Raw genomic sequence first — 142,021 nt, forward strand, 5'->3', positions numbered from 1 at the left:
AATGTGTTTTTGAAGAAGGGAACATGGACAGGACTTTAAAAATATGGCTTATTATAATCAACTTGGTTTTCCAGTAAGCAGTGTCAGCTTTAGTAGGTGGGATGGTCCAATAAAGATGGGTTGCCAGAGCAAATATCTCAGATTTCCTGCTATTCATTTCTCTAGTGTTTTAACACTGAGGAGAAATTGCAGATGGAATTTATGGAGCCTGCAAGGGTTTTTGAACTTCCTAATAATTCCTTCTCTATTTCTTTGTCCTTTTGGTTAAAGTTTTAACTCTTGAATTTATGATTTAACACTATTTATTCATGATGAAAGTAGATTTCTGGCATGTGTAATATGGAACAAAGCATCAGTTATGTATTTAAACTATCTTCAAGGTACAGTAGTTGCATGTCTTAGTTTAAAGATATGATATGTATTCCAACAGCATTTTTCTTTTAATTTTCCATAAAGAATCCAATCAGATGAAGAGTGTCAAAAGGACTCTACGAATGGGACACCAAGATGGCAGTTCCACTGTTGATTGAGAGGTTGTGGAAATGGACTAATGCATGAGTGCTGTGATGTGTCTGTCCAAGAAAAGGATGTTAAAACGTGGACTCTCATGTTATTAAAACCAGAGAAGATCTGGGTTGTGATCATCTTATCAAAATGGACTTTGCGCTTGAATTAATCAGGGGACTGTATCAGTAACTGTCTAGTGATGGATCTGTTGGAGCAGTGGGTGGCTAAATTTTTCTTCTGGGGTGTATATGCATAGCAGGCAAATTCATTTGTTAAAAGATCTGTTGATGCTCCTCCTTCCCAGAAAATGTAATGTTTTTTTAAGTGACTTAATAAAAGGTTTTGGTTTCTTTCACACTCCGTGTTTGTCCTTCCTGGCTGAATATTTTTTTTTGTGTTGATACTGAAGTGGGTTATGGTTTTGATTGCTATTAAAATGAGAAATACTTCAGCTACTTAGCACTAAAGACAAGGTAAAATTTTGTGCTATACTTGATGTAAAATGTGGTTTTCATTTGCAGATTGTCTTCACTTTACCATGACTTCCAATGAATTTTTATTTTGTGGTTTGTTCGTTCAGGTGCTTAATGTGAGGGGTTTCTCAGGACTTGGCCTGTTGTCAGGGCACTTCTGCTGAACTCCCTGAAGTTATTTTAAGATGGGATTGATATCAGTTGAAGGCTGGTCAAATGTGACAATAAAGGAGTACTTGAATGTTATGTGTAACTTTTTTAGGTATGCATCTTTGGTTGTGAATGGGTACGGGTACTTTCCAACAGATTTCCTGGACAACATACTTCCTAAATGGTCTTTTCTGTCTTGAAATAACTCTGTGCTAGTGTATATTCTGCTTCACCACGATTTAATGTAGGGTTAGTTGTGTGCAGCTGTACCATGTACTTGATGTGAAAAAAGTAGAGCTGTTTTTGATACTGTTACAGGTGACATGTCGACCTTTACAGGTGGATTTTTAACTGGTTTTAATGTTAAAGAAAAATAATAATTCTTTAAAGCTTTCTGTGGATCAGACAGTTTAATTGTAGCCAACTTCCCATGTATGTTTCACCTGAAATTGACAGTTGTTTTTGTTGTGTGCTGGAGGGCCAAGATGACAGACCTGGCCCTGAGATAACCTAGGTGTTTTCTTTTAAAAACAAAAAAAATACAAACAAAGCCCCATTGTGTATTGAAATATTTGGCTTGTTCAGATTCCTTGTTAAATATCCCTTTTCACCGTGATGCATTCATTATTCATGCTTTACTCCAGGTATTTTGGTGATACACACTTGTTTGCTCAAGTTTGGTTTTGCCATGTGTAACATCCTTGAGTTGGATACTGGGACCAACCTAAAGGGATACCCATTCAGATGAGTGGATTTCCTTGGTGTTGGCCAAAATTGCTTGGAATGGTCTTGCATTGTGGTTTTTTTATTTGTTGGAGTTGAGGTGCAAGGGGTATTCTGTAAATAATCAGCAAATTATTGAAAATGCCAACTCAATCCTCTTGATGTGGATAGGTGATTGGTTGTTGGAGGATGTGAATGGCAAGTGTGTGGAGAAGTTGATGGTTCTACGAGTAGAAGTCAATGTTTTCAGGCTTTTGGGGTGCTGTGCCATGGATTTCTCCATAGAAGACCAAATTAGCCCATTGTCCCCCTCCCCCAGCAGTCCCCCAACATCTGATTTCACTGTTGTGTTGTGATGCTTACAAATATCTATGGTGTCCTTGGATTTTAAGGAGTCTGTTGCTTGTAGGAAGACAACTGGTAGACAGGATATAAGCAATATGGAGATGTTTGGACCTCCTCCATTTCCTCTTTGGTGCATCCTCTCGATACTTGGATGTCACATTTGGGATGTTGCTCCATTTCCTGTTGGACAGTGAGGCTACCAGGCGGCTTTCAGATTGATTTGTGGCGTTGAAAATCTGTTAATGAGCATTAATGGGTTAAGAATGTGAACTGGAAACAAGCCTTTTAATGGTGTCAGGCTGACTCTGCAGGTCGTGCCTTGGCATGACTGATGAAAAATCCCTGTAGCTGTTGGATTTTTGCTGTTGGGGACAACCCTTGGGCACCACTAGGGAGGCGCTGTGGAGCTGGAGGGGCTTTTCAGCAACACGAGGCTCTGGTGGGCAGCCCCCAGTGCTCCCATCCCAGGCTTGAAGTGCCAAGTGTTGGGTGTCAAACGGAGGAGCTTTTGTCCGGGGATTCTGCCACTGAAGTGGGGAAAAAGCTACCCCTTGGGTGGGGTGAAGCCCCAAGGTGGGCTGTTGCTGGCTGTCTGGCTGTTAGCTCCACTTCCATTCTTTCAAAATGGCTTGTGAGAGCAGCACTTCCTGTCCAGGGAGGAAGTAATTTTAGCCCAGGCACTGAAATATTTAGCAAATCTTTAAAACAAAAGGCACAAATTCCATTTCTTTCTGGTTTCAAAAGGGTGCCTGAGCCACATGGGGTTAAGGTACCCCTTCAGCTGGGGTAGTTGGAAGGAGTCAGGGCTGTGGGGGTAGCAGGCACCCTTTAGGTGGAGGCTATCTCTTTTTTTGGTAGAAATGAAGGGGTGGGTCTATGGTACATCACCTGAGTTGTGGGGTAAATGTAGAGAGTGTCAATCAAAGGCAGAGCTCAGAGCTGGGAAGGAGCTCTAGATGGCGGCTGTGCCTTAGAGAGAGCGCGCTCAGCTCCGTGCCTTCCCCAACACTTTACGCAACTTTCCCTAACTTTCGGGCAGCCTCAGGGGGCCCCCACAGCCCCTTGCCTCTCCTAGGCACTAATCGGGGGCCGAGCGGACCTTTTTCGGGCAGAAAAGCAGCTTTTGAGGGCTCCCTTTTCGTGCCTTGCTGGAAAGAAGAAGCCGTGGAGAGAGCCCAGGTCGTTGTTTTTCCAGCTTAGAAGCCATGGCGTACCTCCATTTTTGTGCGCTCTCCTAATGAGCTTTTTCCCCCGGACATTTTTCTACTAATTATCGCTCCTTTTGCTTTACCGGCAGCATAATTTCGGAGATTAGAATATATATTTTTTTTCAATCTCAGAAATCGGTATTTTATCATTATAACTAAATATTTTGGATCTAATGTTTTTCCACTACCCGAAACTAATATCGACTTGGTCCTGGCGGCGGTGCATGGATCAGGTAGGTGAGCAATTAATAATAATATTTTTTTAGATTTCTGCCGTTTTGAATACTTTGCTTTTCGACCGATTTGAGCTGTATTTGGGATGACGCAATAAGATACAGAGATTATTTGCATCCAGTGTTACTTTGGGAAAGTTTGCAGGATGCTCCTCTGCTGTGTTCATTCTCAGATTTTTCTCCTAAAAACGATTATTTGTTTTAAATCTTCGTTTTGCCGTGTTGATCAGTGTTGTGTATTGTTATAACAATATCATTGCAGCGTCAGGACTTTGTTCCTGATAATGAAAGCCAGTGAAACGATCTGGGACCTTACCTTTCTTTCAACTTTTGACAGTAAATACCTGGGCACAGGACTTCAAAGCAAACAGACACCCCTGACCCCCTCTTAATATTTAAGAATAAAAAGATGATGAGAAATAAGGACAAAAGCCAAGGAGAGGAGGGTTCAGTCCACAGCAATGCATCGAGGTATGATCTATCAACTTTCTTTTTTTTTTTTTTTGTAAAACCTGTGAATACCCTGTTTACTTTGACAGCCTTGGGTTACTGTCAGTGCTTAATACAAAACATTTTACTGATTTTGCTTTCTTTTTAAGGAATGACCTTGAGATTGTTAGCATGCCACACCCTAATTTTTTTTGGTAGCAATTTCTGAAAGTTGTGTTGTGACTTAAGGGCCCATGTCATAGTCAAAAGGTACTGTACCTTTATTCAGGGGAGCCCTTTTCTCTGTATTCTGTTTTTTCAGCTTTTGAATTTCAGTTTTTAGGTTTTTTTGTGCTGTGAAAAATGACCTTGTCGGTTTAGCCATTGCTGCATTGCACCATTTTACATACAAGGCAAATTTTTCTTTGAAGAATCTCAGAAGTCTAAACTTTAACTGAGGGCCATACAGAAGCCTGGTGTAGTAGTAAATTATAGTAAATAGATACAAGAAAAAGTTACATGAATGAAAAAAACCTCATTTTAAAATATAAATTGGGAAGTGCCTGTTTGTCTGATACCCCTTACTTCAAATTTTATTTGAGCTTGTAGAACTTTGATACTGTTTAGGTATTTTTGAATATTTTGATACAATTTAACCAGACATTCTCCTGCTGCTGATAGCATTTCACATTGTAAAATATACACTGGGACTGGTAACAAGAGGCTCCAAATGCTTTGCTTGTTTGTTTAATATGTTTTCGCTCAGAGTGTTTTTATTTACTTTTGTCAAGTAGTGGGTTTCTTTACAGATTTTTAGAAACTTAACCTTGATATGGGAAAAGTATGAAATACTGGAAATGTTTGTTTGATAGGAATGCAGACGTATAATTACAGAATTGCTCATTCTGTATTTCAAGGGCCAGCTTTTTTGAAAATTGGGAATTCAACTCTGCATTTTTGTTTTCCAGTTTGTAAATACACTTGAGTTTTGCATTTTGTTAATTTTAATTGAATCGTGGCCTGTTTATTTTTCTCTGATGTTATCTTCTAATTTTAACCAACATGAATAAAAGAGAATTCTGAGCTGTCTGTTGTATCACATGTGCTCTATGTGATGTTTGCAGGTGCTTGTATAGTATTCTTGGTGTCCAGTATTTAACCTTAATGAAACATATAAACTTGAAATACTGTGGGATTATGTATGTTATCAAATTACTGTAACCTTCTATCATAAACTTGGATGATATTCTGGGTGTATTAAAATAGCAGTCAAATTTTAAATCCTAAAATGGAATGGGTAAGTTTCTTTAATTTGAAATTATTAACTAAATTAGCCTCAGGGACTGTTCAGGCATTACAGGTAGCACCTATGCAGAGCTTTTATAATAATGCAGTTCAAAAAAACATCAGGTTTTCAAACCATGCTATCTTTATATTACTGTAAATCCTCCACACAAAATACTGCTTAAAATTTTTTTTAATTACTTATGGTTTATCTTATTTAAATCTTTATGGCCTTATAAAGTGCAGATTATCAACAACAAAAATAATAGTAATAATTTGTAGGAGAAACCAAAATTAAGGTATTTTATTAGTGTTAAAAACATTATGCTTAAATTGGAGGTGAAATAGGAGACGTCTAGCATTAGTTCCACAGGAAGCAGACCTTTGGGGTTTTTGTCCTTAGGGGTATTACATTTGCATAGTCTCTCATGTGTGCTTTTGGTGTTTTCATTGAAAGGTTATTTACCTTAATTGATCAATTTACATGTAACACCTGTTGTGTGAGGTTGCCCTTCTCCCTCTTTGCAGTTTTTTTTCTCACAGTAAACTTGCTGTGGGTAACAGCCGCTCACCTGAATCGTGGGAACTATTGAGCACAGGATATTTGTGAGTGAGTCCTGTCGAGCTTATGTCTGAGCTGTGAGTCAGCTGAATGTCGTAAAATGGGCTTTACTTCCTGAGGTTGACTTGAGGTTGTAGGGGAAATGATTTCTAGGAAGGAAAGCCTCCACTTTGCTTTACTGTAGCCCAGAAATGCACTGATGTCTGCACTTCACGTGCTTCTGGCCATCTTTTTCACTGATAGTGAGACCAGGTCAGCATCCATGGAAATACATGAAGACCTGTTACCTAATCTCTGGTGGGAGGCCTGAGTGATGGAAATGAGTGGAAAAGGTAAATATGGATGGTGCCATTCACTTGGGCTGGAGAAGCAATAACGCAGGACTAGAGAAGGATGTTAAAGCAGAAGAAAACACAATTCCTATCTGCCACCTTAGGAGTCCTGAAAGGGGAATATGTTTGGAATTGACTCCTATCTTTCCAGCTTAGGAAAGTGGAAAGGTATATCCTAAATAAACAAAAAGTAACCTGATAATTGCCCCAAAATATTATTCTTTAGGGGGGGTAAATAGTTTTAACTCTTTAGAGTTTGTAAGCTGAAGGGTGTACTTGATGCCTCTAGATGGACAGCAACACCTGTCCTTGTATATGGACAGGGAATCTTTCCAACCTTGATGCTGATGGATTTAATTCAACTTTTCTTTACCTAGGATGCAAGTTGGCATGCTGCAGTAACTAACAGCCACCACCTTTGTATCTGGGACTTGCATTAAATAGCTGAATGAAATCCTGGTGTGTTTTTTAGCATCCTCTGTGCAGCATTTCTGAAAGGCAGGTGGTGTGAGAGGGTACATCCATGGTGCAACTCTTAACATGAGCTTCAGAGGTGAGAGGCAGGTTGAGGTTCCCTTGAAATTTAGGAGTGAATTTTCTGGGGCATGGCAAGTAACACACGATGGAAACATTGTTCCTCCGGTTCCCAAGGCCTGACTATGTTGTTGTTGCTCTTGCACCTCCTAAATAGCCATGTGTGAGAAGAGTTTTCTGCTACAGAAGATGCAGGGCTGAACAAACCCTTGCATCTGTATCCAGCTCTTGGCTTCTGTTGTGTTAAAACGTCTTTATTTTTGGGAGGGAGAGGGGGAAAGGGGAAAAGGTTCTGGTGAGTTAGATCTGGGCCAATTTTTTTTTTATTTTTATTTTTTTCAGAAAGATGGAAGTCTGAGGTCTGAAATGGCATGGGGTATTTTTGCTCAGTAGCCATCATACACAGGCAGAGCTCTGCAGTGTGTGCTGCAGGCTTTGCAGAGCAGAGCACCCTCGTTTTACGTGGCAGCCATTTTATGAAGATGTAGTTACGTACGAAAGAGGATTTGGGGGGGGGGGGGGAAGGAAGAGAGGGGAGAGAAATGAAGATGTTAAAAACTGCCCTCCCCGGCCGCCCATCAGAGCAGACTGCAATCCCTTCTCTATTTGGGTAGCGCTCGCAGGAGCCCCAATTCTGCGTGAAGGGAGAAGGGAAAGGCTGCACCGCCTGGCACGTCGGTGCGGGTCCAGTTAGAGTCACAAAATGGCTGTTCCTTTGTGCCGCATAGCTGACAGCCACACTGCATTGCACTGTGTGTACTCTGCAAACAGCAGGAAGTTGCTGGTAGGAGTTCAAAGGCCACCGAGTGCCGGCTGGGGACGCGGATTGGCTGCGCCCGCTTGGTAACAGCCGGGAGGCGGTGGCGGCTCCGCAGCGCTGCCTGCGCGTCACGGCTGCGCACACCGCTCCGCCTCTCCCAGCCTGGACTGGGCCGGACTGGGAGCCTGGCCATCAACCGGCCATGGCCGCCGCCTTCCCTCGTTTCCTCTCATCTGGCGGGCTTTTAGGTTTTTTTGGGTTGTTTTTTTTTTTTTTTTAACAGTTGAGGCTATTTTGAGAAGGGAGGGGGTGACTTGGAAAGGGTCAGAGTTATTTTGGATGTGTCTTTTTTTATTATTCAAGTTCAACTTTAAAAAGGGATTTCAGAACATTGTAGTATTCCTGGAACATCTGCCAGGATTTTTTTTTTTATATATATAGCAATTTGGTTTATTTTACATCTTTAAATCACTAAAACTCACTCTTGCTTTCACTCTTGCTTTTGCAACTGATTTTCTTTGAGCTGAGTGGAAATGTTAAATATTTATTTTAAATTAAATAAATTTAAATATTTATTAAAATCCTTCTAACGATGTGTTTCAGCTTTTCATCTAGGCTGATGGGTTATTTTTAATGGTTGCAGCCACAGACTGAGTCTTTCAGTTTCGTTTGCTGTTCTGGATTCTTTAACGAGGATTATTTTTTTTTTCCCTTCTTAAGCCTTAACCCTTTCTGAAACTGTCCAGAAGCATTTTTGAAAAGGAAAAATGCTTGATCAGTGGGGGGCACAAAAACAGTCATGTGCCTGGAATTCATATGAATAATGATGTACTCTGTGTGCAGCACAAAGGAGAGTGTTCTTGTTTTGTTTTGTTACTTCTGTTTCACATTACACCCTCAAAGGAAATGTCTCATCTAATTACAAATGCACAATTCTGAGACTTTCAACTTCTCTATTTCCTGTTTCGTGATTGCTGCCAGGAATGAATGCAATATATATAGTGCTATAAAAAACATTTGCCAACTGCAAAAAGGCTACATTTAGCTGAAATTTAATATCTTTTGGATTATTTTGTTTTAGTTACGCATTTTAAGCTAATTAATCAAGTTTTACTTACGGTCTAAATGCTGTGAGTGTTTGTTTTGCTGAATAAAAATGGAAAGATAAGAGTGAGCTCACCTGGGTCATTGTGTAACCCTGCAAAAATGCTTCTGTGGCACACGGCGTGCGCTGCTCCGGGCACTGCTGTACGTGTGTGCATGTGCATCACCACGTTCTCCCACAGAAATCTGTCAGTGCCTTCAGCCAAGAGAAGTTGACATGGCTGAGATTGGAGATAAGAGCCTGTTCCGCTTTCTGCTGGGTTGATGTTTCACCTGCTGTACTTGGAGGGCAACATTTATCCTTATCTGCACCTTTCCCCATTTCCTATATGAGCTGAAGCCCAACTCTCCCACGGCTCAGGGGGAAGTAATGTGGTGTTGCCACAGGGTCACACCCCAAATGCTCGGGGGAGAGGGGGAGGGAGGGCTGGCATTTTTCCTGAGAACCTGGGATCTCACATGTGTCTTGTAAGATGAGTGGCTGTCTGCATTTGGGCTATGATAACCATGTTTTGCATTAAAAGCAACATGTTAATTGTTAGCTTTATGTAAGACCTTTGAGAGGGCCAGGAAGGCAGTGATGTTTAATATTAATCTCCCCGACCAGGGATAGGAAGAAACCAGTTCCCATCTTTATTTTCTTGTTTAACCCCTTGCCTCAGAAAGCTGTTCAGACGATTATCAGGTTACAGAGTTGCTAAGCCTGTCTCTGAGGAGTTTTTATACCGGCATGTCTCTTTATTCAGGCTGTAAGGGACAGATGAGGGTACCAGTGGCAAATTCAGCCATGCCATGGGGTTACCTACCTGGGAGCCTGAGCAGGCCTGTAAGGACTGACCTGAAGGTTGTGATGCCATGGTCTTGCTTATTTTGAACACAAGACAGATGGAGTAAACCTACTTTGGGCGAGTTTGGCAGTTTATACTGAAATTGCATCCTCTGGTACATAACCTGGGGGCGTTTATATCCACTGGATCTTGTTTCGTGTTGCAGCCAACAGTTCCAGCAGAAATGGCAATGTTAAATTAAGCTGTTAAAATTCTGAAGATGGAGAAGTGCTTCTGAATCTCCCTCCCCCTAGCTGAAGTCCAGCCCAGAAAGATGATGATAATGGATAGAGAAAGATTCTGTTCTGCATTCTCTCTCCTTTACTTCAAGGAAAATAAATACAAACCAGAACAGCACTGGGGGAGGGGGTGGCCCGGATTACCATAATTAGATATAAGCAGTCTTCTAGCAAAGGATGGTGTCTTAAAGAAATTTTTCTGGTGTGTTTATCACAAGAAATGTTGCTATGCTGTTTGAAGATGTTGTTTCAGCAGGGGATGGTGTGACTGTGAAGTCTACCTTTATATAAATGCCTTTATATATGGAAAGGATTCTTGAAATGCAAGCGAAAAAGACTGAAAGAAAAATTCACATCAGGGACTTGCAATAAAGCTTTATTAAGTCTGCTAGACTGTTAATTCCTCCTTTTCTTGGAGCAGTGAATGTCTTTTGGATATCCTGAGAAGCAAAATGTTGCTGAGCCTGTCCAAATGTGCAGTAGCACTCACTGCATCACATGTGCAGTACTGCTGCTAAATTGTGATTTTCAATATCCAGCTTGCTTTATATTTACATTTGGACCAAGATAATCTACGCTGTGCTGTATGTGTGTTTCTGGCCTTGACTTCTGAGGTTAAAAAAAGATAAAATTTTGAAACAGTGATCTCAGATTCCCTTCTGGTATTGTACTGGTAATGCTCGCATGGCATTTTGTTTTGGCAGGGCTTCTGTGGAGTGTGTTTACCAGGCACCTGGTGCTTTACAGATGGGATGCTGAACACTTCCTTGCTCATGAACCTTTATCCCGACTATGAACAATTGTGTTGCAATGTCAAGAATCCACTGACTCCAGAACACCTGGCTCCTTAGGAAAAAGCTGTGTTGTAACTATGTTTCTTGCAAGTTTTATTGCTAGGTATAGATGACTGAATAGAGTTGCTAATATATTAATTATAGGAGTTATTTGCATCTCTTTCATCAGGAGGAACCTCTGCTCTTAACTGGAGTTGGCACCAGTTGAGAGCTTTGAATGCCATGTGCTGTCTGTAAAACAGAGGCTTAATGATGAGCCTTAAATCTCTTGGGTTAAAAACAGCTTTTAACAGTCGCTTGGAATAAAGCCCTCAGGCCAGGTCAGGCTCTGCTCTTGTGAAGTGCAGGGCATCTGGAATCAGGAATTTGTGCACCTCCATGTTCTTGTTAATGATTTTGGATCCTGAAGCTCCATATTACTACATTTTTTCCATCTGTTAGGTCTTGAAGTAAGTTTTCAAATGTAAAGGCAGAAAAAAGAGCCATTCTTTCTGTCCTCATTTAAACCGTAATTGTGTGTGTGCCCTCCAGTCCACCCCCCAGTGCATCTACTTAAAGAAGTTGGATGCTGCCTGTGTTCAGTTCCCTTTGTGCTCTCATCAAGCTTTAGCCAGGCTGTCGCCTGCTGTGACACAGCAGAAGCTGTGGCTGCAGGGGCAGGGCTGGTTTAACCCCTGTCTGCTCTCTTGGAAGGTCTGCACCCCTGGGCTCTTTTCCATGGGTTTGAGAAGGTTCTCAGGGGTGGGTGCTGCCAGCCCCCAGCCTTGGTCCTCCTGCAGATGTGGAGTGCTTGAAACGCTCTGCTGCCTTCCTGGGGAGGGAGAGATGAGCCCTTTTCAAACCCCTGAGAACTGCAATTGTCCTGCCCTTCTGTGCAGAGAAGGGGAAGGATGCTGCCTCTGGAGATTCTCAATAGTGATCCTTAATCAAGCAGACAGGTTTTGACTCCTTTTGTCCCTGTGCTGTTTTTTTTTCTTTTTCTTTTTTCTTTTTCCACGGAACATCCCAGGCATTTCCAGCCTCTGGCTCAAAGATCAGAGTGTGAGAGAGTCACTGCTTTCAAACATGAATGAACTGCTCGTTTTGCTTGCTTATGCAAGCATGATGTGGTGTCTTTGTAGTGAAGAAAAAAAAACTTGTGGAAAACGCTTGTAATTCAAGATAGCTCCATGTGCTTTACAGGGAGCTGCAGCTGAACAGTGAGAGGTAGATTCAGCTCAGTGTCCTCGACATTGCCCTGTCTTTGGTCTGGAGAAGACATTATTTGGTGCTTTTTTATAGCCTTGGGTGCATGCATTACCTTAACTGATGGTGCTTGTTGTATTTCCCATATACACAGGCATTTAATATATAGTAGTAGGGGACCACATTTATAGATGAAATGTTTAACAATAGGGACGTCACATTTATAGATCAGATCTTCAAAGGAAATGTTTAACAGCAACGTGGTATCCAGCTGAGTCAGTCCATGAGCATCTGCTGTGGTTTCCTCTGTGTGTGGGTCACTTGAGGCTCAAGCCCCATCTGTTGAAACTGTTCTGAGTTGGTGGCCTGCAGTGGCTTTGCTGCTCTGTGCTGTGCAGTAAATGCAGGGCTGATGTCACTTGTGGGCAGGTTGGGCTGAGAGCCATTGCTGAAGAGCTGCAGGGGCTGAGGAGCCTCCTCTCCAGGGGGAGCTGGCTCTGACAGATATATCCGGTGTGGAGAAGACATCCCTCTCCCTTCCGAGAGCTGCAGCTCTGCTGCTTTCTGCCATGCTACACGTTCAGTAGTGCCAATGGGTCTGCTGGGCTCACCTGTGGTTTTCCCACCACACAGTTCTGGCCACGAGGGTGTTTCCTATGGAACTGAAATTTTGGGGCTGGTGTTGACAACTGATGGTGACACATTGATGAGGCAGTGGGTGGTGATGGCAAGCACAGCTGTGCCAAAGGTGAGATGCTTCCAGTGTTCCTGGTTCCTCCAAAGGCCTTTTCCTGATTTTTACTCACTAAGCTGACAGAGACCTATCTCATTTTCGTCAGGCCAGTCTTCTGTTATCAAATTCAAGTGGCTCATAAACTGGTCCAGGCTCCCAGTAGTCTTTGCTGGCATAAGCACAACTACTGGGAATGTGGAAAGGAGTGAGGAAAGAGATTGCTGTAAAATACTTGTCATTTGACTCCCTGTGCTTTGTGAGGAGCTGCAGAGAGCAGCCAGGAACAGATTTAGCTCTCTGTGTGCTCAGGATTGCTTTGCCTTTGGCATTTGGGAGTCCTGTACTTGGGCAAGTAGCATGGGCTGGAATGTGTGAGGTTTCCCTCTTCCTCCTCCCCATCCTTTGAGCCAGGCTGGAAAAGGGGCATAACCCAATTCCCATGGCTGTGTAGACCGGGTACCTGCTGAGTGCATAATCCCTCAGTCATTCCAAGAGCAGCAGGGCCTTGGTGTGCTTAGTGCTGTGTACATGTAATTAACAGCCAACCTCTGGCAAGCAAGGTTTGTAGTCACTAGAAGGAGTTTGTGTTCTCCATGGTAACTTCTGACCTGCCTTGAAGAAGAAACAGTGGCTGGGCACAAAATGAGGCTGGGGAAAGATTTTTCTAGTTTTTGAAAGACATGTTGATTATCTGGGGCAACCCTGTAACCTTGATAGTGTTGGTTATGCCTCTTAGGAGCCTGCCTCGAGCTGGCCAAATAATACATTTTGAGTATTCAAAGTCAAGATTCCCTTCTTAATAGTGTGAAGAGCCTGACTGTGAGGCTCCTGCTTTGAGACAAATCATTGTTAGGAAAACATCCTGCACATAGCTATGGATAGTGGAATAGCAGGAATATTTTCTTCCTCTCCCTTCACCCCCATTTCCACTTTTGCCAGCAGGAAGTAAGCTGGAAAAAGGTATTTCATCATCTGACCTTTCTCAAGTTTACCACTCATAAAACCTTTCTCTCGGGGGACAGGCAAGCACCAATTGTTCTCTTTAATAGACTTTAGGAATAAAATAATTGGAACTCAAAAAACTGGGAATGCATTTAGCTGCAGTATTACCAGTGTCATTCACTGAGCTCTCCTGCAGGCTCTGTGTATGGTCTGTAAGGCCTTGGCTATACTGCTATTGCATTTCCTCATGTTGGGTTTTTGTTTTGGTTTTTTTTTTTTTAAATGAAGGGATAGATCCCATTGAAGTTTTCAGTCACCTGTGGCCCATGCATTATCACCTCTTAATCTGATGTTCTATAGCCACAATCAGTCTTGTGTTTTTCTCCCTGCCTCGTTTAGTCTTAAAGTGAAATTTAAAGTAGTTTGGTGCCATTTACAGCTACCATGTGCCCTGGGTGCATGCATCAATGTGAACTATTGGTATTTTTATTTGCAATATACATAGGCATTCCATGAGATGCTCAAAGGAAATGTTTAACAGCAATGTGGTATCCAACCTAGTCAGTGTATTAGTATCTGCTGCGGTTTGTTGCTGTCCCTTCTGTGTGTACAACAGTTTGTGTGTGGGTCACTTGAGGCTCAAGCTTCAGCTGTTGAAACTGTTCTGAGTTGGTGGCCTGCAGTGGCTTTGTTGTTCTTTGTGCAGTAAATGCAGGGCTGGTGTCACTTGTGGGCAGGTTGGGCTGAGAGCCATTGCTGAAGAGCTGCAGGGGTTGAGGAGGCTCCTCTCCAGGGGGAGCTGGATCTGACAGATATATCCGGTGTGGAGAAGACATCCCTCTCCCTTCAGAGAACTGCAGCTTCTGTGCTGTGGGTCAGTAGTGCCAGCAGGTCTGCTGGGCTTACTTGTGGTTCCCCTAGAGGTGGTTGCCATGGGATTGGACTGTTTGGGTTGGTGTTGGCAGCTGGTGTGGCAGGTTGAGGAGCCTGTGGTGGCATTAGCTGTGTTTTCGTCAGCAAACTCAGCTGTGCTATGGCAGGCAGGATGCTAGCAGTGTTCCTCATTCTTGCAAAGGCCTTTTCCTTATTTTCACTCACTCAGACAGAAACCTATCCTGCTGTCTTCTGTTGTTTCAGCATGTTGAAATGTTTGATAGAGTGGCCCAGTCTCCCAGTAGTCTTTGCTTGCTTGTGTAAGCACAAGTATGGAATGTGGGCTGTGGAATGAGGATGGATGGGAGTGGTCAGGAGGTTTCTCCCAGATCACTGTCTTGGGTCTTTCTGAGGCAGCAAGAGGACACGTGGATGGACACCGGGGTGTCAGTTATCCACAGGACTTCTGAAACTCTCCAGCAAAGCATAAAATGTACATTTGCTGGAGGGGAACAGTGAAGTTGGTTTCTGATATTATGCAGCCCTGGGTGTTTGTGCCAAGGACTTTCTGGAGCCAGCACAGGGGGTTTTGCTGGTGCGGAGTCCCTGGTGAGGTTCTAAAGCCCAATGGAAACTTGCTGTCTGATTTCAAACTTCAGATTCAAAAGGTTCACTACTGTTCTTAAAGCTAGGAAGAGCATGGCTTGTGAGGGGGGCTTCTGGGTCACCTATCCTTCTTTAATCCCCTGACTGAATTCAAGTTCTGTGCAAGAACAAAGCCAAAATTTAAAGTCTGAAGCAAAATGGTCCCCGTGAGAGCCATTCCCTTGTTAGCTCTTGAAATGTGTATTGAGGTGTTTTTTTCAGTTTGTCTTGCACCTTCTTGAAACATTCCTATTGTTTGTAATTGTTGAGAGCTTATAAAGTGTTTTCTTGCTGTTAGCAAAGATGATCCCCTATAAAATGAAGTCATGTGAAATATTAAATGCTAAAGCTGGAGGCTTCAGGCATGCTGTAATTGCCTTGTAAACCCAGATGCCTGATTGTGAAGGGTCTTATCATTGCTGCTCAGTTACTCATTTCTTGGAAGTAATGTGTCCATGTTGCTAAGGGCTGATTTGGTCTTCTTCCATCTCAAGTCAGGAGCAGATCTTAAATTAAACCAGAATTATCGCTTTAAGTACTTCTTAGAAACTAAGGGAACCTATTTGGCTAAATCTTAGCACATTTCAGTTTGATTAGGAGTTTCTCACTTCAAAGGGAATTACCAAAGATCCAACTGTAGCTTTTTTAATGGTCATGGGTGTTCATTTGCTGATTTATGGAGTGGGTTTGATTGGTTGAATTTTGATTTTTGTAACAATTATTTATTGCTTATCTTCCACTTATGGTTTACTTGAAACCAGGTCTTTTTTTTTCGTTTTGTTAACTTAGAAGCATTAAAGTGGGGCATATTCCAAAAATAGCTTCTGAAAAGAGGACTTAAATCTCCAATCTCATATGCTGTAAGGCCTGACTTGACACACAGTGCTGCTAATCTTTGATACACTGCTGGCAGACAGAAATGCTTCCTGACTGTCTCTGTGATAGGCACAAATAATTATTTTGTGGAATTAAGACTTTTCAGTTACTTTTGTTTTTTTCTATTGGTGTACAAATAAAGACAAGCACATAGCCTTGGTAACAGAGTGTTTTTTAAAATAATTATTTTCAGCAGCCTTCAAAAGGACAATCTCGTTCTCCATTGGTGTTTCTTTGCTTAGTAGGACAAAGATTTGCATACCAGCACTTAAAAATGTTTATGTCAGCTCTCTCTGTCACTGGAAAAGTCATCTTCCTTCCAGATGACACAGCTCAAAAAAGGAATTAAAGTGTCCAGATAATGTTGTGGATAAAGCACAGGAATTTTAAATTGATGTGCAGGAAGTTTTTGTCCTTGAAATAAAGCTTAGGGCCTTGAGAAACAAAAAGCCTCCAGAGTGGGAGGGAGGAGACCAGTAATTACTGTTCTGCCTTTAAACAAATACGATCAAAAACTGGCCAGTCTAGCCTGGGTTGTCATGATTTCTTCCAGCTATTGCTAATAAATGTGATTGAAACAAAGTGTATTTGCTCTGTCCTGTGTCCCTGTGGAACTGGGGGATACCAACATGAGTCAACCAGAGCCTGATGTTGAATTGTGGCAGTAGAGGTTTGGATGCCTCCAGATCCCATTCTCTGGCAGAGGTCAGGTCCATGTCCTCATGGGAGGTTCTGTGGGGCAGTGTCCTGCTGAGCCTGAGGAAACCATCTGTCCCGGGAGCTGCTGCAGTGTCATTTCCTTGAGTGGTGTGGCAATACTTCTGAATAAAGTTTGGTTTGCTTGGAAAAAAACCCAAACCAAAACAAAAAAAACAAATAAAAAAGCCACCCAACTTTGGAACTCTGAAAATTCTGTTAGAGAAGTTTCATCACTTGCTCAGAGCAGACCTATGTGCAAAGCAATGTGGTGGAGCAGCATGTGGCGAGATGTCAGCAGGTCTGTGGATGTCCTCAATGAGAAACTGGAGAGAGCTGCAGCAAGCAGGGAGAGGGGGCGTAGGGTGCTGGCAGTGGGGCAGAACAGGAGGGTGCAGCCATGGGTTGCCATGGGGGGAAGGGGGATGGCAATTTGCAGAAAATGTAGAGAAAGTCAGCGGTGGTGAGAAGGTGTGGTGAGACAGCTGTGTGGGGCTGTGCCTTGGATTGTAGATAGGATGGAGCGGGTGGCCAGGAGGGTGGTAGTCCAGCTCGATTTTCCAGCCCTGCCAGGAAGATGCGAAGTGATACCCCGTCTGCTTTGAAAGTGAGCTGGGACGATGGAAGCAGCAGCCGTCTGTGACAGCTCATCCTCTGCTCCTCTCTGAAAAAGGCTTCGTTTCTGTCACTTCAGATTTAGAATTTTTCGCCCACCGCTGTTCTTTGCGTGTGCTACGCCCTCCCATTTCAAGAGGGGCAACCCACAGCAGCAGCAGCCGCCAGAGATCGCAAGATGGTGGCAGAGGGATGGCTGTGTAAGATGGCGGCCGGGGGAGCTGTGCAGGCGCCTCCCGTCGCGCTCGGCTGCTGCCCCCTGCCCGCACCCGGGCGGACGGCAGCTCTGGGGCCGCCCCCCGGCAGGCCCGGCCCCTCGGGTCTGAGGTATCGGAGGAAGGGGTTTTATCTGCGAGTTCCGAGCTGTAATTCCGTGGTGTAAATTAACCCTGCTTGCCGTGAACAGGAGTTGACTGTAGCGATCCCGTGCCTGATGGTTTCTGCCGGATCGTGGCGGTGTTTGTATCCGTGCGCTTGCTGCTTGGTCTCTGTGTGGTTCTTGTGAATCCCAGCAGAGCCTTCGGTGATGTTCTGTTCTAACTCTGTACAAAAAGAGAAAAATTAAAATCCACATTTCCCCCAGCAGAAGTTTCCCGATTCTTTATGATGTGTTCCGTCTGCAGCGTGCCCTTAAATATTGCAAAATACTACAAAAGCAGGAGCTGACTGGGGAAGAGGTGCTCCTTGTTCAAAAAGTTCAGTCTGGATGTTGTTGCACTGCATTTTGGTTTGTCACACAGCAGGGTTTGTAATACTGCCCTATGAGCATGAATGTCAATATTGTAATGAGTTTTCTGTTTTCTTTAATTGGATTTTAAATTAAAATTAAATGTTGGAGTGGCTGGGCAAAGGTATTTGAGTACTTTGGCTATCTAAAATAGCTTGGCTCTCTTTGTTTTGTTGCCAAATTTGCATTTAAATGATTATTCTGTATACTAACCCATTTGCACAGAAAAAAAAATACATTTATTTGATGGTCTGCTCCCCTTTTACTGAATGGATGGGAAATGGAGTATGTACAGCATTGCTGTCATCCTTAAAGGAGCAGTTCTCCCAACAGTCATGTGCCTGTGTAAGTTCCTCCCTGCTGCTCTGTTGCTGAATTTGTTCTTATTTTGCAAGAAAAATATTTACTATCATAGAGAGTATTTTCTGTACAGTATTTTGTGCTGGCCTTTTCCATAACCTGGATGTCAGATTTTTGAACTGCCAACCAGTCGAGGGTGTAGTAGAGAACCATGTTGGAGAAACTGCTTATCTTTAATACAGCAGGATGGTCCCTGGACACTACAGCTCCCAATATATACATTATTTTTGCTTGCTCTCAGGGTACTAGATCCTCCCTGGAGGACCTGTGCTGTTAATTCTCTTCATGTTGCCACCACGTTGCAGTCTTCAGTCTTGGCCCATGTGTTCAGTGCCTGTCCTGGGAAGGAACTGCATCTGCTTCCATGTGCCCCTTTAGGATCACGCAGTTTACACTGTCCCAAGCTTATTGTTGTAGCCTAGACATGGCTCAGGTTCACTGGCTGAGTATTTCAACGCTGTGACAGTGCAGTTAAAATGTAATCTCTTCTTTCTCTACCATCAGTCACTCGGCATCCGAAGAAGCCTCTGGCTCTGACTCAGCGAGCCAGTCTGAAAGCGAGCAGGGCAGCGAGCAGGGCAGCGAGTCAAACAGCAGCTCGGAGTCATCTGAAAGTCAGTCTGAATCTGAAAGTGAATCAACGGGTTCAAAATCCCAGCAGACCCCTCCTGAAACCAAAGAAAAACCAGCTTCTAAGAAGGAAAGAATAGCAGATGTTAAAAAGGTATTGCCCCTGCTGCTCTGTTAACTGCTGTGCCTCCCATGAAAGAACGGGCAGCAGGACCTTAATGAAGCTCTTCTTCAACTTCCCTGCTACTTTGCACATTGACCAAACAACCTCTGAGCTCGGGTGTTCCCAAGTCAACTCCTGACTGTTTGGTGTGTGAGCTCATGCCCTGCTGGGGTCATCCTCCTGAGCAGGAGCTTGTGAGTTTGATTGAACAGCCCTTTGGGCACCAGAGAGTTAGCAACGGGGCTTTTAGTTGCAACTGAGGGGCAGGTGCCTGTCATCAACACTGAGACCCTGTCATTTCATCCTCTCACTCCATCTTTTCACTACTGTCTAGTGTCCTCCCTCAGAAGTAGTCAAGTTTCCTCATGGGAAATAATCAGGAGAATGCTTGTCTAGGATTTGTGCCACTTTGGTTTGTTTCCATCTCAGTCTTCCCCTTTGAAAAAAATAAAGGAAAAAAAAAAAAGATAAGGAAAAAAAGAGGGGGGAAAAATCCCCCTAAGTTTCGTATTATGTCCAGAACAGTGGTTTCTTGTTGGTTATTTTCTCCAGTTTTCCAGCTACCCCATAGTAATATCTCTTAGTAATATCCCAGTTGCCCTCTGCCTGTTGCTGCACAGGAGGAAGAGAGATTGTAGGTGTTGAAGCATGTGGTACCCCTCTGGTTAGTGAGCACCTGCCCCATGCAGAAGCTGTGCCTTGGGTACCTGCTTTATCTGAGGGACAGAGGCACACCAGTAACACAGGTGGGGTGAGAAAGAGGAGCCCAAATCCCCATTTGGTATTGACATGAACTCAGTGAACTGCTGGAGGGGAAAAAAAATCAGGTTATGTCAGTTATTTCTTTTCATTTGTTTGTTTGTGGTGTGCAACTACTCCGTTGTTCTGAGCTGTGGTTTGCACTTTGCATGGCTTGCTCATGAGAGTGAGTTTTTGGGAAAAAGTTGCTATGTATGCAAAGACTGAGGATGACAGTGTTTGCAGCTTGCACTCCCCATTTACCTGCAAGGGAGGAGTGAAGGATTTTGTTACCAGCTTCTCCCTCCAATGAATCTCTAGGCTGTTGGCTCAGGTTGTGGCTAAATCTTCTGTGTCTGTACTGACAAGGAAAGATGTGTTTATAAGCCAGTTGTGGTAACATAATATCCAGATTTTTGTTTTCTTGTTGATAAGTGGGGACTGAAGGAAGCTTTCCTCTTTGGCCTTTGAAGAGCATGTCCCTAACAAAAAACATGAAAATTATCATATGAGGGAGCACATCCATAAGCATGGTGATAGTTAGCATGAATGAAACATGAAAAGGTCAGGGCACCCTCTAATAAGAAAGCCTCTCCCTTCCTTAATTTCTTTGTTGATGGGTGGTTTCCTTAGCTAAGTCTAACCTAGGCATGTTGATACCTGTTCCCCTTGAATTACCAATACAATTAATTATATTGTTTATTTTGTATTTCTGTCTAGCTACACCCATGAAGGTGAGATTAATTTGCATTAGGTGCTATTCAGATTTGTCATGGGAGTTGATCCTTCATCCAAAACTGGTACCATTTAAAAGATGAAAAGACAGGTTCTTCAGATGACTGGGGGAGTATTTCTTTCATGTGAATTTATCTCTGTACTCGTATGCCCAAGAGATACACACCTTCACAGTCTGCCTGTTGCAGTGTTATCCCATCACTCCTTTAACTGAAGCAGAAAAATTGCCGGGCTGCAGCCTTCTATTCATGCTCTCAATCCCATGTTGCTGTTGCATGTGGCAGTGGATATTATTTTCTTTTCCTGCTAGTGGCTTCCAGTGATGTTTGAGGACTGGAGGGAGAGAGGAGCAGAAGGAAATGAGTAGCTTTAGAAAACTGGTAGTGGATAAGCTCTGCTGAGGGATTGAGGGGATTGGTGTAGGTGTCTGAAAGGCGTGTTGGTTTGTACCTGCCCTCTAAATCTTCTAGTGCCAGCAGCACAGCTCTGCATTCATGTCCATCAGGACATCAGTTCTTGTCTCCCCCTTCTGCCCATCCAGCAAGAACAAGTGCATGCTGTTCAACTCAGTGTATTCAACTCTTTCCAGCAAATAGAGCACAACCATTTCCAGTAGCAGGCTCTGCACACCCACATGTCCTCTGCTGCCAAACCACATTTGTATCAGTGCATTCAGAAGAACCAGCAGTCCTGCCCCCTCACTAAGGGACACAGTTCCCTGGTACATGTGCTATCCAGACTGGGCCACAGAATTCCCTTTTCAAGCTGCTGCTGGTGATGTCTCATCATGTCAGGCAGTGAGTGGGGTTTTACCTCTGGAAAGGAGTTGTGTTGGAAGCTGTTAGCAACAGGGAATTGTCCCTTTGTGTTGGTACATTGTCACAGTATCCATATTACATACAGCCATTCATTCCATGTGCTAGGTGCTGCCTCCTTACCTTCAGCACCATTGCTGGCAGAGGCTGGATGTCTGAACACTTAGTCCTTCAGCCAGAATGACCTGAAGAGTTATTTATACCCTGGTAGAAAGATGGACCAATATAAAGATAATGCTGAGATAAAACATACCACTTCAGAGCATTACCAAATACCCCAAAATAATTATTTTTCAGCCAGTTTGTTAAAGTGTCCATCTGCTGGTTGCTACTTCTCTAATGATTTGTGTTGTTTTGTTTTTTTTTTTTAAAAAAACCACATTCACTATCAAACTTCTCTAAAATGTCAGAACTAATTGGGGTGAAGCAGGCCGCCTGATGGTCTGTTTATTTTGCAGATGTGGGAAGAATATCCTGATGTTTATGGGGTTAGGAGATCAAACCGGAGCAGACAAGAGCCATCGCGATTTAATATAAAAGATGAGGTAAGAAAATGAGAAGAAAAAAAAAAGAATTGAGGGATTACTGAACATATAAAACCAGCCCAATGCGAGGAGCAGAGGCAGGTCTCATCTGCATTGCCTTGTTAACAGAGAGCACTCTCTTGGGGTGTGGATGTTGGTGCTCACAGTTAAGGTCCCAGCCCTGCAGTTGTATCTGCTTGGCTTGAGACCTCTGGATTCATCGGGACACTGCGGGAGCTGAGAGCTGCATGCACTGATCTGATTGCTGGAATGGGGCATGATGCAAGTCATGCTCTGCTGTAGAAACGTCCTGGAGAGAATGAGTCTGTCAAAAAAGCAAAACCGAAAGAAGACACGGCACAAATCCAACCAGAAATAAAGGAAGCTTCCCAGAGCACCTCAAAAAATGGAACAGGCATTGTTGCCTATCCTGGAATGGATCATGCTGATAAATGCATTTGTGTGTGTTCAGCTTTATAAACAATTACTTTTCTTTAGTTGCATATCAGGAAGTATTATGCTTCAGCTGGAGGTGACAGGTCACTGGCAGTTGAACTTTCTAGTTCTTCCTTTTCTAGAACATTGTTTTTTTTCTGAAGATGCAGGAATTAGCTGCCACCTTTATTTGCACGTAATAGGCTTTTTCACAGAGCTTTTCATCTGCATGTCTTCCTGATGGCTGAGTAGCTGTAACAGAGGGGAAAGAAAACCACAGAGACATTTAGACCAACAGTAAAGCTTGTGGCTTAAGGCTAGGTACAAAACCATACAGCTGGGAATTTGAAAAGAATTTCTCAGGTTTTCAACAGCCCCACAGCCCAGCTGTGCTCTGACAGTCAGGCTGTTTGTGCTTCACTGCCAGAATGGACAGTTGGATGCTCCAGCTCTCCAGCTCCTTGCTCTGGTGCGTTACTGAGCTGTGTGACACCCTCAGTGCCACAGCTTGTCCTCTCCTCCAGCCTCCTGTGCTGAATGTGCCGCAAAGCAGCAGGTTAGGAAGGGGCTTGGGCCATGTCATTGACTTGGCTTCTGTTTTCCTTTTCAAGTTCTGCAAAACCCAGGCTCCCTGGCCACCTCTCTGTGCGATGCCCTGGCATGCACTGTGCTGGCAATGTCACACCCACCACAGAGCTCCGCTGCAGACCCCAGTGCCCTCTTAGGGGCTCAGGTAAGTCCTGACATTTTTTGTTTTACAATATTACGTGGTTTTGCAAATGTTGTTTTCTTTTTCAATATCTTTATTTCCTATTACTTAATGTACAACGAAGTTAAAGAAAAAAAAAACACATTTGAGATGTGAAAACTTTGCTATACCACAAAATATTGTAAAAAAAAAAAAAAAACAAAACACACAACAAATCCTCCAAATGACCTCACTGCCATCTTTGTGAAGCAGAAAGTCAAAATTAACTGAATTGAACCACCTCCTTCCCCTCTCTTTCCTCAAAGCAACACTGTGGGGCACCTCACATCTGCAGCAGAGTCTGATGGAGGGTGTGACATGTCAGGAGCACGTGCTGGGGTCTCACACAGAGCAGGAGGAGATGGAAAGTCTTGCTTTTGGAAGACCTAAACACCAAGAGAGAAGACACAGCATAGCTTGAGCCTGCATGGTGCTGAGCACTCCTTGCTGCTGCTGGACCTGGCAAGGCACTTGACACCTCTGAAGATTGGTTTTTACCTTTACAGGGTTAATCCCAGTGACCTGCTCTTCTTGCTTGCTGCTTGGCACTTGCAGCACTGTGTCTGTTTTGATTGCTTTTCTTCCCTGATGCTTCTCTGCAGTGTTAGCAAACTTCCATTGCCCAGACAGCGTGGCAGGCAGAGCACAGAGCAAGAACCACCCATGACACCTCCCCACACTTACCCTAACCAGGGGAGGAGGTTCTGATTTTGGGGCACTGTTAACCCTATGTGAGCAGTGTGGGACCAGCTGTTGTGTCAGGGTTATATCTGTGTTAAGAGATGGTTGCCCTCTGGGAACTGCCCAGAGACCACTGAGGACCTTGTGTAGGTCTCAGAGCTGCTATCAGAGGGTGATAACTTTGGCATCAATACTGGGTGGAAAGATAGGAAGTGAAAGTAGAGTTTTGCATAGGGGTACAGAGCTGCTCAAAGAAGTAGAGCAGTCTCCAACAATACGAGCACATGTGAGGTTTTTTAGTAAAAACAGTACTTGCTTGTGTATTTTCATTGTAGTTAATAAATCAGATTAAGGTTCCAGCTGGGGGAAGTGAGACTTGCAGAGCCAGGTGCCTTTCAGAACGTGCTCAGGCAGTTGAGAAATAAATGTGCCCAGAACAGGCACAATCCTGTTGCTATAAAAAGCATGGTCAGTTGCTGATGGCCTGGTGCATCTTTTCTGTGAGAGAAAGGCTACCACAGGTCTTCCCAAAATAGAGCTGGTTTTATTATTAAAAATAAATTCTCATTTGCATTTTCATTTATGCTTTGACTCATGTCTTTGCTGAAAAGTTCAGATACTAGAAGTATCACCTCTAGCAAGGAGACAGAACTTTAGCAGATGGAGGAAATCCAACCTGGCAAGCTGAGATTCTCCAGCTTTTCTGGAGCTGTGGAGCTTGGCCTCTGTGTCATGGCTTAGCAGTTTGGGCAGACCAAAAACCTGACGACAGAATTACTCTCTATTACCCCCCCTCCACCCTCCCAGAGGAAAATGGGGAATAAGGAGAGGCTTCAAGTTGGTAATTGAAAAAATTTTGAAACAGATTTACTAGAACAGAGGCCAGTTCCTTGTCCAGCTGGAAGTAGTGGTGCAGGAGTAAGTTGGACATGTATATAGTTTTTGGTAGGGGAATTGAGGAAGACAGTTTATCTTCCTCCTTGGCCACAGCAGCACTGGAGAGTGGCAGCCTGAGCCCAGGAGAGTTTTGGCAGTGCTGGTACACAGGCTCTGAAAGTGAGGAGTGTGCACCTGGGCTGGCAGAACCCTGTTGGGGAGTGGAGATGGATTTTGTCACCTTAGCTTGTGTCATTCAGGGAGGTGATGTTATTAAAATTGAAGTTGCATGTGGTTTCCCAACGGGTTTCCTGATGAGGGTGGGTGGCATGCTGGAGTGCAGATGGGACCTCAGGAGCATGCTCTGGAGCTAGTGTGCTCCTAGCTCTCTGGTTATCATCTGTGTTTCCTTAAACAAGGAATTTACCACCAATTGGAGCCTGTGGGATTCAGAGATAATAGGCTGTTTCAAGCACAAGCTCTGTTTGTGCTTTAGAGTCCAGGGAAGAAGTACAAATCTCACCCTTGCGCTGATTTGAGCAAAATTCAGTGTAGAGTTTTGCAGCTGAGCCCCGAAATGTGGATTTATGTGGAATGAAGAGGTTGCTAAAATGAGAGAGAGAAAAAAAATGTGGTTTCTGTACGAAATGGTAGAAAGCAGCTTTCAGCTAGGGGCTGGAACCTATCACCCCAGGATCAGAATAAGAGGAGGAGCTTGTGAGAAGGAGGCAGAGGTTGGTGGTAGGCGAGGGAGTGGGAGGAGAGGCTGAGTCAGTGGTGGCTGTGGGGCTGCAGGAATGGCACTTCCAGGCACTTCCAGGCACTCGGGTAGAGAGGATGTGGGAGCACAAGGCAGGCAGATGACTCAGGTTGGGGACTGGCTGTGTCATAGGAGGTAGATCTGGGCTTGACATGCATCCAAAAAAGAGACAATGGTGTCTTTGTAAAATGTAACTGAAGGTGGCTGAATTTCAGTCACAAGTTAAAAGTTTTGAAGGCAGAAAGAAGTGAGGGAAAGACATCACTGAGAGATGAGCATCACTTGTGTAGAGACAGCAACAGAGAAGAGGAACAGTAGAGGCTTTAGGAAGGTGGACAACAGAAAGTTGAAAAAGATTTTGGCAAAAAAGTGGAGTTAGTTTCAAAGAGCCAAAGGTTGTATTTGGTTTTCTCCTAATCTAATCTCTGACGCAGAGCGGAAGAAAAATCCACTTCTCTTGTGGTTTGCCAAAAGACAGCAAAAAGCAAATGTCCATGGGGAGACAGCTCTTGAAAAACATGGCAAAACTGGAACTGCAAGGCAGCACTCACTCTTCAGGAAGTGAATAAGTGATTAAAAGAGAAATAGAAAATGGAGGACTTTTAAACTGAGCTATGACAAAACTGAAATCTGTGGTATGCTTGGCTGATGTTGCAAGGGTAGGTAGGGCTCTCTGTGATTTTTGCCAGTCACTTGTTTCCTGAATTCTTGGTCTATGAGACAGGGATTTCATGCAGGGCTGTGCAACACATGGATGAGTACAGTTTGCAGTAAGATACAGTGCAAAAGGTCAGCATCTGTGACATGCACATCCAACACCAAACCACAGTGAAATTCAGCAAAGCTCTCCTTCTGCTGTAGTATCCAGTATTTCAGTGTGTTTTAAAGGAAACACTGAAGCAAGTCAGAAGAAAATTCTTGTTGGTGAAAGGAAAGCTGGAAGAGGGAAACAAAGAATGCAGAAACAAAGCAGATAGGGAAGGGCATGGCTCTCCAAAGCCTCGACTTTTTCATCTTGCAGCTCACAATGTTCCACTAAATTCTTGTGTGAACAGCTCTTGGTTGTGAGCTTTGCTCAGCTGTATTTAGGAGTGTGGTGGGAGTACCTGGAGATGGAGGTGCTCATGATGATGGACAGATGGTATCTAGAGCTGAAGTTGATTCTGAGGCAAAAAGCAGTATGAAGCAGAAGATTATCAACAAGTGTGTAGTGCAAGCAGTCTTGGAGGCTACTTCTATCATTTTAATACTTCTTTAGAAATCTCACATTGTTTTTTCAGTCATCTCCCTGCTGACTTGTGTTTTGGGGGGCAAGTGTACAATGTGAAGTCGTCTTTGGGTGAGGTGTGTGGTAATGTGTTTTTGTGGTTGACTATTTTTTTACAAAATGGGGTTGTTTAGTCTGCCTCAAGGTTTCTTTTAGCTTTCTTGGTCTGTAGGAGTTAATCATAGAATCACAGAATGTTTGAATTGGAAGGGACCTGAAAGATCATCAAGTTCCAACCACCCTCCATGGGCAGGGACACCTCCCACTAGACCAGGTTGCTCTGAGCCACATCCAACCTGGCCTTCAACACTTCCAGGGATGGGGCATCCACAACTTCTTGGGGTAACCTGTGCCAGTGTCTCACCACCTTCATAGTGAAGAATTTCTCCCTAATGTCTCATCTAAACCTACCCTTTTCCAGTTTAAAGACATTACCCCTTGTTCTATAGCTATATGCCTTTGTAAAAGGTCTGCATTGAAAATGATACAGCAGGTAGTTAGAATAAATACATTTAGCCAGATGGTGCACTGCTGGAGGCTGAAGGATTAGGAGGAAGGAAAGCAGCAGAATGTGGTTCTGACCCAGTCAGGTCCTCTGTGACTTTTGCTGTGGGAGAAAAACACAGGAAAGCAAGGACACTCCTGTGATGAGAATACTGTCTTTTTATAAGAATTTCCTTCCTCATAAGCAGTTTCACTAATGAAGGCAGAGATCATAATGTATTTGTGTGGCTGAGAAAGCTTCTGCAGTTACAGAAACTGAGCCTGAACACCCCCAAATCCTGCAGGATTCCTGCTGGGAAGGGGGTGCACATTCCAGTGGGTTCAGCTCACTGCACTTGGAGTTAGCAGCCTTTTAAAGCAGCTACACCTTAGCACTGTGGCAGGTCCTGAAAACACTGCCTAGTTCTTGAGCATCAGGCAGGAGCAATGCCTACGGAGGTGAGGTGATGGAAGGAGAGCAGCCGCTGAGCCACTTTCTCTCTCTCAGGGACAGGTTTTGCCTCTAGTGCCAGAGAGTGCATGGTTTGATGGGTCAGATGGGTCAGATTCACCCTGTGGCTTTGTAACCCATGGGGTGTTGCAGATCTGCCAGGTGGTAGAAGTTGGTGCTGAGGGGTTGGTGGGTGACAGCTCAGGGAGTCCAGAACTAATGCTGTAGTAGGGCTCTCCAGCCTTTCTGCACAAACAGCATTGATCCTGCAGCCAGGGTACCACGGAGGGGACAGTGCTGGCTGCTCTTCTGCAGCCCCTTTGCACCAGAGCATCCTCCCAGCACTGCAGTGGAAGAGCAGTCAGGTTGTGTCCAAGCTCAGACCATGTGCTTGTGTTGCAGTTGCAGCTTTGAGGGAGAGAGTCCAGAGTGGTCTACAACCTGATTTTCTTTCTTTTCAATTAAAGGCAAGTAGTGAATCTGAAAATGAGAGCCCCAAAAGAAGAGGCCAGAAGCAAGTGAAAAGAACGTAAGTTTCCAAGGAAAGAATTCTGAATGGTGGTACTTTGTCTTGTTTTGTTTTTCAGAATAATAGTGTTGGTTTGTTTGGGAGGCATTGCCAACATGGAGAGCTTGTGAAACAAATTAATATTTCTAGGCTGACTAAAACTGAAGTATGAATATAAATCTACAGAGATGCCATTTCCCAACTTTCCTTTTGTTTATATTTTCTCACTTGGCCTGTAACAGAATCTGAACCAGTCAGGTTCACTTTCTGTTGCCAGTCTTTTACTTTTCCACCAGGATACTTATTCTCCTTCAGAGAAAGTTTTAATCTTTGCTCCTTCTACCTTTATGATTGAGAATAAAATGCCAAATTATTAGCCTCTTTTATAGCCCTCTGCTAAAACAAAAAAAACTTCCCTAAGGGAGATTTTTCATCACCACAACTGAGTTCACTTACATTATTTCACTTCCCTTTTTCATCTAATAAGTAAGTACCTTCTAGTTTTTCCAGACACTGAAGTAAACTGAAGGGAAATACAAGTTGCCTGATGCAGAATGCTTACCAGCTTCCTTTCTTCTGTTTCTTGTCTTTTTAATTTTTCTTTTAAGTGTACACATCGGTGCAGGAGGGAAGGTAATAAAGCACAGAGAGGATTGTGGCAGTATGGACCTCCTGTGGGCAGGAAGGATAATCCCTGTGGACTCCCCACATCCCCTTAGAGAGAGAGGGGGCTCCTTCAAAGGGCTTTTCAGAGCTGCAGCTTTGCTCTGAATTCCTTCCACTAATGGTCTGGTGTGATTTGGCTTCACACTTGGAAACCTGTAATAGCCTGAATTTAGGTGGCAAGAGACTTCGTGCTGCATTTTCTGTGCTACAAGGAGATCATGTAACTGTGCATGTTGTGACTTATACTCCATAAATGGAAATGAGCAATTTTAAGATTTTTCCATCTTGTTTCAGAAAATACAGAAGTGGAAATGAAAAATAAATAATTTGAAGCACTTGCCCACCCAGTTATAAGAAGTGCAGCTCTGCCACAAGCACTGTTGTAGTGTGTGTTAAGGGCCACCCCCACTCAAGATAGATACTGCTGCCACTGGGTGTACTGCAACCCAGGTGACTGAGGCTCTAAAAGCAGAGAATCACACCATAAAATCCCCCAGGCATTGCACTGGCCAACCCAGAGTGCAGTTTTGAGCAACTTGTAATCATGGCCTGCTAGTATTAACCTAGATGGCTTAGCCAAGTCCTGGTATTGAAATATGATTGCCCTTCATGATCTGCATTTCTGACCATAGCAATAAATGGAAGAGAGAGGTCTCTGGTGAAGAAGAGGATGAAGATGGAGGCGAGCAAGGCAGCAGTGGAGAGAGTGAGCCTGAACTTAAGAAAATTAAAGCAAGAAGACCTGCCCAAAGGAGGTAAGGAGTAGGTGGTTCAGTCTGTCTGGGTTTTTTTGCATATGTCATTTTTGGACATGCTGGGATGGAGAGGTAGTCTCTGTTTATTGCTAAAGAATGTGGGGTTTTTCTGCAATATTCCCTTTGTTTACGACCTAGTAAGCCCAGGACCTAGTACACCTAGGACCTAATGACTCTCATCTACTCATTGCATGCTCCAGTGAGTGGTGCAGGGGTTTCCGTGTAGTTAGAGCAGACTAAACCCCTAGGAGTCAAATAACTGAGATTGATGCTTTCTTGAAAACTTATTAAAGTGGATGCTTACATAAAACATACTGTATTATAGCTTTCTACTCTCATTTTAGAAAAGGGACCAAGCCCAGTGTTAAAAAGGCTCACAAAGGCCAGCATGGCCAGAAGAAAAAGAAACCAGACTCATCTGAAGATGATGATGACGACGAAGATGATGAGGCCCCCAAGAGACAAACTCGACGAAGAGCAGCCAAAAATGTCAGGTATCCAGAAGTGTGGAATTGTTTGATGAGAGCTGCCTGGATAGGAAAGGGAAGGCACTCCAAATTCCCTGTCCTAGGCACTGGCTCCCTGTGTGATCCTGCAGATACCCATCTATTGGCTGAGATGTGGTTCTTTTGACAGCTTCATACTGTGTAGGTGTGACTTCACTTTACCTGCTTTGCCATCTGTAAAGAATCAGTTCCTCTTAAGAGAACTGTGAGCAGGTCTTCATGTTTCTAAAAGACTCTCAGATGAGACTGAGAATTACAAATAATAGATTAAGATGAGTAAAATGAGCTGTGCTAGACTAGACCAATGGTCTGAGAGTGGCTGATAGGTAATGCCTTGGGACAGGGCATTGGGACATGGTGGAGGAAAAGCATTATCCATTCCTCAATATACCCTCTCACCTTTTGGCAGTCCTAATAATGTACTTGCAAAGACCACAAAGAATATTTTTGGTGGTTAAATATTCATCAAGGAAGAGAAGTGTAGGTCCTAGGGCAGTGCAGGCACTCATGCAGCCTTTTGATGCTCTACAACCTCTGTTATTAAACATAAAATAATCTTCCATCAGAGAGAGAGAGGAGAATTTCTCTGCTGATGGCTTTGCTTCTACTGCAGGGATTGTTCCACTTCCTTATGAAGCATCTGGTCTTGGCCATGGTCAGAAAAACTATGTTGGCAAAACAGAGTATTAGTCTGCTAAAGTATAGCTGAGTCTCCTGGGGAAAAGTACAGAATGCCTAACCTAGGAATTGCATGTGCTTAACATGCACTGAACTCCAGGGCAAATGCTGGTTTGTTGCTCCAGTCCATGCCATTCTGTTTGTTTCTGGACTGGGAAGAATCAAGTGCTTTTTATCAGTTTGCTTTTGCTCTTGTTCAGTTACAAAGAAGATGATGATTTTGAGACGGATTCTGATGACCTGATAGAGATGACTGGGGAAGGAGCTGATGAACAGCAAGACAACAGTGAAACTATTGAGAAAGTCTTGGACATCAGACTTGGAAAAAAAGGAGGTGGGTAGTTTGAGAAAAAGCCTCTCTTTCTGCTGTCAATCATGTGCACTCACAGTTTCTCTTGAGCTGGTGCAGTGCTTTTGCAACTTCAAAGTGGAGCCAAGGGTTGTTACAGCACTCTTCACCCTTGCCTCTATGCCTCTTAATTAAGAATAATAGCAGCTTTTGTAAAATCTAGAATTGAAAAGCCTAAAATGTCAAGTTTATGCACTTAGCAGCTTTCATTTAGCATGCACACATTTTGAAGATGCAGTCATTGTTCTCCAATTCTTGCTGTTCTTTGAAATACAAAATAGATCTTCCTGTAGAGTGAATTTTCATAGCTCCATTGACAAAGCCATAATGAAAATAAAGCCAAAGTTTTGTTCTCATAGCTTTACAAAAGTGTTTTTCTAAAATGGAACAGTCATGAACATTTTCAAGAGGCCTTTGAATTATACTTACAGAAAAGACATTTATGACAGAGTTTTAAAAGATTCTTCTGTATGAAAAACTTCTGTGTGCCTGTTTTAATTGGGTTGTAGAATCTGTAGGATATTTTTTGTGCTGCCACAAAAGACGTATTAGAAAAATAACTTTCTGCTGTAATGCAGTTCATGTCCAGTGCTTGATAGATAACAAAGGTACCAACTGCAGCCTGATTTCTTTTGCAGCCACTGGTGCTTCCACCACAGTGTATGCAACTGAAGCCAATGGCAACCCAAGTGCTGACTTTGATCCTGAAAAGGATGAAGGGGAAGTTCAGTACCTGATCAAATGGAAAGGCTGGTCATATATCCATAGCACATGGGAGAGTGAAGAGTCCCTGCAGCAGCAGAAAGTGAAGGGCATGAAAAAGCTAGAGAACTTCAAGAAAAAAGAGGAGGAGATCAAGCAATGGTATGCTTTCCTTTAACCAGGGATTTGGCCTTGGGCAAATCTTTTCTTAGCCAGAGGTTTGCAGAGTCATGACAGGAAACATTTGATCTTTTTCTTGCCAAGTGTGTTTCATCCAAAGCAACTGTTTTCACTGCACAACACTCACTTCTCTCTTTGCCTACTGATGAACATCCTTTCTCACAGAGATGATGTCTGTGGCCATGGTGTTGAAAGAGTGAGGAAGAGGCCTGAAATTCAGTATTGCCAGTTCCCAGGCCTAAGAATTGGGGTAGCTGACAACAAATACATGGTACATAGATGCACTCAGCCCAGGAGATCCCGTAAGGACTTGCAGATCTATAAACTCCTAAAAATTATCGACTTGTCTGTATGCAAGTTTTGGCATCAGTATATATCCAACCTCCCCAGGAACACTAAGAGGAGCTACAGTGTAGTTCCAAAGTGATAAAGATGGAGTAGCAGCTTCCATCTCTATTTCATTGTCTTTTGAAGACTGATTTTTGCAGCAGAGTATGGCATCATTTAGCAGGGAGTCAGTATGAACGTATGACATTAGCTTCTCAGTAACAATTTATAATTATAGGAAGCTTTAAGAAACATGTCATATAAGTAGTAGTTTGCTTTAGTGGCTTGTCTGAATGACAGAAACATACAGTAAAGTAGAATTTTTGTATGTGGTCTCCATAAGCATTATGACAGAAGCCTTTGATTTTTTTCACATCTAGGCTGGGCAAGGTGTCACCTGAAGATGTGGAATATTTCAACTGCCAACAAGAACTAGCTTCAGAGCTGAACAAACAGTATCAAATAGTGGAGAGAGTAATTGGTAAGTGAATCCAACACTTCTTTAAAAGGGTGAAGTAAGAAGTGGGAACTTCAATGCCAGCAGAATGAATGTACAGCTCTCTCTAGTTCCCTGTCTCCACTATCTCTGGAGACAAAAAACCTGTTGTTAAGTGTACTTTAGTGTGTGGAATTCAGGAATTTGTAGAGTAGAAATCCAGGTTTACAGAGTTGTATTTACAAGCAATACAAATCAATTGCTCTCCTTGTCTGGAGTATGGGATACCAGACTATTTTCCAAGGAGATGCTGAAGTTGCTGATGCTGAAGTTCTTTGAGTTTAGTCCTTTATATGGAAGGTGTTTCCATCAAAAGCAGCAGCACAGGCCTGGCTGTTGTGAGGACCACTTTCTGGGTCATGGTTGAGAACATGGATAGGCTGCAAGGGACCTCAGGGGTTAGATTTCTTGATTACTTATTAAAAATAAAAATGACTTAGTGAGCATTTCAATAATACCACAGTCATGTCAGAGGTGCCAGCATCCAGTTCTTTGGGAACAGTCTTGGAGAGCTGTTTAACCTATTTCCAATACAATTCCTACAAAATCTCCTGGGGTGTGTGGCAGTGACAATTTGCCTGCCCTGCTCCCTCTGCTGGCTGCCTGCGTTCCAAACCCTTCCTTCTCTTCTGTCTCCAAACACAGCTGTGAAGACCAGCAAGTCCATGCCAGGACATTCAGATTTTCCAGGTAAAAGAACACTTTTTTTCGTCCCTCTAAAATTTCCCCATTATAGCTGAGCTGTGTTTTGTGGTTGTACATGGGTGGCTCAAGACTGCGCCTGTGAACCACGCTTGTGGTTCAGCCACAGAACAATGCTTGCTAAGTTTTGGCCTTGTTTTTTTTGCATATTTTGCAGCAAACAGTCGCAAAACACCCTCAAATGACCCCGAGTATTTGTGTAAGTGGATGGGGCTGCCCTATGCTGAGTGCAGCTGGGAAGATGAGGCTCTGATAAGCAAGAAGTTTCAGCACTGCATTGACAGCTTCAACAATCGAAACAACTCCAAAACAATTCCCACCAGGGACTGCAAGGTTTGTTTGCTTCATTTCTCTCCTGTTGCTGGGTTTCTCCAGGCTGGATGGTGATGCAAACAGTGAAATGTGAAGTTTGATCAAGATAAATGTCAGCATTTTCACATCCCACCACTGCTTGAGAGGTTGGTTGTTGTTCTGATATTAATATTTAAGGAAGGGATGTGAACCTTCTTTTGGTTTCATTTACTCTTTGCACAGTGAGGACATTAACTTTGGGAATGGGAGGCTTTATCCTTGCAAAGTGCTTCCCTCTCAGAAGGAACTACTGTAGAAATTCAAAGTTTTAGCATGAGATGGATGAAAAAACAGCACACCTAGGAAAAGAGAGAACCTAAAAGAGGCAGTTTTATAGTGGAGGAGAGGGACAGAGATAATGGGAGGAAAAATAAAAGGACAAAAAAGAAAGTGAAGCTTGTTCCATTTAATGTACATAATGTACAGCTTACTGCATTCTTGGAGAGGGCCTCCCAGCTCTGGTCCTCAGAGCAGAGGAGAGCAGGCAAAACATAGTGCTTGCTGAGTGGTTTTCTGAACTACAGACATAAGCATTGGCTAGGAAAATGTGGACAATTTTTAACCAGTGAACAAATAAGCCTGAGTTGCTGAGTTTTCAACCTTACTTTGTCTTTCTTCAGTGAGCTTACAGCATCCTCTTTTCCAGGTATTGAAGCAGAGACCAAGGTTTGTTGCTTTGAAGAAACAGCCTTCCTACATTGGCAGTGAGAACCTGGAGCTGAGAGATTACCAGCTGGAGGGGCTCAACTGGCTTGCTCACTCATGGTGCAAGTATGTACAGATGTACTCATTTTGTCCCCTGGTTTTTGTCCTGGTAGGATCTCTGTTCCTCTTCTTTTTAACTGAGGTCTTTACCCATCCTGCTTCTGGAGATTGAAGCATTTTGAATGTTATCACACCCAGCTGTATTGCAGACACTCCAAGCAGGAGCTATCTAGAGCATGAACTTAAGAAGTATTGTGTGAAAGCAAAAAGTATTTTCCCTGTCTGAGCCTGTTCACATGCTGGACTTGGCTCTTTTGTGAGCCTGCTACATATCAACTCTGATTTTCCATCACCTTAACAGAAAAGAAAAGGTTTCTGGCTTCCACACTTGTTGAAATCTTAAAAAAATGTACTTCTAAAATTAAGCCACTGACTCCTCTCTCTCTTTGCCTTTGTCCTTGCTTGCCTGTTATGGTGCTATGTACAATCTGGATGTCCCTGGGATCCATTTGCAAGTGATGTTAATAATAAATGTTTCTCCACTGCCCCCTTTCTGTCCCTGCTGTGGATTGCTGTTCTTGTGAGCACACAGTGCATGTGCAGTGGTGGAAGCACACACTCAGTCATGATTCATGTTTGTTCTCTTCTTTCTTAGGAACAACAGTGTGATTCTGGCTGATGAAATGGGCCTGGGCAAGACAATTCAGACAATATCATTCCTGTCATACCTTTTCCATCAGCACCAGCTGTATGGCCCTTTCCTGGTGGTGGTGCCCTTGTCCACTCTCACCTCGTGGCAAAGGGAGTTTGATGTGTGGGCACCTGAGATAAATGTGGTGGTTTACATTGGAGACCTCATGAGCAGGAACATGGTGTGTAACCAGGCAGCAAGGGGGGTGGGGTTGGCTTGAAATGCTGGGAGCAAAGCAGCAGCTCCTGTGTAGTGTGTGACACATACTCTGCTGGAGAAGCTGATGGAAGCACTGCAGGAAGCTAGAGTTAGTTGAACTGAGCACTGGGGTGGAACTCACTGCTGCAGGGACTATTTGACCTTATTTCTCCTCTTAGAGTAAGCACAATAGTCCTGGCTTCTCTCAGGGGGTCTGGAAACTACAACTGTACTGGGCTGGAACATGCTGCAGTAAGGACTAGTGCTTGCTTCCTGTGTTCTGAATTATTCAGATGATGAAGCACGCAAATGTTGTGAGCCTGGTGGTGTCAGTAGTGAGATGATGTGTTCATTTGGCAGATGAGGGTCATGTCACAACACCAAGTTATTTGACTTTATTTTAGTACCTATTGCAAGGGCAGTTAAACCACTTGTGTCCTAAAACAAGCTGCTCCTTGGGGACCCTGAGCTCATCAAATGACACCTTGAGCAACAGGGCTTTGAACAATAGGAGGCTTTGGCTATAGCCACACTAAAACAATTGTTGTTAACTCTTTAGTTTGCAGTAACATTGGTTGAAGTTAACATTTGTTTCCTCACACAGATACGTGAATATGAGTGGATCCACTCTCAGTCTAAAAGGCTGAAATTCAATGCACTTATCACAACCTATGAGATCCTCCTCAAGGATAAGGTGAGTAATGTTCCAGGGATGTTTTTAGTTAGACTTTCTCTTGCTTGCAGAGGGGAAAGCCAGCCCCCAACTACTGGTTTCACCTCTTTCTTCTGTGGGGATAGAGAATGTATAGCTACTGTTTGCTTTTGCTTGCCAGTAATGCAGAGAGAATATGAGACACCTGTTAGAATATGAACATCTGTTAAAATGTCTTCACTTCTATACTGCACAGTTGTGTTATTATTTTTACTTATAAAACACCAGGCAGGGTGGTAGCTGGACATTACATGGTTTAATTTAGGGTAGCTGAGAGGACAGATCATTGGCCATGGTGCTAACTGATTTTTACACAGGAAAAATCTGTTGGGCTAGTAAATGTTCATTAGCCCTCTCAGTTCATCACTCAGTCCTAGCAGAAAACAGAAAACCTCATACTAATGATAAAAAAAAATTAAAATCAAAACTCTCAGGTTACTTTAAAGGCTTGTTTGTCAACTGTCCTGTGGGGTGTAGCTCCAGTGGGGTTAGTCCTGTAGGAGGACTCCAGGGCCATGAGGAAAGGGAAGTGTACAGGGGGCTGAGGGAGGACTTCACTTTCTGGGTAAAGCAGAGGTGGATTAGCAGTACTAGCTGAGAAAAAAATATGCCAGGAGTGCCATACAGCATGGCAAATTTTCAACTTTCCTTTCTGGAAGGGAGGGAGTAAAAAGTGTAGGCATCTTGATCCCAAGATTTTGTTAATAAGAAGCTCTTATGAGCCCAGCTCCTTGGATGGTGGACCAGGGCTGGGCTGGGATGTCCTGAAAAGCACCCACTGCACTGCTTTCTGGCCATGGAGAGAGAGACATATGCGAAGTGGTGGGGCTTGTCTGACCCAGCATCTCCTTGAGGCTCGTTTTTTTGTCTTCTTTTCCTCCAGGCTGTTTTGGGAAGTATTAACTGGGCCTTTCTAGCTGTGGATGAAGCCCATCGGTTGAAAAATGATGATTCTTTGCTGTACAAAACACTGATTGATTTCAAGTCCAACCACAGGCTGCTGATCACTGGCACTCCTCTTCAAAATTCACTTAAAGAGCTCTGGTCCCTGCTGCATTTCATTATGCCAGAGAAGTAAGTCTCCTTTTGGTCCTTCAAAAAATATCTCAGTGTCCATTCTTACCCAGTAAGTAGGCTTGAGGGAGTGCAGAATGGCAGAGATCACTGAATTAAACTCAGTGGAGTTAGTAATGAAATGGGAGCAGACATTGGTGGGGAAAATTAGAGGTTAAATGACTAACACAAGGAGTATTTTTGGCAGCAAACTGAATGGGGAAACCTAATATGTGTCTTTCAAATGTGTCTGCTGTCTTAGAGCCATCTCAAAAAAGTTAAACTTGTTTTCAGCAATCATCTCAACCATTTTTGAGGTTTCCAGTACACTGTGGTTCAGCCACACTTGCCAACCAGTTCATGGCAGTCTCCAGGAGTATTGCTCAAAGATGGTGCAATCTGGCTGATGTTTGCAAGTCTGCATTATAGCAACTGTTTTGGTTGCTTTCAAGAAAATGGGATAAGACAAGCAAGCCCCAAAACTCACCAGAATTATATTTGACTGCAAAAGGAGCTGTCCCCCAGATTCTTTTTGTTGGATCACAGAAAGAGCAATGGAAAGATTCAAGTTCTTCCAAGTGGAGAAGAGCAAATCTTGGTATTTCAGAGGAGCTGTAGGAGGAAGCAGCAATCGAGAAGAAAAGCCTTCAGAGCAGTATAAAGCAGTATAAATATAAAGCTGACAAAGCCCTGCCTAGGGGGAGGCACTATGGCAAGTTTGGAAACTGCTGCAAGGTGAATGCCAGCAGGGGACAGTAGAGCAGCATACGGAAAAATCTGAGATTTTGGGTCCTAAGATCAGTGTGGATCTCAAAGATGAGATGTGAGAAAGGCACCTAAGCCCAGGGAGCTTCCAGCTTTGCCACCAGTCTGTTCAGTTAGCCAGAGCACTGGGAACCTTTCATCCCCCACTGCATCTCTGTTACACTGATGGTCTCCTGTCTCATTTAGTGGGGCCGTATTTGATAGATGCTGCAAGATAAGACAAGAGTTGTTCTGACCCCTCTCTGCTCCTTGTTTCCTGTATCTAGGTTTGAGTTCTGGGAGGATTTTGAAGAGGATCATGGGAAAGGCAGAGAGAATGGCTACCAGAGCCTCCACAAAGTCTTGGAGCCATTTCTCCTACGCAGGGTGAAGAAGGATGTGGAGAAATCTTTGCCAGCCAAAGTGGAGCAGATTCTCCGTGTGGAAATGTCTGCTTTGCAGAAGCAATATTACAAGTGAGTCATGTATTAAGTCACTGGGAGTGCCAGCAGCAACAGGCACATCTTTCTGTGTGGGAAGATGTTTCAGTATACTGTGTCCTTCAGAAAGTAATGTGACAGCCATCACCTGTAGTACCAGGTGCTTTGTGACAGGAATCTCAATTAGTATTTTGTGATATCTTTTCCTCTAAAAAAGCATCTTCAGACTACTGGAGATGTTTAAATTTTAGAGTGATGAAGTTTCACTGGTCAGCTTTGCAAGACAAGGGACTATGTCTTTCTTGGAAGAATCAAGCTCTGCAAAATTGTGGTGCTTTCTAGTGTTCAACTGTGGTAATATCAAGAGGAAAATAAGATCAGACTTTTTAGTGAGGAAACAGCAGTACCCTAAAGAAGAAGCAGAGAGACATGGAAGGAGGAGAGTAGACTGATACCTGAACAAAGTGTCCCTAATGGGTTGTATTCCTCCTAGGCTCCTGTGTGCTCAATCTGTGCTGTGAAATAATCTGAACTTATTTTTCCTATCTGCAGGTGGATTTTGACAAGAAACTACAAAGCTCTTTCAAAGGGAACGAGGGGGAGCACATCTGGTTTCCTGAACATTGTGATGGAGCTGAAAAAGTGCTGCAACCACTGCTACCTTATCAAACCTCCTGAGGAAAACGAGAAGGAGAATGGCCTTGAGACCCTGCAGGTGGGCAGTACCTTTGGTTGCCACTACTTTTCCTTAACTTTGCCATTTCTTTTTGCCTCCCACCAAGGAGGACAGGTGGTGAAACTTTGGTTTCTGCTGCTTCTCCAGTAGAGATTGTCCTCACAACTGAGCCACTGAGTCTCCTCTGCTCTGCTTCCACTGTAAGCAATGTTCTGTGGCCATCTAGAGTGAGAGGCACATATCATCTGTCTTGGATACTTCATGTTGCCTGTGGCCCCTGCTGTGTAAATCCAGATGATTTGATTAGAGGTGTACAGGAGAAGCATGGGCCCAAAAGCAGCTGATCTCTGTATGTCTGTGTAGTGTACGTAAGTGTAAGGTTGGAAAGCATCAGCTGGAATGATGGTTATTCCTTTCAGTCTCTGGTCAGGAGCAGTGGAAAGCTCATTCTCTTGGACAAGCTGCTCACCAGGCTGAGGGAGAGAGGCAACAGAGTGCTGATCTTCTCCCAGATGGTGAGGATGCTGGACATCTTGGCAGAGTACCTGACTATCAAACACTACCCTTTTCAGGTGAGAAACATCAGCATAGAAAAAGTGGAGTTCACTGAAAATTGAAGAGTATATGGAGGGGGAGGCAGGGTAGTGGGAGTCACTGACTTTTCCAGAGGTTCATGGCTGGGCTCATGGGCTGTGCTCACTGAAATCCACTGGAGGGAAGTGGGAAGTCCCTTCATTTCCATGTGGCTCCATCTTGGCAAAACGCCGCCTCTGAGCAGCCCCTGCTTTGCCTCTTGTCCTGTGATAAACCCAGGGGACAGGACAGCAAAGGCAGAGACCATGGCTGGCAGCCTGTAACAGGAGCTGCAGTGTCACACCTTGTGTGACTGTTGCCTGAGCATACCCCCCCTTCCTGCCCTCACAGCACAGCGAGCTCAGACAGCATGGTTATTTTTAATCAGTGTCTATTTTTAATTATGAGATGCTGCAGGCAGGGAAAGGGTCTTGCAGGGCTCTCAGGACTTGAGTGCAGCAGCTGCTCAGGGCTCCTTTACCTCCTTTCTCTTACCATTCTTGTTGATTTTTCCAGCGTTTGGACGGCTCCATCAAAGGGGAGATCCGAAAGCAGGCGCTGGACCACTTCAACGCTGACGGTTCTGAGGTACCACAGCTGGGGCTGTCCTGCCTCAGGGGAGGGCTGTCCTGCCTCAGGGGGACTGGGGGGACTGGCTGAGACACAGGTCGTGTCTGCCAAAAGGGGGTTAGCTCAGTTCACTTCTTTCACATCTGCAGATGCTGCTAAAGGCACAGATAGAGGAGGTTTTGCAGTTAGCCACATTGCTTGCTTCAGATCCCCCACACCCAAAGAGCAGGGCTGAAAGTCACATCGCCAGCAGCACACCTCCAGGTCCTGGAGTGGTTGGGAAGACCCAGAAGGTAGCAGTTCTCTCCCCATGGTCTGGGGAACAGAGATGGTTGTTAAATCATTCCTCCGATCTGAAGATGGTTTTGGACATGAAATGGCAGAGGCAAAAGGGGGATTTTAAGTAATTGCAGGCAGTGGAGTCTGGTGTTGGAGCTGATAGTGTAATAGGAGAGGGCATTTTAAGGCTCTTGCCTGGGCTTGCTGACTCAGAATGAGGGCACTTGTTTTGTGCCACAGTCAGCCTGGCCATGTGGAATACCTTTCCTTGCTCCAGAAGCCTGGACTGGAAGGGGACTCTTGGCTGACATAGAAGATACAATTAGGTATTTTATGTCTGTAGGTAAAGTTAAAAAACGTAAATGAAAAGGAGACAGCTGTGCTGGTAGGAAAGGAGAAGGAATGCCCACAGAAACTTCCCTGTCTGCTCTCCTGGGGGCATCCTCGGGGCTCAGGTATCGTGACTCTAGCCTGGCACCCCTGTGCCCTTGGACAGTGACTCAAACACTCTGTGTTGGTTGCTGATCTCACCCCCAGCAGTCTCAGACAGCTGCCTTTGTAGGAGTCTGGTGGGCAGTGTGTCTGATCTTCTAGAGTGGCTCCAAGGTGCCCTTGCCCTGAGCTGCTTGGGTTGCTCTCCTGTAAGGATGCATTCCTGGCATTTTCTGGGATAATGCACGTTTCAACCCTGCCAGCAGTGCTGCATTTTGTGCCTCAGACTAAAGACCAGTGGTACTTAGCCTGAGCGACCAGGGTGTGTGGGAGGGAAATCCTTTTTCTGCTTTCTTATGAAGTACAAATACAACAGAGCTCTCCCTATGTTTATATGCATAGCTTTGAAGTCACCATTGCTATTTTATGTCCACAGTTACAGGCTAACTCCTGGATGCTTTTTTCTTTCCCCCAGGACTTCTGTTTCTTGTTGTCAACACGAGCTGGAGGGCTGGGAATTAATTTGGCCTCTGCTGATACTGTTGTTATCTTTGACTCTGACTGGAACCCTCAAAATGATCTTCAGGCTCAGGCTCGGGCTCACCGAATTGGACAAAAGAAGCAGGTGGGAAGAGTTAACTGTGGTGTTTTTTCTGTGGTTTCAGTGTGAGCATCTAAATGGGCTCCTACTTCACTTTTTTGCCCCCAGGCCTGACTCCAGAGAGCTCATTTAAAAGCCAGGAAGCAAAAAGTCAGTCCAGATTTGCCAGATGACAGGTTTTTCTGTTTGCTTCGGATCCTAGCATGGTTCAAAAACAAGAACTTAACACATGGCATCACAGTTCTCAGCCTAGTGGACTCATTCTTTCTTGTCCTTAAAAACTTTGAAAGTAGAACATCCATCTTCACTAGGGTTTTACTAGATGTGTGAGAAGTTTTATGCTAATTTGGATTTAGAATGATTGTTTCAGAAGATTTTTAGTCACACTGCAGGATCGGTGTTAACCAGCCCAATTTTACCTGATCTACCTGAGATATAAAAAGCATGTTAGGATTTTTATCTCCAAAATCTCTGCTTGGAAGGGACCACCTTAGTGAAACAACAGAGGGTTGCATGGCTGTGTGAGCAGAGCATGTTCAGGTCCAGGAAACAGCTCTGTTCCTCTCTTGCCCTTCAGGTGAACATTTACCGCCTGGTCACAAAGGGTACAGTCGAGGAGGAAATCATTGAGAGGGCCAAGAAGAAAATGGTGTTGGATCATCTGGTGATCCAGCGGATGGATACCACTGGCAGGACTGTTCTGGACAACAACTCTGGGAGATCCAAGTAAGTCATTGCGTCAAGAGGGATGCCTGGCACAGCACGTGGTATGACGAGCTTCACCCGCTGGTACCTCACAATATTTGTTTGATAATGGGGCAAGGGGCTAATAAATCATGGCAGTTTCCACTAATTTGGCTCAAGCAGCCATTCATTTGGACACATAGGATAAAGGTGATCAGGAGAAAAAACGTAATTTTAATGCATTACCTGTTTTTCCTTCTCCCTTCCTCCAAGAGATCATCCTGGTCTGAGGCAAACTAGTGGTGGAACAGCTGCAGTTTTGCAGTGACCTCAGACTTTACCCATTTCCCCCCAGTAGACAGAGCTTGTTCACAGTAGTTGCCTGTGTTAGAGCAGGAAAGAGGCGAACAAAAAAGCTTTCTATAGTGCTGGGTAGAAAATTTCTTTCTTACTTTAATTAAGAGGAACTTTGGCAGTTTTGTGCTGTAGCACTGCTGGCTTAACATCTTGAAAAACATTTTCTTTCTCATTGTTCTTGCAGCTCAAATCCTTTTAACAAAGAGGAGCTGACAGCTATTCTGAAGTTTGGAGCTGAAGATCTCTTCAAGGAACTTGAAGGGGAAGAGTCAGAGCCTCAGGTAGTTTGAAATTGAAATCACATAGCTGTTTCTAGTCCTTTGCATGGGGAATGATGTGGGTTTGCTCCCTCTTTGTATTTGCCCTGTGCATGAGAGCAAGTCAGTGAACAGGGCATGTGTGAGTCCAGAAAAGCTGAAGGAGGAGAGCTCTGGGGTTGGGGGATCAGGGAAAGCCTTGTTGGGGTTAAGTAGTAATGGTCACCAAGAGATTCCCTTAGCTCCTGAGGGTTCATTCTCTAGTTATAGCACAGCCTGCTGCAAGCTCCTCTCCTTGCCTCCTCTGAGCACTTCTTCAGCATCCTTTTTTGGTTGGTCTCTTAGAGAGGCAGGAGTCAGCACAGGGAAGTCAGCACAGGCTCTCTCCTGCCTCAGTACAGTGTTGCTTGACAGCATAGTATTGAGTGCTCTGACCAATCTCTTAATGGCCTGAGTAGCAGAACTTCCCCTGAGGGAAGAAGTCCACAGTTAATACATCTCACTGTCTGGATTTTTTCCCTGCTGCTCAACCTTGATATTCCCTTTCTTCTGTCACCCATATTTATACCCTTTTGTACCACTTGTGGTAGTTCCTCCCTGCCCTTCATGATGACACCCTGCAGATACTGGTACTTTATTTAGTCAATCACAGTTGGCTATTGCACCTCACCAGTGTGTTCTCCAAGCCTCTTATTTCCTGCTGTGTTCTGCACCCTCCACTTCATGACTCTTTTTTTTTCTGACTGGAAGGAGATGGACATTGATGAGATTTTGCGTCTGGCTGAAACACGAGAGAATGAAGTGTCCACCAGTGCCACTGATGAACTCCTCTCCCAGTTCAAGGTACAGACACCTCAGCTCAGTAGTGGGGTACAGGAACGTGGCTCCCCACATCCTGCCATGGTGGTAAGGTCAGTAAGAGACAGAACAAATTAACTCTGGTGAGAGGTGACCTGTGCAAAGCAGCTTGCAGAGGAGGTGTGTGTAGATGTGATAGCTGGGGAGATGTTTAGGCATTCATTTCATTTCAGATAAATGGTTTTGGAGGCTGTGAAGAAAATGCAGAATTTACCAAATTTGGAAACAAACCCGATAACTTAGAGGCTCAGCAGTACTGCTTAAACTGCACGTACTTCCTCAAAAGCTGTTAGCCCAAAGACATGGCAAGGGACCAGGAATGCACTGACATAGGGATCAATTATAAAGTAGTTATGGAACTGTTGGCAAAGTTTCTATGGGCAAGAAGTTGAGGCTTAGCAGACAGCTCTGGGGTATTCCTGCCAGGGGAGGGAATTTCTAAAAATGTTTCGTTTATAAAAGGTGGCCAACTTTGCAACCATGGAGGAGGAAGAGACAGAGCTGGATGAGCGGTCCCAGAAGGACTGGGATGATATCATTCCAGAAGAGCAGAGGAAAAAGGTGGAAGAGGAAGAAAGGCAGAAAGAATTGGAAGAAATCTATATGCTGCCTCGAATCCGGAGCTCAACTAAAAAGGTACAGTCCATCTCAAGGAGTTGAGAGGCAGGAAGCTAAAGTTGGGAAAGGGAAGTTGTCTTGCCATCTGAGGGCTCCTTCCTTCCTTCAGAGTTGGTTAGGAGTAAAGCCACAGGCAGCACATTGACTTATTGTTGGCATTGGGCTCACAGTTTGCAAAGCAGTGTGAGGGCCTGTTTTGGATTTGATACAAGTCTCCTAGCAGACAAGATAAAGAGAACCTGAGTGAGCATGGCGTGGAATAACCAACTAGAGAATGCAGATGTTACTGCAATTTATGCTATTTTCTGGCTGTTTCTTTTCCTTGGGCTTTGTAGCTTCCTGGGCTGCTCTTGCCCTGCTCTTGCCCTGCTCTTGCAGGCTAAAGAGGTGTTGTCTTCTCTAGTCCTTTTTCAGTTGATTTGATCTGCCCCAATACAATATACAGCAGTCTGTCAGAGGAGGTTATGCTGGGATATGGGAATATAAGGGGTTATGAACTGTTCTCTGGGATGAGCTGGGGAAAAACATTCAAGTGAATGTTGAAGAGAATCATCATACTGGATGATTCCAGATTCATTTCTGAGGTGTCCCGGTTTTCAAAACAGGCTGCGGGAATGTGGCACAAAACCACAGTAATCACTGTATTGTAATGTATCTTATACCTTAGTAAATAAAAATGGCAACTGTGAAACTGCTGGCTGGAAGGCTCTAAAGGGAAGATGAGAACCAGAGTCTTAGCTAGCTGGAATGTGCAAGGATGTGCAGCCTTTCTGGGTTAATGACATGGGCTTCTGCATCTTGAGTAATGCACACCAAGGTGTTCAATATGCAATAGTGCTGCTGCAAGAGAGGTACAGGAAAGGTAGGTAGATTAGCAGTTGGTAACTGTACTGCTGTTTTTCTGATACATACAGGCTCAGACAAATGACAGTGAATCAGATGCAGAAACTAAGAGAAGGCTTCAGAGATCATCTGGATCAGAAACTGAGACCGAGGATACCGACGACGAGAAGAGACCAAAGCGCAGGGGGCGTCCTCGGAGTGTTAGAAAAGATACTGTGGAAGGATTTACTGATGCTGAAATCAGGAGGTCAGTGCTGAGTGTGAGAGAAGGTTCAGAAAACAAACAGAGAAATACCATGCAGGTGGGGAAACCCCCAGATTAATCCATGAGTTGTTCACCGGTAAGCACACCAGTGGGTTAAGTAGAGCTGATTCATTAGGACAGCTTCTCCACCTTTCTATAATTCAATTTGCTTCCAGCTGGTGACTTTAACATTCATTTCTGTGCAGAGTGGACTGGACTGTCTTTAGTCAGGCTTCATGGAAGCTGGTGCTTTCCTAAAATTAATCCTGGTTGTAACTGACCTTCCTGGGCCAGGTATATTGAGCTAATTCTATATTACGTACAAGGTTTTAGGTGCCATAAGATACAAAACTGGAGAAGGGAAGGACTCTGGCCTTCCTGACATTTTTCTGGCAGTAGTCCTGCTGATTTAAGCTTTTAAGTGAAAGGCAAAGCTCTGGCAAAGTAACCCTATGACAAGCACTGGTTGTTCCCTTGATCCCAGCAGTTTTGTATCCCCTTCTGCACCATGTCCCTGAAGTCAGCTGGAAGCTGAATTCCAGACCATTATTTTCTTCTTCCAACTCTTGAACCTTTCACAAAGGTCTTTGTCTTACGACTCTGCTCAGTGTTCAGCCAGAGATGCAGAAGAGGAGGTTGGGAGTTTTCCTTGACTCTCTCTCCATCTCTGACTGGATGTCTTTTTAAACAGGAGATGGTCAGACTTTTTTGGCTTGTGGTAGCTGCCTTACATCCAGCCATGAAACAAGAGAGAAGGAGGGAGGTGCTGTGACATGAATTACAGCAACCATTTAGGCTCTTAAGAGGTATTTAGAAGAGGCTGAAAGGGCATAAAATAAAAAAGGAGTAAATTCACTCATGTAAGAAATAATCTGTAGTTGAAGCCATGGGGTCTGCTCCCAGCACATGGTACTGTTGAACTGCAGTAACAGTGTCTGAGTCTTGCCCTGAAGTTGTGGATCAGTCATGGCAGTCATTTTCACAATAAAAATAAGACATAAAAATAAATACCAGTCCTGTCTGCAAACCTCTGTGATGGATTGCACCAGACTTGTCTTTTCTCTGATGGATTGTTACACTTAGAGCCTGAGTGTTAAAATTATCAATGACATTAATGCCTCTTTTCTGTTTGGAGAAAGTGAAGTTAATAATTATCAACAGGGTGTGAGCCAATGCTTTCTTCCATTTATCTTTTACACTACAGTTATAAGATTCCTCTTTTTTTCCTCCATCTGTCAAACATCCAACATTCACAATAATGTTGTGTTCTTCTCCAGACGAGGTCATAAAACTCTTTTGTGGAGGCTAATGGTCTAGGATTCTCAGTCCTGAGTGATGCTTAGCTAATCAGTGGGGAATGCAAGGTTGAGAATATGGCAGGTTGTTATTAATATACTCAAGTGTATTTCTGATACTTGATCCACTTTTTATGGCTGCTGATTTAGTTGCTGTTTTCTTACTTTGTTATTTCATTGTTTCTGCTTAGGTTTATCAAGGCTTACAAGAAGTTTGGACTCCCTCTTGAACGGTAAGTCCCAGCCTGGCCCTGCTCCAGAGGGTTATCACAGGGAGAGAGAATGTTGTGTTTCTAAGCCTGGACATGCACACGTTGCTGTGGGGGTCTGGTCCAGTCCCCATGGCCAGCACACAGCCAGGAGCCACTGCCCTGCTGTCCCTTATGTCTCAGTTGATGGGCACTGATGAATGCTGGCCAAAAAAAAGCAGCTAGAGCAGTAATGGCACCAGGCTGTACACAGCATTATCATCATCCTGCTGGCAGAGTCTGGCCCTGGGGGCATTTCCCCTCTGCCTAGAAAAGAGAGGGAGCAGCTGCCTGAACAGCAAATGCTGCCCAAGGCACTTGCCAAGCTCTTCCAGACTGAATGTGGAGCATCTCCCTCTCTGCCATATCCCTCTTGTAGGGAAGTAGGGAGATCCCCCAGGGGTCCGCAGAGCCCTGTGTGAGTGCTGTGTCCCTGCCTGAGGGAGGGAGGAAGGAAAGGAGGTGGGCACTTGTGCTGGCTCTGGAAGTCTGTAGCCCTTGCTAAGGTCTCAGAGTTGAGGCAGGCAGCATCCCTGCCTATTTTGTCTGACAAATGGCTGTTTTTTCAGCTGGTTGTACTCTGCTGTTGTGAAACACCATGAGCCTTGCGTGTGGGCCTTGGCTAACTTCTGCCAGGCAACAGGGACAGCAGATGGCAGCTTTTGACCATCAAATCGAGTTAATTTGGAACTGGGAAACAGTGACAGAACACTGTACAGTCACAGGGGGTGCTTACTTTGCCCTAGATAGACAGTTCTTACCTTTGTTTTAGTACTAAAAAATCCAAAGGATTGGATCACTTGTACTACATCTTTAAGACCTAAAAACAGACTCAAAAAGACTAAAATGACTAAAAGACTGGCTTGTGTCCTGCATGAACTCAACTTGTGTGGGTTTCATACATTCATCCATGTACAAAATTGACCACTAAAAGCTATGAAACAGTTGTGCTTGGGACTTGGAAACAGATATGCTGTATCAGATAGAAAACTTGCTATTTTTTTTTTCTCCTTCCGCAGGCTGGAGTGTATTGCGAGGGATGCTGAGCTGGTGGATAAGTCAGTGGCTGATCTGAAACGTTTAGGGGAACTTATTCACAACAGCTGTGTGTCAGCAATGCAAGAATATGAGGAGCAGCTGAAAGAAAATCCAGGTGAAGGTAAGCAAAAGGGTTTTGTGCTGCTGATGCTGCTATCTTTTGGTGTGTGTTTCATGGAGCTGGTAAGAAAACCATTCCCCTGATTGACAGGGAGGCATGGCATGTTGTGACTTAAAAGCAAAGAACCAAGCACACACTTAAATTGTCCCGTTTCTGCCAGGCAGCTCTCACCAAAAGAGACTCACCCTGAGTCTTCTGCTTAGACTGGAGAATACCATTTGGCTTCTGCTGAACACGAGTTTTGCAGGGAGAGGCTGAAGTCATCAGCTTATTTACTGCTGAGCCACAAGGCAAAGCAGACCATGGTTTAATTGCTCCTGGCATTAGGAATCAAACCAGTTCTGTGTACACCAAGGTAAAGTGAGATCCACAATCAGCAGTTCCTGGAGCTGTCATCATCAGGCACTCTCTGTGTGGCTGTTCTGTGCTGTTGGTTTGGAGATACAGGGGTCTGGGCTGGGTTTCCTGCTGGGTCTCTGCCTGTTGCATCTGAGCAAAACTATCAGAGCAGCAGCTCCTGTGTACTTAGATGTGTATTTAAGAAAATGATTCTGGGAGGTGTTTAAATTGCAGATTTTAGTGAATTAGTGAAAGAGAAGTTGTTTTGGGGGCGTGCCTTAACAAACAGCCTTTTGTTTAAATAAGAGTTTGTGGAAAAGGTCTTGATCTCTGTGGCTAGACCTTTTGGGTTTTTTACAGAGGCATTTCTTTATTTGTTAGAGTTCTCATAATGGCTGTGTTTTATTGTTGAGCAGGCAAAGGACCTGGAAAAAGAAGAGGTCCTACTATCAAGATTTCTGGTGTCCAAGTCAATGTGAAATCCATCATCCAGCATGAAGAGGAGTTTGAAATGCTTCACAAATCCATTCCCGCGGACCCAGAAGAAAGAAAGAAGTGAGTTTGGCTGAGCAGGCAATGCAGGGAGAGGCTCAGAGAATTGAGAAATTGTAACTTAAAAGAGTTTAGATGTGTAGATTTGCTTTACCCTCTGCAGCATTAAAAGTAGCTCATGTTTTGAAATGCCTTCAGGTACCGCCTGACGTGCCGTGTCAAAGCTGCCCATTTTGATGTAGACTGGGGAGTGGAGGAAGATTCCCGCTTGTTAGTGGGAATTTATGAGCATGGTTATGGAAACTGGGAGCTGATTAAAACAGACCCGGAACTGAAGTTATCTGATAAGGTAGGTTGGTTTGCTTGTTGCTTCCATTGGGTCTGTGGCAGTCCTCAGAGAGAACACGCTTGATTTACTTCAGAAACAGATGTTGATGTTTGTAACCCCTCCAAAAATAATAATAAATAATAATGAGGAAAACAGTGACCTCTGTGGAATGCTACATGCTTGATGGAAAGCAGAGTTGTGTTACTTGATTGGCAGTAAATTTTCTCTGAGCAGTACCAGATGAACCACAGTAAAATGATGCAGGAAGAAAATGGTAATGTTGACATGTGTGGTTACATGCAGAGGATGGAGCAGGGTGCATTGGATGATCATGACTTGGTATTTCTTTGAGCATCTCACAAGATGAGTCCCAGTTTCTGCGTGGAAATAATTTTTCACAGATTTGACACTGCTTATGTCAAGACTGGTCTGTGTTAGCTTTGAGGGTATAGTTACATGACTGGCTCTGGCAGCAAAGCCAGTTGGAAAGCCTCCATCTATTTCCTCTGTTCCAATCATTCCCAGAAGGACTCTTTATGGGGGCCATATTGAAATGATCCAGGTTAAAAATAAGCCGCCACCCATTGTCAGGAGAATGGAAGGAGAGAAAACTGCAGCACAGGGCTGAGGAACATTGAGAATCTCTATCCCAGCTTTGCTTGTCTGTATGCTCTATTCCCATGACTTCCCTGGTAGTTTTTTTAGCAGAGATCAGTCAATGGCCAAGAGGGCTCCTGCATGAAGTTCAGAAAGGCATTTTGCAATGGAAACAGCTGCCTTAGACTCACCACCCCATTTCCTATAAAGTTAGCCTAGTTAGGAAGCTGAGGCATCTCCTCCATGAAGTGGCACCTTGCAGCCTTGTTTTCTGTTAAAAATTCTGCAACTGTGTCATTGCTGTGGCAATGCCTTAGGTTACCAGAGGGGACCAGCCTGCTGCCACAAGGCTGTCACAAACAAATCTGCTATATCAAGGAGAGTTGACTCAGCTTTGCAGTTCAAGGTCCCAAATGGTTTTGCAAAGCTCTTTTTATTCTTTTTGTGCACTGAGGAGAAAGGTCTTGGAGAATCTAGGAAGTTGCACTGGGGTCCTTTCACTTCTGCAAAAGGCCAAGGAAAGGGATGCTTGCTCAGAGCTTTGCTTTTGGCTAGACAAGGAGAGTCCTTGTGAGAGCTGGAAGAAATAATTGAACCTTCTTGTTCCTCCAGAAGGTCCAGCATCTCCATCTCTTTGCTGAGCCTGGAAGGACTTCTGCTTGTATGTCTCTTTTTTTCTCAAGGTTTGAGCGATGCATGTGGGTGTATTTTTTTTTTCTTCTTTATCAAAGATTCTACCTGTTGAGACAGATAAGAAACCTCAGGGAAAACAGCTCCAGACCCGAGTTGATTATCTACTGAAACTGCTGAAGAAAGATCTGGACAAGAAAGAAAACATGAAAGATGGGGAAGAGGTGAGATGTAACTGTTTGATTCTAGGGGTTTGGAGATGAGTGGGTTGGCTGGTGGCAGGAGATAGCCTGAGCATCATCTGCATGAAAGAATATGGACCTGTCTATTGTCTGATTTCATTGTTATACTGAAATTAAGTTTAGCAAGGGACAGATAATTTTTGCACTTTCTGAAGAACTCAGGCTCATCAGGCTTCCTGCCACCCTGCAGGACCTGCATCTGTTTGCAGGATGTTCAGGAGATAAGTAGCTGTAGCTATTTGCTTGCCCTGATTTGTTCTGTGTTTTCACCAGGGCAAGCTAAAGAAGAGGAAACCACGAGTAAAGAAAGAGAACAAGACTCCTAAAGTCAAAGATGAGCATGGGAATGAACTCTCCCCTCCTCGGCACTCAGACAACCAGTCAGAAGAAGGTGAAGTCAAGGTAAGCCAGCTTGGTGGACAGCAGCTTTTCCAGGTTCCCTTGAGCTGCATTGCTACTGCAGAAACTCCCCTTGGGATGCACCCCTAGCAAATGCCCTGGGGAATCAGCAGGGATCTACAGAGTGCATCCCCCCAGGATACTGACAAATGTACAACAACATCTGTACAGCTGTCAGGCTGAAAGAAGGGCCTTTCCCACCTGCTTTTTTATGTTTGTACTACAAGTGTTTAGGGAGAGCCTAGAATGGCCACACACATCCTCATTCCTGACTTGGAGGAAAGGTTATCTCAGGACAAATTGTGATGCCCTTATAAAGGAGAGAAAGAAGAATTGTTTCCCTCTCCTTTTCAGTACGTCAGCCAGTGGTGAAGCTGGAGTTTACCAAGGTCATGCTGTTGCTTAGAAAACCTTCTGCCTTTTGAGTGGCTTGGCTTGTAGTCTAAGGTTTTTTGTTCCTGTGCTGATCAGTATCTAACTTAGGGGCTGAGTGTTCTCGAGCACAGCTGGCATAGGAAGGCAGTGTTTATCTGCAGTTTGGCAGCTGGTTACAGATTGGGGTTCATCTGGTTTTTTAATACCTTTTTGTCAAGGTTGGGTGGATTGCAGCTGGTTAGGCGGGGCTTACACCAGAAAATAGAGGTGAGGGGAAGGACTTCAACATGGTGCTCTGACTGCTTTTCTAGGAGGATGGATTGGAAAAGAGCCCAGCAAAGAAGAGGAAGAGAGAGAACAAAGAAAACAAGGAAAAACAGACAACCAGTAAGAAGGAAAAGGAAAGTGAAAAAGAGAAAAAGAAGACGAAAGAGAAGAAAGAGAAGGTATGTGGTACTCCCAGGAGCAGTTTAAGAGAGAGGAAAATGTCTGAGCAGAAAGGCAAGCAATGCAACTTAGAATTCATTAGAAGCCCTGTGTGAGGAGGCATCAATGAAGTACTGTGGGGGAAGGTGTTATGCCTTTTTCAGCCCTCTCAAATTCTTACTGTGAACAATTGTAATAAAAATAGAAAAGGCAATATATCCTAAAGCTTGATGGAATGTGAAAAAAAAGGGAAGCTATTTTGTTAGGCTGCCTTTAAAGTACAGATGTCCCTGTGACAGCAGTATGGCCAAATAGCTGATTTTAAGGAAGAAAGGGGGAAGAACCTGGAGTGCTCAGATCAAAGTTATCTTCACTTGTGATTTATCATGGAGTTGGCAGCTCCTTGTCTGTATTCCCCTTTAATTTAAACTCACCCCAAATAACCCAACTGTCCACACTGTCAAGACTGTATGTTGTCCTCACTGCTGTTCAGGACTCACCAGGATGAGTGTTTCAACATCAATGGTATGTTGTGGACTAAAATGTCCCTTGAATTCTGGGTACAACTGCCTTGAGGCTGGGTTCAAATTGCAAGAGAAGTTAAAAGTTCTATAATAATGACCTGAAGTACCTGTACAAAGAACAGGTATGTACTGCATACTCAGTTTGTTTTGACACTGAGGTCATAAGTGCAAGCCAAGAAGTTTAGTCGCATATGTTGAGGGAAATTTCCTTTCCAGTGATTTTTTTTTTTATGGTTTTGACTCTAAAGTGCTTCGACTGCAACTAAGTCATATAAATCAAAATTTACACTAACAGACCATGATTGGAGATTGCTTTCCAGAGGGTCTGAGGACTAGAGACAATCAGATGAAGTTGCACATCCTTGTAGACATGAGACTACTCTGAGCTCTGTCTTTTGCAAGGAATAGATAAACTTTAGCTTAACCTCTCTTCCAAGTCTTCAGCATTAGTTTCCTTTCCATAAGTATTCAAGTCCAAAATGTTGCCTCTGACTTCTTTCTACTCCCTCAGGGATGACGTAAAGCTAAAGAGAGGCATTGAAGCTGAGAAGTTTGAGATCTGTGGAGGGAGGTTGTAGGAGCAATGCCCAGGGTTTAACAACTGCCAGTAACAATAGTGTGGAGGTTGTTAGTTGGATCACTTGGGATCCTGCAGTCTGGCTCATCATGTGATGTGTGTAATTTGTCCTTATAAAGCCTAAAGGTAGTGAAGCCAAATCTGGAAGTAAAGTGAAGAGATCACAAGGTCCAGTCCACATTACTGCAGGGAGTGAACCAATCCCCATTGGAGAAGATGAGGATGATGATCTGGACCAAGAAACATTCAGCATAGTGAGTATTTTCCTCGGGAGGTGGGAAGGCAGAAACCTCAAAACTCCTTCAGCTCCTGATTCTCATCAAGCAATTGCACTGTTAAGACAGAGTCTGTTCCCTGCCCAGAATCCATCAAGCTCAGGCAGACCCCAGCCCCTCCTCTCTCTTCCCACTCTCTGCTTCGCTGCTGTTCCCTGCGCTCCTTCACCCCCAGCTCCCCACCTGCTCTTCAGAATCCGCATCCATCGGGTGCTGGGCAGAGCCCTGGAGCCCTCTCCTGAGTCAGCCCTCAGGCACCCATCCCTGCCAGCATCAAGAGCAGGTTGTGGAGATATTTGTATGCATTTGTATTTCTTACTTTTATCCCAAATGTTACGGCTTTTCCTCTGTTGCAGTAAATCTTTTAACATTTTTTTTTTTATTTCCAACACTAAGTCCCTCATCCTTATTCCCTTTCTATCTTCCCTTTGGGAGAGGGAGGTAACAAAGAATAATTCTGTCCTCTGGGTTTTTGGCCCGCCCAAACTGCCAAGCTGTGACAAAGTGTAAAAACAGGCTTTCAGTAAAAGTTGTCATGCCATTCTCCTTAGCCTGACTTGCACTGGGAGGTGTTGAAGTGCCATTTTTAAAAACAGGTCTTTAAATGCAAATCTGTGCGTTTGCTTGTGGGTCCTGTGTTATTTTTGTCTGGTTTTTTATTTAACTCTCCCTCCGTGTTGCAGTCAGGCAGTGAAAACTTGTCTGATTTACTGTCTGTGCACAGTGATGTGCACAGCTGAAAAAAAGATGGTGCTTTCTTTTTATCTCTTTTCAGTTTTTGGCAAAAGCAATAGATTAAAGTAGCCCCAGATGGGGATGGACAGGGAGGCTGTTGAGGGACCTCTTATTCCACTGGGATCTCAGTTATGCTTCCCTGCCTGCCTTGGGATCAGTGGGAGAGCAAACACTGTGCTCTTATGGTTTGTATTGTTCCCCTCTAAAAGGGGACAGTAGAGGAGGTTGGGAGGGTCCCATCTTTTCCTGGTTATTTTTTGCAGCATGTCTAATAAATTGTTATTTTTGTAACTGATTTCTCTGTGTCTCATGCTCAGATAAAGTTACTACCTCATGCTAATAAACTTCTTCCAGCTCTGTCTGATTAGCAAAGGAACAGTGTTGAGCCCTGTGTCTAATCACTTTCTGGTCTCTGTTGCTTTTTGAAGTGCAAGGAAAGGATGAGACCAGTCAAGAAAGCACTGAAGCAACTCGACAAGCCTGATAAGGGACTGACAGTTCAAGAACAGCTGGAGCACACACGCAACTGCCTCCTAAAAATTGGTGACCGAATCTCTGAGTGCCTTAAAGCCTACACTGACCAGGATCATATCAAGCTATGGAGAAGGTGAATGATATTTTGGTTTCTATGGCTCTTTATTTTGAAGAACTTCATTATTGCTCTCCAGATCATTCTCTCCAGAGCTGGGTTGAAACTGTTTTCCAGAGAGGGTAAAAGTGATTGGATGTTGGTTTTGAAAGCAGTTGGCAGTTAGACTGCTGATGTATCAATTAACAGAAAATATTCATGTCCTTCTAGGAACCTATGGATATTTGTGTCAAAATTCACAGAATTTGATGCCAGAAAACTGCACAAACTCTACAAGATGGCTCACAAGAAAAGGTCACAGGAAGAGGAGGTGAGATCTGAAGTGCCTTCCCTCTGGTTACTATCTTTAAAAGTTGTCACACTTCAACTGTTAGTACTTTCTGCCTCTTATTGTGGGTTTTATTACATGTTGTCAGTATGTGGTTTTCTTAACATCTAAACAGTCTGATTGCATTTGCTTCCTGTTTCATGTGGCATTTCTCCCTTCACCTAACAACACTGGTCACTTCTGGCTGTTCTAACCAAGAAAGTGTGGTGCTTGGTGTGACATCTGGTGTTGAGTTGACCTCTAGAGCTAAAAGCCTGGGAGTGCTGTTCTATGGAGATAGGATGCAGAAGCAGAGCCACAAGGGACAAAACCTTGCCTGTCCTCCATCATATTTGTACCTTTGCTATCCATAAAATGCCTGAGCACAGCTGGGTCACAAAGTCCTCAAAGAATTAGGTGGCCCACAGTGTGGGTAGGCTGCAGAAAAATCCAGAGCCTGACAGACAAGGTGATTGCTTGCATAATCTTGATGTGTTGGTGGAAGAACAGTTGAGCTGTAGCCCTCTCTTCTACCTTGCAGGAGCAGAAGAAGAAGGAGGACATGTCCAGCATGAAGAAGCCGTTCCGCCCAGAGCCCTCAGGCTCCAGCCGTGATTCTGTGATGTCCCAGTCTCATGTGCCTCACAATCCTCATTCCCAGAAGATCCACTTGCCCCCTTCCCACACCCAACAGCAGATGCATGGGCATCCACGTGACAACTATGGCCATCCAAACAAGAGACATTTCAGCAACACAGGTGAGTATTGGCAAGCCAGGAGAAACCATCCCTGCTAACCTAGCAGCTGTTTGGTCTTGGGCACAGATCCTTCTGGAGCTTGCAGCTGGTCACGTTTAAAGGTGATGGGATGGGACATAATTTATCACTGTCCTTGTTGCTGAAATAGAAAACACCATGGCACGGTGATGAAAGGAGTTAAAAAACAGGGCAGAACAAGATTTGGTAGAATAATATTTAAAAAATTCTTAGAATAAAATTAGGCCCACAGAGGAGGAGAAAGTTCAAGTGAGACAGCAATATTTATGAGTTGTTGAGAATCCAGCACAGTAATGGGCTTAAATTAAAGCATGAAGGACACTGACTGGTGCTTTCCTTGTTGCAGACCGAGGAGATTGGCAGAGGGATCGGAAGTTCAACTATGGTGGCAACAGCAACCAGATGTGGGGTGGGGAGCGGCATCACCAGTATGAGCAGCACTGGTACAAGGACCACCACTACGGGGACCGGAGATCTCGTGGAGAGCCCCACAGAAGCTCTGGGAACTACAGACCAAATAACCTCTCCCGCAAGAGGCCGTATGAACAGTACAACAGTGACAGAGACCATAGAGGCCACCGAGATTATTATGACAGGTAATTAATTCCCTTCCATCTCATGCTGGGAGGGATTGGCACTGAAGCACCTGGCTGCAAGTGGGCAGGTTTTTCCTTGGGGAATTGATCTCCATCCATTGGTTTTCTCCCCGCAGGCACCACCACGACTCCAAGCGTCGACGATCCGATGAGTTCAGGCCTCAGAACTATCACCAGCAGGATTTCCGACGGATGTCTGATCACAGGCCACCCATGGGATACCATGGCCAAGGACCTTCAGACCATTACCGGTCCTTCCACACAGACAAATCTGGAGATTACAAACAGCCTCTCCCTCCACCTCATCCAGCAGGGTCGGACCCTCGCTCGCCTCCCTCTCAGAAATCCCCCCACGATTCCAAGTCACCTCTTGATCACAGGTCACCTCTGGATAGGTCATTAGAACAGAAAAACAATCCAGATTATAACTGGAACATTCGGAAAGCATAAAAGGGACCGAGAGGGGAAAAGTGCACATCTAAAAATATTTGTTTTGATGCAACAGCAGCTGGTGTCTCCAAGCCAGCAACTCTGAACATGCTGCTATCATTTTGCTGCGTCAAGGAGGATTTTGGGAGAGTAGGTGGAGGAAGACTTTCCCTACTTCTTTGTTCTGGTTTGGATTCTTGTTTCTTTTCCCCTCTTTTAACATTGAATGTTGGAACCAGCCTTGTTGACTTGTTCTGTTCTATTGTTGTTCTTGTTTTCCCCTGTTTAATGGACCCAAGAGAATTTTCCTCAACCAGTGTTTTCCCCAAACCGAGGAGGCAGATTGATGCTGCTTAGGATTGTGCAGAAGGCTGTGTGCCTGCTCTGACTTGATGTTACATGATAGATGCTGCTTTGGGATTGGGAATAAACTGGTTAGGCTGGTCTTTGTATGTAACCAGCATAGGGCAATGGCAGGATACATTCGAGAAGGGATGGGAGAGTCCCTCAGCAGCCAGACTTGGTTGAGAGAGGGACTTGGTGTCCCTGCAGAGTGACTCCAAAGCAGTTCTATGCTGGTGACAACCCATTGCTTTCCTGACCACATTATCATTTCTGTGTCTTTATCCATTTCAAGAAACTGGCTCTGCTTTGATTGCTGTTGTGTCCCCTGCAACAGAAGAGGAGTGTGGAATCTTTCATCTCCAGGGCTGGAACTGGCAAATCTTGACTTCAGGGGGATTTGGAGTTTGTGAAAAAAAGACTTCCTTAGCACTGACTTAGTTCAGTTCTATTTAGTAGGAAAGAAATTGGGCTGAGAACAGTATTTCCCAGTGGACAGAGCTCTGGAATTTATAACAGAGCTGCTTTTCTCTTCTACACATGGGTAGCTTGGAAGGTCCAGGAACTAACAGATGCTATGTGAGAGCTGCAAGGTCAAAAGACAGCTCTGGGTGTCTGGGGATCCTGAAGCTCCTAATCTCCCTATCACTGAAGTGCTCTGGTCTTAAGGCAAGTCATTTCTCTCTGGGCTTTGTAAAAGTGATCACAAACCTTTACTGCAGCCAAAGGATAAAGGATGGTAGACCAGTCTTAAATAGGAATCCAGTGGGCTGATGCAAATGGTCACCTTCCTGCCACTATTCCAGTAGTCAGCAGTAACTCTGAATTGCTAAAAAGTACCAGCACTGAACAATCTTTTGTCTGTATAAATTGGAAGTGACCCTGAGGAGTTAGCCCCTAAGTGAGCAGGGAAAGAATGAAGAATTCAGGACTGGTTCTTAAAAATCCTTAGAGCAGATGTCTTAGGAGCCCAGCATGGCTGAGGGAAAAGAGTCTGTAGTTCAGCTCAGTGGACTTCAGGACAAACACTTCTTCCAAGTATTTTTAGTCAGTGTATGATCGGAACAGAGTCCAGGCTGGAGACTGGCATGGTGAGAGGCATTGCACACAGACTGCTGACCAGAAGTGGCTTGAGTGATTATTTTTGAGGTCCTCTGTCACTGTTCATGGAGTCACATCCCTGGAGACCACAAAGCTCTCTCAGCAGCCGGCTGCCCAGAGTATGGTGTCTGGGGATGTGTCATCTCCCAGAGTTCAGTATTAAAGACCAGGCTGTTCCAGACTCCTCTTCTTGGTTGGGGACAGAAACTGAACCTCCTGTTCAGGTGCCAGTATCTAACCCTAATAAGCTGTGATGTCCTTTTCCTGAGAGACTGAGGGGAAATAGGTGTTCAGGGCTGGCTTCCTGACTCCAGCCAGTGCCTTGGAAGGCACACACAAAGCAACACTAATACCCCTGTGTCCCCCTCTGTGCAGTGCATCCCTTGAAATCTGCTGCTGTCACTCACTCCTTTCTGAGCCTGCTGCTTTAACAGGGCACACGGGAAGTGTTTTGCTCTCCTTTTTGGTTTTAATTTGCAAAATTTTCAGCATATGCAGGGTAGTTTTGCTTCCTTAGGGGCACTGTAGCACCCCAAGAAAGTGTTATGCTAGTGTTTACCTGTGCAGGAGGAGGTGCAGGTAAGTCTTCCACAGTCCCCCTTGGAGCTGCCAGGTGATGGGAGGTGTTGAGAGAACACATTTCTGCAGTGTTTCTCACTAAGCTGTGACTGTAGGCACACTTGCTGTGGTATTCAACAAAGAGGTCCTTTCTTTTCAGAGGTATTAGCTTTTAATGTGAAAATGGAAGAACCTCAGAGGGGCAAAGAGAATTGCTCTTTTTATTCACCAAGCGGTGCTATCATGATAGTGAGTTTGTGCCATACACTTGTAGCAGAAGGCAGTACTGGCCAGACCAGTATAAGTTGGTGCAGGAAACTGAACCCTAGCAAGAGGCTTTTTTTATGTCCAGATGTGGGGGTTTCTGCTTGTTCCAGGTATGAGGTTGGTTGGGGCTTCCTTGTGAAACAGTAAAAGCTTTACCCATATCCATGGATGAGCTTTCCCAGCTGTTACTTTTCAGCCTGATCCTGAAGTCACATAGTTTTTTCACTTACAGTGGTTGGATGGATCTTCACTGCTTTTGGCTTTAATGAAGCTGGAGAACTAGATTTTGGGAAAGTCCTCCCCAACCACACACACACACACACACACGCATGCATTAATTTTTTTTGTCCTCTCAAAAGGGACCAGAACCAGACTCAGTCACTTGGATTTGAGTGGGATCAGAGGGGACAGGTCCACAGCCATAAATTTCACTGTGTTGTGTCAACATTGGGTACAGCTCTTCCTTCTGAACCAGCTGCAGGATTCCCATTAGCCTCTTTGCAGGAAGAAGTAGCAACTTGCTGGGTTTTTATTTTTAAAACAAAGAGTTTTTTAGCCTGATCCCTTTGGAAATGGTGTAAAGCTGTGAATTCACATGATGCAAGTCCTGCAGACCAAAACCTGCTGTGGACAGGCGGTGTGATGCCCAGCTGAGCAGTGCTATGACATCTGTACGTGAACAGTAACTGATCCACACAAAAATATTATTCTGCTTTCACCCGTTTCCTCCTGACCTCCGCCTCCCCTCTGGGGAGAGAAGAACTCTTACTGTAAAAATGTGGACTTTTAAACCTGTTGACTAAAAACAGTAATTAATATTAATTTATATTTGTGAAAAAATGCCACTGTCCTAGTGATTTCTGATGTAAATATGTTGTTTATATAGTATGTATTAAATTTTCCTACATTGTAAAACTGCTGTACTTTTGATTCTTGTATATTAAAAGGTGTTCCTGAGGTTTTCAGCACTGTGCCAGGATGGTGAGTTGGGGAGGGAGGTCCCGCAGCCCCTCAGTATGGTGGCTGTCTGGGGACAGCAGAGGGTAAGTGCCCTAAAATGGGAGTTGGTAGGGGATCACAGGGTCCTTTCATGCCAGCCACGGGAATGCTGGGATGGGTGTTTTCACTCTGCAGGAATAAGCATGTTCTTCTTGGCTGTTTTACATAGTTTTGCAGTTTGTGGTGATAGACTTGGAAACTCCTTTGGATGGGAATTTCCACCTGATCTGGAGAAGTCGTGCGTTTTCTCACTCCTTCCCATCAGGATTCACTGGGAATGGGACCAATGCTCTGCCTTTTCTGGATCTCTCGGGCTGTGGAGGCTTTTCTGACCCATTTTGAGGAGAATTTTTCCTTCTCTAGGAGAAGTGTTCTCCTGTTTCATGAGAGTAGTTCTCAGCTCTGTCCCCAGCACCTCTTGGGCAGTATGTGCCTCTCCTCAGGTGGGATGGGATGGTATCCTGCTGGCTGCTTTGCTTTGGTCTTTCCCCTCCACTCATTCACCAAGGCCCACACAGCAAAAAATAAAAAGATGCAGGTCTTGAAAAGATTGCTCCCAAGTTATACATGCTTATTGTAAAAAGGGTTTTTCACACCTGTAGCGACTGGGTCCAGCCCTTCCCGGCTTCTCTGCTGCTGAGCCAAGTTTCAGCTAAGAGTGATTTCACAGCTGAGTTATATGCTCCTGAAAAATGGATTTTCTAATGGAAAAAGTGACTGGGGCTGGCTGTGGCAGGGAGAGAGGAGGCTTGGCTGGAGGGAGGCACAGGGACTATGGGGAGCTGGTCTGGGTGTCCCTGTCCCGGATGATTTTTTTAAAATTCAGCACTGACTCCTCTCTTGTCCACAGGAAAGCTGGAGAAGCAGAGACTGAGGAACAGGAGCAGGTAAGGATAAGGGCACAGCGATGCTGGGGGACACTGGCATCCCAGCTCAGCATTTTGAGCAGACCAAAAACCCAGAGGACTGAATTATTCCCTATTACCTCCACCTCAACCCTGCTAAAGGGGAAGACAAAAGGACGAGAGACTTAGCAGTTGGTAACTGGAAACATGTACTACAGCAGTGGAAAGGCCGTAACATATGGGATGAAGAGCAAAAACTACAAATGTATACAAATATCTCCACAACCTCGTCTCAATGCTGGCAGGGATGAGTGCCTGAGGGCTCCCTGTGGCAGGGCCAACTCAGGAGAGGGCTCCAGGGCTCTGCACAGCACCCGATGGATGCGGATTCTGCAGAGCAGGTGGGGAGCTGGGGGTAAAAGAGCACCTGTGGCCATGCCAGGATGCTGGCATAGACTGTGCTGTGTCAACATGGTGCCTGCTGGAGCCGTGATGGCTGCTGGTGGCTTTTCTCAGGACACCCATTGCCCAAGCTGCTCGGCAAAGCAGTTGTGCCTCATGCCCACCCCAGCGAGGGGACAGGGAGGCTGAGAATCCCCTACTTTGTGCTTCACACCACACCAGTGGGGACCCTCTGAAGGGCAGCCAGTTCCCAGCAAGAAACCCGCTTTTTTTGGTGACCACTCTGCAGCTGTGAGTAGGTTCTCCCAGGGTGTGCAGGGTGGATGTGGGGTGGCTGAGATGTCCCCGAGTGGGTGGAAGTCACAGCTCAGCCACGGCTCCAGCCCTGAGGCTGGGTAATGGGGCTGCCAAAATGGGGCTTAAAACCGCCTGTGAAGGGGCTGTGGGGCCTGAGCAGCCATCAACCCCAGGCTGATGATGTGCATCCCAGGGGTAGGATGGGGCTGGGGATGTGTCCTCACCATGCAGCATGACTTAGAGATTAATTTAAACTTCTTCAAGATGCCATAGGGTCATTATTGCCACCGTTGCTCCTGTGTCCCTGCATGGTCTCTGCCTTTCACGTTCACATCCTGGGGAAGCTTCAGTATTTCACATGGTTTATGAGGACTGAGGCACCTTAATCACACCATTCCCTTACATCAGCACTTTGACCAGGAGATGATGCTCTGAGGCTGATGAGCAGGGGACCACTGGTGACGTCCAGGCAGAGCAGTGAGGGAGACCCTCTAATCCCTTGTGCTCTGGGCAGTTTTTATGTATGACTTTGCAGATATGACTAAAGCCAAGCTCTTAAGAGTTGGTGCAAATTGTGGCAGAGGGAGATTTGGCTCTTTCTGAATGCTGCCAGTTCTTTAGGGCTCTGAAGCAAGGTGGAGATCAGGTCTCAGATCTCTGGTGCTGGGTGTTTTTGCATGAATTTGCTCAAACAATGTGTTTTCAGTTGGTGCTGGTGTCCTCTCCTGAGCCCAGCTTTTCAAAAAAGGAGTTAAAAAAAAAAAATGCAGTCTGGGTTTCCCTCATTAGAGGGCAGTAAGAGACCCAACTGGGGCCAAGAACAATACCCAAGAAAGGGGAGATCTTAGCAAGAGGAAATTATCAGGCTGCATATTCCAGCTGCTGGGATGAAAGAGCAGGGGAAGGGTGACAGGACCAGCTTGGCCACTATCACTTCACATCTCCTTTCCCAGGGAGGCTCGGCATTCACATCCTGCCTGGCAAACGGCATCATCCAACACACAGGAACAAAATGAGACCCACTCATTTATTGTCAAAAAAACCTCAGACTTTACTTGCATTTCTCTCAATAAATAATTTACAGTATATACACGCGGTGACCCTCCCGTGGGTCTCAATGCAGAGAGGTGCAGGGGGGCATTCTCATAATTACCCCCTTTGCCTACTTTTTCTTTTTTTTTTTAATTATTTCCAAGTATTGGGTCTTTCTTGGCCACACTTCACCTTTAACCAGGACTGGGTCAAACACAACCAAAATAAAGTGCTTCACTGTTTGCTTTTAAAATAGGGATACCCCAACCAACATAAAACAGTCAGACACCACTGGAGCGCTCACCTGGACAGTGGGACAGCCACATTATCAAATAGATTTTTATTGGCTGGAAAATAATCATAGCATATTATGCTGTGGGGTGATTGCTTTATAGGAAAGGGAGGTCTTAAGAGAAGTATTGACTTGTTGGCTGTTGGCTGTGGCTGGCTGGCTGTGGCTCAGCCAGCTAAGACTGCTTTCAATAAAATTTGTATCTGCAGAGGGATGCTTTGCCATTACCTTTGCAGTAACACAGCAAAAAACAAATGTTTCCTCTTATCCAGTGACAAATTTTGGTTTTCAGAATTTGCATTTTGAGTTTCTATGGAAGACAAAAACTTGCTTCTTGAACAAAGGAAACAAAAAGTCCAAATTGGCCTGGCTGAGCAGTTAGTGCTCTGGGAAACTAAACTGTCCTGTGCTGCAGTCCAGTGGTTGCTGTCCTCAGTGCCTCCAAACTGTGATATCCTTATTTCACAATCTCCCTTAAACAGAATATAATACCTGGGGCACCAGCAAACAAAGCAAGGAGCAAAGTAGTAAACACATATTTTTTTTTCTTTTTTTTTTTGTTTTGTTTTCCTTAAACATTTAAAAAACAATTACATCTCTTCATCTGTACAGTCACACGAGATCAATGCCAGGGCTCTATATATTAAAGAGACAACATAAATTACATCCATTGACACAGTTTTGCATTTCTCTGCTGCTTTACAAATGGAGCTCGAGAGCTGTTAGGACACAATGAAGTCACGTTGAGTATTTACACCAGGCTGCCTCTTGACACCAGTTCAGACTGCCAAATATAGCCTGTTCCCACCTCTTTTGGTGCTAGCTTGTCTCATCATGCCCAGAGACCTCCCTTGAGAACAGGAGGTGCCCCCAAGAGTGACACATCTTTTGGGGCTTGTTTCTGGGAACTTCCCCCTGAGGAAAGGAGAGGAAACCCATCAGGAGGTCTCCAAGACGTAGGCCAAAGGTGGTCTTGCTGTATGTTCAGTGAACAATGAGGTGAACCACAGAGGAACATGGAGAGGAGATGGGCAGCACAGTGTAGTGGGGGAAGACAATTATTGATGGTTTTGAGGCAGGAACAGATGTTTGGAGGCAGTTGGGGGTGGGGGGTGGGTCTTCTGCTGCATCCCATCTCCTGGCTGGATTTCTAACATTGCCCCATTTCTGATTCAAGCCCAGAAGGGCTTAAGGTGCAACTGGTCTGCAATGGGGTTGCAAGTCCCGGCCCCAGGACAGGAAGCAGAGCAGAGACCTAGCAGCAAACAAACAGAGCGTGATGCTCCTGCTCCATACACAAGGGTCTGGTCTAGCCACCGGCAGGTGAGTGGGTGCAAGACTGGAGGGAGGTGCAGATCAGGTCTCCCACTGAGCAGCCTCCCTGCTGCCAGTTTTAGAGGAGATCAGAGGGCAAATGGCATGAGGAATTCATCCAACGCCAGGCAGAAGTTGTAGAAACCGCTTGAATACTGGCCAGGTTTCTCCCGTTGCCATCAAGAGTCCTCAGTGGGTCCAAGCAGAGACAAGGGAGCCAGGAATACAACTACAGAGTGAATCAGCCAAATGAACCGGCTGATATAGGAGATGCCCTTTGCACCAGAGTAAATGCAAGCTGAGGCTTGAGGACCGTGTCATCCTTCCACCCAGAAGATGCCTGGCACTGGCAGCTGGGCAAGAGTTGGACTATGCACCACCATTTCAGCCCCTTGCACCCACCAGTTTCTGTGGGATGAAGCAAGACATACCCAGAAAATCAGAGCATGGCCCTGCTGTGCTGGCCAGGCTTGGCCCCATCGTGTTGCTCTGCACCTTTCTTGCAGGCTTTGCTCTTCAAGACAAAGCCATGTTGATGCCTGCCAGTGTCAGTCACCACATGCATTTTTGGGACCTGGGGGAGCACTGCAAGGAGGTAAGAGCTCCTCAACATCCACACTACTGGGAGAAGGATAGGGAGAGGTGAGGAAGGTCCAGACAAGGTCTAGTCCTGCAAAAACTCCTGACTGGCCCCATCGGCAGCATGTTCTTCCCAGGCAAGAGCTGGGAAGGTGAAGGACCTGGTACCAAAGAGAGGGGCTGAGGTCTGAGGACAACTTGTGTGGCTCCAATATCCAACCTTCTGTTGTCCAGCACTGCCATCTCATCCCTGGTTCCCTCCTGCTCCCCTTTCCCTGTGCTCCAAGGTGTGAAGGAGCAAACCTCTATAAGAAGCACAACCAAAACTGACTCAAACACAGCAGTGCTACCCAGAGGGCAGAGGGGATCTGCGAGGGAGCTGCATTGCCTGGGGCCAAGTCCCGTGTCCTTTCATAGAGGTGCAGCTTGTCTTTGTTGGAGTGAAGCATCTTCACATCCTCAAAGGCATAGTAAGCAGCCAGCATGAAGTTGACATCCCCGGTGGTGAGGAGGTCAAAGACACAAGACTGAAAGTAGAGGTCCTCCACGGGCAGCTTTTCTCTGCACTTGGCTGTGGCCGTTTCGTAGGTGAAGGCCTCAGGAGGGACGGGCAGGCTGGGGCCCTTCCTCCGAGCACGACCCTCTGTGGCCTGAGCCGAGCGGATGGTCTGGAAGTCAATCTGTTGGTTGAGTGGACAACCCCGGAGGCACAGGTAGAGGCCCTGACTGTCCCGGTCCTCCACGGCATTGACCACTTCCTCTGGCATGCGCACAGCAAAGGTGAGGTACCGGCCCACCTGCCTCACCACAATGGTGGTACCGATGTACTTTGCCTGGATCTCGATGTGTTGGCCCGACACCTTCTCGGTGATTTTCAGGCTGTTGGCTCCGTGCTTGTCCCCACCGTTCTTGGAGCCATCAACGAAGGCAGCGGGGAGCTCATCCATTTCTGCCTGATACACTTTCTGGTCCACGCACTCCTGGAAGCTCTTGAAGATGATGGTGAGCTGAAGAGAAAGAAAGAAAGGAATGTGGTTACAACCACTGATGACCACCTCAGAGCATATGGACACCACCAGGTGCCATCTGCTCAGCCAGGCTAGGATTGTGGTCTTCAGTTCATGAACAGGTATTTAATGCTGAGAAGTGTCCCCAGATTTTAGACACTCAAGACACAGCCACCCTGCTTCAGCACAGGGATGAGGACACTGTCTATGCTGTCTATGGAGTCAAGACCCAGTAGCTGAACTGAACTGGATCTGCACTATCTGCTGGTGCAACACAGGAGCTCCCTTGTAGCTGGAGCTGGGTGGAGTATCACAATTCACAGGCCTGTGGTGGCATGCCCACACATGCAGCACTGTCTTGCCTCCAGGGCCTGGCAGACTGCAGAGGGGGGGAAAGCTCTGCCTCTCTTAGAGATGGTGGAAGTTCTTGGGCTCCCATGCCAATTAGATGCCAAGGGCTGGACCTCTTCCTTTCCTTGGCCACTCACTGCCCAACATCTTCTGTGGGCCCCAGACCATGTTGTGTTCTATCGGCCATAGAGAAACATGTGTTGGGCATGGTCAAGTAGCCAGGCCCTTCTAGGGGTGCTATGGGTATAGACTGAGCCCAACATGGCCCCCCCACCTTTGGCTGGGCTCCAACACAGTCCCGTGCTTGAAGAAGGACCTCACAGTACTTGGCTGACCTGGCTTTGGGGAAAAGCTTCATGAGGAGGAGGAAAATAAGAGTTTGCATGGAAGGAAGTGAAAGTTGTTTTTCTTCCCATGCAAACTATCCTTCCTCTTTCACCTTTTGCAGACTTCTTCCTCTTGTACCTCTTCCCATGAAGGAGGACTGGTAAGAGCAACCTCCTCCCACGTGGGCCTCATGCAGAGGCAGACTGAGACCTAATCAGCATGGGGCAGGGCTGGAGAAGAGACAGCTGCAGCAGCTACAGAGCAGGTAAGCCTGAGTATGAAGGGAAAAAACCAAGGCACCTCAAGGACTGGGCTGAGCACAGTGATGGCTCCCAGCAGCTTTGCTCTCAGTAGTGATGGTGAGAAGCCCAGAGGTCCAGAACTTTGGTTGTGTCTCTGTCTCCCATTCACTTCTCTACTGAGTGCTCAGATTCTCCCATTCCTGTGGCAGCTCTGCTGTCCTCTCCTCATCTATGTCATGAGGCACCACCATGCCTTGGGTTTCAGGCTGCTCTATCCTTTGCATGGATCTCCTCCTTTTACCTCCTCCAGGCCTAGCCTTGCCTCTGGCTGGAAGAAGAAGGGTAGACCAGAGAACATCATGCAAAAGCATAAAGAACCTCATGGGCCAAGAGCTTCCCATCCTTTCCAACAGCACATGGTCCTCTAGCAATGACCCAGTAATGCTTTCCACAGCTCATGCTGTATATCTCATGACTAATCCTTCCTCACCACAAGCCCGTGAGGCAGATAAGGAGTGAAAATGCTCAATTAAAAGGGAGATTCTGGAATCAGGCTTTGAAAGTGCAGGTCCCTGAGGTCCTTAAGGACCACTTCCCTCAAGGCTTACTTCCTTGCAAGCTTCAGCAGGTTTTGGTATCTTTTGGTAGGTAAGAAGTTCAGAGCATTATTAAGAATCTTTAAGGAGGTTCCTCAGGGGCAGGTCAAAACCAAAATGCCAGCACCAGCTCAGGCTAAAAACATCATATCCAGAGCTGAGAAGCAGTCTCTGTCCTACATGTGCTACTCTCTTCCCTCCACATGCAGGGAGAAGCACAACTGCCAGATGCAGGGTGACAAGACACCTCCCAAAAGGAAGAGAATGACTCCAGCTGACTGACCCTCCCTGGTTTTGGCACAAAAAGTGACCCATTAGCCATAGAGCTTGTGCACCATGGAGCAACATAACAGTTCATCAGCTCCAGGACTCTCCTGAAGCAGGGGCCATGCCATAAAAGTCCTGCTGTATCACAGCAACAGATTTTCACTTGCATTTTCTCAGTGTTTGCCTTCAGGTGTACCTTCAGGATGGTCATTTAGGCTGTCAAAGCACCTCCAGAACAGACTGCCCCACAAAATGCCTTGACCGGGCTGCAAACCACAGAGACAATTACGAGCCCAAGCACAGGAGACAGCAGTGTGAGAAGCTCAAGCTCCCTCCAGACTTTGCCCTGCAAGCTGGATCCTCACTTGGAGGGCTGGCTTGGGTTTGCTTGGACCGTGGTGTCCCCTATAAGATGCCACCATTATTCCTAGTCTGGATGTTCTCAGCATGCTGGAGTCTTCCAGGTGGGCACCCTCTTAATTTGCAACCTCCCACTTTGGCCAAATTAGCCCTCTGAGGCCATCTCAGCCTGCTAACCACGATGGGGTTGAACGTGCTCAGGAGGAAAAGAGAGGCCATTTAAGTGAAGGTGGGGACAAAGGAAGGATGGAGCACCTGATATTTAAGACCAAACACTCAACTTCGAAGGATCTCCCACCCGGTCCTACCCTTCCCAAGGACATGTGCAAATGGTGGAGAAAACCCTGTAGAGAAATGCTGTACAGGAACACCTCTGCCCTTGCCCACCACTGCTCCCAGGGACATGCCCAAGGCTCACCTTGCTGGTGGCAGTGGCTGTGGAGCCAGGCAGCACAGGCGTGTTGGTGACCTGGACGTTCAGGTAGTTATTGTCTATGAGCGGCCAAGCCCCTTGCACCTTGCAGGTTTGGAAAGTGTCCGTGAAAGTCCTAAGATGGGGATCCCCAAAGAGCCCACAGTGGGTGTAGTTGGGGGCGGCTGAGTGCTTGTGAAAGCTCTTCTCGTAGTGGCAGATTTCGGGGCTGTCAGAACGCTCCTGGCTATCCCCAGGAGGCAATGTCCGGAGGCGGGGCTGGGATGTGGGGCCATCTTTGGAGCAGTTGTGTTGCCCCATGAGGTCGTCTATGCCATGCACAGCCGAATGGTAGGCCAGGTCCCCCCTGCAGGTGCGGGCAGTGCGGCGGGTGCAGTGCGCGTAGGCCCGCAGCGCCGTGCAGAATTCCGGCACCTCCTCCGTGCCCAGGTGGTGGGAGCCCGACGTGGCCGCCCAGAACTCAGAGTTGCACTTGAGGATCTTGCATGGAGACGTCACTGCGGGAGAGAGGAGGAAAACACAAGGTGGTCAATATGCTTGTGGTGCCTGCCCCGGGGATGTCCAACTCTACCCCCAGCAGGAGGCTGGTGTCGTCCTCCTCCTGCGGCCCAAACTCATGACATTGGTTCTACCGCGTGACGGGGCCGCGCTCACCAGATATGACCCTCTCACATGACCCAACTCTCATGCATCAAAGCCAAAGAAACCAACAGGATCTGCCCCAGTTTTAAGCCAAGAAGGCAAAGAGCACCCAGCCTTTAGATAAATGCTCCTGGGGGGGGAAACCAGGTTGTGGAAGAATGGGACATATTCATTAGCAGGAATAAGGGAGGGTTATTAAAGTGAGGGGAGATGCAGTGGGGTTTTTAATGCCTTTTTAGGGTTTGACCTTCAAAACTCTGTGCTGCATGATTTACTGTGCATTCTGTCCAGACCAAGCTCTACCAAAGCAAAAATCTCTGTTCCATTTCCTCCTTCAAGGGTATGAAGAAACCCAGCTCCTGCACGACCGCCGGGCCCCAGACGCACTTCAGCTTGCAGAGTTCAGAGCACAGCAGAGCCAGCGGCCACCCCACCATCCTCACAGCTCCAGCCACACCGAAAGCACTGCCTGCCAGAGTCCCCTTCCCCCCTGGAAAGAAGCAGGAGCCAACCCCCCCCTTTCTTCTCACTGCTGCCCAGCCCTGGGAGCCCCTTCCCCGCCACGGCCCGCTGAGGGAGAACAAGAGATGGAGGAGAAAAACCGGCGTGGCAGGGCAGGGTGTGGGGCTACCAGCAGAGCCCCCGCCCTCAGCTGCCCACGCAGGGGAGATGCCAAAGGCAGCAGGGTCTTCATGGAGCTTGGCTCGAGGCAAGGAATATTCAGATCCTGTTTATTTCTTTCCCCCTCCATGTCAGCTCCCTCAAGGCAGCGTGGCTTCCCTGGAGCAGAGGTGAAAGCAGCACGGCCATCGCTGAGCATCGTACAGGCACTGCTCTTGTCCCTGCCAATTTGGAGTCCTGCTGGGTGAACCCAGGCTCACACCACTTAAAAGTCATGGCGTTTTCCTTCCTTTCCTTTTAATCGACCCCCTTGGAGGGCTTGGAGACAGGACAGGCTCAAGAACAAAAGGCAGCAGGCCGAGAAGAAAATCCCCACCATTTCCAGATGCTTTTGTGGAGCCTCTTGCAGGCATACACGTATATTCCTGTCTCAGGGTTTGCTTAGAAGGAGGCTGGTAAGGCATCTGTGCCAAAAACATTTCAGATTTGTTTAAAGAGAAAGTTACAAACCCCAGTATTGTTTCAGGGAAAACAGTATGTTTTAGTTTTAAACACTGCAGTGCTGGAAACCTAAACAGAGTTGGTGCTGGAAAATCAGAAAGGGAGACCTAGGCTATAAAACACTAAGCAGTCCAACTTGAAAAAAACGAGCCTATCTCCTCTCCCTTTCCAAGAGTGAAGTGCAAATAGGAAATGGTGACAGGTTCCTCACAGTTTTAAAATTCATGTTTAATAAACTCAGATGCTAGCAACAGCACCGAGGACGCAGAAGCTGTTTTGTCTTGGCAGCATCCCATCTAAACGTGCAAGAAGCACTGTGGAAAGCCTGTAAAGCCTTTAAATGTCAGGTCACAAAGGTGACTTGACAACAAACTTCTGACCTAGGACATGAGCTTATGTTTCTGCTAAGCCATCTGCATTTATGGGTCAAATTTAAAGAATATTTTTTATTTCTTGTCCTTTTCAGCCCTAAGAGCGTTGTTTTCCACCAGACACTTTGCTTATCAGTGGGCTTTCCATCCCAGCCATTGGGATGGATATACTCCATGGCTTGCAATGGAGTGTATTGCTCAGCATTTCTCCTAGAGATGCAATGCAAACGGTATTTTTACCAGCATGCAGGACAGCCCAGCTCCCCAGCACCGCTCACCCTGGCTCTCGATGTTCTGTATCTAGCACAGGGCTTGAACTCAGCAGAAGTATGGGATGGCATTTAGTGCAGTCAGAGTGGCAGGAGCAAGTGAGTTTGCTGGCAGGGGAGCAAGGAGGGGTGTTTCAGAGCATGATGCTCATGGCATGGGTTTATCAGGATGGAAAATAAGGCAAATGGATGTCAAATCTGTCTGTGAGTGTAGCTTTGGAGATCCCCCAGGACCTTCCCAGTGGAAGACGTAGCAAAAAACCAGGCAGGAGTGAGTTCATCCAGTGCCACTACTGCAGGTTATCCCAAAGAGCTGTGGCATTAGGCAATTAAAGTCATTGCTTTCCTAGTAGTTATGTTAATGTACAGCTTAAGGATGCCTTGAGGTTGCATGTGGCCAAACCCGCTGTCACTGCAGCCTTCACTTGCCAGCACAGCCCAGGGAGGAGCTGGAGGACAGACACATCCCTGGACAGACAGAACCATCACACCCCACTTCACCTGACAGCTCAGTAAGGCAACGGGATGCCCTGTGCAAAGCATCCCATCCCACAGCCATCTTGCAGAGCCCAGGCTGCTATTCAGATGGGATTTTTTTTTTTTTTTGAGCAGGAATAGAGCCGTGGCCTGTTGCTCTTTAAGGCCATGCTTCACCTGCCTGTGCCAAGAGATGTAGGCATGAGCTGTGCCACCCTACAAACAGGGTGGGCTGCTCCAAGACACCCTCTCGACAGCGCTGAACGCACCCCCACGCCAGGCACCGCCCCAGGGTCACTCGTGACTTTATAAGGTACCGATCAAAAAAAAAAAAAAAAAAAGAAAAAAAGAAAAAAAAAAAAAAAGAACATATCCAACAAAGCAGAGGGCAGGGGAGCCCATCTCCTTCCTCCCTGGGCCTGAAGGGGGAGCGTTCTTCTTTAAGATGTTATCGCTCCGGCTTTGGCACCCGTCCCTTCTTTTGCTGTTTCACTCAGGGCCCCATATAAGGCCAGATTTCCAGGTGCTGCTGCAGTGCGAGCGGGGCCATGCGCCCACCCGGCTGCTCCCGCCTGGGCTTTCCCCTGGGTGCTTCGCCAACCACGCTGGTGGCCGCTGGGTTTGACAAATCAAACCCCTGGTGCTGCCAGGGAAGAGGGGGGACACCATGGCTGGTGGAGGAGCACAGACAAGACCATCTCCCCCCTCCCGACAAGCAGGCTTTGCCTCGTCCCCTCTGGCAGCAGCTTTGGCACAGCACTGCAGGCTCATTTGTACCCGGGCCAAGAAACGATGTTTATTCAATTTCACATAATCTATTTTCCATCGACTCACAATGGATCTGTTTTTCAGCCACAGATGACTTAGCACGGAAACAAACCCCTCTCGAGCAGGAACCCAGCAAGGCTCCCCTGGGATCTCTGAGACACCCATGGGGCTGGGTGATGCCACCACCCTTGTCCATCGCAAGGGTCCTTAATTCAGAGGATGGGTGATTGCAACCCCCGGTAGCCAAGCCAGCTCCCAACCTCCCCATTAGCTTCTCCTTTCAACAGTTTGGTGCTACTCAGACCAGGAACAAGATTTCCTTCACTATCCTGAAACCAACAGTTTGGGAAAAGTTTACCGCCAGAAGAAATCATTAAACCACCTGAATTCAGCCAGCCCTGCCCTGTGCACAGCGTGGTGCCCCATGTTTGTTCAAGTATACCTCCCAAGAGGACTTCTGCAGTCTGCCCGTCCTGAAAAGCCACCCCTTTCCTTCACGGGCTGTTGCAGGAGTTTATCACCTTTACAAAACACGGGTCTTGGTTCTAAGTGGATTTTATCTGACTTCATTGTAAGGACATAAAAAAGAACCAGTGATTTTCTCTAAAGCAGTAAAAGGTCTGTTAGCAAGCAGTATGTTTCCCACAAAGATATTTAAACACTGCAATCAAGTCACTTGTCAATCCTCTAGATAAGCTAAACGGTTTGCACTTTTAAGTTCTCACTGGAAGGTGTTTGCCCAACCCTACCATCAGACCTCTCCCCTGCAGGCTTGCTTCCTGCAAAACCCAGCACCCTGACAGGCCATATCAACTTGGGACATGCACTGAAAGCTCCCCTGAGGTCACCCCTTTCTCCAGGGCACTGCACCACAGCGGGCACCAAGAACTACTCTTTAGCTGCAACCTTTTCCAGAGCTCCCAATTTGCAAACCACTGGTCCTCCACCTACAAGCATCCCCATGAGCTCCCATGTGCTCAGGAGCCTGGGGTAGCACAGAACCCAGATCGTACTGCTCTGCCCTCATCATAGTGTGTGGTATTACCCACTGTTAAATTAAGTGTTCAAACATACAACATGCACACATCTAACTTTAACAGTCCTTTAATTAGCAGACTCCCCTATTTTCCCTCTGGTTGGTGTCATGCTACCCGGATTTTATTTCCCCTAATGATGCTTTTACAGAAAACTTCCACAAAATTGACAATTCATCTGTTCTCCTGTAATTTCTCTAGCAAAGAGATTTACTGGAAATTAATTTCAGTATGGAAAATCCAATTATTTTAAGATTCTTGGGTGCATATTAACCAGACCTGTTCATTTTAAAGTGTTCACTGCTAAGAGATGTTGTTTAATATCCTCTTGGTTACTAACGGGCTGGAAAGTATTTCATCACCCACATGTGATGCAAATACATCACCCCTCATCTTTCCAAATATATGGACTGAAGTGTAGATGTGCAAACCTCACACATGCAGTAAAGGGCTTTTTCGGAGAACACAGTAAAACGTAATTACCTTTGGCCTCAGATCTGAGCACCTAGACTTAGGCTCCTAAACACGTATTTATTTTAGTAATCTAAATAAACATATTTATGCTGACACCTCAATAGGAAAGGCACGATCCTTGGAGGTGCTAAATACCAGAGACATCTACCAGCTCCAAGGAGATGTGGGCTGCTCAGCTCCTAGGTGGACTATTGTCACCACCACCACCAGAATGATCCCAAAAGAGTTAAAAATCCCACAATGCTCAAGTCTGGGTGATGGGATTCCTTCCAGCAAGATTTCAAGGCAAAATCAAAAGACCTGAGACCGTTCTGTCCAGCCTCTGGCTCTGTCCCTGTCCCAGTGGGAAAGTCTACACAAGCCACCCCACATTCCAACCATGCTGGACCCACATCTTGGTGCCTGCATGGGCCACGGGGCCAACACACATCAGCCAGTGCCTTGTCGCACCAGCGAGAGAAATGATCCCATGGGTTCTGTCCCCAGCCCTGATGGATGAGCTGTCGTGGGCAGGGGCAGCTCTCCTGCAGCCCCAAAGGGCATCGTGGGGTGAGGAAGACCCAAGGGCCACCTGACCCAAACTTCATGAAAGGATTTGTGCACGATGGCAGTGCAGGGCTCTACCAGCGACCTCCTTTGAACTGTTAATCAAGCACAATCTTGCAAAATAATAGCCTGGTTATTATTGCCTTGTTTGCATAACAAAGAGGCCCAATAAAACTGATTTGACTGTGCTCAGAGGGGGTGTGAAAGATCAGCCCTGAGAAAAGAGCTGCAGGAATGCAGCAAACTGCTCCAAAGCCTCAACCCAGGAAGAAAGACAATGCAATTTGCCATCAAGAAAAGCCCAATAGACCAATAAATTACCCATGTGCAAAGGGATTAGATCAGGTTTCAGTTGCACTGAAGTGGGGGGAGGAGGACCAGGAAGAGGGAACTGAAGGAGAAAAATAAACCTGACTCTCTTAAAGCGCTGGAGCTCATATTTTGCAAGGGCGTGCATGGGGAGGTTGGCTCGGAGGGGCCACCTTCCAAGCAAGGGCCTGGGGTTTGTGCTCTTTCCCACCGGCAAAAGCAGCAGATGCACTAAATCCAGGCAAAGGACGTGCCGTTAGGAGTGACACTAGATGTATCCGAGAGCAGACCACAATCCAAGCAGCTTCTTTTAACCCAGTCCTTGTCTTGCCCAAGAGGATGCTGGGGAAAAAGCTCTCTCGCATTCAAGTCAAAAGAGGGACAAAGAAGGACTTCTCCCATTTTAACCCGTGTCAATCACTAAAGCGTCTTGGAGGACCTGCCACTGCCAACTCCCTTTTGTCCTCAGCATTGAGTTCATGGCCCCCCATCTCTCCTCACTGCAGAGACACGGGGCAAGCACAGGCAGGAAAAAGCGGAGTCAGTGTCTTCATTGGCTGCAGCACGAGCTGTGTTGGATGCTGCCGAAGCAGCCCTTGATCGTTCCTGTCACTTAGTCAGCTCTTTTGGCTCAGAGTCAGCTTACCCTGGACCCAGCATGCTTAGCAGGGATCAACGTGTCTCTCCCCAGCCCCCCTCCCAGCCAGTGCTGCTCCTCCATGTTCACCTCAATGCCACCACGCAGGGAGAAGGTTGAGCAGACACCATCGGAGAGGGCATCAACCACGGAGCTGGAACCCAGGGCCATGAGCTGATGATGCTGCTCTAAAAATCACCAGCAAATCTTGGGAAGTTCAGGAGGCACTGTGGAAGGAGGAACCAGAATTCACAGCAACGGAGTCACAGACTTTGCTCTTAAAACTTCATCTTGGGATTCAGGCTTCAGCATTGCATTTGCTGAAACTGTTGAGCTTTCACCACCTTGGAGGCAGCAGCGCTGATGGATGGTTCAGAGGATTCAGATGGTTTCAGATGGTTTGCTCCACCAACACATACCATGAGCTGGTGGATGGAGGATGAGGAGGGAAAGGGGGAAGCAGCCATCTCTGATTCTTCATCTGCCAAAGGGTACTAACAAAGCTGGCTCCACAGCATGGCGTGCTGCGGACTTGGAAAGAGGTTCTGGAACTGCACACCAGCTGGGTTTTCCCAGCTGGGAAGCACCCAGCCGCTTTCACCCACAGTTCTCAAGAGCAGGTAAATCTCCCTGAGGGGAGTGGTCCATTTTACAGACAAGGACACAGAGCATGTGAAAGGTTTCACCCAAGATGAGAGGTGGATTTGGTCTCTCACCCCCTGCATGAAACATCAGCCTCACCTTTCTCTCCCAGCCACCAACACCCATGTCCCCCCATCCCTCTGAAGCAGCAGTACCCAGGCAAGGCCACGTCCACCATCCACCCCCATTTGCCAAGTGTTTCAGGTTTCCAGCAGACATCCCTCTCCCCACGCTGAAGCTGTTTTCCCAGGGTGCCTTTGAAGGCACAGCTGCCACCCACCAGCGCCCGGGGGCCCCCCAGGTGTAGCAGCAGGTCCCTCACCCTCCTCCCCCTCGCCCGGGCCGCAGCAGGGCTGGCAGGGAAACACTTTCTGCTCACAGGTGTGGATTCCCTCTAGGAATAATCATCTCCGCCATGCTCTTGTGAAATTTCAACCCTTCAAACGCAAAGGTAAATGAGACACAAAACGAGGAGATGGAGAAAAGCCTGGAGCACATAAATCTGGATGAGGCAAATTTATACAATTAAATGCCTGCCAAAAAAAATTGCGGCATCTCAATCGGAGGCGTTGGTTTGCGCGCAGGGCGTGGGGTGGCAGCTGCCCGGCTGGCAGGGAGCAGCCCCCATGAGCCCACTGAAAACCCACTCGGGGAACCCAACCGATGCTTGAGCCACACCTGGGGACACACAGGGACCTAGTACATCCCTCCTGTGGTTTGGGTTCCCACTCAGCACCAGACTCATTTCCCATCACTGATGCCCTGTGGAAGCCATAGTATCTGCTCCTGCTTCACAGCCACAGACCTTCAGTGGTTTATTTATCTTTGAAGGCATCTGATTGCTAGCCCCCTGGGCTCAGGTTTTAATTCTAAGAGAAGAATTAACTTCTTGACTGGAGCCCACCCCCACAGAACCCACTGCTTGGCACCCTCCCATCCCCAGCACAGTGAGACCAAAGCCCAGAGCCTGGATCCATCCCTCAGCTGTCCCACCACTTGTCCTCATCATCTCAGAAAGGGCCAGAAGGAGTGTGTCATATATGGCAAGAAAAAAAGGAATGTAGCTTGTCTGAAAACCAAAATGTCGTAGATCATTACTAGGGCTTTGGGGACCAAAGTCAACAGCTGTCCAGGAAGGAGAGGAAACCAAGGAAAGAGAGAAAGCACCTGAGGTTCAAGTGAAGCTTGCTCTCTGCCTGACCCATAAAAACCCTGTATACGGAGGGACAGCTCTCCTTGCTGGGAGTTTAGTGGCCAAACTCCCCTGGATGCTCACCCAGCAGAAAGAGGGACTGGACACCCTTCTTGGTGCTCCACCCTGAAGGACTTACTGTTCTCACATCTGCAGGGACGCCAGCCCCTGGCTGCCCTACACACCATGCTGGCCCCTTAGACAGAGCGGCTCAGTCTGCGCCTACGAGGGCTGCGTGTATGTAGGAGCCAGCTTGTTCTCTGCAGTAAGAGCCCGATGACTTCATCAAGGGGATGGCATCTGGTTTTGCACTTGGCCATAATTCAATTCTCCCCCTTGCTGCAGGAATTTCAGCTGGTGAAGCAGTGATTTACTCAGCCGGGCTGCACTTGAGTGCAAAGCAATCTTGAGGCTACAATCGAACGCCCTGTTATTTTGAGAGCTTATGGACAAGGAAATAAATATCCTCTTCTTTTCATCCCACTAGTTGCCAAGTGCAGGGTATAAAGCTTTTTAAAGGCATTTAGGGGCTCTCCTCTTACAAGTGCGTTCCAAGTGCTGTGCACAGCCAGGCAGGGCCCTGCCTGAACAGATCACTCCTGATCTGCAACATCGAGACAGGATTTGCCATGACAGCCAGAAAAAGGCCAGGCACCTGCCCCACCATCACTGCATCTCTGAGCATCCCCCATCCTCCCTGAAACCCCTTCCTCTTTGCTCCAGCACACATCTCCCCTGCCTTGCAGCAGCCCCAAGTTCACCCCTGCTCTTCAAGACACCTGGCACCCAATGTTCTTTTGGTTTTCCAACACTTTGGTTCTTTTGGTTTCCACACTCCCCCTTTATTCCAGGTTTGGTGTCTGCTGCAAAAGGCAAAGCAAATTAAAGCCAAGCCAAGCCATTCAGATGGACCAAACCCATTGCTTTTGACCTTCTTTGCTGTCCTGCTCACATTCATCCCTTGGGAGCTACAGGATTTGGCTGGGGCTCTCCCAAAGAACTGATGGGCTGAGAAGAGGGGCTACCTCAGGCTGAGCATCACTCTGCCAGAGCCTACAGCTTTTTTATGAGATGTGTCCATCAGGGAGCCAGACAGGAGACTGTTTAACTCATTGCTGCTAAGCCCTGATCCAGTGCTGCAGCCCAACTCTCCATGGCAGCAGGTTAGTGCCGAGACAGAGCAGAGCCCCCAGGTTAGGAAGTTTTTATGGCTGCCCAGCCCCATAAGCACTTTCATGTGCATATCTGACTCAGTGCAGCTGTTCAGGCCACAAAGAAGGAAACCTCAGCTGCTGCCATGATAAACCCAAAGTCACTCAATATCCCCTGATTTCCAGTAACCAAGGGCTGGGAATTTCAGGATTTTCTGTGGAAAAAAAAGCAACAAGTTCACCCCATCTGCATTAAAAACAAAGCACCTCCTTCCAGCCCCACAATGAGCCTTGCTGGCAATTGCAGAGAACTCTTCTTCCAAGTACAAGACCGGCTCCCAGCGAGCAACAAAACAAGGAAGCCAAAATATTTCCAGGTTTACGTTTGAATCCCTCCCTTCTTCTCTGCCCTGACAACATCCCGCACAGGCGTGCTCCTCCCCTGCCTCCACCTTGCCCACAGCTCTGGGGAGGTGTTGTTCTATCAGCCTCTAAGCCCCCCCTTCTCAATTTCGGCTTAATACTGTGATCATGTCCCTCCCTGATGCTGAAACAAAAGCCATTTATCAACCCATCCCCTACACCTCCAGTAGGGATGGATCCTTATCTGGAATCAGCTGCATTGCCCGGACAGACCAAGGGCAGAAATTTCAAATTTTTTCTTCTCTTTTTTTTTTTTTTTTTGGGGGGGGGGGAGAGGAGGGGCTGGGGGTGGGTGGAGTGTATTACAGCCAAAATGGCAAAGATGAAGACAAACTGGAAAAGCAAAAAAAACCAAACCCAGTTTATCAGTGTAGCCTGACATCTGGGACAAAACACCAAGGGCCAGATTTTGAAAGTGTAAGTGGGTACCAAAAAAATCAGGCTGGGGTTAGCTCAGCATCCCTAGGATATCAGGGTCCCAGCCAGGAGGGGAGAGTGCCCATGAGCATCCAACACTGGGACTTAGAACAAGCCTCAAGCAGGACTTCTGCCTGGGAGACTGCCAAGAGTGGCCTGCTCTGCCCAAACCTCCTTCCCCAGCTGCCCCATTGCTCAGCGGTCACCCTGACCCAGAGGGGTCCCAGGCCAAGGGTGCTGGATAACAGGAGCTGATCAGGAGGCAGTGGGTGAAGCCATTGGTGTGGGAGCAGCAGGAGCAGCGGGAATCCAGCCCGGGGTGTGCATATAGTGAGGAGGTTAAGAAAATAAATAATAGGGCACAGACTCAGCAAGGCACTGATCTGACACACTGAGAGCCCATCTGGGCAGCCCCCAGCAGCCCTGCTCACCCGGGGCTCTCAGGAGGGGTGCAAAGCTTCTTTGGGGCTGGGAGCCTGCTGGCAACCCAGAAACTCCCAGAAAGCACAGGGGAAAAGGGGCAATGGATACGTCAGGGCACGCGCACACACCTTTTTCCTACCTTCCCACCCCAAAAAGCTTTCAACAAAAGCCCCCACCATGCTCCCAGCCCTGTGCATGGGGAGCACCCTATCCGCCTGCACCCCGTCCCTGTGGGCTCCGGATCGCCTCGTTCTGCCAGTTCTTTGCACCTTATTTGACTGCTGAAGGGAGAATCAAACAAAGCAGGCAGCCAGATCTCCTATCAAGTTCTTTCTTGCACCGTAAATCTCAGCCTCAATGCTTTGCAACTCAAACGCTCCGAAAAGGGCGTTAAGCAACACAGATGGGAGCAGGTCCAGAAAAAGAAAAAAAAAAAAAAAAAAGAAACACAGATGGGGGGGGTTCAGCTTCCAGCCTGCTGAGAAGTCCCTCAGGAAAAGTGGGGTTCGGAGGGACACCTCAATGCTAAGGACAGTGCTGGAAAGGCTTTCCTACAATAGGGCTAGGAGGGCAAACTGGACGGGGGAGGGGAGGGAGAAGGGCGTAAAGCAGTTACTTATTTATTTATTTACTCCATGTGTGTGCAAGACTGCTTCACCTATGGCTATGCAAAAGAAAGGCAGAGACGATTTAAAAAATAATTTTATTTTTTGTTAAGGGGAAAGTTTTGCTAAATTAAAAAGATAAACGAGGAGATTTAAGCATTAGGGCTTTTCTTTCTCCCTTCTGCTTTCTCTCCTTTTTCCCCCCCTTGCAAATGAAAAAAAAAAAAAAAATAAAAAAAGGAGGTAAAGAAACTGGAGAGTTTTGGAAGGAACAAATCCGCCTCTGTGGACTGGGTTTCCCCTCCCCCAACAAAAACAAGCACTCAGGGCTTGAAGGAATTTGCAGGCAGAGATCTGCCAAAAACATTGTGAAAAACTATGGGGGATTCATTGGAAACAGATGGCGTTTTCAGCTGTAATTCTGAAATTCTCTCCTTTTCTGACACAATACAAACAAACTGGAGCTGGGGAGGGGGGAGGCAGAGCCCAGCACTAGGTGCGAGCGGCCGGGGGTGCGTGGGGAAGGGCGGGCAGGAGAGGGCTCGACCGGGGGAGCCGCTGCTTGCCGGACCATTTGGTTGCCATCCCACCCTTGGACAGCCCTACAGCTCCCGAGATAACTTTTCCAACGAAATAATGGCGCGAACCCCCATCCCTAAAATAATAATAATTTCTAAAAAGCCCATCCAGAGGCCGGGGAAAGGGAGGGGGGGGTGGCGGGGAGAAGGGGGAGCCCGCTCCGTGCCGCCCGCGCATCCTCCGCCGTGCTGCCCGGCCCAGGTGAGCCCCGGGGCCCTGCTCCCCCCTCCGCGGGGCCCTGGAGCCTCCCACCCCCCTTTCCCGAAATCACAAAGCAACGACTCTCTTTTTTTCCTCCTTCCGCAACCTCCCTCCAGCTTTTCCCTGGAAGGGAAGGGGGGCTGGGAGCAGGGGGTCCCCGCCGCTGCGCTCATGGGCAGAAATTTGGCATCGGGGGTGTTTACCTGTGGATGCCCCCTCCCCCCCCGCCCCCCACACACTCCCCTGCCTTTCAAGGCTCAAGAGCACACCCGGGAATGGGAGAACAACGTAACCTGCCTGACGCTGTCAGAAACAACCCCCGGCTGCCTTGGCCGGGGAATTGCTTTGATTCCGACCATCTCCTTCCTTGTGGGATGAGGCGGCAGGGAGACAAAGAAGATGAGGTCAAGGAAAAACACCCACCGCAGCTGCTTGGGGAAAAGGGAACGGGGAGGGGGACACACACCGAAACTGAGCCCCACTTGCTTATTTTAAACATGTGGCAAACGGCTGCGAAGAGAGGGAGAAAGAGGCCCAGAGACAGGGGGAACCGAGGCGGCTATCCAAGGGCACCGCGAAATACAGGGAAAATAGATCTTCAAAATAAAGAGGCTGTTCCTTACCTGAAGGGAAGATGCAGAGAAAGACAGGGAGGATTTGGAAAAGTCCCAGGGCTGTGGATCCTGCCCCTCTCCCCATACCCATCCATCCAGCTCGAGCTTTAACCACTATCCTCTCCCTGAAAGAAGAGTTTAAAAAGGGAAGAAAAAAAAAAAGGAGAAGATAGGAATAGGAAAAAAAAAACAACAAAACACAAAAGGGAAAAAAATAAATCAATCGAAAGAAAGAACTGGGAAAAAAAATTAAAATCAGAAGCCCCACATGGCTCCGCGGAGCTATGCAGGGACGGGCGGCCCCAGCTCCGGGCTCCGGTGGCCTCCGCACTGAAAGATTACACAGACTTTTTTTCTCTTTCTCCTCCTCCTCCTCTTCTCCTTCCCTCCCATGACAGACCAGCCCAACCATCAATCATCCCTCCTGCCTTCCAATGCCTGCATCCTCTCCCGGCGCCTCCTCCCCTCCGCCCGCCTCCCCGGCCATGCTCCTCCGGCGGCGTGGAAGGGGCGGGGGCAGGAGCAGCCATGGAAAGGAGAGAGGGAAAGAAAGAGCCTGGGAGACCCCGGCGAGGGGATTTTTGCTGGTGGTCGAGTCACCGAATCTTCCCTTGCTCTTTGGGGAAAGGGGCCCGGCGATGTCCCACGCATGATGGGCTGCGGGAAGGGCGCTTGAAGATTTTGCCCACCTCTTATGCACCGCAGCTCAGCTGCAATTTGGGGAAGGGGCTTCCACCCACCCCCTTGGGGTCTCAACGCCCATCGCGCTCTCCCTTGCTTTTTTTCACAGCCCTTTCTATTTCTTAAAAATTACGTAATTTCGGGGTAAAGGCATTGTACAGCAGAAGGGAGAAACTAAGGCAGGGGGATGCTGATGAGGGGCGGAGTTTGCAGATGGATGCTGAGGTCCCAGGTCCCCCGGGGCATGCCCTTCCAGGCAAAAGGAGAAACTCCATGCCACTCCAGCCCTCGCTGTGCAGGAGGTGTGAGGGTTTCACAACCTCCCCAGGTCATTCACCTGCACTGGCACTGGCAGTGGTGAGGTAAGCCCAGGTGACTCAGAAACAGCAAGTTTCACAGATGCCTATCCATAAACCAACACTCCTCTGAAAAGGGGACAACTTTCAGGGGGTCCCTAAATGTAGCTGCCAATCTGCTGAGGATTGATGGAGAGGACTCAGTTCCTATGCTCCCTCAGGACCTCCACCACAGTCTGGTCTACACCACCTGCATGTGTACAGACCGGGATGTTCAGCTTTCTCTCAGTAAAAGTCCCACCAGCTGTGTTGGTACAGTTGTCCTGGGGGTCTCACTTTGTAAGCACCCCTCAAGGGAGTCTTTGGGCAGCCTCCAGGCAGCTGAAAGTCCTGGTTGCCCCCTCCCTGCTTGTGGACCTTGTAGATGAAGCAGCAGCTCAAGGCACACAGCCATCATTTACTTGCCTACTGGGCTTCAATCTGACCTCTGTTTCCTGCAATACCACAGTACAGGGAGGTAAGCAAATTGCATTTCCAGCCCCACCATCCCAGTGTTCTATTCTACCCAGGAAAGGGTTTAAGCCAAGGGGGAAGCACCCCCTTGAACAGCCCACTTGGATCTGTTTGAAGTTTCCCTAGGAGGATGTTTTAGCCACTGTGAACTAAAACAACTTCACATTTGAATGAGAGTGCCTGTGGGTGTAATACTCTTTAAGTAATACGCTTCAACTTCTGCTTTGGATCATCAGCCCTACTGACTGCCTCCTTGCCATCCTAATGTTTCAACCCTCCTTCTCTTGAGGATCTTACACAAAGAATGAAGAGTGCTGGTTGTTTCACACAACCCTTCTCCCCACTCTGTAAATGCTCTGTAACACAGGGTCTGTCTTCCTGCAGCTTGGTATAGATCAGGGATGCTCCTTGACTCTGCTTCTAGTTATCTTTGGAAATCCCATTTTCTTCTGCCTCACAATCATCCCTAAAGATGTTTTTTGGAGTGATGGTAGCTTAAAGTCTCTGAGAAGAGTTTGCTATTTCCTCCTGTTGTGGAATGAGTCTGTAATTCAGCTACAACAAATATCCCATGGAAGGTGAGGTGAGGAAGAGGAGATGGGAGTGAATATTCAAGAAGCAAAGTGATCTAACAACATCTATCTAAATCTCCTTGGGGAGTTAGAGCCCCCTTGCTTCCAAATGAAGGAGGAGCTTCACTCCAGGCTTCGCTTCCAGGCTGCAACTGGAATTCAAATGCTGAAACTTTTCCATCTGCGACCCAGATGGGATCCAGAAATCTTGGGGCCTTGCCTGCTTGACTTTAAGATCTGTCTCAGTCCTGATCCTCCTGCAGCTGCACTCAAATGATGTCCACTAAAGTCAGAAGGAACTCTGTATGCAGAAGAGCTGCCAGACCGGGCTGAGCTGGGCAGGAGATGAAAGCTGGCAGGCCGGATCCAGACCTGTAGCAAAGGCAGTGTGGGAGGAACGCCTACACGAAGCACCTCTTTGTGGGGGATGTCAAACAGGGGCAAATATGTCCAAACCCTGCCAGCTGCTCCTACCACCCAAGAAGAAATGCCTGCTGATGGGATGTGTAGGCAGCTGGAGCTGGAAGAGGCCTGAAGGGAGGAGGGAGAGGGTCCATGAGGTAGTGAGAGCCTAGGCAGGGGGGAGAGAACCAGGGGATGGGGTTTCAGACCCCAAATCCCTTCCTCTTGCTCTCACCATGTCCTCTTGCAATGCTGCTCTTTCCTTTTATTTCATGCTGAAAAACACCACTTCTACTATTATCCTGGCTGGTGATATATAGCATGATCTATTTACTTTTAACTTTAAAAAAAAAACATCTGAGTTACGAACTTTTAAAATCTAGCTGCTAAATAGCTTCTTTGGGGTTGGTTTGATTGTTTGACTTAAAGAGCCACTTTGATACTGCCCTTTTGTAGCAAGCTGACATATTGCAAAGATAGACTGGAACCCAGTTTGAAGCATTATTTTTAAAATAAAACCTTTGTTGGAGCTTCTCTGGTGTAGGGAAAACTGTGCTGCTATAAAGCAACGGTCCAGTGCCCCTGACTCCAGTTTGTAAAAATTTCTCCTTGATTTTGCTCAGTTGCATCATGCATTGCAAATGGGATTGCTGTTTTTGGCACCGATCAAAGCAGCAGATCTCGCTGGAGAAAACAACAGATGTGTCCAAACCGTAAATGCAGAGCAGGAAAAGGCCCCAAATACGGTGTGTTTCTGAAATCCTGCTCCCCCTCCCTTCCATGTGTGGTTTGTTGTTTTTTTTTTTTAAATAACCTTCACTTTTCTTACTAGCTGAATCTAAGGTCAAGACTTGAAATAACCCACTGAAACGCAGGTTATGTGAAATGTAGATCTCTGCCTTGCTTGATAGGGATATCCAGGCTTGGCAGCATGGAGTGCTTTGTGTTTTCTTCAGCTTCTTTATTTCTTGAAGCCCAGCCGGGAGCCCCGGTTTAGGCAGCATCCAGCCCGGTGCTTTTTGCAACCAGCGTGTGGGAAACCACCCACCACTGAAATGCAAACACCTCTGAGGCACCGCGGGGTTAGCGGCTCAGCTCTGGGGGCAAAGGCACCTCCGTGGTCACCTCTGCAGTGATTCTTGTGTTTGGTGTCATTAAGGAGGGGTGACATGCAACTCACAGCCAGGGTTCGCTGGTAGCATTCTCTGAGGTCTTTGGAGGAGGAGCAGGAAGATCCCAGTTCCCGGGGTGGGGGGGAGAAACTCAGCTGGGGTCATTTGTCTCAACTTTTCTCTGCCCTGCATCATGTGCGTGGGTCTAGGCTTCCAGTGGGGCTTGAAGGAACGTGGCTAATTTGAACCCTAAGGTTTACAGATGATTCCTCCCCTTCCTAATGGAATTATTCACAACCTCTAATTATATGGCTAAAATAGTAAACATGGGTATTTCTGAGGACTGTAGCTAGTAGTTAGAGGAATAGATGTGAAGGCTTCTGGTCTGCTCCTGGCTCTCCTGTGAACTTGGAGCGTGGCAGCTCTTCACGCATCGGTCTCCGCACAGCTTCAGCACGTGGCTTTCCCAGCTCTGCCTCAGGACAAGGTATTCAACCAACACTTCTTGGGGACTGCCTGGGATTGCCTGAGTAGGAAGCTCATCCCAAAATGTCCTGCGATGGAATGTGTTTGGGGTGAGCAGCAAAAACAAATTGCTGCCTAAAGGAGGAAGAAAGGAAGTTGGGAGTGGAAACCCTCAAACTGTTGTCTGGGGAGGTTTCACCACTGATCTGAAAAGGTTCATGGAAGTAAAATTGGTTCATGGAAGTAAAAGACACCTGTGCAGTGTCCCTTAATAAAAAAAAAAACCTCTGAGGAAGAAACAAAAAAAACCAAAAACCAAACCCTTCACTTTTCAGCAAGTAACAGCCACACCTCTCACATTTTACTCTCTCTTTTACTCATTTTACCCATTTAAAAAAATAACTTTACAGTTTCCCTGGGTGACGCAATGAGCAAATTCTCCCTGAGCTGTGCCCCTTGAAGGTGCTGAATCTGTGGATAAATCCCCTTCCCTCCTAACCTCTTGTCTTCAGTAAAAGGCCCAACAGTGCAGCTGACAGGGCAAGTGTCCCCCAAGGTCCCATTAGTGCCCTGCTCTGAACTTTGGTAGTAACCGAACAGGGCAGGTGGAGGTGGTGGCATGGAGCTGGACTTCAAAGACCAACCCACTCCCACATAGCACAGGGCAGAGAAGAGTTGGTTGGTTTAGAAAAGTTCACCTTGCCAGAGCTGCCCCTGTGAACATCGGGCAGGATAGAGAGGCCAGTGGTTCAAAAGTGAACTAAGATTCAGCTTTGTAACACCAAAAAATAAAACAGTAAGGATGCTTTGTTGACCCGTGCCTTTGCATCCACAGATCAACTGATGAACAGCCTCAACTGAAGATGCTGTGGGTGACCCTGCTGTGGGCAGGGGGTCTTCGAGGTGCCTGGTACAAGCTCACAGCCATGAAAGTCACCTCTAAACCCTTGCATGGCTGGACATGGAGAAGGGACAAGGGGCTGGTAGAAAACTTCCAGTCTCATACATGGCAGACACCAAAACAAGCAGGGAGAATAAGAGTTCATCACATCAACTTTTTTTGACTGGTGGCATTCATTCCTGTCTCTCCCTTTCCATGGCTTGCAAAGCCTTGTGGGGTGAAGCCTGACTCCTACACATGAGAGCATGTAACCATCCTTTGTTCGGCACTGTTTGGAGGGCTGGCTGGAATTCACCATCTGTATATTTAGTTCTCTGCAGGGAGCTGGTCTTCCTGGCCCAGGTTTATCCTTGGGGTAAATATCAAGCACTCTCCTTAGTGTATCTTCTTCACATCTGGGTTCCACTCTCAATTTAAAAAAAAGAAAAAAAAAAGGTGGGCTGGAAGGTTCTCAAGCGCAAGTTCAAATGGCCAAATGTCAGCTCAGCAGAAAAGATGGATAAATCTAAACTGCCAAAAAATAAACAGCACAGAGGAACTGCAGAGAACTGGATGTTTATCAGCAGAGACAGAAACCAGTCTATGTAGTGGGACAGTCTATCTCTGCTGCTTTTGCAAGTTACTGGTATCTCAACAAGGTGCAAACATAGTTCTCCAATTCTAGCCCCCACAACCAACAGGTCAGCTAAGGACATCACCTGGATCTCATTTAAAGGTGAGGGATGGCACTGTGCCTTTGCAAATCTGTGTCTTCAACTGATTGAGAACTGGGTGTTTGAGGGTTCCTATGGGAAAACCACCTTTCCCAGGTTCCCTTCTGTCAGTTGTGACAGCCATGGCCAGAAATACATCCTACCACAGGGCACCTTTCCTGCGGTCTCAGTCATGAAACACCAAGTGTCATCAGCTGATTTAAAACTTTGCCCTGAGTATCTGAGAGCCATTCCTTCTTACGGGTAAAAAAACCAAAACAAAACACCTAAACAACTTTAATCCACCACCTCTGTAGGTGTTTTGGCAAATGAAACTAGAAGCTTTTTGTGGAGGGGAAGCAGCTCGGAGGTGGCACTGGGAATCCTCCTGAGTGTACCCGTCTCGGGGCTGCGCTGGGACTGGAGCTGGGAGTGGGACTGGATCTAGGGCTGGGCTGGGGCTGGACCCACTGGGTGGTGCTGTTATCCCTGCGCCGTCTGCAAAACTATCCAGTTTATAAAATAAATGCAATCCAACGCCGCCTTAAACCACATGACATAACAGCAGCTTGCGAGCTCCCATTAAAATCTCAATTTGGGGAAATTGATTCTACCTCTGAGCAATTGCGATGCAATTACTCCAACAGGCAGCAATCAAGAATCACATCAAAACAACACCAAACTTTCATCTCCTGCCTCGCAACCACCACCACAACAAAAAGCACCTGTCTTGCAAACACAGCCCGGTTTCCTTCCATGCCTGTACTGTTCGGGGAGGGCAACGCTCCGGTCCCAGTGCAGATGCCAAGTCCTAAACAGGGGCTGCACTGCCTGGTGCCTCGGAAATGTCCTGACTGGGGGGTATGTTCTGCCCCCCTGAGGTTATGGACCCTTTAGGGACCCGGTTCACCGGGAGCCAAGTCCCCCCCGGCCAGACACGCTCCAGCTGCCGGTCCTCTCCCTGCGCACAGGCAGATGTGGTCGTCCCTGTCCACGTCCCACATCTGTCCAGCTGTCACCCCCCTCTTTTTTTCCTCATAGCTTCCAAAACTCCCCAGCGCCTTGCCACCAAGGTGGGGGAGTTAGGGAATAGCTTGGTGTTTCCGCAAACGAAGCGCCCCGGTCTCGATAATCGCGATTAGCCTCGTGATGAGCTATCCAACGGAACGGGGAGAATACTGGGGAGGATATTTTCAGTTTTCAGCAGCGGTCTGCAAGGAATTAATCGATTGACTTAGCCCAGCAGGGTGCATTTTTAGTGGCAACCACCAGAAAGGAGGAGAAATGAATAACCGCATGCATGCCAGGCTAGTATCAAGCCGGACAGAGGGAGCGAGCTGGGCAGAAAAAAATAAGGTTTGGGGTTTTTTCCTAAAAGCGGCTGGGGAGGGAGGAGGCAGCGGGGGAGCGGGAGCGCCAGCCTCAACAGGTCCCGGGGAGGAAGGGCCATGCAGGGAGCCGGGACAGCTTGTGGCGGGGGGCCACGCGTAATCCCCCGCCCCCGCTTACCTTAGCGGCCGCATCAGCCTCTCCAGCCCGCTGGGGGGATCGGTGTAGGAAGCGGAGGCTTTTTTTTTTTCTTTTTTCCCCAGGAGAAGGGAGATAAAAATCAAATCAAATAGCAGCCAAGACAATTAAATAAAACAAAACAAAATAAAACCAAATAGCTAAAAAAAAAACAACAAAAAAAAGGTATAAGAAGCGGTGGCGGGGGGATGGGGGGGGGGGGAGGGGGGTAAAGGCCGAGCGCAGGGCGCGGGCAGCCCCCCCTGCCCCGGCGCGGAGCAGCGCGGCCTCGCTCAGCGGGACGCGGGGAGCCGCATCGCCCGCCCGGAGCATGTGAGAGGCAGCGGAGGAGATAGAGCCAGATAGGAAGGTCCCCTCCCTCTCTCCTTCCCTCCTTCCTCCCTCCCTCCTTCCCTCCCTCCTTCCCCTCCGCACACGTTGGGCAGCGTCGTTCCCCGGCAGCGGCGGAGGGGAAGGGGGGGGGCGAAGCAGGCGCGGTTCCCCCCGTCGGGCGGAGGGGCAGCTGGTAGGGAGGGGAGTGTGGTGGGTCCAGTCTGTCCTTTCCTCCAGCACCCCATCTCTTTCCGCAGCCTGCCAGGGTGGTAGGGAGGCAGCGCGGGGCTGGCAGGGTGACCTCCCCACCTCGAAGGAGTGGGGATGCTCCACCTGCAGCAGGACGGTGTGAAGGGAAGGAAGGGGGGTTTGGGGAGGAACCCGCTTTCCAAGGGCTCGGGGACTTTCAGGTGCTGAGACCATCGTTTGCTTGGTGGGGGACTGCAGTGAGGGCTGGGTGGGGAGATGGAAGAGGCTGCAGGAGGTGAGGAAGGGATGGAGATCCCAGGCTGCACTGAGAGCCCCTCAGCATAGCCCCCCTACCCCAGCTGTCCCGGCACTGTCTGGAGCTGGGAAGTGTGGCAGATCCCGCTTCTCCAGCCTTCTCCAGCCATCAGAGGGAGCCTGGGGTGAGCACCCAGCTCCCATAGAAGCCTGGGGGGGGACTGATATTGGCATTCATGGGTACCAGGGGTCCTGCGTTTCCACTGCTGTGATGGGAAAGCTCGGAGTGCAAGGCTATGCCAGCCAGAGTGTCAGACACACAATTAATTACTGCAGCCCCGGAGCCACAAACGTGCTAAATATGCTGTCGCCGTAGTGCGTGGATAATAGCAGCCCTTTGCACAGTGTTTCTTTCTCCCCCTCCCTTTTTTTTTTTTCTTCTCCCGGTGCAAGAGACAATTGCAGAGAGCACACAGCAGCTCTCTGCTGCTTGATTAAGTCAGCAGTGAAAGAAAAAATGTGCCTTTACAGCTCAGGCTTAAGGAGGGATTTGAGTGTGTGTTAGGTACAAATTAGAAAATGGATGTGATTTAATCACAACAAATCTAAACAGCCCTGCCACGGAAACCCTGCCATCAATGAGGTCTTTTTTTCTGAACTGTGGATGCTCTGGGTATATAGTCCTGACAAAGGAGCAATGTGTTTAGGGATGAATTATTAAAGCAAGAACAGAGAAAAGACTGAGGAAAGCCTGATGCATACCAGATAAGTTATCAGCTCTAGAAGGAACTATCCTTCTGTAATAATTACTTACAAATCAGTTCACAGTTCTGGATGCTGTGGTGTCTGGATCCTATAGTACAGACAGAACTGCTTCTGTCAGGCCTGGGATGCTGCACAGACAGGAAATCAGGCACAAACCCTGCCTGAGAGGAGGTGAATGGCTTGTGCAGAGCAGCTCCAGTGACTGCAGCAGACAAAGGGGAAGAGGGGAAAAGTGATGGCAAGGCCAGGCCTTCCTGCAGGTGTGCACAGTGGGTTGGGCTTGAGTCCCAGGCAGTAAAATACTGTACACTGGAGCGTTACTAATCTGAGCACTTGGGAACTGTGGCACCACTGTTGAGGAGGGGGATGGCCACCACAAACACTTTGTCTGTGGCTGTGCTGTGGAAGTGCTTCCCTGAGAAGGCAAAGCACAAGACAGAGGGAATGGCTCATGCACAGGGTGCTGGAAGCATCTTGGTAACAGCAGCAGAGGATGTGGGGAGCAGCAAAGTGGTGCCGAGCTGGTTTCCCATTGGGAATTATGGATGGGTTTGTGTTGGAAGGGTCATCAGTTCCAGCCCTCCTGCCATGGGCAGGGACACCTTCCACTAGACCAGATTGCTCAGCGTCCCATCCAACCTGTCCTTGAATGCTTCCAGGGAGGGGAAATCCACAGCTTCTCTGGGCAACCTGTTCCAGTGTTCCTCTGGAGCAAGGAAGCTCCCAGGGAATCATAGCTGCACAGGTGGGAAAGCTCAGAAGTCTCTGCTGGCTGCTTCCCCCAGCTCTTATCAGCACACTGTTATTCTTTGGCACCACAACAGGAGTTGGCACCTTCAGTTCCAAGAGCAAGGTGCATGGCTTTGACCTTGCCACTTCCTCCATAAACACCCAGCAAGGTGAGGAGCATAGGTGTAGGTGTAATAGCACCCTCTTTTCACCCTTCTGTGTGAGCTTCGCCCCTGGGCTGAGAGCAACACCCAGCTACCAGGGCATTGCTGGAGATGCAGCAGATAGGTAACTGGGGATCGTGAGAGAAGAGAAGGACTCAATGGAGGATGGACTATTGGCCCTAGAGATAGGCTTCAAGAATAGTGGAGTAATTTTTTTTCCTGGCCTGTAAAGTACATCCAGGTGAGAATTACATCCAGAATATTCAGACTTCCCCTTTTCTGTGCTTGTCCTGGGAATTTCCAGTTTAGTGCCTGTGACCAGCTTCACCTACTCTGTACAGTAGATGAAGTTGCCCTCCTCCCTGCACAGGGACCTGCTTGGCTACAAAACAAAGCAAATAGTGCCAATACACTTTGTCCTTCCAGAAACCATTAAGACACACAACTGAGTTGGCAGTTAAAGGAGGAGCTTGGCCATAGGAGAAGAGGAAGTGCAAGATCCATTGCCAGCAGGCAGGTGGTTGTCCTGAGGAGCAGGTAGGTTCAGGTGACCTGGGGAATATTGATGGCTTGGGGCATGTGGCAAAGGTCATGCCACAGCTCACTGAAGTCATCTTCAAGGGTTTGTGGGTATCACCAGGTCGAGATGCAGGACATGGACACACAAACTTTTCATTTGCTGATTTCATGAATGCAAATAGTCACCTAAACCTATTATTTTGAGGGCATTTTCCACACTGCAGCTATCTTCCTTGACCTCTAAAAGATCTGGCTGATCCTCATCTCAAGATGAAAGATTGCCACCTCATGGGTCGTGAACACCCGTCCGTGAGATTAGGCTCTGAATTATTAATACAATCAATGACTACCTCTTTTCATCCTAGAAGAGGCACAAAGGAAAGCTACAGGGGCCCTGAAAGGGAGGGAGGGAGGATTCTCAAGCAAAGGGGAAGAATTCACCAGTGGAAACTGGTTTTCTTTGGGTGGAAACACCTCCTGTGTCTGTTTTAGTTTGGAGGCACGAACAATGGCACCATTCAGGAGGTGACAACCCAGCTGCATTGGCAGGGCTGATGGTGGCACTGAGAAACTCCCTGTGGGGACCATGTGTCTGGGGAAGGATATCCTTCCTTCCAGCCCCTTTCCTGGATCCAGTGCCTCGTGGGCTAAACCAAAATGGGGTCCCCAAGAGCCAAAAGTGCAGAGGTGAAGCATGTGTCACCATGGAGGAGGGGAAGGCAAGGATGTAGAGATGTGTTTATCCTTCCAGTGCCACAGAGCTGCTGACATCTGGGCTGTCTTACCCATGCAGAGGTGAGACCTGACCCCCAGGCAGGTGATGGAGTTTTGTGGGGTGCATTTAGGTCCCTGTGGGATTTCTTCACCACAGGGAGAACATGGGTGTCTCCAGACAGGAGCCCAGCAGTGAACCAGTGTGGGATGGACTTTTCCAGGCTGCACATTTGCCTCCTGGTCAGCAGCAGCTTTTCCTTTTCGCTCTCCCCTGAGGACACTGCAGTGTGTAGGTACCAGCAACATGCACTGTTAGGTTTTTGGTTTGATCTTTACACTTTTCCTTGGGCCTGACCTACGTATTGGGGACATTTCAGTGAAATTGGTTCCTTTCAGCTTCTTTCCCTGTTGCACTTGGGAGGAAGATACCCTGGACCCATCCTGATCCAGGACCAGGGCAAAGGCATGACTCTAACTCTGAGCTCCATGTAGCAAATGAAGCCAACTGGAAACCAAAAATAAAATACTATCTTCACTCCATTTGTCAAGAGGATAAAAAAAAAGAGCTGTGCTAATAGAGCTATTCTTCTGGGGTAGATAATGCAAAGCATTTCTTCAGAGCTGGCTAAAATGTCTGAGAAAGTTTTTTTTTTCCTCCTCATTTTTATTAAAATTCATATCAACATTGCAAGTGAGATAAGAAGGGTACAGTTCCAATTATATATTGCTTTGTGATCGCAAACAGATTCTGTAATCCCTACTCAGGGGGGTTTAGAGCTGAATTTAGCTTATTTCAGAGCATAAAGTTGAGTTCAGCCAAGACTGCTCCTCTGACTGATCCTCCTCTGGGGTCTGGTGACACAAAAGAACCATGGCAAGGCAGGCTGCACAGCCAAGTGAAATCTCAGAGATGCATCAGCTGCCCTGGCTGGGGACCAAGCTGCCTTTTCTCCTATGCATCCTTTTATTAATATTCTTCTATCTATTACTTTTAAACTGATGTTTGCTTTGAGCATCAAAAAACCCCCAATACTGGCTCAACTACAGCCTAAGCAGTAAATGCACAAGCCTGGCTTCTGAGGAGCACCAGACCAGAAGTCCTTGCTGTTGCCAGGTGTTGCTAGAAAAAAATACTTAAGCCATGGTTCAACAGGGAATTTATAATTCTGCCATGCCAGGAGTTCACCACTGCTAAAAAGCTGCTTGTGGGCACATTGCTGGCCTGCCAGAGTCCATGGTGAAAAAACTTGAAGATCAGGCAAAAGTACCATGGGAAAGGCTGTTGGGCTTTACATCTCCCTGTAGCCAGGGAGCCCTCTTCATCCTGGCTAAGGGTGAGCATTTATGGACTCTGATATGATAAGCAATGTGGTCTTCTAACTGGGGCCATGGCCCATGGGCAAAGGGATCACCCTGTGCAGGTGGAAATATTCCTCCTCCATCACCTGTGCTTCTAAACCATCTGCCCTCAAGGTATTTGCAGCAGGTGTGGGAGTAATCCCTGGGGTTCTGTGTGGCCATCCCATGTTTAAATTTAGGCAGGAGTTGAAATACCTGGCTGAGCGGGGCCTTAACATCTCTAGCAGAGTTAGGTGTCTGTCAGCTTGAAGGACTCAGTGGAGTAGTGTGATCCACAGGAAACATTAAATTCAGTGCGAGGCTTCACACAGATAAAGCTACAGAGGCAGAGAGATGGACAGGAGTCAAATGCATCTGGGCTTCTGGGGAGCAACCCCAGCTGCTCCTGGCTTCTCCTGTCATTCCTTGACTTTACATCACAAGATGGAAAGTGCAGAGGATATAAGGTCAGTGGCAAGGGGATGCCCTGCTCAGCAAAAATAGTACCTCAGTGTGGTACAAAGCTTTACCTCTGTTTCCAGGCAGCTGTTAGATTAGAGAAACATTTTTGTATCATTAAATCTCCGAGAACAGTCTGCAAAGAGTAGCTTGGGGAGGCATTTGGGTTTTATGTGAATTTGGGTTGCAGTCTGCGGAAGTCCTTCATTCCTAACATGCTGATTAGGTTTCCTGCAGAGACTGGTGCATTAGAGGCAAGTCTGGCTAGGACATCCATAAAACATGACCTGCCAAGCAGTTTGGACAACCTAAGCCTCCCTACATAATTCAGTCCCCTCAGGTGCCTCATGCAAGACACCAGCCTGGGGAGTCTTCAGCTTAGAGGGCCACAGATGAAGAGAGACTTGGAGAAAAAGCAAATTTGACTGGAAAACTCAGTTAAGGTTTGTGGAGGTGCTCTGAAGAGATGTTTAATGTCAGTCCCTTCCAGAGCTGGTGACTTAAATCTAAAAGTAACTTAAATCTAAAAATAAAAAGTAATGGAGGTTGGAGCCCCAAAAAGCAGAGGAGCTGCATGGTGTAGTTTAATGCCAGGAAGATGGCATGAAGATCCTGAAAGATGGGTGAAGGATGGACCCATGAAGATGCTGGGTGACAGAATCTAAGACCCTTGTCCCCCAAAGCAGCTTGTCCCAGGCTGTGTGCTGCCCACCCCAGCCCAGCATCCCCATCCCCACCAGCCCCTCCATCCACGGCTCTTACGTCCCCTCCCTGGGAGCAGCTGCCCTCCCCTCTCTGGCTCACTGTGGTTTGCTGCTCTGCTCCAGTGCCTTCTCCCCAGGGGAATACAAATCGGTCAGCACTGAGGCAGATGGAGGGGAAGAATGCTCAGCTGTGAATTTCGGGGATGGGTATTATCCAAACCCAGCCACCAGCACATCACCTTTTCAAAAGCCTCAAATCCGCTACAAATTGCTTCTGAATGACAATGGGAATTTCTCCCTCTTCACAAAGCCTCCCGTATTAGCATCTTTATTGGAATAAACTAGCTAATTTCTCCAGTTGGAGGGCTGGTCTGGAGAATCTCTAATTCCAATTAGATGGATATTCATCAGCACCTCGATGTGGCAGGAGGGCTGCTGTCTGGTCTGGCAAGCAGCTCGCCACCTGCCCCAGTCAGGATCAGGGACAAAGAGAAGGGGAGCACTTTGTCCCCAGGGCCAGCATCAACACAGGACATGGCAGGGACTGAGGGGTCCTTTTAATCCACAATTTGTTCTTTGTGGCATTTGATAATTCCCTGGCACAGGGTGGGGAGGCTGAACCCATGCTTGCAGGAATAATGATAAGTCTGTGCCCTTCCTTATCCTTCGGGTCCCTTTATGACAAATATACCTACAGCTAAGCTGGGCTGACTGACTGCAGCTGGACTGAAGCACTTTTGCAGTAGAAGGAGATAGAGTCTGTCTATCCATCCTGAACAACTGTACAGCAGCTTGTCATTAGGTTCAGCATTTATCTTGGAAAATGCTTAATGGGATTTCTCCAACCCAAGGGCTGAGGCTTTGCAGTTGGCAGCGTTGCAGAGATTAAATTTCTTTGTCGCTCACATAAAGAAAAAAAAAAAGGAGAAAAGCCAAACTCCATGGATATAAATATCCCCAATCTAAATCTTGATGATCCTGCAGGTAAGCAGAGCTCATTTCTCACTGTGGGCTGAAAATGTGAAAACTTCTGAGGGCTTTTCCTAGATGCACACTCCCTGAAGCAGGGCTTGAACTCACAGTGCAGCACTGGCCTGGCCTGGAGCTGGGAGTGCTCAGGGCTGTCCCCACAATAACTCCAAGATACAGCCCCAGTACCAGCCATGCTTTTGTAACTGCAGAGTTATCAGAGGGAGGAAGGAGAACTGGTGATGTTACCTTCTTGCCTGTAGCAGGTATCATTCATGTCTGATCTGTTTGGCCAGAAGTGGCTCGGATCAGTTTGGTTCAGTGGCATTGCTTGACAGCAGGACAATATTCCTTATTCCCTATTTTTTTTTTTTTTTTTTTTTTTTTTTTTGGGTGTTAAACTCTTGGATTTAACCTCTGAGGCATGGTTGTCCAGGAGCAATGAAGTCTCTATGGTGTCGCTTGGGTTCTTTGGATTTTATTCTCTTACAATGTCAGATTCGGTGGAGGAATTCTGAAAATGTCTCATCCCTCTGCTGAGCAAACACAGCCTGAAGGCAGAGTGGGGCTGGTTTTGGCACCCTCTGTCTAATTGTTGGAACAGTGAAAGGCCTCTGATATGTGTGACATCAGAAGCAAAGCTGGACATTTCAGTCCTTACAAATGCTCTGGCTCTCCCTGGGTGTTGGGTACCAGGCCAAGCAGCAAAGCCCAGGTCAGGTTGCTGTCTCCATGCTTCCCCTGTCAATAAATATTGGCTCAGCCTCACCCTGTGGTGTTGCCAGAGAGCAGTTCCCTGGGTCCGTGCAGGGCACCAACCTCCCAGCAGGACAAGCCCATTCTGATCTTCCCCCCCACCTCCTCCAAGGGTTAATGGAAACAGGAGATGGGCTGCTGAAATGCCATAAACAAGGCTCAGCTGTTGGGGAGGGAAAGGGTCAAAGGACAAAAATGAGGACAAGTCTGTACGAAGCTCCAGCGGCTGCTGCCACCTGCCCCAGCCCCAGGATGGAAATTGCTGCTTGCCTCTGCCTTCTTCCCATTGAAGGTATCTCCCTGGCTCCACACTATGTCTATGTGGGCCAAAAAATGATTTATTTGTTAAAAGGGTTTCTTCTCCCCCAAACAGGTGGTTCCTGAAAGTCCCATGGATGCAAGTTGTCTCTTTCTGTGTATTTTTGAAGATGGAGACACAAGGGTCCCTGTTGAGGATGGGATTTGACCCAACACATGCAGAGCACGGTGCTTTTGCTGTCCATCACCCCAACTGCCTGGCCAGTGTGACACCTTACACAGGCAGCTTGCAGAGTATGGACCATGGTGCTGTGTCCTCAAAAATGAGCCTTGCTGTGGACAAATTATATTTGAGAATTGCTTCAGCAACCACTGATAGGCAGCCACTCCTGGTGGTGAGACCACGGTCTTCCTTATCCCTTACAAGTGCTGTTGTCCCAAGTATCACCCATCTTTCAGCAGTGCTCTGGTGATGGGATTAATGTGCATTAGGAGTTTTTTGTTCTCATCTCTCGCGGGGAGGATCAAATGCAGTGAAATATCTCATTTTGCTGGTTGCTTTCTGAAAAATGTGTGGTATGTGTTAATGTTAGAAAGGAGAGGTCAAAGGAACAGGATCATAGGACACCAGGCTGGAAAGCCCTTTTAGGACATGGAGTTGGGTCCGTGTTATCGTAGCTTTATTTGCACTGCTCTAAAAGCAGTGCAGTTGTTTGCCCTCAGCACATGTGCTACAAGGCTGTTCACAACTGTTTTCTTGGAAGAAATGTGAAAGAAAAGCCATGGCTCATGTGTCACTTGTCCTTCAACAGAAGTCCAAACCTTCTACCATCTCGGTTCGAACTCTGTCTCCTGCACCTGCAGGAATTATTCTCCTGGGGAGGTTTCTACTCTACCCAACCAACACAAGTTGTTGCTGGTTTCTATTCCAGAATTTTATGCTGGCCATTTAGGCTGGAGGAACATGACCTGGAGTTTGAGCAATGTTTCAGCATGGTCCCTGGTGACATCCCTACCAGCTGCCTCCTCCCTACTGACCTGTGACCCCTTGTTCTTATGGGCCCAATGTCCTCAGCCCTGACCTGTTTGAGCTCAGAGTCATCCCAGCCCAAAACTGTTTTTCATGTGGAGGCAGAAGTTGCACCTTCCTTGGAGCAGATGTGACACCAAGTGGGTGTGGGTCAGGCACCTTCCTTATGGCTTGAGTGAGTGGTGCTGATGGGAGGGTTATAAACCTTTCCTGGAAACAAAGTGGTTTTACAAGTGGTGGAGTGAAATTAGTGGCAGCACTGGCAGAAACACTGTTTTTGTGGTGAAGAAAACATTGTGTGGACAATGCCAGTACAGCTTGACCAGCTTCCTGCAAGACTCTTCTGAGCAGTTTGTTTCACTTAGGCTGTTGGCACCATCTCCCAGACATATTCTGTTCACTAGTGACTTCAGCTGTGTTTTTAAAAGCCAGACCTCCAAACCCAACAATCAGAGTTGCTGAATCAGAGGTAGATTTGCCAGAAGTGCCTGGACTCCAACCTGACAGCTCTCTTCCAAACTGTCCTGGACCAGAGCTGATGTCCCATCCAAGTCAGCAACCATGGATGGGATGGATGAGGTGCTGTGGTAGAACTGGCTGGTGTCCTGGCTGCTGGACTGGGGTAGGAGATCAGAAGAGAGATCTTCTCTCACCTTGACATGAGTGCTGTTGGCTGCTGCATCCCTCAAGTTTCAAAGGTCTTGATTGCACACTGGATACCTGACAGGCACCCCTGGGCACAGACATTGGGAAAACCCTTCTGCACACCAGAGGTGACAGTGATGCTCTTTATGTGTGTTTTATGCTGCTGCCCACAGAGCCCCAGCAACACTGGGGGATTAAAATTAACTGGGGTGGACAGGTCTTGGGGGGACATGACCTGGAACTGGGGCAAAGTTGCCAAGTGCATAGGGCTTCAGGAGATGAAGTAAAGGAGCTGGTGTTACTGTGGGGATGGAGTACAGTCCCCTCCCGCAGAAGACCCCAAAAACGTGAATGCAGATGGAGCAATGAAGGGAAAGTATTCACACCAGCACTTGTCAGGATGCTGTGATTAGCAGCAGGGACTCTGCTCCTGGGAGATTTCCACTTACAGAATAAATAATGCACCAACAGAAAGGAGCAGGGAACAAGAAGCTGAATTTTTTCATCTGTTAATTATCAAGGTTACATGGCATTTTTGTTAATTTTTCCTCCTCTTGTGTTTTGATTTCATTGCAGTTTTGTGTGTTAGAATATAGCAATGCTGTTGGGGTGATATATGGTATGAACATGGGTGAGCACTGAGAGAGCCCCTCCTGCAGAACAGGCTCTTTTTTCCAAACAAGCAGCTCATGCATTGCTTATTCATGGCAGCATATTTCTGCAAGAAATTTTCTTCCCTTTAAAAGGACTTGGGAAGAAAGGACCATCATTTCCAGGCAGAAATTTTTCTGAGGAGGATATTTTTGTGCCTGGCGAAGGAGAGACACAAAAAGGTCAAAGAAAATGAAAATCACATGCTCAGAACATTTCGAGGCAGGTGTTTTTCCTAAGTCAGAATTCAGTCTCTGGACAGTTTTTGGAGGGTGTATCCCAAGATTTGTGTTCCTCCTAGCATTTCACCTGTTGTGCTGGTACTGGAGGGCAAATTACTCCATAACCCTCTCTGCTTGGTTTCTCTGGACCCGACTCAGCAGTGTTGCTTTAAACACGTTGCATTTTTTTTGCAGCTAGAAGGAAGCCTCAGAGGAGTGCTCTGCTCTGCCTGCTCATCGCTGCATTTCACTTGGCATGTAGGCTACGGATGAGGAATGCACAGAATTTCCTTTTCCACCCTGTCAGATCCTCTGTCTCGAGCCTGGCCCAGCCCCAAGAGCACAACGGATGCAGCTGGAGAAGGGCAGGTCCAAGCTTGCTGCTCAGCTCCAGTGACACTTAACCTCCTCTGCTGGGTGATCAGCCAGCAGCTGGAAGTGGATGCTAATAAGTGGCTGAGCATCAGCTGCTGCGTGTTGAAAAGGGTTGGTTCTGAGAGAAGGATTTTATTTCCCAGGCTGGAAGAGGTAATGGAGGCTAGGGCTCTTGTGGGAGAAGAAGGAGGTGGCTTTGAATCTGAATGAAGGTGGTTTCCTGGTATTGCATCTTGATGGTATCAGCATCTTTTTTGCATCTTGATGGTATCAGCAGTAGGACTAGGGAAGGTTTGTCCCCCTGTACACAGCCTTGCTGAGGTTACACCTCAAATTTGTGTTCAGTTTTGGGTCCTGTACTAAAGAGGGACATTGAGTTGTGGGAATATGTCCAGAGAAGGGTAATGAAGCTGATGAAGAGCCTAGAGCATGAGCTTTATGAGGAGCAGCTGAGGGAATTGGGGCTGCTGTGGATTTTTAGCCTGGAGAGAAGGAGGCTGAGGGGAGAACTACTCCTGACAAGGTTATAGTCAGGTGCAGTTCTCTATCCTAAATAAGAAGCAGTAGAACAAGAGGAGATGGTCTCAAGTTGTGCCCAGGGAGCGTTAGGTTGGATATTGGGAAAAATTTTTTCTCTCAAAGTGTGGTTAGGCCCTGGAAGAAGCTGCCCAGCAAAGTGGTGGGGTCACCATCCCTGGAGGTATTTAAAAGGTGTTTAGCTGTGGTGCTTACAGACATGGTTTAGTGGTACATTTTGCAGTGTGATGGGTTAATTATCTCAAAGGTCTTTTCCAACCAAAATGATCCTATAATTTCTCCATTGGTGTTGGTCTACTTGAGCAGGTAATGGGATTGTAGGAGGAATGTTGGCTCTTTGGGGCAAAGTGTCTTCTCAGTGACACCTCTGCTTCAGGAGACGAGACTTTCCCACAGGTCTGTTAGCTTGGTCTTGGTTGCAGTGGGAGCTGTAAATATAGGATTTAATTTTGTCTTATCTCATCCCTAAAACTTATTTTTCTTGGCCTGGAATGGAACACTTACTGGCTTCTTTCCTACAGCAGCTGTACAGCAAAGATGGGATTGACTGAACCTCTTTCCCTTGAGCTTAGGAACAGCTCAAGATGGGTAGAAAAGTGCTATTGCCTCACTGATACAGAAATAACTCTCATTCACACCATGTAAAAAGACACCAGGGTCTGATTGCTAACAGCAATGGCTGTGTTGGTCAAAACTATAGTTTTACCCTAAAGCTGATGCTAAGAAATGAAGAAGAGGGTTTTGGTTAACGTTTGCTTGGGATTTTTTGTTTGTTTGTTTTTTGCTTTTGGTTTCTTTTGTTTGTTTGGGGTTTTTTTTTGGGGGGGGGTTTGTTGTTTTTTATTTTGTTTTTTTTTAAATCATCTGAGCAAACAGTATATACATTGCTTTGAGAAAGACAGACTTCCAAACACTTTAGGTAACATTCTTCTTCCTTCCCAGATAATAAATTGCCTTTATTGGAAAAAACAGTGCCTCAAAACAGCCTGTAATGAAATTGGATGTATAATTTTTATTTATGTATTTCATTTTCCTGGTATGGTTAAAGACAATTCAGAGAATGTCCTTTTTCTTCTTCTGTGCATTTCCTAATCTTAAAATTTGAGGAGTTTTAAATGTTGTCTTCTGATTTTGCTAGGAGGTCTTTCTTGGCTCAGTAGAGGCAGGTTTGCCTAATATAATGTTTATTAACTTAATCAAAATATTAACAAAGATCTCTTTTAAACAAAGTCCTGGCTAGGCACTGGAATGAAATAACTGTTAACAAAACCTACAAGTTTAAACTAGAAAGGAACTTTCCTCAGTCAATCAGCTCTGTGTTCCTAATGGTGGTGTTATTTTGCTATTGAGTAACCATATAGAGATTCAATTCTCACCTGATTTTTTTACATCAAAAATCAAATTAAAACCAAAGGTAGTTTCTAGAGAGAAGTTTTTCAGGCTTCTCTCTCCAGCAAAAAAAGGAACCGAATCTAAATTCTCCTACATGTTGCTGTCTCTGGCCTCTTGGCCAATTATGTTGGGTTGGATTTAGTTTAACCCAAAGCAATCATCAGGTCATGGCAACTCTGGAAACAATTTTATTTTATTTTTTTAAACTGAACTATTTTGTTCTTGTCTCCTCCCCCCAGTTGCTATAAAGCAATTGGCTTCAGTTGTCTTTTCTCCAGAGAGAATAGCAGCAGCAGCATGCAAAAGAAGTGCTGTGCTAATAAAATCCTGTCTTGGTTTAATCAAAACAAGGATTTTGATTAAACTCTGTTCAGAGACCCCCCAGTGCAGCACAGCCCTGGGGATGGCTCAGGCTGTGGGACAGAGCTGGAGAGGAGGAGTCTGGGGGCTGAAACCAAATGTTGGTATCTCAGTGCCAGTGCTATCCCTGGGGGGGGAAAAAAAAAAGGTAACTCTGGTCTCTACATCACCAGGAACAGCTTTGTAATGAGGACAGCTACTGGAGTGATGCCTTGTCACCCTTCTCTGGATAAGCTGCCATCCTGCTGCTTGGCAGAGCATCCCAGGGCCCCTGCAGCAGGCAGGTAAGAGCCCAGCCCCACCTCACCAGTGCATGGGGTGGAAAATTCCCTCCTCAACTCCGGAGCATATTCCAATGATGCAGGATGTACAAAATGGACAGCATTTGAAGTGTTTCCTTATAGGATAATCAGAGGAAGTCATTGTATTAAATATCCATTTGTGTCATTAGCCTTTGATTTGGTGCTTTGTCCAGACATCCTGTTTGCTTCCCCATTGAAGTAATGAATTTATTTCCTGCATGCAGGGCCTGATCCAAAGCTCCCATGTCCAAGCAAGGACTAAGCTAAGATCAGTTGTGTTTATTTGGTGGGGAAAGACATCTCGAGACTCACCTTGTGTGAGGTATTGTGATTTTAATCTAGAGCAGTGTTTCCTGGCTTTCCATAAACCCAGGTCCCTTGAGCTATCCCATCCAGAGGTTACAGCTCCCTGCTCCCTTCTCAACTTCAAATTTCTGGCATTTGACACCTCATCCTGCTGTGGTGGGACATTGCAGCAGCATCAGTGTCATCCTGACTGGTTCAGAGAACTGGTCCAGCTCCCATGTTACAGAGACCAAATGTTGAGACAAAACTGTGAATATTAGGAGGTATCAAGGGCAAAGCATTGGGACCTCTTTGTCTTTAAAGGCAAGAAGTGGCATACCTTTCTACATCCCTCTCCCTTCCTCTTGCAGCTCTCACTGAGGAAGATCCCCCTGCCTTTCATGCAGGAAGGATCAGCATCCAGCTCTTTGTTTGTAGTGATTGCTTCATACCTGGCTACCTCAGTCATTCCCAGGGCTTGAACCTGGGATGGCCCCAGAAAAAGCTGCTGTTTCTAAGTCTGGATTTGGGCAAAGAGATGGTGGCTTTGTAGATGGGGCCTGGAGGTATGGCACATGTTAATGAGTAGATTATAGCCACATCCAAGATACACATTAATACTATGAGGAGTGCTGTGCCTGCATGCAGGATCCTGTCCCAAGAAACAGCTGGAGGAGCTGCATAACCATTTCACATGCCTTGGCTACAGAGGGGAGGAGGGCAACCAACTATTTGTGCCTATTAATCAGACAAGTGCTGGCCTCTCCTGCTGCCAGGTTGGGAAGGGTTAACCTGGGAAACACAGCCCCTAAGGACCAGGCCTGTTGTTCCATGCAGATTGGCTTGTTCTTGTTTCTTCTATTGATTGCAATCACTCAGAGCTGTGCCTGTAACAAACTGCCTTAAATCATTGCAATCATAATAAGCACACTTTGGTAAATAATGCATGAGATGTCCGTAAGCCTATATTCATTAGGAGGAAGGTGCATATAGAGGGTGGTAATCATCTGGGCTTGAGTGGGGGGCTTGGCTGGTTGGAAGATGTAGTAGCTGCAGGGGGATCAGTCTTGAACTGAGGTGGGTTTCAGGCAGGCTCCTTGGCCCCTGAAGATGCTGGAAATATGGTCAGGCTCCTTTTTGCTTTCATCAATTTTGCACGAGATGTTTAAAATGCCTCCAAGGTTCACAGCAGAGTACAGGTTTGGCGGAAGTGGGCTTGTGGCAGGTCTCCAAATAGCATAATAGCAAGGCATCACAATTAATAGTATTTAATATATCTTAATGACAACCAAACACATTGTGAGTAACAAGTTTTGCTGTGAAAGCCTCATAGCCAAGTTAATGGTCTGGATATTGGAAGCCTTTGTTTTAAAATGCAAATTAAAAATGCTTAGTTTTCCATTTGTCTTGAGGAGCAGAGTGGTGTTAAAATGTGGAGCTTCTTGAATGCAATTCTGTCTGCTAAGGCTGGGGGTTGGTGTAGTCCTTGGCCAGACCCCACAGCAGGACAGGCTCAGGTGCTGTAGCCTTCATTAGAAGGTTCCCAGGGCAAATTGCAGGGAAAATTAGTTAGGCAGCAATTTCCACCTCCCTTTCATCTTCGGGAGGTGATTATTGTTGTTGTTGTTAAACGCCAGTGATAAGGACAGTTTGGCTTTTGTGTGGTTAGAAGAGATGGAAGCTGAGGCAGAAACATTCCTGGTTCTCTCAGACAGCTGTGGATGGGGATGGGTCATTTCACTCCATTATGGTTTCTGGCAAGTGAGTATTAAAGGGTGTGTGAGGGCACCGTTTCTCAGCGATGACTTCATTTGGCTGTCTAAACAAACAGCCCTTCCTCACCAGGTGCAAAGGGCCTTGCATTTGTTTTTTTCCCCTCCATGAAGGGAAAAAAAAATACCTAAAGTGAAAATAGCACCAGTGGATTGTATCTGCTTGACCACCGTGGTGGTCTCTACCTCCCACAAAAGAGCAGTGAGGTTGAGGCATGGCAAAAAACTTGCTCATCCATGCTGATGAGGTGCCTTCATGGTCAGATAAGTGGGTTCAGAAGCCTGGACCCCTGGATTAAAGCCCTGTTGGTGCTGGATGGCTCTGCGTTGTTTGTATCCAGCACACATGTCTGCAGAGCCGTAGCCACAGTGGGCTGAGTAAGGGCTGAGCTTGCACAGGGCATTAAAGTCTTGTAAGAGCAGTTGCTAAGCCCCTGGAGGTGTGTGCTGGACGGAGGGCTAAGTTACTGGTGTGCTGGATGTGTTTGAGATTGAGTGGTTCCTAAAAGATAAGTATGGGAATTGTTGAAGAGAGAAACCTGGTTGGTAACTCAATTATGAAGCCCATTTCCAGCTGTCCCCCTGCACCCCATCCTTCATTGGTGCCTCTACTGGCATCTGAATACATCACCAGCTATCAAATATCAGTGATCCCCCTTTCCTTCAGGTCAGGAAGTGGACAATTTGGAAGTGCTGGGCAACCTGCTGTCCCTGGAAGGTGTTCTCTTTGAGAGTGCCTGGGAATGAATTGGTTTCAAAGATCATCTCAGCTTCTCTTCTTTCTGAACCTGATCTGGGCATTTTATAGATGCAAACAATTTAAACTTACTTCAGATCCTGAAGTAGTCCACATCTTGGATAAATTAAAAAATCCAGCTCTCCAGGTGGCACCCGCATCTTAAACTTCAGAATACTGTTCTACCTTCATCTCTGAAGCTGTATTTCTGCTCTTAATACTCCTCTTGGAAGGCTGTTGCAGGAACTCACAGCAGGTGGTTATAGTTAAATGTAAGGAAAAAAAGTAGAACTTTTCCTCTCTAAAAATACATTTCTGAGTGGCAAGCTCAGTCTTATCTTCAGGAACAGTCGGAAGAGCCTGAGTTGATTTTTAGCTCCTGATTTTTTTCCAGAATCAATTCTTTTTGCTTCCTTCTAGTGTAATTAAAGAAATAAATCCCCCAGCTGCTCAGCTCTACATAGAGCAGTCCTCCAAAGATAAGTGATGATCCCAGCTATTTTATAGTTAAACTATGATTTTTTTTTTCTCCCTCTACTTTTAGCTGCCTCATCTGTCACAGGGAGAAGCAGAATGACACAGAGATTAAAGGGTCAGTAAATTTTAAGCTGGTCCAGTCAGACAGGAGCAGAATGATCAGCTAACCTGAGGGAGAACAGAGAGATGGGGCAGCATTGCCCATCCTGCCTTCCCTTCTGCACCCTTCTGCCTTGGGTGCTGCTTTTTGCCTTTCCAGTGGTCTCAGGAGATGTGGCAATTGGTAGCCATGGAACTGGCAGTCTGGTCAAGGTCCCCTGAGAGCAGAACCTCAGGATGGGCACCCAATGCAGGGGCACAGGGTGCAGGGAGGTGGAGGAGTGTGGTATGGAGCTCCTGTCTGCTTGGGGAGGCAGCTTCACCCCACAGATGGTGTTAAGAGTCCATCAGCCTCACTTTCCTTGGTAACCTGAGCCAGGATTTGAGCGGAGGCCTCCAAAGGTGAAAGGCTAATATCCTCACCTCCCTCCCTGCCACTGACCCCTCTGCTTTGTTAAGGCCATGTGCTAACTTTGGGAAATGGTTCTTGCAAGCCATAAATGATGAATGCATAAAAAGAGCCCTGCTCAGTGCCCAGGGATAATGGGGTGGCTGCTGGGCTGTTTGCTCTGGAATATTTGGCAAATAGGCTGCAAAGAAAGCTCAGCAAGATCCCGGACAAAAGGAGAGGACAATCAACTGAAAAACCCACTGGGTTCAATTATGGTCTGGAATTTAATACCAGGAGGTTTGGTAAGGCTTCCCCCACTCAACCATTTGACCCCCCAAGGCAAAATGCATCTCTCAAGTAGGTTGCTCTGAGGTTTCAGAGCAGCATGCAGAGGTATTAGGCTCATAAAGGATTTTTATTCACAGAAAACCCTGTAGATACCACAGAAGCTTGTACAGATTATTTCTGGGTGAGGCTGTAATGCTGGAAGTGAAAGGGGCTGGGATGCTCTTGTGGCTGGGAAATCCAGGCTGCAAAGAAGAGAGGGGTGGTTAAAGCCCATAAATACTTCTCAGCTAATGAAATTGCTGGGTGGAGAAAAGGGGAAAATAGCTCCTTTTTAAAGCAGATGAAGCAAACATGCCTCCCAACATATTTTCTGCTCATAAAACCCAGTCTAGGTTTCTAGGTAACTAGTGGACATAACCCAGCTAGAAGTTCTGAAGGGTTTATCATAGTTCCTAGGTTTGAATAAGTGAAGGAAAGTGCTCAATGTCAACTTGATCTTGCACACAGAATGGCTTACCCCAGCCCACCTCTCTTGAGGCTCACTCCTGTATGAAGCAAGCCTAGAAACCTGGGAGTCCTTCACACTGATATTCCCACCCCTGTGATCCACCATTCACCAAATGCAAGCCTAAGAGGGACTGTTAATACACCTTCTAGTTCAAACTCTTGCCTATCTCTGCTTAAAGCCCAATGTTGCTCTCTGTCTCTAATTGCAATCCTAGATTTTTGGGACTGCCCATCCTCTTGCAGAGCCATTTCACTTGAATGACTTGTTCACCTGCTGGATGCGGATTCAGAGCCTGATGGGCATTCCTAAGGTACTGATCTTGCCCTGGATCTTGCTGTTTCTTTCTTTATTTTGTTTTATTTGGAAGCATTATTATTTTATTTCTAAGCAGCTGTTACTTGCTGGAGCTCAAATTCTCTGCTGGTCTCAGGCTGTGCTTTGTAACAAGGTAGTAAGTCAAATTAGTTACTAAAGTTGCAGTAGGATGGATTTTTTTTTCTTGCTAATCATGCTTTGCTTGCAGGACCAGGCTGGGGGAAGGGGGGGGGTGGTAAGCAAGGTAAAGGGCTCCTTTTTCCTTCTAGTATGAGATACTAGATGAGAGTATCTAGATTTCCTTCTAGATATGAGTATGAGGAGCTGAGAGTGAGCAGCAGCAGCAGTCCTATTGAAAATTAATTTGAATATTTTTCCCTGACTCTTTAAAGTTGTTGGGTCTCCTTAATCATTATTGCACTGGAAATAAGCATTTAGATCCCATCTATGCCTTGATGTGAGCAGAAGTATTACAATACTGGTATGTGTGGAACGGGTAAATTCAGAGGAAAGAGGGCACGTGGCTGCTTCCTGCACAGGACAGCTGAATATGGGTGCTATGAAATCTGGTGATAAATACATTAAAAGAGGGGAGTCACTCTGCAAGATGGAGAGGTCAGATGTGACTGTCTGCAGGCTGAGAAAATTCACAGCATCTCAGGATTAATTAACAGAGGCTGCCAATCTCTGCAAACACAAGCTGCTCTTGTGTTTGTGGAGTAGAAGGAGCTGTAAATGAAACACAGCAAACTGTGCAACTGACAGGTGAAGAAAAGAGGGTGTCTTATTAATGAACATCTGGAAAAAAGATCATCTGGTGAACCTGTTTCAGAGCAGTCTTGCCAGGCCTGTGAGTAGCCTGTCCCTGTTGTTGTCAGGGATGCTGGACCATCCTGCCAGTTGCTCTTGCCTTAGCAATGTGTTATTTGTTGTAGCTGTTCACCTGGGTTTGTACACTTCATCCTAATGGATGATTTCTGCTTCCCCTTGCCCCTGCTCTGAGATAACCTACTCTACCATTCCAGGCTGGCCTTTGTTGTATGGGGTTCACCCCAAAAAAGCCAGGAGGTTGCAGGGTGGTCTGATGTAAATGAGCCTCTCTCTGACTTCAGTCTTGCTTTGGTGCCATTGCCTTAACTCTGGTCTTTCAACCCCTGGCATCCCTCAGCATCCCTCTAGCCCGAGCTTATGGTATAGTAAAATCCCAGGTTTCTCTGTTTGCTAATATCTGCTCCAAAACCAGTCCTCATTGGGCTCTAACTGCTTAGCCTACCTGTGTCCTTTTCTGTCTTTACTGATAGTTTGAAGCCCACAGGAGCTGCTAATAATGTCTGCTCAGGGATTTGAAGGGATTTGTGTCAGAGGATGACTTGTGCTGTGGGGACTGTATGCTCTGTACCCCTCTCCCACCCTGAAGCCATTGTTTTATCTTCAGGTCTGTTTTATTCCCTTCATTAAACACTGTTGAAGAGTGCAGATATAAATGAAAAGCAAATTATGCAACCTGATACCATCAGTCAACAGACACCTATCTCTGCCCACATACCCTGAATAAATGACACCAGCATCCTACATCCTATCTGACTACAGACCATGGAAAAGCTGATGGGAGTGGGGGGGGGGCTTGAAGGTCAAAACACTGGGACACTTTATCTATCATGTATTTGGGTGGATTTTGAATGTTGATGCATTGAGTAACTGCCTTTTCCTTCATGGTTGTGCTTGGAAACTCTGGCATTTTCAGGTGACAGCTGTTGGATCAAAAAGCAAAAGCAGTGGCATGAAAATTCCCATCAGAGGAAAGATGGATGATGTTTGTTTCTGTTCACTGTACCAAGTGCCTGATGCAGCCTGGGATCTGCTTCCCTTTACAGGGAAGAGTCTCTCCTGTATCCATTGCTGCAGGTGCACAGATCTTTGGAGAGTGAGGACAGCCAGGAGAAGATCCATGTGGTGGGATGCAGGACATCCATTGCTCCCTTTTTGCAGGAAGGGGATGCACGATGGCACTTTCCTTTGCATTGACACCAGGTACATAATCTTCCTTCTCCCGAAGAACTCGACTTGACCTGTGCTAGGAATCAGAGTTGGCTGCATTTCATTTCCAGACCCTTTTGACCAGCAAGATATCTGGTGTCTCTGGATCCATCCAACCCCATGCACTCCAGCCATCCAGACACCCCTTCCTCCCAGTTGCAGTTTACCATCACCTGTGTAAATGCAGCTTCCCGTTAAGACTGGGCTTGAAAAGCTTTAAAAGCCTCCAGACACTGAAACACAACTGCTTGAGGCTTTGCTGTGACCAGCTGGGTACTGTTTATTGCCCCAAAAGCTCTCAAATTGCATGATCTCCTGATGCAGTGCCAACTGACCGAAGGCTCAGCTCCAGGCTCCTCTTTCACTGGGGGCAGGTGAGCACAGCACTAATTCTCTCCTGCTTTCTTCCACACAAGGATTTTGTGTCTTGGGATGAGCTACAGGTCTGGCTCTTCACTGTGACCTCTCAAAGCTTATGTGAGAGCTTAAGTATCCCCAGCCTCTCCACCTGCCTTTGCCTTGCAGACAGTATGGGGCTAATCCCACCCTGATGCAGGGGATGCTCTGATTGCTGTCCCTAAAAGATTCCCCATCTTGGGCTTCTGTCCTGGTCTCCACAGAACTGAGGAGGTAAATTTTCCTCTTGTAACCCACTGTTTCTCTGGAGAAGGGTGAAGTCTGTCCTGAAACCGAATGCTCTTTGATGGTGGTAGGTGAGACATAAAATTAGGGAACTGGGTCAGTGAAGGGTGCTGGAGCAGAGTCCTTGAACCAGGTCTCCTTGGGGCTTCTCTAGCACTGTCTGCCCTCCATTGGTACCTGCTCAACTTCTCCATTCCTGGATTAGTTGGTTGTAGCATGTCAGTAATTCTGGGGGTGGTGTTCTCTTCCTCATGTTTGCTTCTGTGGCTGTGCAGTAGAAGCAGGAGGGTGTTTCTTCTGTTTGGTTGAGGAAAGCATTCGAGCTGCTTCATATGACCCAAGAGCGCTGATGGATGCAGGAGGTGGGAGATGCCCAGATTTTCTTTAAATCACCAATTCTCTGCTCTCAGTGACATCCAAACAGCACTGCAGTCACTGCACAACTCTGAGGCACCCTCATTCCAGAGCTCAAACCAACCTCTGGCATTTTAGGTTGCTTGGATAACTCCTCCTCAACAGGCTCAGCCCACTGATAAGACTTGAAGGATATTACTGCATTTCCCAGGAGTGCCCAGCTTTTGAAATACCATTTCCCCTGCTATTAGGATTTCTGGAAGCTGAAACCAACCAGATCAGTATCTTGGACCATATCATGAGGACTTCTTGTGGGAAAAGGCATCTGTATAACAAATCATCATAGGGGCACAAATGGAAGTGTTGCAAATCAGCTGAGGGGCAAAGTGTATGTGGGAAGGCGTGTCTCTGGGTGTGCTGAAAGGAAATGTTATCTCCAAATTGCTCATTAAAAACTTAATTTTCATGTCCTGATTCAGCTCCTGTTTATTCCAGGAGGAACGTGAGAGCAGAATCAAGCCCTACAGCTTCAACTCGTTTTGTTGGACCACACAGCAGTTTTCACTTGACCTCAAGAAAAGCCCTGTTTGAGGGAGTTTCTCTGTTAATATTGAATATAACTCTGAGCTCTTAATTCTGTGGTCTGCCTTGCTTTGACCATCAGCTTCTGGGTCTGCTGTTCTTGAGATCCAGCAGTGCTGCTCTGGCAGGTTTTCGAGGCAGTTCAGGAGTACTCATTCAAATGCTGTTCAAAACCCTCATCTAATAAACTTATTGCAAAGCTGTACTCTATTCCAGCAGCTCCTTTTGCCAGCTAGAAATTACACTATTTTCCAATTTCATTATTACCCCTGTTTTTTATTATAGCATCATTAGAGTGAGAAAACTGGAAAGGAAGAGGGGATTGTATAATGCAGGAAGTAGTGAATTAATACCTCTGCCATATGATGGAACAGTGCAGAGCTGTGACAGTGTCAGGAAAATATAAAACACATAAAGATCATGTTGGCTCATTGAGGATAAGACCTCTCCCCTTGCTCCGAGGAGTATAAACGTGCCAAAAGAATTATTTCTGAGAAATGCAAAATCTGCATTTTCATTTTTTTTGCATGCACATGTTCTTGCTTGTGAATAAAGCCACCCCAGTGATATGGAATATGGGGTGGGAAAAGCTTTAATGGTACATAGATGGGCTTTAGCACATGTGCAAAAGAAAGCTGATTTATTGCCTGAGAAGTCGTGTCAGGGCATTTTAAGGAAGGGACCATGTACAATGATAACAAAGAATTGTCTATTCCTTACCATGTGGTTCTTCATTGCTAAATCCTGAGAAATGTTTATTAGCTTTTGAGCATTTATCGCTACTGGCTTCAGTGGGCTGAGGTCTGAATAGGAAAGTGTGCAGCTCAAGACAGCCAGGAATGTGGAAGGGTTTGTCTTTTTTATTCTGAAAGGGTAGGCAGCACTAAATAGTGAAAAGCACTGGTTTTTAGTTTTTTGTTTGGTTTTTTTTCCCCTCCTGCTACTTTTCAAATGACATCTGTATTTTCAGGCTCACTGACCTTACAGTGCCATACACAAATCAGACAAATAACCTGCTATTTTCTGCATACCCTCAAATTTCTGGCAGAGCATGGAAATTCAGCTTTTATAATACATGGAAATGGCATTGCCTAAGGTTACTGTGGATGTTTGGATGAAAGGCATAAAACATATAAAAAACATATCCCTTCAACTCCCATTTTGTTTGCAGTTACACCAGGAAGTAATTAAATAGTTGGATGTGTAATTTTTATTTTGACATTGTCTTTTGAGAATTTGGGTGATTACTGAGGACAGACAACTCTGCAGCAGAGTCTGTACGGATCCCTTGTGCAGTTGTCAAACCTCAACAAATGTGCTTTTAATAACAGCTTGTTATTCAGTTCACTGGGTTGCAAATAGATGCAGGTTTTAGAAACAACTTCTTATTTATATATCTTCTGATCATTTTGAATGCCTGACAGTGCTGCAATAAAGATGTCTCTTAACTGAGTAAATGCCTTCAAAGACGCTGCAGGCAAAGGGGAAAACACAAATATTGGTCAGAAAGAATGGATGGGGAAGGAACTATGAATTTTTAAAGTATAAAATCTGGATTATGCATTTCCAGAGCCCCTTGAAGCTTTAAACTCTGTACAGCCTGATGAGAGGAGAGTGATCTCTGACTTCCTGCAAGGAGGCCAGCAGCAGGGTGGGGAGATGTAGCTGCTTCTCTGGGATGGAGAACATGACCACTGGCTGGAAGGGAGGTGGAGAAGAACTTTGGATCACCTGAAAATGTAGGGAGGAGGTGGAAGGTGGTGACCTAACCCATGATGAATCCTAGGAAAGGCAAAGGGTCTTGGGCACATTCTCTGCTGTGACTGCAGAGATGAGTGGGGCAGGCTGGGGCAACCCCCTGCAATGCTTTGCAGCTCCAAGGGCTATATATAGGAAAATTATGGGATGTGAAATAAAATACCAGGGGATCGATGAAAAAGATACATTTATTGAGATGTAACAGTCAATTGGATGGTTGTTAAACAGCTATAACTAGGTATTAAATAATCATCTCAGCTGGTATTTATTTAATATAATTGCAGCCTATTAAACCTGAATTAAGTACAGAGTTAAGTGTCTCTGGGACACACAGCTGAAAATGGTGCCAGGAACATTTTAAGTTGCCTGAAACCCTTTATGGAAAACTACCACAAACACAAGCTTTGCAAAGATGTCCTTTACTTGACAAGAGGAACACAATATGAGATTTTTAATTTTTACCTGAACTACAACAGAGTTATCTAGAAGCTTTTACCTAGTCAAAGACTTAATGTAGATGCATAATTTCTATAGATAAAAATACTTGAGTGACTTTTTGGAACTCTTCCTTTACAGACTTTTGTACGGTTTATTTTGCTTTACTTGCACATCTTTGCTCCCCTGATTGTGAGGTACTTCTGCAGTTATCCACACCAGCATAAAGTGGGTCCAAAGTAAATGTAAAATGCTGCTAAATCAACATGGAATTTGCTCTGACCTGGCTGGGCTCAGAAATGAGAGATGTGAATAAGGAGCAACTCTCACTCTGGAAATGTGAGGTCAGGGGACCCGAGGGGATGTATAATCCTCAGTTCCCAACAACTCCTTTTCTTTCTTATCATCTTAGTGAGATTTGTGCCCTGGCTCATGCTCATGGGCCACTGGTGTAGTTTACAGTTTACTTGATGTGCTTTCAAATGCTGTTCTGAAGTGTGCTGATGCCAAACATCTCAGAGATAGCCACACCCTAGTACCTGAAACTCCTGTTTGTTATTTGGTGAAGTTTGTGCCACTAATGTTCTGTGTTTGGGTCAAAGCATTTCTATTTTTGCTTACTTATATTCCTCTTCTTTCTCGTTTTTAGTGACCAATGAAACTGAGCAAAGACTCTTGTCTTTCAAAATAAATATCCCCACTGAATGCCCCATGAACTGCATATGGTGTGCATTATAGATTTATTTTCCTGAAAGCTCGCAAAGAAAAACTGCTGAAGTCAGGGCAGACCCTCACTCATTAGCTCTCGATGCCAGGGTCATCTGTGGTGTTTTACATGCGGATTATTTGTGTTCCTTTTGCTGGGCTTTGTGCCTTTCCTGATGTCAGTTCCTCATTCCTGGGGTTTAGTAGTGCTGTGGAGAGCCCCTGGCAATTTATTCTGCCCATCAGAGATGACTTTTCTGACAGTGGCAAGGAATGAACCCATGTGGGGTGGGATCCTCCCTCCCAAAATCTCTCCCGTCTGGCAATGGGGGCAGAAACAAACTGGGATTCCACTAAAGGGGCAGATCCGTGGAACCGGAATGCCTCTGTGGAATGAATGCAGAGCTCTGTTCCCCTCCCTCTGGCTAATTAGCCCCTTTTTAACACCCAGACAAAACCCTGCTGCACCTGCACTGCCTTGGGAAGCACAATGCTGGGGCAGCCAACAAAGCTGCATGGCAGGGACCCCAACGTGCTGAAAGCCCTGCCAGCCCCTGCAAAGACTGCAGTGAAAAAGGATGATAGAAAAGGGGAGGAGGGGGGTGAAAGGGAGGAGGAGATTCACTTGCTTGGACTTTTTCACTGTTGGAGGGAACGGGTGAAAGCCCCACAAAAGCAGCTTAATAAAGAGAAGAGGGAGAACAAGGAGAAAGGGGAAGTGCAGGGCAGGCTGAAAGGAAGGAGGGCTTTCCAGGTTGTATTGTTCCCTTGGCCCTCCAGAGATCTTTAGTCAATGCCTCAAAGGCTGTTGATGACACCAAGGTGATTGGTTTTACACAGCCATTAGAAGCAGTGGCTGGAGAATCGATGTGGGCATCTTTTGCACAGGGCCTGCTTGTTAGGGGGACAGCCCTGGGCTTTGTCACAGGCACTACAAAGGGGTGAGCTCTGCTGTGATGTGGTGATGGATGGCCCCTTCACCTGTTCCATGCCATTCCCTGGAACTGTGCCATGTGATTTTTTCTAGCTCTCTGGCCAAGCTCTTCCTAGAAATAGCTGCAGTACAGCAATAGGTGAAATTACCCCTTTTTGGAAAAAAATACTGAAAAGTTTTTAAATTTAAAAATTTTTCTGCCTCCCATGCAAGAAGCATTTCCTGTGGTAGCGCTCCCTGACCCACAGTTTGGTGCAAAATTCCTGAGAGGGATCTTACCAGAGAGAATCTGTTCCCTGTGAATGAGCTCTCTGACTCAGTGATTCACCATTGGTTGTGCTTAGGAGGTCTGGGATATCTATAGCACATTCCCAACATCCCGAGGAATGCCGAGGACATGGATGTGTTGTGTGTGACTGACCAGTGGCAGGGTGATGCCCATGATGGTGGGATGTGTGGCATCTGGAAGTGCAGGGTGGACAGGCAATTAGTAGATTGCTCATAAAAGCAGTAGGAACAGTCATTACAGGCTTCAGGCATAACATGGTTGATCTTGAAACATGAGCAGAATACATTCAGGCTTAAATAGGAGAGTGATCAGAAGGTCGGTCCCAACAAGAATCCCTAGGAGTCTAATACACTGGACATAAATTGGTATCATTAGCTCAAACACCTCGAAAATTGGAAGTAAATTACTTCAGACACTTAAGACAGATGGTATCCATGCACCAGGAGGGGCCAGGAAGCCCATCTCTCAGGGCAACACCAGTTCCTCCCTCTCCCATGAGCTGGATTGCAGCAGTGGGAATATTACTCGATGCTGATGTGAATTCCCTGAACCTCCTGGAACAGCAGATGAGAGAAAGGGGAAAGAAACTGTTTTTTGCCTGGGAACAGATTATTTTTCTGGAAGTAGGGCTTCAGTTTCATCCAGAACACGAGCAGCAGAGAGAAAAACTAACTCACTAACATGATCTCCTGCTGCGTCCTCCTACAGTGATATAAATATGGCTGGAAAATGTCTGTACAATGTTTATTACTTTGAAGTCAAATGTGCACCGGCTATTTTCAGAAACATGGGAGAATGAATTCTTTCTGGCTGGCTTTGAGTTGCTAGGTCATCTGACAAATTTCCCTTTCCCTGTCCCCCCTTGCTTTTATATACACATGGAAAGGCAGACATGGATATTTTAATGTATATATTTAAGCTAGACCAAGCGTTGGTGTGCTGTTTGGAGATGTGTGGCATAGAAATAAATCACTGAGAAGAGCAAGGAAAGAGCATGTGCTGCTACCTGGCAGCTTGGGTTTGCTCAGGGCTTCTCCATTCCTCATGCGTCTGTTGAGAGGAGGCTGCTATGGACGTGGTGGAGGAGAGGACACAGAGGACAACTGGGCCAGCTTCCTGCCTCACCCAACTTCTTGAAAGTGCCTCAGGACATCAGCTCATATCAGCCAGCCAAACTGAATCAAGACTTCAAAGAAATCACAAGGTTAAAGAAGATTATCGAGCTCTTTTGTTTCTCACGTGTCAGGTTGCTATTATTTGCTTTCTGACCTTTCTGATTAGATAAAAAAAGCCCTTGAAAAGGTGATTTAGGTCTATCCAGGATCATGAAAAGTGGAGGTGCTGTTCTCTTAAACTGTGAGGTATTGCGCCTAACATGTAACAGAAGGGACCAGGGCCTTGATCCCACACCTGATGCCAATACGAGCAAGTTAATTCTCCTTGGGTGACCCTACTCTTTCCAAGTCTGCTTTTCCCTCAGAAAGCTGGTGGTGTTCTCTCTGTGACATGGGGACCAGGCTAATAGCACAGCCCAAAGAAAGGCTGTGTGCATAGCTCCCTGAGAACATGGCTTGCTCATGACACTCATCATGCCATCTGCCTTTCAAGACACCTGATGGATGGACACCCACATCACCTCCTGAGGGTTTTGTGCACAGACCTGGACACTGATACAGAGAAGAGCTGGGGGGAAGGCAGGGCCTGGGTTTTCTTAATTGAGTGTTAATGGGTCCCAGCTGGGAGAGAGGCTCAGCTGGGTGCCAATTACCCTAATTGATAAGAAGCTCTGATTGGATCTTTAGAGGGAACTTGTTACTCACTGAACCTGCTAAAGTAAGCCTGGAAAACAGAACTGCTTTAAAGTTTTCTTGGGTGTTGTTTAGGTGTTTGGAGGGGTTTTTTGTTTGTTTGTTTGTTTGTTTGGTTTCTTTTGGTTGTAATTTGAAGTCAGAAATGTTCTGTGAAGCAAGTGGAAGGGCTGAGAAACAAAGCCAAAAGAGCCACGTGTGGTGTGGAACTGAGACTGCAGTGAAGCGAAGGAAGTTTCCCAGGACAGGTAGGAAAAGGGAGCCTTGGCAGGGCTTCTTGATGGGTGTTTACTTGTTCAGTGTCTTCTAAGGAAAAGTTAGAGCTGCATCTTTTTGCTTCTGCTGTGGTGCTTCACCAGCAAGCGACCAGGGCTGAAAAGGGAAGGTGTGTAAGATACAGACCATGGGGAAGGGGGTGGGGTGGCTCTGGCTCCCTGGGGGCTTGGTCACAGCTGCATAATGCAGAGCTGTTTGGATGGCTTGCAGGGGCTGGTGTTTGGTCCTGGGAGGCCTGTAGTGAGATGGTTCATCTTTAGGTCATGGTGAGGATGCCTATTTGAGCTTGGGATAGCTGTTTACTTGCTGCTGTATGGAGTACTGGGCTCTGTGTCAGTGTGGAGAAATAGGGTTGGGGAGAGCAGCTTATTTTCTATGTGTTTGATCACGAATGAATTTTTTACCTTAAAATAAGATGTTTTCCTTCCTTATGGGACCTGGTTATTACAGCTGAAGCTTGCAGTTGGAGTGGACTGGTCCTGATGAACAGGAACTTATGGTTCTTTTTAAGTCTGTCAGAATTAACTCTTTCAAATACAAAGGAAATTGAGGCAGGGAGAGGTTGTGCACAAATTCAATTCAACAAGTCAGATTAGCTCCATTCTGACAGATAAATTAAAACTGTAACAACACAGCCCCATCTGGTAATGGAGACTCTTTGATGTTTATTTAGCTTTTGTTTTGCTGAAAATATTGGAGATTTTTTCCATTGCTTGCCAAAGTGATCCATTGCCCTGACTCTCTATGGTACTTCCACGGTATCAGAGCATTGTAAATCCATAATACAAAAGGGTTTTCCTTTCCTATAGGAGGGAGGAGTGCAGCAGGCATTCTACAGCCTGGCTGCAATGCCAGGCACTAGTAATAACCTCATTAGAGGATCCCCTCTTCCTTTCTCTTCCTCTCTGTAGGACTATAAAGCACTTGCAGATGTGAAGCAGGTTCCAAGCATCGCTCACCTGCTCTCTGCAGTGCTTGGTCTTGATACAGCTCCAGGGAGCTCTTTAGAAAGTCCTTGTAAAAGTATCAAAGGGATGACTGGATGTTTTTGTTAGGGTGAATATATTGCCTCTGATTTGGTTTTCTGGCTTGGCCTTTGTTGCCTTGTTAAAGCTTTCTTCTTCTCTGAGAAACTAAGGTACCTGGGCAGACCAAAGGTCTAGTTTGCCCAACACCCTTCCTCTGAGGCTGTACTTTTGTACTCATTAGTGCTGGCTCAGTGCATTGGAGCAGTCAGTGATACAGCTGCTCTGCATCACCTGTTGGCATGTGCAGAACTTGTACTGGTTTTACACTTGTGCTCTGAGGCAGTAAGCATGCAGGAAGCTGGATGCTATTTAATGCAACATAGACACCTAATATGTCAATTTGTCTGCCAGTGTTTTTGGAGCTGGAAAAATGAGTTTTTATTGGAATGGTGCTCTGTGCTATTTGCTAATCATGTCTTAAAGCTGGAACTGGGCAACCGATGTTGGACTTGATGCATTTTTCAAATCACAGCTTTAGGTGGTCAATATTAGATGCTTTTGGAAAGAGGAAGGGAGAAATGAGGAGTGATTCTCTCAGGTGATGTTAACCAAACCAGACTAGCCATAAATTTTATCTGCCTCTGCCAGTGAAAATGTATGACAGACATGAAGGAAACCAGCACAGTCTCTACCCTGGGTGCACAATGCTGACTTATCAGCTTTTAAATTGCTGACAAATTACAAGCTCCTGTAATGATCCAGTTCAGAGGGTACCTTCTTGGAGAGACACGGGGATGCTCCTGACAGGGTCATTACTGGAAGTCGTTAATCACTGATTTGATATTCAAAGCTGATGGCAAAGTCAAAGCAGGTCAGCATGCTAATGGTCATCAGCAGTGGCAACGACCAGTTTCCACAGAATTATTGTCAGTGCAAGCAGCAATGAGCAGCTCAGAAAAGGCAATCTTTTATTTTTAAATGGGAGCCAGTATGGGGTAGGCTGTATGGGCAGGATGAGCCACTGGCTGACAGGAGGCAGATTGGCTTCTAATTGGGAGAGGGGAACAGTCTGGAGAGATGCAGCTGTAACTCCAGGGGCAAGCAACATTTTTCCAGCTGAGACCATCTGCTGTCATTTTCAACAGAGAAATTAAACAAGGTAATGCTTCTGCTTAGCAGAGCTAAGTGATGTGTGTTGAGGGGGTGAGCATCAGTTGGAGGAGTTGTGTCCTGGTGACAAGGAGAGAAGTCCTTCAACTGCCTGCTCTAGTGTGTCGCCCAGTTTAAAGGTGGAAAATAAATTCTGGGAGCTCTTGAAGTCTTTTCTCAGCCACTGTCTGGGAGGACATTGTCCAGGAACACAGCAAAATGCTCTTTTGCATCCAGAACAGCTGTTTTCTGGCAGCCCTACATGTACCCCAAGAACAGCAGGTTTGAGGTCTGTTTTGCTCTGGTCTCACTTGGTGATGTGGAGGTACCCTCTGGTGCAAAACTGGAGTGAAGTGTTGTTTTGTGAACATGGACCATTTGCTCTGGACCCTCTTGTTTGTGTCTGGTAGGTTCCTGCTTTGTTAAAGCAGCTGAGTGAGTTTTGCATCAATGTGAATTTAGAAGCATTTTGATATTTAATTTTTAAAAAAATACTTTGAGTGGCTTTCTCTCAAACATTTTAATTTGCTTTCTTTAAAAGAGAAGACAGAGCACTATTTCTCACCAGGAGCCAGAAGGCATGCTGCCTGGTTATGGTTCAAGGCAATGAGGGATTCTCCAGCCTGCATTTACTCCTATGCTCATGGGTGAAGAGCTGCTGTGCAAAATTGGAATAAAAAGACCTTCCTTTTCCAATACATTTCCCTGGCTAGCTCCATCATGTTGTCCTAATTTCTCTGGGAAGTTAGGCATTACTCATTACTCCAAATGATTGACTAAGGTTATGTGAATCTGAGAAAAATTGAAATTTTTTCTCTACAAAATCTTACACGGTGTGGGAACAAACCTCTGGAATTGTGGAGAGCAGGACAACAAGCACTGTTTGATCACACTGACCTTTGCCAAAGGCAAGTTTCCATCTGGGGATAAGACAGGAGCTTCTTCACCCTTCGCTTCTCTGCCCTTGTGCTCGAGTGGCCTTTAGCTAGTGCAAGTTTTACTGAAATAGACACACATGTACTAGGAATTGGACTTGAGACCAGCAATTAATTTCACATAATACCTTTGTTGTCCCTGGCTTGGACCAGATTTGAACTAGTGACCTGGAGATGAAAGTCACCATAGTCCCTTAATAGTCCCCCTAGGCATGCAGGCAGGCAGCCTTCTTGCTGGCTGTGCTGAAAAACCATGGCCAGGCTATTTCCCTGCATCTCTCAAGTTTAACCCTCTCCCACCCCCTTCCTTCTCTCCACCTTTTCCAGCTCTCCTTTGCCTGCTAGGCATAATCAGGATAAAAGGAAGAGCAATGAGAGCCATATGTAAGTTGCTTGAGCCTGTGGACACAGCTTTGAGGGGAGCTCATGGAGTGAAGATTATTTGCTGGAAAAGAAATGGGAGTGTTCAGGAGTAGAAAACCTGTAACTGGCATTCAAAGAGAGACCTCTCTGGTTCTTTTTATTCTTCATCTGATGTTCAGTCTTTACCCTGCTGGACTCCCTTACATTTCCTCATGTGATGGGCTGACTTGGAAAGCCAACTCCCAGCAGCTGTGGTGTTGCAAGTCTGAGTGTAAACATAAGGAACTACCCTTTCCCATAACACCATCTTTAATTATCTTCCTAATGTAGGTTAGGAAAACCCCTCTGGCCTTGTGTCTTTCAGAGAAGATGCAACATCATCCATTTTCCTGTCCTCAGTCTTGCTGAGATGTAAACGTGGAAGTCCAGAAGCCAGTGTAATACTGACATGCCCTCAAGTGGGGAGATAAACAGAGTGTGGTTGGATTTCATTCTTTCCTTAGCCAAGAGGTTTATAGCTGAAGCTATCTTGCCTCAGGACCTTCAGAAGTAGTGCTTGAAATGTGTTTCTAATAGGGGATTAGCCAAACCTGAAGAACAGAGCAGGCAGGGAGTGTGGAGAGTGTTCCCATTGCTTGGTGTCCAAGCCATGTGCACCTTTGTGAATTCTAGCAAGACGTTATCCAGTTCCCATCAAGGGAAGGGAACTTTTTGGCTGACAAGTAATACCTCAGCACTGGGGAGTAGCCTTGCTTCCACCTTGCAGAAGTGCCATGTTTTGGACTGTATCCTCACCAGTGAGAGCTGAGTCTTAGTGCCAAACCTTGTAGCTGTGGTTGTGTGGTGGGATTCTCTGAAATGCGTTTTATGAAGCCTAAAATCCATATGAGAGGAAGGCAAAGTGAACTACATCCTAGGACAATATCTCATCTTGGTGCTGCCCAGGAAGTGCCTTGCTGTGGTCTGGTGAACACCAAGAAGTGACGGGCGTGCTTTGGCAGCAGAAGGCAGCAATGAGGTTTGTGCTGCAGAAAACTCCCATCTTGGAATGCAAAAGATTTTATGGTCACCAATAAATTAAACCTCGTGTTGACTTCAAAAATGCAGTGGTAAGGAACCAGCCTGAATTTTGCAGATGAAGGCAGTGAAGCACAGAGTAATGTGCTCATTTCTCTGAAGCTGCAGGACCATCCAGCAGTATGGGTGGGATGAAACCTAGAAACCCATCTCTCTTACACAGCAACCTTCCTTTGAGGCTCTTGCTCCCCTCCACAACCTAACCAGTTATTCTCTTCCAAATTCTTGCCCCTGATTTTTTTTTTTTTTTTTTTTTAAATCTAGCAGTGCATGGCAAACTTGTTAGTTGTCTTTGACAGTTTCCTTAGAAAACCAGGCTCATTGTCTTTAGCCTGGCAGTCTCTAACCAGAGGAATGCCTCTCCACTGGACAAAAAAAAAAAAAGTTGTGGAAGTCAAAAATGCTTCAAACTCCATGTATCCCACTATGCCTGCTCTCCAGAGCTGTGGCTGCTCAGCAATCCCTTTTTGGAGGGCTGGCTGCCAGACATGAGTTTGTGAGGAGGGGTAACACGTTCTTGCAGGTCCCACTCTGAGGAGCGTGCGGGCAGGCAGGAGCTCAGCGAGGGCTTCCAGCAGCTGACACGGAAACAGGAGAGGCACCCTTTCCCCAGATAATATTCCCCCCCACACTCCTCTCCCTCTTTCACAGATGTCTTGAGGACCTTACAAAAAAATAAATTAAAAAAATCCTGCATGTGGGCTCTTGGCTCTGACGAGGCAGAAGGTGCCTGCCGGCAGAATAACCCCCTCTTGGACAGCTGGATGAAGACATCACTCGTCAAGCCTCAGCCCTCTCCAGGTAACAGATCTCCTGCTCTGCAGGAATGTCTGCAGTCCCAGGCTCACACCTGAGGCTTTCAGCCTTCAAAGCCTCTGCTCTCTCTGGCTGACCCCCTCCCTACTCTCCTGGGCTGGGTGTGGAGATTGGTCCTGTGTGGTCCGGTTGAGCTCCAGTCCCACCCCACACCTCCCAGCTTACAGGGTGAGGAGGGAATCTCTGCATAGGGAAAAAAGGAATTGGGTCCTGCAGGAAGGGAGCAAACTTCTGCTTCCATGCTCGAAGAAGGGTTTATTAGGATCCAGCACTGCCTTCTTCCCTGAGGTGCTCTGCAGGCTCCATGCAACCCCATCACCTTCCTGCCTCTTCCCATCCATCCATCATGGCTGCTTCATGCTACCTGTGCCCTCAAATTTCCTCTATAATAATAATGATCACTTTACTCTTCCTACCCCTCCACCCCCCCCCTTGGGGGCCACAATGTGAAATGGGAGAGCATGAGGAAGGATTTATGTGAATGTGAAGGACATGAGTTCAGGAGGTTGGTCCTGGTCAGTGAATTAGTGTCCCTCAGTGTCTTGCCACAGGGAGGTGATGAGATGACAACGTGGTCATCCTGCTGTCATGCAGGGGAAAAGTGAAAGGATATTTAGCAGCAGGAATCAGCGTTGGCAGTACTGAGAGGGACCTGGTCTGCCTTACTTTGGGTGACAGCAGACGGGACCATCCATGATGGCTGTGGCTGAGCTGCCTGTTTAGAAAGTTTTGGCATTTAGGCTCATGTCCAGTGAGTTTTGACTACTCTGCTCCATCTAGGGATCAGGTAAGGTCATATTCCTCTTGTATAACAACATGAGGAACAGTAACAGGGAGTACATTTTGACTTAAAAATTGTTTCATAGTAGATGAGATGATTGGCTTGTTAAGCTTTCTGGCTCTCAGTAAGGTTTTCACTTTGCATGCTGTCAAAACCCAGTTTTTGAGTACTGCACTGTGCTGGGGAATGGAGTCTTTGAAGTGCTGTTAGTTTTTTGCTAGAGAAGCTTCTCTTAAGAAGAAAAAATATTTCTGCAGTCCTTACCCTGTGTCCCAAAGCAGGAATTGTCTGTAGCACATGGGGAAAGTGCTGAAAATAGCAGCATGCAGATCTTGGAGGTTAAAAAATAAAATTAAATGGACACATGGTAGGCACCAGGAGAAAGGCAGTGATGGAGCCCTTCCAGAGAAAACAACCCTCTGCTATGGGTCATGGAGTAAACACAGATGTCTTGAATTGCAAGTAGCCAGAGAAAGCAGAGCTGAGCCATTGCATGGTTTGCAGGAGAGGACTTGCCTGGCAGGCAGACCTGCAGGGATATTGGCCCCAGTGTGAGACAGCAGAGCCTGACTTGGAAGTTTGCTCTGGAGATGGGATGACAGCCCTAGGGGGGATTGGCTGATGGTCCTGGCTCCTCAAGTGTCCCAATTTGACTTTTATCCTGTCCTGCAGTCTCGGAGATTTCTGCTTCCATCTTTGCCTCGCTGCTCCCTGCACAGGGAAGAGTTTTGATTTTTTGGCTTGAATGTTTGGTAGGGACAGAGGATCTATGGAATTCAAAAAAAGCAGTGTGGCTGAAGTCATGCCTCATAGATGTTTTTACTAGTATAAGGAATTGAGACAGACCTTTACTCCCCTATATCACTAAGCAGTTGCCCCTCTGGTCTCAGCCTTAAACCTTGGAAAGAGGATCCTTTAAAATAAATTCATTGTGGGTGAGATCTGCAGAAGTGCCCAGAGAGGTGGGTGAGGAGGAACTGTTTCCCAGACAGACTTAGAATCATAGAATCATAGAATTGGCTGAGTTGGAAGGGACCTCAGAGATCATCGAGTCCAACCCTTTTACCACCGTTGCGGTTGCTAGACCATGGCACTGAGTGCCACATCCAGTCTCTTTTTAAATATCTCCAGGGATGGAGAATCCACTACTTCCCTGGGCAGCCCATTCCAATGCTGGATCACTCTCTCCGTAAAGAAATTATTTCTAATATCTAACCTAAATTTCCCCTGGCACAACTTAAGACCATGCCCTCTTGTCTTGTTGAAAGTCTTCTGGCAAAAGAGCCCAACCCCCTTGGGTCCTTCCAACTGGGTTAATCTTTGCTGCTGGGAAAGATGTTTATATTTCTGTTACTTTGGACCAACAAAGGGAAGAAAAGAACAATGATTTAGAAAAATATATAAATAATGCAGTGACACTTATTCACTTCTGTGTGAGTATTCAGGGAGGAGAACCATGGTGGGTTGTGTAAGTGTATGGCAGAAATCCTTCCTCCTCTGCTCTTGTGAGCTCCCAGCTCTGAGGGCTTGGTCAGCCAAAGACTGAGCAGTGCTTTTTCACCAGTTCTCCATTCATACTGCTTCTGTCTTTTGCAGTGACTGAAAAAAAAAAGGTGGAAATAGAACTTTGAAAAATAAAGGTGAGAGCTATTACAAGGTCATCATCCTTTTGTTGAGCATGCACTTGGGGAACTCTTAGCAAGGCTTCCTTTTGAGGCTGAATTTGACTACATTTCGTAGAGAAAGGAAACAAAAGTTGCAGCTGCAGAAGTGCTGTGCAAAGAGACATGGAGCAGCTCAGCTCCCTGCAGCAAAAAGGGACGTGGATTCTGACCTCACCCAGTCTGCAGGCACTTGGAGGAGGAATAAAAAGTAAATCTGGGCTTACTGCCATGAATAATGTGATGTCTTTACATCCTGACCTAATTGTATTAATTCTTCATGGCAAATATCATATGGAAGTGGCTGATTAGTACCTAACGATGAGAGTGGTATTGGCCATCTGGCATGCTTGGCTTGGAAGGAAAAAAAAATAATCAAGATGAAACAAAATTGAAAAACGTAAGTCTTTCAAATAATGAATTAGCTGGATTCATTAAACTTGGGTTCAGATTTGTCTCTACTGACACTTGCATGTGGGCAGGGTATGGAGTGGTTGTATGGCTGTTTTTAGGAAGAAAGTGACCCCTCCAATCTGCCCCTGTGCAGTGAACTGTGGTTGGTTTGCAGCTCAGGCTCCCCAGCAGACACTGGTGTCAGATCTGGTTTACCTGAGTCACTGTCAGGTGTCCCTTTGTTCTGGGCAGCCCCGTGTTAAGTTTCTGAATCCTTATCCATGGAGTGGGTTTATAGGCAAAATTAATTAAAGTCAACTTTTTTTTTTTTTTCCTTCCATGAGTTAAAGCAGACAGAGGAAACTGATCTTTTTCTTCTGTCTTACCTAAGCTTGGAAAAAGCATCTGATCCTGGTCTGGCAAAGCAGTCATATAAATCCTTTCCTTTAAACTCTGCTCACATCTGGCTGCCCAATGATAGGCAGCACAGAGACAAAAGACCTGTCTGTGCTTTTGCTCTTGTTGATTTTTTTTTTCCTTCCCTGCAGTGCTGGGGAAATGTGGTATAAGAGAATGGCATTCTGCATTGAAGGAGGAGGAGCAGCCCTGCAGCTTCTCTTGGGGTTTTGGCAGCAGAGTTTTCCCATGAGATCTACCAAGGCTGAGGGTCCTCTTCTCTAAGGCCTTAACACTTACTGGGATTTGGCTTCAGATTATAAGATATTGGGACTTCTGATGAATAATTTTTTTTGTTGTTGCTGGAAGTAGCCAGGAGGAGCCCGGTTTGGTTCAGAAAACAGGGTGGGAAGCTTGAAACGAGTACTAAAGGGCTCCAGAGGGATGGCAAAGTTGTTGGGTACATTGGATGAGTGGGGAGAGAGAAATAGGGGAACCTGGGTTTGAGTGGTTTCCATCTGTGTAAGGGTTGGCCAGAGGAGAGCTTGGGCATAAGCCAAATGCCCTGGCTGGACTGGCCACTCATGAAAAATCTGGATGTGCCAAAGGTTTGCTGTGCTCTGCAGCACTCCCTCTTGGGAGGTTTTGGGGAAAAGGTTTCATTGATTTTTGTTACCAGGGACTTTGCTGTACTGCTCCTGGGTGGGCTGGAAACAAGAGAGTGGTGGTAAATTTCTTTGGATGGAAGGACATGGGAAGGAATGGTGGAAAGAGCACCACAGAGCTCAACTGTTCCCATCCTAAGTGTCTGGAATTGAGGAGGTACTGAAGGCAACATTAAGTTAACAAGTGGAGGATAAATTTTTCAAGTGATTGAAGCTGAAATAAGATTCAAGGGAGCTCAGAGAGCTTCACTTGGATAACATATGCTTCTATGATCTAGGCTCCAATGCACAGATTATTACTCCAGTGGTTTTGACTATTGGCCAGACAACCCATTCCCTGGGTTGGGATGCTGCAATCCCAATAGAGTTTGTGCAGTGGACTGAAAGTTCAGTGTCAGTGTTGTGCTGCGAAGAAAGAACCAGGCATGCTGAGAGGACTGCTTTTCATCTCTTGAGGGGAGTGGGTCATGTGTGGAAGTGTGAAGCAGTTATCTCTGATAAGAAACCTGCTCTTTTGACACAGAAACAGGGTCCTGGATATTCAGAGAGAGGCAGAAATGTGAAGTTAGTCACTGAACAAGAGCAGCACTATGAACCAGCATGAAAGCCTGGATCCCTTGGTCTGGTTATGGTGAGGAGCTGAGCACTTTGTCTTTATTCCCTGTCTATTATGTACCTAATGAACTCTGGTTTTGCTTTTAATTTAAGCCTGCCCTTCTCCCCTCTGCTCCAATAATTAGTGATCAACACCATAATCCAGCTTGATTGCTTGACAGACCAGGGGTGCTCTGTTATAAACATGGGCTCTAACAGGCTCCTTATTAAATGTACTTGGTAGGTAAACAAGCTAGCAGGGAGACTGCTGCAGAGCAATGTAATTCCCAAATCCTTCAGAGATGCCAGAGCTATGTGTTTAAAACCATGAGATTGTATCACTTGTCACTGTTTTTTCTGAGAGATACTCTTAATTATCCACACCTTTCTCTTAAGGATGAGTCGTGGGAGAAGCAAGGGGTAGATATTGATGGTTATTGCAGAAAAGCCTTAAATTTGTGGACACAGCCAGCAACTTGCATCCCCTATTAACAGTTGGATTTTATCTTATCAGGTCTTTTTCAACCTAAATGATTCTTTGATTCTGTTAAAGTGGGTGCTGGAGGATTCAGCCTGATGATGTTGGGAGATGAAGCTCTGGGCTGAAGCTGTGTGAACATCCTCCTGTCTTCCCAGTCTTGCTCCATCTTGAGTGGATGGGCTTTCTCCCTGGATTTATTTCCCTTGGGACTATAATGGTGGATTTCAGACTTCTACTGTAGATTCAAAGCTGGTTTTAGGGAAGTATTTCATGGCTGTGGCTACTGGTGGTAGAAGTGAGCAGTTTGTGTGTGACCTTTCCAAATTCTTGTGGCTTGGGTAAAGCTTCACCTAATGGTAGATCTGATCAGACCACCTCTTGCAGCCTGACTTGGAGATCATCCCATGGAATATATACCACAGGTCCTCCCCATCCTCTGCCAATCTGTTTCTTGTTCAGCTCCTATAAATCAGCCTGTGATTTCTTGCCTTAGGGAAGCATCTTTGTGATAACGTGCCCACATGTGGATGGTATCTGGAGGTCAAACTTGTATGTGATGCTATTTTTTTGATGGATGGATGTAATGATGAGTTAGGTGGATGTAATGAGCAGTTAGGTGTTGTTTCCGTGCTAAGGACTAACACTTTGCTTTAGGATCACTCCATTTCCTGGATAAGAGGTTCTCTATTTCTCCTATGCACTCCTGATGTTAGTTCACTACCAATCTAAAAATAAACAGCATCCTGCTTGAAAGCAAACCTTTGCCAGGTCATTATGGGAAACCTAAAATATACTGAACTCTGATTCATCAGGGCATGATAAGATTTGATCCTTGAATAATTGTCATGGGGAGGACTGACTGCTTTATAAATATCAACATCATGTGATTAATGACACGTAAGTTATAATTAATAACATTCCATGGAGTGGGAAGAGTGAATTCAGCGAGACACCTTTCCCACCCCATCCCCATCTGAAGCAATGGATCTGTTGCAATAAAGCAAGTGTTAAAAGTACCCCTGGCATGGCACAGCCTTTCAGAAATGCTATAGAATGAATTGCAAATAAAAAAACCCACCAAGCTTCAATTGATGAAAAATTTGGAAAGATAATAAGCAAGAGACATCAGCTCCATCTGAGGGCACTGTGCAAATATGCATAATTATGCAAGCAATTTGCTTAGCATCGATGCTATCTGTTAGGAGGTAAAAACATCCTGGTGCACTGTGGGAAGGTCCATGCAAATCACAACAGGACCAGTGTTTGCTGACTTGATTTAGAGCTTCACTGAACTATGGGCAGTCCCTGCAACTGCTGGGGAACTGGAATAATTTCTGCTACCTGCATTTTCCACGTGTCTGTTAACAGCTGTGACCAAGGCACAGAGAGCTCCCACCTCCAGGGATCAGCAGACTAGGCAAATATATACTTGCATTTATTTGATTAAAAAGCCCCAAACCCTGCAACCTTATACCAACCTTAATATGCACTTGTTCATTTTTCCAATGTTAGCAGGACCCAATTGTATTGTTTTCAAAATATTCTTGCTTCTCTCCAGCAGTTTCACTACTTGCAAATCCATTCTGTGCCCCAGCTCAGCAGTAGGTAGTTATTTAAAACAATACATTGCTCGTATGTGCAGAGCTTTCTCAGAGGTCTTGGCTCCTTCAGACTATAACTAGGCTTTTGCATGCAAATTTAATGTGTCATTGTGGCATACTTAAGAATAATTAATATAGAAGGGTTACTTGTAAATTAGGACTAGAGACAGATTTGTGAACCCAACTCCAGCAGTGTTTTTCCTTTAAACGCTGGAGCTGATGACAGGTTTGATGTGAGAGTGTCAAGTGACATTTACTAGCCAGGAGTATTTATATTTTGAATGTGTGTGGTGGGAGATTCCCCCCTCCCCCTCACTTTTTTCTCTTCCCAAATTTTGCAGCTGTGCTTTGATTTACATCAAGTGGACAAAACTGCAAGTTTACAGCATTCCAGTTCTTTCCCTCATTAGGAACCAGAAGAGCAATTCCAGCAAACCCCCAGGAGAGGGGCTGTGGTATTTTATGTACCATATGAGGGCAGCTGAACTTATCTAGCCCATGAAATCTTGGCTAAGTTATGGTGAATGTAGATGTGCAGCATGATGGTTTTTTGTAAAAGGTCACAGAAGGCTGTAAATACTTTGGGGGTGCACAAGGCAGCTCTCTTGCTGCTCAGAAAAGCTGTCTGACTTTTTGACTGCAGTACCTTTCTGAAAATAGAATGTGGAAAAAAAAAGGGGGAGGGGAGAAGTTTTCTGGAAAATGGAAAAAAAAATTGAGAAGTGCAAATTCTCTCTTAAAAGCTTGGGTGGGAGGGAAGCCCTCCTGTTTCAAGATGCAAACTGGCTTCTTACTGAGGGGGAGTGGGACCAAACCTCCTTGAAAGAGCTGGGGCAAATCCCCATCAGAGTTAGGATGCAGGACCAGATGGTTAAATCCCCTTTGACAGTTCTAGGTGTGATGTGTGGGTTTTTTTGGTGTTTTTTTTTTTTTTTGTTTTTTTGTTTTTTTTTAAGTTATTATTATTATTATTTTATTTGCATGAAAACAAACGGGAAAAATACTACAGCCAATTCTGCTGTTCAAATGTAATGAGAATTAGAAGCTTCTCTGTTCTGAGTTCACTGCCTGCCTGACTGTCAAACTGCTGGGAATATCAAACAAGGAGCAAGCAGATCAAGTAAGAGAAGATTCAGGTCTTTTGGCTTTCTATTTCAGCAGAAATAGAGAGAAAAAATTGCTGGTAGTTGATATATTGACCTGTTTTCATTATAACTTCAGTGTTTCTTTCAGCTGAAAGAGAAGATATGTCTTGATTAAATGAAATGTCATCTGAATGTTGAATTAATTACATAGAGCATGGGCAAGGACTTGGCATTGTATTAATTTGGCTGCTTAGGAGGAAACATCAATAGGCTGTTTGCAAATGATAACTTTATGCTGTCATTTATGTAGCCATCTCCCAGCCCTTTGCAGAATCTGGTGTGTTAAGCAGGGAAGCATTAAGATTTCCTTTTTCTACAAGCTGGAGTTGCACTAAGAAAACTTCAAGGCTTTTCCTCTGAGGTTCAAAGACAAAGAGAGTTTGATATGCAAAGGTGTATAGTACTGGACCCTTAATAAACCATTAATGACTTCCTGGTGCCTCAGTCTTACTGGGTTGCACAGGACTGGCAGAAGAGCTGCTAAGAGAAGACCAGATTTCCATAGTTTTAAGTTCTGAAGTTATAAAATGAGTATTAAGTTGTTCACTGCCTGGTGGTTTATTACGATCCAGACACAGCCAGAGTTTGGCAAAGATCAAGAGCATTTTTACAAGCAGAGGTTGAGTCAAGTGAGTTGTCACATACTGCTTTCTGGGAAAAGGCAATTAGAACTCAGAAGGTTCTGATTTGAAGATTATTTTGGCAGATATATTCTTATTTTTAATACACTTATGCATGCTAAAGCAATAGTGCTGATAAAGTGAAGGAAAAGGTGAAACAAAGGCAAAGACTGTTTGAGTGGGGTCATGTTTTACTGAAGATATTCCTTGGATTTGCCACGTTGATTAATAGGTCATTTAAGGCTTGAGGAGGGCCAGAATCTGCTGGCAATTTGTAAAAGCTCTTAAAATCTGTCTTTTTTAAAAGACCCTATGGACAGAGATGAAGTGACTGATCCTACCCTTGACATCCCAGCCCTGATTTGGGTTATATGAAGGGCAAGGCAGGATAATAGTACTGGTTCACTGCCTGCTCAACCCCTCACCTTCTCATAAAGATGGCTAAGGCAGATTTGGTTATGTACCCAAGTGCAGAGCCCTCCTCAGCCAGGTAGCATATATAAATAGCAGACATCATTCCTGGCAATCGTGTGAGATTTTATAGTGCAGACGTAGTTTTATGGTTATTTATTTTTATGGTTCATTGGATCAAGGCCCCCAATTTACTTCATAGCTCTCCAATGTCAACAATTATCAGGCAGCTGCTAATTGGGGCTGGATCAGGATCAGCTGCCTATCACTGAAAATCTCCCTGGGTGACATTTCTGACACCCTTGAAATCAATGGCAACCAGCCCAATGACACTGGGAAAGGCAGAGACTTGCTCCACTTCCCCATGCCCATTTCCAATGACAGGTCTGCAGAACTCGGAACAAATCCTGATTTCCATACTGATAAAAGCTAATGAAGCATGGAGGAGCATCATTAAGTCATAATCAGTTCTTGCATTAGTGGCTGAATGCAAGGAGGGATCAGATGGGTTGTGTGTTGTTTTTTTTCTTAGTGGTTGTAGGACAGTGTTGGGGAGAATTCAGCATTTGGATAATGATTAGACAAAGATAAGGGGAAAAGGAAGAATGATGGCATCATTAGAAGTGAGAAAAGAGTAGAAGTATTAATGTTTTTGACAACACCTCTTAAATTTCCAAGTTCTTCAGTAGTAGCAAGAAGTGAAAAATAAAATGTAGGCTTGGCTGTAATTTGTTTCCAAAACCACCACCTCCAGTGACAACAAAAATGTCAGATGTGTTTTGGTCCCAAAACCTTTTGAAGATTTTAGTTGAATTCAGGTTTTCTATACATGTTTTATGGGGTCAAAGAAAAATTAGAAAATAGCAGCAGCATTCCCCACCTGCTCTGGTAGTAGCAGAGAACAACAGATGCTACTTGATCCTTACTGTCCCTGTTGCTACCTGTGCCATTGCTTTCAGGTGGCAGAGCCTTGTGACAGCTGTGGTGTGGGAGGGGTTGGAGTTTGGGCAGATCATGGTAATTTTAATTAATAATATGTGCATTGAGAACAATTTTAAAATTTGCATTTGATAGATTTATTTTTTAAGAAACAGGCTACTCTTTGGTGGTGGTTTTGTGTCCAAGAAACCCCCAAATCTGTATCGTGCTCTGCTTGTGTGCCACGCAGGGAGGTTGCAAACTGCCCAGAACAGCTTCCTCCAGTCCTATATTTCACCTTCCTTTTGATTGCTCTGTCATTTGAAGACTTTAGATAATAGGCCATTATTCTCAGAATTGCTATTATATTTTATTAATAGGATGGGGGGAAATTTATTGTCACAAACTCTGAAAGATTTGCACTTGGAGCACTCACAGCTCTTGGAAAGGGCAATTCCTTTAGCTGCCTCATTTGATGGATGTAGACTCACATCTCTTACTACTCTTCCAACTCCGACCAGCATTTGCAACCCATAGGGGCAGGTCCCATTCAAGGTCCATGGGAGGACCAGGAATTGGTCTCCAAGCATTGTCTGGAGCTGGTTTGTCCCCAGCTGTAGCAGTGGGTTATGGGGATGGAAGATGAGTTGGTGTTGGTGGCTGGAGCTCAGAAGATCCAAGTTTTCCTCCTGCATCTGTGCGTGTGGGTGTGTGTACACAGACAGACAGAACAAGTCTGTTCCTGTTTGGGAGATCAGTGTCAAAAGTCTATTTTGTAAGAGTTGGCCAGGCTCCTGTTTCCACATTACTAACCCAAATCAGCTGCTTTTTGGGGGGCCTCTGCTTTTCCAAATCAGTGCATGGTTCTGTCTTCTTTAGCAAAGGGAAGGACAAGCTCCAGAGCCAATTTTACAAAAACCCCATGGAGGTGTGTTGGTCATCCTGGTTTTGTGAGGCTGGGTGTTGTGTGGTGGTGTGTCCAACATGTGACTGCAGCAGTAAGGGAAGGAAAAAGCTTGGGGAATTGGGAACAAATTGCAAAAAGGTTTCTTCTCCCCTTACAAGTAAGGACGTGTTGGCTCTAGCTGTGTCTCTTCCTTTATCTCTGTGCAATCCATACCTTCTCCAACCCTCCAGAGCCTTTGAGCAAGGAGGGATTTTTTAATTCCTTTTTTATCATGAAGTGCCTGAACACCTGAGGCTGAAAAATCCTGGTCTCCCTTCTACCTCCTCTTGTTCATCTATGGGTGTCCCCTTAATTCATTATCCTTGGTGGGGGGTGAGGTACTAATTGCAGTGTCCTGCAGCTGCCCATTATTTTGTCCAGTGAAAAGCATCTTCTGGGTGGGTTTGTTTTTTTTTTTTTGTTTACACATCATTATACAGCTGGGGATGGGGATAGGAGTAAGGTGTGTTGGATGGAAGTGGCTTTGTGGCTGGGCTGCTTCTGCTAGTGGGAGGAAGAAGGAAGAAGAGCACAGTTGGCTCCAGTCAGAGCTTTAATCCATTCCTCTGCCTCTTGAGTTGTAGCATCTGGGATGAGGGAGAGGACACAAACAGCAAGAGGGTGGCCCTCAGGGGAAATAAGCCACCTGCAGTGGGAATCAGCTTTTAGATACTAGCCAGTGCCTGACTGGTTTGTTTTCTTTCTTTGACACATTTTTTCTAAAAAAAAAAAAAAAAAAAAAAAAAAAAAAAAAATTTCTTCAGATAGTCCCCAGCTGGAACAAATGTATGCATACCTGATACCTGCACCTTTGACTAGGTTTAGGCATTTCTGGGGGGAGCAAAAACACTTCTGTGTTCTTGGATGAGGGTTGTGTATTTTAGACCAAGAGGAATATAAATTCACAGCTCCCTATTGCAGATGTAGCAGCTTGTATCCCAAGTGGTCTGTTGCAGTCACCCAAGTGCTGGTTCACCATCTGAAAGATCAGGTTGCTGTCTGTGACAGCAGGAGTATAGAGGGGCTGTAGGAAGTTTGGTAGTGGGTGCTGGAAAATCAGTGTCATGATACCCAGGCTGTGCACTGAGCTACTGGAGCTTCTGTCTTTGTCTTATTATTGCAAAGACCTTATTGTCATAAATCAGCACTGACAGATTGGTATCTCATATGGAAGTATTTGAGGGTGATCTTTCCTGGAAGTAATGCTCCCAAATATTATTACAAATGGAGGTGGCAATAAAAATGGGAATTATTGACTCCCTGCTCAGTCTGCAACCAACAGATTTGACTGTTGAAAGAAATCAATAGGGAAGTCAGTGGGTGCTATTTTAATGGTTCATTTCCAACATTTCTAGTCATACGGTTTCAAATCTCAAGCTTCAAAAATGCTTGGCTGGGTACAAATGATATGGTCTGGTTAAAAAAGCTGAGCTGTTAAACATTATTTGAAAATTGGAACAAGGATGTTAGGTGCCCAAATAAATACTCAGGAGTCCAGGTTTTAAGCATCTGGGTTTGTATGTTTTGTTTCTACCATCTCCCCCTTCAAAAAGTAGAAAACGACTACCATGTTGCCCATTACTTATCATGAACTATTTTAAGGTTTTTTATTATTAATTTTTTAATAAATCAGTAATTTAATTGTTAATTCATTTTGTTACAAATTACTGGGCTATAGATATTGCCTGTACATTAACAAAATAATCTTTTTGTACTACTGTTGTGAGTAACCCACAGGTAATAGCAGTCAGAATTATATATTTTTTCCATTTTTAAGTTTTCTCAAGATAAGTCCAGTTCTCAGACATTTTCTTCTGTCTCTGTGCTACCATCTTGAATTTTGAAGTCCTACTACTTTTGGGAGATGGGTTCAAAAGGTCTGTGGGAAGAGTTGGTTTGCATCCTGAACTCGGGAGCAAGTGTTACAGGTCCCAATTTGCAAACAAGGAACTGCTGACACTAATTATTTTTGTTGCTTACCTCTTGATAGATACTGTAATCTAATTAAAATCATTGTTTCTTGCAGGTGGCATATTCCTTCATTTGAATTTCAGGAGACACAACCAACAGCAGTTTGTGAAGAGGATCCTTCTGTGATGGGAAAATTCACTTTGGAGAATTTACTGCGAATGTTTCTTCTGTTACAAAATGAAAATGTGGAGACTACAGAGTGATCATAACCCTCCAGAAGTGCAGATGTAAGAGGGTAAATATTACAAGCCTTTTAATAATCCTTATATCATGACTCAGTTTTAATGCTATTGAATAAATGCAGTCTTGAATTACCAATAATTTCTGAGAAAGTCGTCGAGAGAGCGCACACCTATGCACGCCGGGACAAAAAGCACTTCAAAAATTCTTTTTTTTGTGTTTTAAAAAAACACCACTGTCTTGTTTGAAGTGGTTTCTGAGAAAATTATCTTGAAATAACTGTGGGAATTTGGCATGATGATTTAAAGTCAGACAGGAAAGTTCCCCACGACATGTGGATCCTAACAGTGAAATTGGAAGGAACGTCTACGCTGAGCTGCGAGACAGATATTGCTTTAATGAAAGGCATAATGGTGACACTGCATGAACCTGCTATTTAGCCAGTGACGTTTGCACTTTGCAAGAGCCCAGGGGAGGCAATTAGGAGGGCTGCAAAAGGAGGGAATAATTTTACCTGTCAGGTTTATAAGTGGGCAGCTCTATGTATGTGTGTGCGTGCATATGTATGTGTATTTATATGTGTATGAAAGATCCAGAACCTAATGGAATAGGTTTTGTGGGCTCTGTCAAGCCTGTGGTTAGAGGTAGGGAAGGAGCTATTTCAAACCCCACAAGATTTACAAAATCCGTTGAAAAAATTGTTAATTGTAACCACAAACAGGTAAGTTATCCATGTGCATCTTACAAATTACTTACTTTTTTAATTTAAAATTTGCGCTCTGTTTATTTTTCCCCCTCCAGTTTCTCAGAATGTGACTGGAGAGCAGTAGGTGCAGGAGGTTCCAAATTTGGCTCTTGCAGCTCATGAGTCTCTCTTCCCAGAGCTTTTCTTTTGGGGGTGAATATTAACTGGTGCCAAGCTGGTGCTAAGGGCTGTACCAAAATGATCCTTGCTCCAGGAGCTTGCAAATACCAGAACCATGGTGCAAATGCACAGATGCTCCTGTGCTCACAGTAAAGTTTGGCTATCAACTCTGATCTCTACTTTGTGGTCACCTTGGTCTTCAGGAAGTACTGAACCCCACCCAGATCTTTCATCTTGATTGGTTTTTGGGAGGTGTGGATCTGTAGTGTCTCATGCCCAAGGCAGATAAAGTTGATGATGGACTTGATGCTGAAATGTCTCTTTGGACTTGGCATTTTGCTGCTCTTGTCTTTAATGATTTTCCATTCTCTGAGATATTTGCAGGGTTGTGGGTTTTTTCTTTCTTTCCTCCCCCCAAAATCTTTCTGCCCCATCTCAGTGCTTGTTTGAGGCATCTCTAAGTTCCTTTCTATGGAAGAGGATGATGGAGACATAGCCAAGACTTCCTCATCCCCTTGCACATGCCTGTGCCAGGCAACCTGAACCATCTCAGGCCTCCACCTCACCTGTTGACTGGTACAGGGATTTCAAAGTAGGGGCAAAACTTCTCAGGAATTTGGCTCTGATGCTCTGAAGCAAATAGCAGTGATGGGTTCAGCTGTTACTGCTTTTCCTCATCACCCATCTAGGGACCTGCCCTGCCTCTGCCAGAAGGTATTGGCCCATATCAGTTGGCAGTGTGAATTCACAGATCATCTGCTGCTTCAGACCAGACTTGTCATCAAGCAGTGCTTTGAACTAAAACACAACTCTGACTCTCAGGCACTTTTTTGGGAGGGAATATGTATGAACTAGAGCTTATATCTTGGCTCAAGCCAAGAGCCAATAGAAGGTGCATCACTTAGCCTGAGGAATGCTTTTGATAGGGACACATTGTCATTGCATCTCTTGGCTGGGAAAAAGTTATACCATCCCTGCAACTTGAAAGATTTAATTGAAATCCAACTCCTGTAGGAACAGCAGCTTGTCTCTTCATTATGTTTTCAATTTTAACACCCGTTTCAAGTCCAGAAAGGAGAAGACACCAACCTCATTTAAATGAGCTTTTTAATGAAAAAAAAAAAAATCTAAACCAATTTTCAGTGTGTGAGTTATGTATTTTTAAAGACCAGGGACTGATGCCATAGTTAAGGTTGTGTTAGCAATGCTCAGTACTTATCTATGAGTACAAAGGTGATGGTGAGGCAGGGCTTGTGATGTTATTTTTCCAAGGGCCTGATGGTTTGACTATCTAATTTGGGAAGTAGGACTATCTCTGCCTGACTCTTATCACCCTTTCAGCGCGGCAGATAGCAGCCAGAGCATTACTCACTGTTACCCCAGAGAGATCTGGTTTCTGAGGATGTGTTGTTAAATGTGGCAGCCGAAAAAGTGAAACCTCTCAGCACTGAGCACTGGGAGGCATCTTCAGAGCCATAGGGGAAGGGATGGATGGACCTCTGTGTGGCTGCAAGAACCTCTGTGGATCTGCTCTGTAGTCACCCAATTAGTAACTTCTCCTAGGGACTCAAGGGTGGGGAGGGGATGAACCATATAACCATAACCACAAGCCATGGGGCTGGTAGGAGGAAGGTGCAGGAGTTTTTGCTTATCATGGTGAGTGTGATCCATGCCACAATGTCTGGGGTTCCTGGGATGTGCCTCTGGCTTCATTTGATGACACTTAAATTGTCCCAGTGTAAACTGGCCTATTAACCAGGAACCCACTGGTCTGTGTGTGTGTCTGCAACTGCGAGCAGAGACAGAAAGGAGGTAATATGGAGGCACAGCAGTTCAGAAGGATCAAATTTTGGTCACATAAAAGGGTGACACTGAACTCTATCTAGACTGATTGCAGTCAAACACAAAGCATTTTAACTTCTTAATCCTCACCCCTGAGTTTTGGCTTAGTCATTCAGGGCTTTGTGGCTCTTTGGAGATTCTCTACTGTGACCCTAGTCTTAAGAAAGTAGCAAGGCACCCCTGGCTTTTGGACGGTGTGTGTTGAATGTGGAGTGTGTGGCTTTTTGGGTTTTCACCTCCCTTAGTGGCTGTGAGGGGAGAAAGAAGGAAATCCAAAGTGACCATGGGGTAATAATTCATTTGCCACTTTGATCTGTGGAGGCTGAACCCAATTTGCACCTTTCTCTTCTGAGGAGACCCATCACATTTCTGTGATGCCTTCAGGGAAGCTGTTCCTGGGCTCTCCTTGATCATCTTCTTATCTAAGCCATTTGCTTGTCTTCTCATCAAATAATGAAAGGCTCCTCCATGCTTCCCAATACATGGGCTCCTATGACTATGAATCAATAGATATTGGTTGTAGATAACAATGCACTATTCTGTTTTGAGCCTTGTTTTTATTATTTTTGGTTTGCATATTTGGGCTTGACATAAAACCCAGCTCAAAGACTGTCACTTGGCCAGGGCCATTTCTGCATTCACTGTGGATGAGCAGTGGTGTTCCAGGGAACCAGTTTCATTCCAGGCTTCACCAGTGATTCATTTCTGGATGCTGTCTCTGGGATTCCCAGTGGGCCACAGTTTCCTGTTCTGTAAAACGGAGATAATACCCTTTTATGGCACAGGGCTGCTTTGAAGCCTTCACAAAATACTCTGATGTGTTTGGATGAATGTTTCTATAAAGCAGATTTTAAAAAGCGTGCAGCTCTCATTGAGAGGTTTGTATGAAGTGATCAGGACTCCAGAATTACTCCCCAGGATGAATGTGTCTGTGTTGAGTCCTCAGACAATGTTGAACACTGAAACAATATTCGTGTAACTTTTCTAAAAGCATCCACTGTTGGTGCCCATGGCAGGGTTTGCTGCTATTCATTCTTTTTGTTTATTTTATGTAAATCCTTTTTCCTTCTCATTGAAAACAAACAAAAAAGGGGGATGACAAAAAAAAAAAAAAAATTTGGCCAGTAAGCCCCATAAAATTGGTTCATCCCAAAGAAGTTTAACAGTACCAACCCTCTGCCTATCTGTCTAATTTTAAAAGAAACTCTCCTCTTTCTCCTGTCACAGTGTGTGTGTGTGGGGAAAAAAACCATGAAAACAGAAATTAAAGCAATGCTTAATTTTTCTCTCCTCTCTTTTCTCCCTCTGCTCCCTTTTTGTGTGCTCTCCCACCTCCCCCTCCTCCATTGCCCTCCCTCCTGCTCTGCCTCGGTTCCCATTGAAATGTCAAATGCAGCAGTTGTCTGCAAGTGAAAGAGGGGCTCCCTGGTGGGAACAGCCTGCCCTTCTAACCTGAAGGCTTCGGCTCTTCTCTTCTCCCCTTTTTGGTGTTTCCCATCCCACTTTCTCAGCAGATGTTGTGTAAGGCAGCACAGGCTGTAAAGGAATGAGTTTCTTTTCACCTGGCCATGTGAATGGGCTGGCACAGAAATGCTGGCTTATTCTCTCAGACTCTGGAAACAGCTTACACAGAAAGAGATTGTTTCTGAGAGCTTTTTTTTTTCTCCCCCACTTTTTTTTTTTTTTTTTTAAGAAGTGGGGGGGGGCTGTGAGGAGAGAGACCCTGGCTGTATTTTAAGCTTCCTCCTCGGGTGCCAAAGGAGTCCATGGAGTTTTGTTACTGCTACTTTTGTTCCTTTTATAGTTTCAATTCAAGCCCCAGGCTTTCAGCTCCTCTTTGTCTTTGCCTTGCTTTTCCCAAGCAGTTGACATGAGAATCGTTTCAGCAAGATGGTGGAGGTTCATCCAGGAATGTTGCCCTGTTTTAATCCAGGGTTGAAGTTTTCACTCTTTCAACAGCTGAGTGGTGGAAGTTTACAAGAGGGTGACATTTCACATGCTTCTGCAAGAAAAATATTTAGTTTCACAAGAAAATGTGACAATGGGGTGCAAAAATGCTCAAACTTTGTCCTAATATTGAGTTTTGTCACTGTGCTATTTGAGATAGGGGCATGGAAGAATTAGAGGGTGTATGAATTTTCTCCCTTTTTTGCCTCTCTGAATATTTGCCTTCTGGTGGCTTGCTGTCCCCTGTAGCCTGCTCTGTCTTCCTCATTGAGACCTTTGCTTCTAGAGATATCTGGAAGAGTATTCCTGCTCTTGGATGTCTTTGCTTGGCACCTCCAGAGCACTGTCACTTATCAAGCCCAATTTTGGCCACGTCTCTGTGCTCTGAGCCAAACTCGTGATACTGTGACTTGATCTGTATTCCAGAGGAAATTCCATACCTGGGATTGTGGATCATTTGATGCCCAGTGAGATAAATACACATTCTGCTGATCCTGAAAAATGGAGCTGTCATTTACTGATTTATCGAGTAAATAATGAGCTATTCTGAAATCCTGTAAGGATATTATGCCTGTGGTTTTCTTTGGGTATTTATACACATTTTAAGTCCAGTTGTTTTTCTGTTGTGTGTGCATGTGGTTTTTTAAAAATCTGAAGTTTATTTTTGCACTGGTGCTTGGAAAGCTGTAAATGATCCACAAGGAATTAAAACACAAAAGTCCCTGGCTCTGTTCCACCCTATTGAAGTTGATGGCAAGACTCCCATTGACTTCAGTGGAAGTAACAGCTAGGGCCTGCAAGAGTAAACAATAAATCACTTTTATAATGAGAATATCTGTCTAAATCCTTTTCTTGCTGCTTTATGTGACTGAGGTGTTAAGGGCTCAGGTGATGATGAAAGGCATAAGGAAAACCTAAGCATCTTCTTGGGTGAAATATACTGACTTGTGAAGGTGAAATTTCTAAATTTGAAAGCTTTGGGTAGGCTTCACCATTCAAGCAATATTTTGAAAACCCATGCCCAATTTCTGTTAACAAGAATACACACACAATGTCTCAGAAGTTGAATTGACTCTCCATCCATCAGGGAGCCAGCAAGTATATGAAAGCTTTTTCCATTGCCTGTTTGTAAGAAGGGTAATTTTGAGAGATATGGGGACTAGAGAAGGCAGCAAATTGAACCTCCTGGCTGGACAAATGGACATGTCAAAAATCCCATTCAACAACTAACCAGGAGATAGTTCATCTCCAGTCAGAACGCACGTGGTTGTGGTTGGAAACTTGCTGAAGTGTTTTTCCTTTTGTTTATTCTGGCATATCTATCAGTGTTAAAATGATTTAGGTAGATAATAGGATGGTGTAAGCAACTCACACTTATATTTGTGCTTAAATTGTTCTGTCAGTGGACCCCAAGTGATTTCATGAAGGAAACACTTTGTTTTTACATGGGAGAACCCAAGACTATGGCACGGCCAAACATACAAGGATGGAGTTCAGTCTTTTCCAAAGTCCTAGTCTTGCATCTTATCATCCTCTGCCTTTTAAAGGCTTTATCTCTGAAATGTGTCTTGAACTAAAGTTCTCAAGTTTTCCTATTGATTCCTTCTCTTGAGTTTGTGCCTTTTGGAGGAGATAGGGCATTGCTAATTGCTTCAGCTGTTCTTGACTGTTACAAGGCACTTGAGCAGAACTGTGTAGCCTGAGTGTTTGTGCTTTGTAAAATAACCCTTCAGCCTTGCAGAATGGAGGGATTAAGGAGTTTAGCCTTCTTGATTGGTTTTGAATTTTTTTTGTACGTGGCATTTGTCTAGAGCACAACATAGCTGAAGGTGAGGCAAGTTTGTGACTAGATTATCTGAGGATGAGTGCCATGGAAATAAAGCTCCATTGTTGCTCTTCAAACAGTGACACTGACCAAAATAAAAGAAGTGGGTAGGAAATAGCAGGCTGCTTCCAGGGAGCATCCATGGTGTACCTCAGGTTGCCATGAATGCCAAGCCCTGCTAGGCAACCAGTAAAGGGAGCTGCAGGCAGCTGAAAGCCAGGCCAAAAAGAGAAAAAGAAAAGAAGACTAACCCTGAGAAAAAAGGGGTACCTTCTTCCTAATTGTGCTTTGGACTGGAAGTCTCTTTTTTCTTGTCTTTTTGCTGCATTTTTCCTCTTCCTTTTCACATACCCCAGCAGCAGCCAGTGTGTCTCAGCACTGGGGGGTGTTGGGTGGCTGTGTCCCACCCCTCCTGCTCTGCCTGACCTCAGGTGGGTTTGGGGTTATTTGCAAGAGGTCTGAAGTGTGGGCTGTGCCACACAGCATGGGGCTGTGTGAGCTGGGTCAGGCTGTAATGTTGACCTGTGACCCTTGGGAAGAGAGAGTGACACCGACTGCTGAAGGACACAGTGCCTGACTCTGAATGTTGGCAAAGTTGTGGTTTCACCTCAGGATAAACATCTAGTTGTAAGGGACAAGATTTTTCTCAAGTGGCTGCTGCTTAACATCGTGTTCTGAGTGACGTCAAAGTTTTTTCAAGCATTTAACAGATGTCTCTGAACAGCACTTGAAAGAAGGCAGGGGTGGAGAGAAAGAGGTGAAACAGCAGGTCCAGAGCCAGAGGAGAAGTCAGTGGCAGAGAGGAATGTAACTCTCCCTGCCCAGCTCCTTCAATTCTCCACCATCTCTTTCCCCACCAATATACTAAACCTCAGCTAAAATCCCGGTGTCAAGGACAACCAAAAAATGGGGGGGTTGTTCAGGGAAGAGACAAATGGCTTTGGGCAGGAGCTGGAAGAGCACTTAGTAGTAA

At 45.9% G+C, this 142,021-nt stretch overlaps 2 protein-coding genes across 7 annotated transcripts; one reads left to right on the top strand and one right to left on the bottom strand.

The window, feature by feature from the left end:
* Positions 1–2,666: 2,666 nt before the first annotated feature.
* CHD2 (chromodomain helicase DNA binding protein 2) lies at positions 2,667–59,678 on the top strand. Of its 6 annotated transcripts, none has more exons than XM_030456921.1 (40): positions 2,667–3,643; positions 3,977–4,110; positions 18,661–18,880; positions 21,636–21,722; positions 27,870–27,931; positions 29,209–29,331; positions 29,676–29,825; positions 30,716–30,849; positions 31,503–31,728; positions 32,454–32,554; positions 33,215–33,259; positions 33,429–33,604; positions 34,269–34,393; positions 34,983–35,199; positions 35,821–35,910; positions 36,812–37,002; positions 38,013–38,201; positions 38,718–38,880; positions 39,261–39,413; positions 39,931–40,002; positions 41,171–41,320; positions 41,874–42,022; positions 42,522–42,618; positions 43,345–43,437; positions 43,915–44,088; positions 44,985–45,160; positions 46,644–46,685; positions 47,720–47,859; positions 48,615–48,753; positions 48,889–49,039; positions 50,347–50,469; positions 50,761–50,889; positions 51,573–51,707; positions 52,908–53,042; positions 54,227–54,405; positions 54,598–54,697; positions 55,236–55,452; positions 55,817–56,066; positions 56,183–56,432; positions 56,706–59,678. In XM_030456921.1, exons 2-40 carry the CDS (start codon positions 4,049–4,051, stop codon positions 56,850–56,852), a joined length of 5,562 nt encoding a protein of 1,853 aa, XP_030312781.1. In that variant the 5' UTR covers positions 2,667–3,643; positions 3,977–4,048; the 3' UTR covers positions 56,853–59,678. The 6 variants fall into 6 exon arrangements, with proteins under 6 accessions (XP_030312781.1, XP_030312780.1, XP_008493992.1 ...); XM_030456920.1 differs by having other exon boundaries at positions 2,667–3,639; XM_008495770.2 differs by having other exon boundaries at positions 2,667–3,639; positions 56,183–59,678.
* Positions 59,679–63,178: 3,500 nt separating this feature from the next.
* RGMA (repulsive guidance molecule BMP co-receptor a) lies at positions 63,179–88,467 on the bottom strand. The gene is made up of 4 exons (XM_030457383.1): positions 88,146–88,467; positions 81,012–81,127; positions 68,092–68,603; positions 63,179–65,530 (listed from the first exon to the last, which is right to left on the bottom strand). Exons 1-4 carry the CDS (start codon positions 88,157–88,159, stop codon positions 64,829–64,831), a joined length of 1,344 nt encoding a protein of 447 aa, XP_030313243.1. The 5' UTR covers positions 88,160–88,467; the 3' UTR covers positions 63,179–64,828.
* Between the last annotated feature and the right edge of the window lie 53,554 nt (positions 88,468–142,021).

Source organism: Calypte anna, chromosome 10 (genome assembly GCF_003957555.1).
Source record: "Calypte anna isolate BGI_N300 chromosome 10, bCalAnn1_v1.p, whole genome shotgun sequence".
NCBI lineage: Eukaryota > Metazoa > Chordata > Aves > Apodiformes > Trochilidae > Calypte > Calypte anna.

Excerpts from the sequence above, each read along its gene's own strand:
- CHD2 (XM_030456921.1), top strand. The coding sequence starts at position 4,049 with ATGATGAGAAATAAGGACAAAAGCCAAGGAGAGGAGGGTTCAGTCCAC. Across the intron at positions 31,729-32,453 it reads GAGGAGGAGATCAAGCAATG|GCTGGGCAAGGTGTCACCTG; the intron begins GTATGCTTTCCT and ends TTTCACATCTAG. Across the intron at positions 44,089-44,984 it reads TCCGGAGCTCAACTAAAAAG|GCTCAGACAAATGACAGTGA; the intron begins GTACAGTCCATC and ends TGATACATACAG.
- RGMA (XM_030457383.1), bottom strand. Across the intron at positions 68,604-81,011 it reads TCTCTGCATCTTCCCTTCAG|TGACGTCTCCATGCAAGATC; the intron begins GTAAGGAACAGC and ends TCTCTCCCGCAG. Across the intron at positions 65,531-68,091 it reads CAGCCACTGCCACCAGCAAG|CTCACCATCATCTTCAAGAG; the intron begins GTGAGCCTTGGG and ends CTTTCTCTTCAG.